Source organism: Phocoena phocoena, chromosome X (assembly GCF_963924675.1).
Source record: "Phocoena phocoena chromosome X, mPhoPho1.1, whole genome shotgun sequence".
Taxonomy (NCBI): Eukaryota; Metazoa; Chordata; class Mammalia; order Artiodactyla; family Phocoenidae; genus Phocoena; species Phocoena phocoena.
Window position 1 is genome coordinate 114890212 of NC_089240.1, and position 144179 is coordinate 115034390.

At 42.7% G+C, this 144179-nt stretch overlaps 2 protein-coding genes across 2 annotated transcripts; both read right to left on the reverse strand.

The window, feature by feature from the left end:
• Window positions 1-5415: 5415 nt before the first annotated feature.
• On the reverse strand, window positions 5416-121322 carry ARHGEF6 (Rac/Cdc42 guanine nucleotide exchange factor 6). Its single transcript, XM_065901336.1, has 22 exons — window positions 121145-121322; window positions 119704-119787; window positions 89934-90018; window positions 87636-87760; window positions 85832-86033; window positions 65707-65777; window positions 50137-50231; window positions 46826-46921; window positions 45200-45322; window positions 27460-27598; window positions 24789-24848; window positions 22667-22813; window positions 19572-19658; window positions 18729-18807; window positions 17579-17724; window positions 16373-16498; window positions 14804-14824; window positions 13555-13648; window positions 12332-12421; window positions 10055-10154; window positions 8030-8084; window positions 5416-6141 (listed from the first exon to the last, which is right to left on the reverse strand). Exons 1-22 carry the CDS (start codon window positions 121307-121309, stop codon window positions 6001-6003), a joined length of 2331 nt encoding a protein of 776 aa, XP_065757408.1. The 5' UTR covers window positions 121310-121322; the 3' UTR covers window positions 5416-6000.
• Window positions 121323-135276: 13954 nt separating this feature from the next.
• LOC136142268 (shieldin complex subunit 1-like) lies at window positions 135277-136449 on the reverse strand. The gene is made up of 2 exons (XM_065900274.1): window positions 136216-136449; window positions 135277-135285 (listed from the first exon to the last, which is right to left on the reverse strand). Exons 1-2 carry the CDS (start codon window positions 136447-136449, stop codon window positions 135277-135279), a joined length of 243 nt encoding a protein of 80 aa, XP_065756346.1.
• Between the last annotated feature and the right edge of the window lie 7730 nt (window positions 136450-144179).

Sequence of the window (144179 nt, forward strand, 5' to 3'; positions counted from 1 at the left end):
AAGTAACTTGCTCGTCATCAACGTTTCCCTCTATATTTTAACACCCAGTGATAATTTTTGCCTGAATCGGTCTTTACTGTGATGGCTGCAAAACGGGGATTTTCCAACTCCAGAGCTCCTTCCACGTTTACCAGTCAACCCTCAGCATGGTACTGTAAACAAGAGCCTTCCCTTTCTCCCCACTTACTTATTTATCGATATGGACACATAGATTTCTACTTTTTCCAATGTTTTCAAATTCATTACTGTATTTTCGTGCTCAAATTTTCCCTTATTTGGCCAGTAAGAGCCTCTTCAAGTTTGCACCTGTGTCTTCGTAACATGCCCCTATCATATTTCTGAGCATTACTTTCTGGCAGAACAAGATGTTCCAGGCTCATCTTGTACCTTTCCTGCCTCAGCCGTAGAATCGGCCATTTCTCCAAGGAGCCCTCGTTCCAGTGCAGAGTATAGTGTTTAGAAACCAAGTTCTGGGCACAGCTGTGTTCATCGCTATCAGGATGTCACTTCTCCTAGGAAATGTATGCGTTTAGATGCCTATGTATACACATGTAGGTACTAAAGCTGTCAGCCTTAGCAAATAAAATTTCAGGGTAGGGACCTCCCTGGTGGCACAGTGGTTAAGAATCAGCCTGCCAATGCAGGGGACACAGGTTCAATCCCTGGTCCGGGAAGATTCCACATGCCACAGAGCAACTAAGCCCACGTGCCACAGCTACTGAGCCCGCGCTCTAGAGCCCACGAGCCACAACTACTGAGCCCGCATGCTGCAACTACTGAGCCCACGTGCCATAACTACCGAAGCCCATGCACTCTAGGGCCCATGCTCCACAACAAGAGAAGCCACTGCAATGAGAAGCCCACACACCTCAAAGAAGAGTAGCCCCTTCTCGCCGCAACTAGAGAAAGCCCGTGCACAGCAACGAAGACCCAACGCAGCCAAAAAAAAAATTAAAAGAAAATTCAGGATACCCAGTTATATTTGGATTTCAGGTAAACATTGAAAAACTTAGTATAAATATATCCCATGCAGTATTTGGGACATGATCTATACCAAAACATTATTTGATATACAGCTGAAACTCCGATGCAACTGAGCGTCTTGTGTTTTATCTGGCAACCCTAATTCATACATACACACTACATACGTGTAAATGTACACATATACATGCAGAGATACATATGTACATGCGTTTTAGAAATCAGGAGTTCACATAGATACTTGAGCTGACTCTAAATGGAAAGGAATGAATTTGCTTGATGGACAGGGATGGGAAAGGGACTCTAGGCAGGGCAAATGGCATATTATGGGACTTAGAAGAAATTCAAGGAGATCCAACTTTACTGAGTGTGGCGGGGAGTAGCAAGAGATTAAATTTTTAAACAGGTGAATGACATAGATCTTTTAGATAATCATTCTACTGGCACCCAAGAGGCCAGACTATTGGCACCCAAGAGGCTAGACTACAAGAGGCAGAGAGATGCATTAGTCTGAGGGAGAGATGATAAGCATCAAAAATAGGCAACGGAGGATGGGGAGAAGTTCAGGGGTTACAACAGAGTTAAAAATGGTAAGACTTGATGACTAAAGGTGTAAAGGGTTAATGTATAAATCTATACAGGGTTGAGGGAGAGGAAGGAATAAAAGACAATACTTGTTTTTCCAGTTTGGGCAACTAAGTGGCCAGGGGTGCTATGTATTGGGATAGGAAACATTGGAAGAGCAGATCTAGGACTACGAATGAGGAGTACAGTTTGGGACATGCTGAGTTTGAGGTGCTGTAGGACATCCAAGCTGAGATGTCCACAAGGTGGCTGCATCCACGGGTCTGGAGCTCAGGAGAAAAGGTCAGGATGGAAAAATATGGACCAGGGAGTCATCTACACTTTGATGAATAAAGTTATAGGAATAGACAAGGTTGTCCAGGAAGAGGCTATAGAAAGGAAGAGAAGAGGCAAAGAGCGTCAAGGATCAGCAACATTCAGGGGACAGGCAGGAGGTAGATCCAGCAAAGGAGACTTTGGGGTGGTCAGAAAGGTTGAATGAATGCCAGGAAAGCTGGGATCATGAAAGCCCAGGAAGGAGAGATTTATCAAGGAGGCAAGGGTCAGAAACTGCAGAGAGGTCAAGATGGGTATTGAAAAGCGCTCCCTGGATTTGTCAGTAAGAGCTCATCAGTGACTTCAGGAAGGTAGATGGCCGAGGTAGAAGCTGACTTGGCAAGTACCAAGTGCAGAGGAGGAGATGCAGTAGCAAGAGCATGGATTCGAGAGGCAGACGGACCAGGGTTTCAAATTCCTGCTACACACATACTAGCATATTGTTCAACCACTGTACCTTTGTTCACTCGTAAGATGGGGATAACCATAGTGAATACCTCATAGGGTTGTTGCAAGGGTTACAGGAGCTTAACTATGTAAAACAGCGCAGAGCCTAGCACATGGGAGGTGCCATGTTACAGCTATTGCTTCGGCTTCCTGAGGCAGAAAGGTAATATCAGGTGCCTATAAAATTGATGGCTACAGGGGCTTCCCTGGTGATGCAGTGGTTAAGAATCCTCCTGCCAATGCAGGGGACACGGGTTTGAGCCCTGGTCTGGGAAGATCCCACATGCCGAAGAGCAACTAAGCCCGTGCGCCACAACTACTGAGGCTGCACTCTAGAGCCCGCGAGCCACAACTACTGAGCCCACGTGCCACAACTACTGAATCCCGTGTGCCTAGAGCCTGCGCTCCGCAACAAGAGAAGCCACTGCAATGAGAAGCCCGCGCACCGCAACGAAGAGTAGCCCCCCGCTCGCCACAACTAGAGAAAGCCCACGCACGGCAACAAAGACCCAATGCAGCCAAAAAAAAAAAAAATAGACAGCTACAGAAGTGGAAGCCAGGGGGCTTCCACTGACTATGGCTTCAAGGTCATAACACGGTAGGTGTAATCCAAATCCAGTTTCAGAAGATGCTGTTGCCACTACAGTCTGTCACCCATAGGTAGTACAGAAGCCACGGACATATCCTTGGAACCTCCTGCCAGCCAACAAGCCCCAGGAAGATAGCCTCTGCTAACTGAAGCCTTTCAAACACTGCACAAAGGCATCTCATTGGCAGAACTGAAAACGTATCAGAACCCACACTGTATCGGAACCCTAGCTGCAAGGGAGTCCGGGCTAGGTGCTTTTTTTAGCCTTGGGGTTGTGGGTGGGGGGAGGAATGGATGCTGAGTAGCAACAGATAATATCCAGTGCATCTATCTTGAGGGTGGAGCAAATATTTTCATCCTGACCGCTGACACCAGCATTCCACCTGTGGTCAAAACTGACAAAATCCTGCAAAATACAAAGAGGGATGGAAACCAGACTAAAGATCAAGGGATAAGCTTGAACAAGAAAGTGAATATCTCTTTCTCTTATATTGGAAGGAAAATGGTGAGAAGAGGTACAGACAGTTTATAGGTTGGGGGCAGGAGGAGAGGGATGGAGAAGTTACAGAAGGTTCTCTCTCAAGAGATGTATTATCTCTTTAAAGTGGGGAACAAATATCATCTGGCCTGAGTGAAAAAGGCAGAAGCTGGTTCAGGGGCCTGATGAGCATGGGTAGCTAATGAGGGAAACAGAAGAGGAAGCTGACACAGCATGAGAAATCTTTCTGCACACCAGCTAGCAAAAAAAAAAAAAAAAAGAAAAAGAAAATGAAGAAGAAACACAGGACTTATTTTATAAAGCATTGTTATTCTTATTTATTGAAAATGTCCAGTTTAAAAGTCTTCAAAATAAAAACAAGTTAGAAAATTTGAGCTGTGTGAGAAGGGACATGACAGAAGAGGAACTGAAAGGCCTCGAAGGGCGGCAGTTTGACTACAGAGTAACAGGGACCCATTTATAGAGTACTGTAAACAACACAACTATGGAGACACTGCCGTCAGGTTAACATGGCTTCATTTCCCATATAGGATTATCGAGTGGGAGTGCGGACACCACTCTGCACGAGCTACATTACCCAGAGTACACAGGGCCTCTCATCAGAAGGGCCACGTCCCCAAAACATGCATATGGACACGTCACCTTAAAATAAAGACCTTTCAATATTTTAAGCAATCCTATATACCTTATCAACTAAAGTACTTTGTAATCACAAAAATGTTTCCTATGGATATAGTTTGCACATTTATTGCAAGCCATTGACTAACCACAGACAGGGCAGATGCTATGATCTGTGTTGCTGTTACTGTTGTTTTCCATTTGGAGATGAAGGACGGCATCTCTAAACCGTTGGGCTAAAAGCAGAACAACAGCCATTCCTAGCAATCTTGTTCGGTCTTCAGCTTCCAAAGACAGCTGGGTGTGTGGTTGGCTGAGATTGATCTGCAGGAACAGTCCATTTCCCGTGGACGGTGTAATTTCTGCTGTGCAGCAAGCAGTCAACAGCCCCGTACCATGTAGTTATGGGAACTGAGACCCACGCTGTACTAGAAAGGAAAAGGGCTTAACAAGCTGGGGAGTTCAAGATTCAAGTTTGGTTCCTAAACAACATTCACAAAACCCACATTTATAGGCACCCATCAAATGTATGTGGGAGACAACTTTGCTCAGTCCACTGGTCCTTGGCCTCTCTTTCCAGCGATCTCCTCCACCTGGCCAAACTTCCCGTCTTTGGGACAGACAGGGGCAGGTTGCACTGCTCTGTCCTACAGCCCCAGGCCAACTTTCAACTGTGCTGAATTTGGAGGTGTGTTGCCCTCCTGTGACCCTCTTCTAAACCTGGCTTATCACAGTTCTAATTTCCCAGATGCTTACAAAGGCGAGGGTTTGATTCAACAAGCAACTTGAGTAAACCAGTTCCAAATAATCAGCTTCACTAGTAGCCAGCACACAGCTACTAGAGCGGCCCTTTCTTTCCGGCTACACAAACTGGGCCAACAGCACATTTCTGCAAATAATTCTTAGAGTCCTACTCGAAGAGGCTGATGACTATCACAGCTTCTCACAACATATATGGTAGAGCAATCAAGGGAATTAAAGCTGTCTGCTAGGGCACAACATCTCCTCAAGTGTAGACTGAAGGATGAGAAGTCGCAATTTGAATATGTGATGTAGAAAAAAGTAAGTGCTCACAGTCTGTATTTTTAAAAAGCAAAGCACACACATACCAGTTGACACACCACTTGGTATGCTTGGCTAAAAGCACTGGGGAAATAGAAAACTTATACACAAGGCAGAAGATTAGGGACAAAACCTATCATGCACTGGCAAGAGATGGGCAACTCTGCTACTGAAGGGGAGGACTGTCCAGTGCAATTTGCTAATGGATTTGGTGTTGGCATGGGTGACCAGAGCTTCTGTCCCACAGAGTTAAAATGTAAACCAACACGAAAGGAGTGAGGGCACTACGGTTTTCTTGGTCTTATAGACAAAATAGGGTAGTCATTAAAAAAAAGTGTGCATTGAGGACGGCCCAGGGAAGGGCAGCTGGATCACTGGGGCAAACTGTGTTAGCCTTTCACCCTATGCCAGTCGGAGTTCCAGAAGCGTTGCCTTCAGTAAATCAGGTACTGAGGGGCTGCCAGGAACAGGAAAGCATTGGGGGAGAAAGTCAAGTTCACATTTAATAAGCCATGGCCGGCCACTTTGGGACAGCAGCCAGCCCAAAAAGAGTGACCCGAGATAATGGCTGGTAAAGAGGCACTATGAATTGAAAGCCATCTGAAGGCCATGTAAGTCATTTGCCTACGTTAGCTTCCCTTTGCTTACTGAATGGAAAAGACTGGGGAGATGTTCACCCCCTCTTGCTTTGACCTCTGTTAAAAAACATAAACAACCAACCAATAACCAAACAACAACAAACACTGAACCAAACACAGAGAGAGAGAGAGAGAGAGAGAGAGAGAGAGAGAGAGACACTAAGATAAGAAATAAAAACCAGAGAAGTGAGCAAACTGAGTCAGATCACTCAGCTGGACATTTCCCGATGCCCTGCGGGCACCCTCTGCCAGCCGCACTGTGATGGTTATGGGAGAATGGAGGTCTTGCTACTGGACTCGGCCCGAATACACTCATCAGTTTGCTTCAACAGCCTCCGGACCAGCTTTTCTAGGTCCCTTCTTGATTTCAACTCTTCTTCCAGGCACTGCTTCATTCTTTTATTCTCCTATGATGGGAAAAGGTTGGTTGGTTACCAAACAAAGGGACCCCGCCTCAGGGCCCCTCCTGCTCAGTCTCTTGGCAGCCTTCACCACTGACAACACTTTCCTGCCTCAAGCTCCTCTCCCTCAGCTTCTAAGACAAGGCAGCCTCTTGATTGTTCAACTTCTCGCTGACCATCCCTTGAGATATAATACAAGCATTCTCTAGGGCTCTGGCCCTGGCCCTCTTCTAATTCAACACACTTTTCACTTAGTGTCTCTTCTCTTTCAACTCAAATAACTACATAGGCGCCTCCCCAGTCTCTCTGGTACTGACCTCATCTCAGCTCATGAGCACCAGGTCCACAGTCCCCAGTGCCAACTTAGATGTGTTACAAGCACCTCGGACTCACTACGCCCTGAAGTGAACTCAGTATCTCCCCCACCCCCCAAACTTCTCTTCCTCCTGTGGCTCTTGATTTCCGTGAAGGGCACCACCATATCAAAGTAGATACCCAACACCCCTACACTGTTGGTGGGAATGTCAGTTGGTGCAGCCACTATGGAAAACAGCGTGGATGTTCCTCAAAAAACTGAAAATAGAACTACCATATGATCCAGGGATCCCACTCCTGGACATATACCCAGACAAAACTATAATTCAAAAAGATATGTGTATCCCTATGTTCATAGCGGCAATATTCACAATAGCCAAGACATGGAAGCAACCTAAGTGTCCACCGACAGATGAATGGATAAAGAAGACGTGGTACATATATACAATGGAATATTACTCAGCCATAAAAAAGAATGAAATAATGCCATTTGCAGCAACATGGATGCAAGTAGAGATTATCATACTAAGTGAAGTAAGTCAGACAGAGAAAGACAAATATCATACATCACTTATATGTGGAATCTAAAATATGGCACAAATGAACCTACCTATGAAACAGACTCACAGACATAGAGAACAAACTTGTGGTTGCCAAGGGGAGGGGGATTGAGGGAGGGAAGGGCAGGGAGTTTGGGATTAGCAGATGTAAACTATTATATATAGGATGGATAAACAACAAGGTCCTACTATATAGCACAGGGAACTATATTCAATATCCTGTAATAAATCATAATGGAAAAGAATATGAAACAAGAATGTCTATATGTGTATAACTGAGTCACTTTGCTGTACAGCAGAGATTGGCACCACACTGTATACTAACTATACTTCAATTAAAAAACAAAAAAACAAAGTAGATACCCAGGTAAAAAGACTCATCTTCCATCCCTGGCTTTCTTAATCCCCGCATCATGGTGCCATTTTCCAAAGGCTCTAACTCTGCGATGTGCCTTCCTTTACATCTGTGTCCCTCCTCCGTAGCCTGAGCGGCTCTCCCTCCTCAGCTCAGGACTTTATCACGTCTCACCCTGAGTTTTATAATAACCTCCTAAGTGGTCTTCCAGCCTCTGGTCTCTCTCCCTTCAATCCATCCTTTACCCTGTCACCAGGTACAGTCAGTCCTCAAACCCAAGGGAGAGTGTCCCTCACGGAGCACTGGATCAGATCTGCAGAGGAGCCCACAAATCATGATTTATGGTTCTGTTTACACTTACATGCTCATGAATGACTTATCTTTTCTTAAATTCTGTTTGCAAAAGTCAGGGAACATGAAGTTGTAACTAAGTTTGTGATCCTATTGTAAATCCCTAAATAGGTATATAAGCAAGCTTCAGAAATTGAAACCCAAGGCCACGTGGTAAAATCAACAAAACCCACCTGGCTGACACAAGGGAACTAAGAATCCCCACCTCACCACCTTGCTCCTGGCCTTCTCCTGAGGGCATCTACCAGTGCACAGCAGGGAAGAGGGAGCAGGTCCGTTAGGATCTGAGAAAACGACTTTCGAATTTCATTACCTGTTTCAGCTCTTTGACCTCATCCTTCAAGGCATAAACAGTATCGACAAGGCTCCTAGAACACAAAGCACTGAGATATTGTTAAGTGATATTTAAGAAGAAAAGCAGCTTTATAGAAATACAGATCCTGAAAAGCGGTGGCCTTGCTGGTGAATCGGAAGAGATACTGCTATGAATGGTCCTTGTGTTTCTCATTTTTACGGGCTAACAACCAGCATCACACAAGCTCTTTCTAACACCGTGTCACCGCACGTTTTCTACACTTCCCTCCTCCTCTGCTGCTTGCTTCCCAGCTTAGGCAAGTACTAAAAAAATAAAACAGACTAGTGTATTGTACACCCGTAACATATAATACAGTACATCGACTCTACTTCAATTTTTAAAAATAAATAAAAAGAAAATGGGGGGGGGAAGGGTAAGCTGTGACAAAGCAAGAAAGTGGCATGGATACACTACCAAACGTAAAATAGCTAGCTAGTGGGAAGCAGCCGCATAGCACAGGGAGATCAGCTCGGTGCTTTGTGACCACCTAGAGGGGTGGCATAGGGAGCGTGGGGGGAAGGGAGATGCAAGAGGGAGGAGATATGGGGATATATGTACACATATAGCTGATTCACTTTGTTATACAGCAGAAACTAACACACCATTGTAAAGCAATTATACTCCAATAAAGATGTAAAAAAAAAAGAAAGAAAGAAAAGTCAAGAAAAAAAAGAGACTAGGGCTCCTCATAAGGTTTTGATTTCTCTCTTGGGGGCAGGAAGGACCATCATCTGACATATTGTAATGAGAGGTGTCACCAGGCCCTGCCTATCCTACGCTATCTGTGCTATGGCATTGCCCTTCTCACCTATCTGACCCTACACCATCGTACATGACACAAACACAAAGTCAGGGACATTATTTCTAAAAGATTCCATATATTCCAAAAAAGGATAAAGTGCCTTGGCAGGACTGTGGAAGAGTCATTTCCTCTCTGGCTCTCTCCCTGGACAAGGACATTGGAGATCTGGGCTCCAGTTCTGACCCTACGACTTGCCAGTCCTCTAACCTTAGGTAACCAGTTTTCTTCTCATCCTCTCTTGGTCTTATTTTCTTCACATACAAAATGGGGATAATATCACATTCCCTGAAAACCTCATAAAGTCATTGTAGGGGTTAATATAGCTATAATAATAGTAATTATAACGATCATCATTTATTAATTATCACATGCTAGCCTTTGTACTTCTTATTCCATTTAACCTCACAAAAACTCTGAAAGTATTACTATCATACCCATTTTACAGATGAGGAAACTGAGGCACAGAGAGGTGATGGAACTTGCTCCAGGTCACACGGCTAACAAGTACCAGAATCTGGAGTTGAATCAGGGCTGTTATTCTCTTGAGCCCAAGTGCTGTACCATTTGGTCGTATCGCTTCATACACCAGATGGAAAAATACATTGACGACGCCAAGCACTGTGAAACACGCTGTCCTATGCAAATTTAGGCCTGACTTCAGAAATGACTCAAGTATATACAAGTACTTAACCTGATTTTCCCCCGTTAGGTCACCCTCACTACTGTGCAAGGCTAAGTCAGGGACATAATTTCCCTGAATCTCAGTTTCCTCATCTGTAACAGTGGTGAAAGTAACGTTTATCTCCCAGGATTGCGGTAGGAGTTTAAATGAGGTTAAGTATGTGAAAATAAAGTGCCTGAGTCGATAAATGTGAGAGGCATCCCTCTGGGCAAGGGAATTGGTGCTACGGCCTTCCCAGTGCCTCCAAACCCCATGTGGAGTGGTATTCTTGCGTGCCCTGAAGTCCCTTCCTGACCCCCTCTGCCTCTCCTTTCCCCTCCCCTTTGTCGGTGGGCAGCCCTCCCCAGGCTCCCAACTGCACAGTCAGCCAAGAGGGCCGCATTCTCAGATGAGGAGGGACTGTCCTTCCGTGCAGGCTTGGCCACGGCCACGTTGCCCTGCCAGAACCTTCTTTCCAGCCCCCAGAAAAATCAGAAAAGGTTTAGCCCGCTCTACGCACTTTTCTTCAATGACGGTCTGGCCGTTGCTTCTGGTCTCTTCAATGATGAGTTTCTCTTCCTCGGGGAGTAAGACTTGGGGAACGGAATCCTTGCGAGCACCTACAGACAAGGGCGGCAAGAGGCGAGGGAGGGAGTTTACTAGGGGAGACTATTTGTTGGGGGTTAGCTCCTTTCTACTGTGGTTTTTGAGGGGTCTTTGTTGACGGCATCTGGCTGCCTGGCGCCCCGAGAGTAGTCATCCAACATCTGCTGACGAAATCCTCCTGACGGGAGAAATTCGAAATGGCCAAATACACTGATTCAATCCTGGGGGCCGGGGGCACATTTTGTATTCAGAAACACAATGTGAAAAGGCCGCTGTGAGAACTGTCCTCAACCAAGACCCCATCTTTTCCTGTTTTGCCTCTTCCAGTGCAAAGAGCCAGCCAGTGACCATTCCTCCCTGCGCGTCTCTGGGGAACGGCACGCCACACCCTGTGGGTTTTGTATTTGAGTAAAAATCATGCAGAACGTAGCACTGCACTGCGACGCAGCATGCTTAAAGGGCCTCAGACGCATCACTCACTCCCATTTGTTCTCTTTACCGTCCTACAGGGTGAAGCAGGGTCGGTGAAGACCATTTTGATGGAGGGTAGAGGGGGCGTTGGGGAGATGATCACAACAGCAGCAAAGATGCAGGCGTCCTTACTGCTCTCCGCTCACCATCTCCAGGCTCTGGGATGGAAGAGGTGACAGAGCAGCCATGGGACCTGACCAGACAGCTCTCCTGCACCTGCAACCTCCCCGTCCCTTCTGGATCCTTCCTCTCAGAGCCACTGGCTTCCTCTCTTCTAAGCCAAGTTCCTTCCAGTTGTGAACACTCAGTGCCTTCACTCAACCTCCAGCCCTTTCCCGAGGTGGAAGTGTCTCTGCCTTCCTCGGGGCCCAGTACTTCGTAGGTGCTTAATAAGTGCATAGCAGACTGGCCGACTAACCAACCGACTGGATGCAGCGAGAAACAATAGCGGCCGCTTCTACGGGTGCAGGACTTCTGGCTGCAGAGGGACGGAGGGTGTCGGCCACCAGGATGCGAAAACGCTTACCACGTGCCAAGCACTGTGCTAGACACTTTCCACACATAAAAGGGAGGCCAGGGAGGACGGGGGTGGGGGGAAATGAGACTCTTGAGGCCAGAGTGCCTGCCCGCACCTCTGAGCAAATCTCCCGTCTCTGTCAGTGTGAGGACAGGAGGCGGCGGGAGGTGAGGTCGGATTTCGTATGAGGGCTGCTGCTTCTGGCGTCTCCTTGTCCCCCTCTCTTTCCTTGTTTTTGCAATAAAAACTGCTCTCACTTTCTTTTCCTGACTCCTCGAACCTTGTTATCAGGGCTGGGCATGCCCAAAGCCAGAGGCAGGTTTGGTCTGAGAAGCAGAAGGTGTGACAGTCCCCCCTTCAGAGTCAAATGTGTCAACTTCCACATAGAATGCTTTCCCCATGACGACCTGAGAGACATGTTACTTTGGAAGCATCGGTCAGGGCAGTCCACTGAGGAAGCCCTGCCCACACTCAAGCCAGGGCTCAGTGGCTGTCCAGATGGAACATTATGGAGAGCTTATCTCTTACACAGATGCAAGACCCTCACACCAGGTATCCTGAATGCCCATAATAATGAAAGACCAAGGACATAAGCGATGTGACCTGGCTTTTCTAAAAACACAAGGATGAATCAGAAAGTATTATCTCGCTTTCAGTTTGTAGCCTGAAAGTTGTTGGGGGAAATACCCTCACCTAATGGCTCCCTGATAAACAGCTACATTTCCAGATTTTCAGAGCAACTCTGAAACTTGAGTTTGGTGAAGCTCTGTTTGCTTAAATATGCAGCTGATCAAAGATAGTATTTTGACTTCCTTTCCAAATCTGCCTATAAGAAGAGATTAGCATCAGTTCACAGACACAGGAACTCTCTGGGCTCTTTAACTAGTGTTGGTGAAGGTATCTGCGTACTTCAAAGGAGAGTGACTTTAAAAAAAAAATTATTTTCATTTCTATCACCTCCAACCTTTTTACTCTTGCATTTCCCTTTGTCTCTGGGTGAAAAGAAACAGTGGGTAAACAAACCGCTTGGTAGCTAAAACCAGCTTATCTGAAAGATGCAGCCCTGTGCCCGCCCCTCTGCTGCAAGTCACCTGCTTTACACACCCTGCAGCCCATCTGGGTTGCTTTTCTCTTTTTCTAAGAGGCAGTGAGCAGTAGCAAAGAAACATCACTCATTAGAGAAAGTGGTTTGGGGGAACCTACTTGAGCCGTGGCCTTGTTGAAAGTTGGCACTGGTACAGTAGGCTTCGATCACTTTCAGAATCTGAGCGTCCTCTTCCAGAGCAGCCGTACCTGTCAAGTGTAACGAATCGTGACTCCTCAGGGAGATACACATGCCTCTGGACCCTCGAAATGATGTAGTGCACTCGGGTGCTAGGCACTGGCTTCTCTGACCGGTGGCCTTAATGAAAGGCAGGAGAAAAAGCTGACCGGCTGGCATGGTGGAACAGAGACACATCCACCTTGGGAAAGGGATGGGGCACCAGTGAGTTCAGCACCGAAAGTGGCCTGCTCCAGAAGCCACTGGGAGTTCGAAATTGGAGGGTCCTGTCAGTGTCTCAGAGGCTACAAGGCCAGCCCTGGGCTTGGTGCTGGCCTCAGTTCGCATCCCATACACCACACCCTTCCTTTCCATCAAATTTCAAGGCTCACTTTCTCTAGGAAGCTTTCCACCATTAATCCCACCCATTTTTTCCCAACCAGCCAGCCTAGTCACTGATTCTCCCTCTCATTCCCCCAACCCCCTCCAACTCATTCTAGAAATGGCTGTTAACATGCCGCTGTGCACATCCAGGGGTGAGGTGAGGGGTAGGGGAAGCAGAAGCTAGAGTCCAGCAAAGATTTATCCAGACTGTATTTCGGACTGATACACACAGCTCTGTCACCCCTTGGTGATACATCACTTACTCCTTCATGTGTGTCCCAGAGTACCTTGTTCCCAGAGAGGCAAATGTGTACATATCGATTGGCTGACCAACTCTGCAGCCTGCCTCTAAACCCAGCCCTGTTTCTATACGCCAGCAGGCTGCTTCCTTGACTAACTGAGAACATCACTGAACATTAAAATTCCAGAGGATCTCAGGCTTTGGGCCTATTTAGTCGATCTTAGTAAAGGCAAATAACTCAGGTGTCAGAAACTAAGAGGGAAGAAAAAAATGTATCCATAGCAAATGGGTCCCTTTAGTGGTTCTAAACCAGGTAGAGCCAAATGTTCAACATGAAAACTAGATAGATGGTTTGTCTGCCTAAGACGACATGAAAAGCAGCAGGAGACAGCTTATTGCAAAATCTGAGAGGTGGCGGCCAAGCCTTCCCATGCATTTTTCTTTATGTCAAAGGTGATGCTGAGAACATACTGCTCGAATCCTCTTCTTTCAAACAATTCCTCATCCATAACCAACTTTCTAAAAGTACGAAACACATACTTTTGCGGATGACATATTCCTCCTCCGATGGCTTTCTTTCGGTCTTTCTTTTGTGAAGAAACTTCTTCATCGTTTTGGGGCTTTTACCAGATTCCTGTAAGGATAGAGGTTTCTTTATGAATTAAAAATTTCCCCAAAACACAAATTTAAAAAGCAAGTGAAATTAAATAGAATGGCTCTCTCTTATTTTTGACAGTCTCACTTAGGAGGGTATCAGGATTTAATACTATACACAGTAAAAATGGTTCCAATGAACACTAAAAGGTTAAATGAAACCGAGGCAATGCTATTATCCTCTCAATTGCCATAGAGAATTTATGCGGCTGCTTCTCCAGGAGGCCAAATGCCTTTAGGGTACCATCTGCAGAGAAAGTAATGGATGTCAATCCTAGAGAAATAACAGTATTTCCTAACTTGGTTTATATTCCCCACTGATACAGCTTTAAGGGAATGAAATAACAATTGTAACTATTAATGGGGTATGGACTGCTTTTTGAAGAGCTTCAAAACGATTTAAATAAATTCTCCTTAGCGACAGTCCCACAAAGAAGAATATCAATTTCCATTTGTGAGACAGGAAAATTAAGGCAGAGAGACTAAGTAAATTTCCTGTAGTCAGAGAGAAGAGCCAAATGAAGGATTTCCTGATAAATAATTTAGGGTTAGGCATAACGTACCTACAGCAAGCTTAAACATACATCTATAAAGTCATATTTTTAATTAGTAGAAAAAAGAGAGACGAATTATTGGATTTGCCTTTGCCATATGAATAACCAGCAGGTCTAAAAAGGTGCTCATTAAGTACCCAAGTAAACAGTGATCATCTTATTCCAGTCTCCCATGCAATGTATATACAGGATGCATGGTTAACAATCACTACCTTAAAAATAACTGCAACAAAGAATTTAATTTCTTCCACTTAGCCTCAGTGATCCACTTAGACTTGAAAACAGACAGACATGAAAAACTCACATGTGACAAAAATAACAGGAAAAATAGAAACAGCATATAAAAAAACCCACGGAAAACAGACATTTTAGAGGCATTATAAGATGACATTTTCGCACATATTTCACAAGAGCCTACTTTTCTGAAGAAAGTACTTACATGTCAGAATTGTATCTTCATATTTTAGCCACCAAGTGTAACAAGGGACAAAACAAGCATAAAGGAAAGCTTCATTCATCAAAGGTTACAGCACAGCATTATATGATGTCACTGTACGCCAAAGATATCGTTCTACCCTTACCTTTAAGATATAAGACATCCTCTAAAGTGAATATGTAAAGAAAGAGAAGATGAGCGTGAGAGGTCGATGGTTATAATGACCAAATCCATTTATCAATAATTCTAAAACAACATTTGAAATGTTAGTGTTATCATAAATCACACAGAGAGAATATCATCGTGTCTCCCACATTAGTTTCAGATGCAATACCATCATGCAAAAGCCCAAGGGATACAGTTCTGTGCAGAAAAACAAATGCTGGAAATAACTGAAATACACGTCTCCCAGCAGAAACAAAGTGATCATGCCTTAGTTTTAATGGATTAGTTCTGTGAAGGATTAAGTCAACTTTACCCTTCAAAGCTCACCTTAATTTGAACTTAGTAACTGACAATTACAAAATATCCATCATTAAAAAGGGGACTTAGGTAACCATGAAGTGGCACTCCTGGTTTAGGTGATCAGAGGAGAAAATTGGATAACTGCGGGAATCACCGGTCAATTTCCAAAGCCAACCTGTGGGGCTGTTTCCTGGCCAAATTCTGAACAGAGGTACATAATAAAGATTCGGCTCAAGGATTATTTCTCCTATCATGTCAGGTTGAAAGGATCAAAAAATCCTCCCATATCCAAATATTGTCCTACTTTTACTGCACTAAGAACTGGAGGCAACAATTAAGTGACACAATTATATATATGCAGCATATATTTTTGTGTCAAGTGTGTGTTTTGATGAGTGACGCAGACTTAGCTCAATTTTGAGTTTTTGATTTAAAACACCATGCTTCACTTATGCGTCTCATAATTGTCACAGACTTAAATCTTCACTCGGTAAGACCTATTTAAAGAATAGTTACTAATAAATGAGGATCTTTTCCGAAAGCTGAAATGATGAGAAACTTGTTAGGGGAAAAAAAAAAAAACCACCGTTTGGATGGAAAAGGTAATGCTCCACACAGTTATGGAAGATAGTGACTGACATTTCCTGACTGCCACTTCTAGACAAAAAAAAAACAAAAAACCTTGAAATCCGCATTCTACCCAAACATCAGATGTCCTCTAGGGTTGTCGCTTAAAAGCCTCTTTTTAAAAGACACTCCTTTCACTAAATTCTTTTTCTCTTTCCACTGCAGCAAATAATTCAGACTTTCATAGTTCAGACCCATGGCTTGGTCCCATAAGACTTTTACTGATTTGGTTTAAGAGATCAAAATGATTCCAAATGCAGAATTGGGACCGCTTGGTTAGCAATTCAATGCTAATGAAGTAGCATTTGTTTGAGATGTGTGTACATCATGACCTATTTATAGAATTATCATATAATCATAAAGGCAAGCCAGAGGCACTCCGGGGGGGAGACCAGGGAAACTCAGGCAGTGCACAGAAACCTTGTGGATATTCAGGAAATATGTGTAGATGGACAATGCGGAAATGGAAAATTAATTTTAAAAAATCACTGAGTCTAGCAATTCAAGATTGACTGACATGTATCACCTATCATCAATTCTAGCACATGCCCACAGAACTCTTTGTAACAAGCTACGAAATCAGCTTGTCTGAAGCATTTTATACCATATGTAGCAAAATTACCTCTTTATAACCTAGCGCTGCTGATGGTCTAAGTGGAGGCGCAGGTCGCAGACAACTTAAGCTCCACGGTTTTATAATTTGAGGAGGCTCCAAGGGTCCTCGGGGCTGTCCAGTAGAGCTAAAAGACTGGGAGAATGTCTGATGAGATGTTGGCAATCTGCCATCTGAACCCGACCCCCCTGGGCCACACACTGAGATAACAGCAATAGCTTCCTTGCATCCACAAAGGCAGCCCCGGAAAGGAAAAGGTGGGAAAACAAGTCTCCAGTTGGAGAACTGGCGCTTTCCAGTCAAGACTCTGGGGTCTCTAAGGAACAGCACAAAACTCACTCCACATCCCATGATCCTGCCCTCCCTCTGTCCTGGAATTTCATTCAAGTCAGGTGTTTTCTCCCCTCTAAGGGAGGAAAGTGGAGTAACAGTCAACATTTAATGAGTTTGGTCATGTGTGTGGCACTCAATTAGGCACTTAAATAGGTTATTTCCTAAGAAGAACTTAAGACAAACTTTAGCAAAGTGAAGTAACCAGCCAGCAATTGGCAAAGCCAAGATTTGAACCCAGATCTGATGCCAAAAGCCCTTGTTCTTTCCACCACACACTGTGCTCAAAACTGGAATTTGGGCATCACAGGTTTGAGTGTTAACAGACAACACAGCACATCTTCAATCTCACTCGGCAAGTACAGTAAAATCTCATCAATTCAAATTCCATGAACTCTAAATTTATGATAAAATGGAAGGAGACAACGCTCAAAGTTCACCCTTAAAGGTTACTGAGGGAATGCGATGCATAAATGAGATTGCATGGAGACGTCCAAGACGTTCAGAACTCACGAAGGTAAACTATTTCCTTTGACTTAGCACATTATTAACATGAACGTAATGGTTGCTGATTAAAATAAATCCTGTTTATCATTAAAACATCTTAGCAGGACTTCTGGCCAGAAAAACTTTGCTAGCAGTTAGTTGGAGTACCTTAATACTGTCAAACAAAGTTGCACACCTCTAAGTCAAACTCTGTTCGTTGGGATGGGTCTCCCTCCATAACAAGAAACCAGAATCAGTGAGGTTTGACTGTACTTCAAACCCTACAAATACAGACTATGCGAAGGCTAAGGGCATGCTCACCACTTCTTGTAAGTCCTCAGCAGGCAAGATTTGACAAGAGACTCAATAATCCCTGGACAGGACAGACGGACTACTTACGGAATGAGCACTACAAGATGACGATGATGTTTTGGATAAGGAACTGCAAGAGGTGGGTCCTCTTATCAGCCTGTACAGATGCTCCAGCCAATCCTGGAAGTCCTGGTTGTTGCCGCAGTGGACCACAATTCTCTCTACTATGTTACCTGCATCACCCGATTAGGAACATTTGGAAACAAAAGGCAAGGAGGAGCTTGAGCTTGCCTCATTCATAAACACACTTCATTGCAGCTAGGACTTGGGTGTCTATTTTCAGGCGTTTTCATACCTATGAGCTAACCCTGCTGAAACTTCTCTATCAGGAACAGATAAGCTCTGATAATAAAGTAAAGACATAAATGCTCATATCTGATTTATAAAACCATCCTGGATTTCTACCACTTACAGAATCTTGGAAGTAGTAGAAAACTTCACGCTAAACAAACTCACAATCCAAAAAGGTAAGCACAGGGTCCATCTAGTTCATAGTCTAAAATGAGACTATTGTATTGCTTTACCCAATATCAAAGATGAAGCAAGATCCAACTAAGACTGGTTCCAATCTCTGGGCCAACACCAAATCTCGGGCTCCCTATTGGGAAAGAAGCGGGTAAAGCCTGCGGCCAGCATCCCAGTGTTAGCCATCGTGTCGTGTCAGTGCAAAAAGTGCAACCATCAGGTGGATATCTAACAGGTTTGGCAAAAGGGACAAGAGGCCAAAATGTCATGGAGCATTATGGAGGTGTGGCATTTTGCTCAACTTGTGAAGAAAGTTTCACGGCTTTTCAGCACTTTTTAAAAACACACCCAAATCTTGCTAATTCATAGGCTGGTGATAAAATGGCTCCTCTGCCACCAGGGAACAGACGACAGAAGGGAGAGAAAATTACACTTACATCGGTCCGTTTTGTTATTTCTTAGCTCTAACAAGTAGCTCTTATACAAGAGAAGATTGAAACTAATGGCAAAGCCGAGGCTTTTGAATGACCAGGAGGTTTCCCTGCTATCGCTGTAGACTAATTAACCCAGGAAATGGAATATGCTTTGCCATGCCCATGTAAAACTTGCTCACGGATTATATAACAGAAAATAATAGCACTTATTTATTTAAACCCCACTGCATTTCAAAAAGAGTTTGAAGTAGCTACATGAAGAAGAGAAAATTACCTACCAGTGATTTCAAATGTGTAGTCATTCCCTTCAATTTCATCTAATCTAGTCACCACCATTCCTGCTATTGGTATTTTTCCCTACCAGAAAAAGAATATCCCCATTAATTCTGTGGTTATACATGTCTCTGCTTATTTGTTAGATTTTCTGACCCTCTTAGGAATCACTGGTGAATTATGGAGAGACATATTTCTTTGGTCTGTCAATAGATAATATGTTTCCCCACTTTAAATTTTAATCAGACAAGAAAGCAAGGGGAAAATGGGGGTTGTGTTTTGCTAACGCACCCTAAACCATAAGGTCAGGATTTAATCACAGTTTACTTTTCTAACACATTCTCCTGATAATCAGAAAACAAAGTAGAAACTCGAATTTCATGAAAATTAGTAATTGCTAGGCCAAGATAGGATATAGGCAACAGTAACTTACAGTACTCCGTGTTTTGGGAGCAGACTAAAGGAAGTTGAATTTCCTAAGGGGCTGAATGTCTTCCATCTCAGAAACTTGAGTCACGTGATGTGACTGTAATAAGACAACCATAGGGGCAAGCCTCAACTTTATATTTTCTCATTCATCTAGTTGCAGACTTCAATTTTTATTTATACATTCATAACCTAGCTTATAACCAGAGCAGTGGACATTCAGGATAAACTCATGCTAACACATACGCCTCTGAGAGAAGGAACATCTGCTCTTATAAACTGTTTAATTACATGAAGGGTCAGACAGAACATTCTGTCTTTTCTGGCTGGAGCTTTTAATGCCGGAGTGGAAATATTGCATCTGGATGGAAACCTGTTTTCATTACGGGTCTTGCTATTTGCTTTATATGAAATCCACTAACCTGATAGATAAAGCCACTCATCCGAGGACTTGCAGATAACATTATCAAGACACTTGAAAATAACATGAGGTACCGCTCCTCTTTTTCCTGAAGTGGAAGGAAAAAGATTAAATGAAAAATAGAAATTGCACATTTTGCTTATTAAGAATTTCTGGAATCATTTTTGTAACATAGATCTTATATAAGGCAATGAAACACAGTGATTTTTTTTTTTCAGTACATGGGCCTCTCACCGCTGCGGCCTCTCCCGCTGCGGTGCACAGGCTCCGGACGCGCAGGCTTAGCGGCCATGGCTCACGGGCCCAGCCGCTCCGCGGCATGTGGGATCTTCCCGGACCGGGGCACGAACCCGCGTCCCCTGCATCGGCAGGCGGACTCCCAACCACTGCGCCACCAGGGAAGCCCCCACAGTGATTTTTAAAAAAAAAGGATACCCAACTTAAAAGTATAAAACGCATTTAATTTTACTTTGAAAATGGATATAGGCCCCCAGTTTATCTGTGTCCTTCCTATACCTAAGAGGTAAATACAAACAACCATGCTTGTTTCCCAAGCATGTAAGCCTGAAAAGTCACACAGTTAATGCCTTCCTGCCCAAGTTGCAACCAGAGCACAATGTAAGTCTCAATGTTCTCAAAGTGAAAATGATTTTACTTTGAAAAGTGGCCAAATAAAGGGGTTTTCAGGTGATAGGAAATTTATTATGCCCTAACATGTATGGTAAACTCTTCCTAAAATTACCGTTAATCAATAACTACACAATAATTATTATACCCATATAAAACAAAGAAGGAAACACTTTTTAAAATGGCACTAAAGGAAATTTTACACACAAAGGCTTCTCTGAACCCCTTAAACAGACATGCAGTGAGTAGATGCCAAAGATTGCACTGGGCTCGTGCATCCGGCCATCTTAGCTACAATTATCCTCATGCCTGGCTCCGTCTCCTTTCTCCCGCTTGAGAAGAGCAACTTTCAAGGCTAATTTTTCTAACAAGTGTTCTGCGTTCTCTCACATCTTTCTCTTGCTTGGTCTCATCTCCTGCTCTTGCTTCCAGCTGCCTCTCCTGTCTAACTGGCTTTTTCTGCTGCCTTTAGCATATGTACATCTCCTGTCCATTTCATAAGCTTTCACTTGCCCCTGTGGCTCCTTAGACATAACACCCTATTTCTTGACATTTTATTGCTAAATTACTTGCTGCCTTCGTTTTCTCTCCATTGATCCCTCTCTAACGGCACCCCTGCTGCTCTCTCAAAGTCTTCAATCACTGCCTTCTAGAGAAATCCAATGGCTTCTTCCCGGTCTCCATACTCTTTGACCTCTGACCCTTCTGCAGCACTCAGCAGGCTGACCATTTTCAAATGCTCCTCCTAGAATTTCCACGACACACCACACTCCCCTGATTCTCCTCTATCTTCTGCTTTGTCTTTTTGTCTTTTTTTAATCTTTTGGCCTCGCCGTGCAGCATGCGAGATCTTAGTTCCCCGACCAGGGATTGAACCCCAGCCTCCTGCACTGAAAGCGTGTAGTCTTAACCACTGCACAGCCAGGGAGTCCCTGCTTCGTCTTTTTCCGGCACTGATTCATCCTTGCTTTACCCAAGAGGTTTATCCCAAAGGTATGAAAGACTGTTAGAGTCGCTGCATTAACCTTCCACAGGGTATCTGCATTTTAAATGAGATTGCTTTTTTCCCCAATTTTTTAATTGAAGTATAGTTGATTGATTTACAATGTTACAAGTGTACAGCAAAGTGATTCAGATACATATTCTTTTTCAGATTCTTTTCCCTTATAGGTTATTACAAGATATTGAATATAGTTCCCTGTGCTATACAGTAGGTCCTTGTTGTTTATCTATTTTATGTATAGTAGTGTGTATCTGTTAATCCCAAACTCCTAATTTATCCCTCCCCGCTTTCCCCTTTGGTAACCACAGTAATGAATCTCTGACAGAGACCTGTCAGGGAGTAGAGGAAGATGTTTGGGGAGGGAGAAGACGATGGCAATACCCCGTAAATCACACCAGGTGGTGTAATCAACCTTCTTCCCCTACCCCGCTCCCTTCCTAAAAGACATAACCCATCTTCAGGCTTCCGTGCTTCTCTCTGGATATTTACTTCCCAAGAAGGCACATCTGTCAGGGGCATGTAAACCTCTGCCTCTAACTCTGACCTCCTACCCACATTTCTATACCGTTTCAACAGCTGCCTACAAGTCATCTCCTCCTGGATACCCACCATCACTTGAAAGTTACCAGGTCTGAAATGACATCCGTCATTTCCTCTAGCCTCTGGCTCACCACTTCCTACAGGCTTTCCCTTCTAAACACGTCTCATATTTGCCCCTTAAGTTTCGTTCTCTCTGCCACCACCTTCCTGGGGGGTACTTACCACTTTCCAACCCAGATGGCCTGTCTCTAGCCCCATCTCCTCCAGTTTAGCTGACATACACAGCTGCCAGGTTGTCAGAAACACCCCTTTCGTTTCACCCCTGTTTCTCTACTACTCAGGCCTCGCATGGTTTCCTGCTGCGTCCAGCTGAACTATCCTTGCCTGACAGCCGAGGTTCTTCACAACCTGCCTCTCTCGAACCCAATGAATTCGCTCTTTCACTCTGCCCAGGATGCTTCCTCTGCTCCTAATAAACTGGCTGGCTCAGTGCGCTGAAGACAAAAGGCCACATCCCTGCTCTCTCCTGAGATAAGAAGGACCTCTCCCTTACAAAATCTTCCCCCTCTCTCTTCACGGCCCCCTCCTCAAGTCCTATCTGCATACAGTCTTTTCTCGGTCTCTCCCTTCTCTGAACTTCTGTGGAATCTATTGTAGGGATGGCATGATCTGGCATTGACTATTTTGGTTTGTTTTCTAGTTGCAGCTTGGGTTTTAATCTGTCTCTAATGAGTTCTTTGAAGGCAGAGATCATGGCTGTTCTTTTCTCTTAACTGCTCCCACAGCACCAAGCAGAGGGCTGGGCAAAGAACAGGTGCTCAGTTTCTGATGCGAAAAGTCTGAGCATTTGACCTTGATGGAAGAAGAAATAAAGGAAGAAATATATAAAAGACGGAAGAAAGGGTGTTGAGAGTGAAACCTCTTACCTCACATGTTCCATACTGCACCATTACTTGCGACATAAAGATCACATTCCCCAAGGTTTTAATATCCTCCCCTTCCCATGCCTGAATAGGTTCCGAAAGTATCTGCAACTCCAGCTGCTTTCTCTTTCTGAGATCTTGGCACTGCCCCTACAGAACCGAAGCAGAACATACTGAAATAGGAATTCTCCGGAAACAGACCTAAAACAAGGCTAAAGTAAGAAGCGGCTCTTGACTATCAGATTTCCGCTGAGTCCCTATTCCTCACCACGAGTCCCATCACCTGGTCCGTTCCGGACAGATGGAAAGATTCACTACCTTAAATCTCTAGCCTTCAGCCCCTAAACATTTTGTAAGGAGGAGCCATTTCTCATTTTGCAAAACATCAAGATAAAGTGGTAGAAGGAAGGGGGTTGCCTCTCCCTCCCCACAAGGAGTAAGGGAAGACAAGTAGCAGAATCACATCAAACAGGACCAGTAGGTTCAGATCTGCTGCTTGGTGTCCTTGCTCGCTCCAGCTCCTCTCCATCTTGTCTACCTTTGCATAAGTCGTGCTTTGTTACAAAGCAATTTTATTTTTCTAACTCAGTTTCCAACCAAGTGACATCTTACTTTACAAAATGACTCCAAGAGTTATCGAAAAAGAGAAAATTAAACTCCTTCTGCCGCAGTGAATCAAACTGATCTTATAATGAAACATAGGCACTGCCCTATACTTTGTTTTGGGACCAGTAGTAGATTGCTATGAAAAAGTACTAAGCTAATTTTTATCCCTAAAAGGATTGGAAAAAGAGATACAACTGAATTTCACAAATACAAACTGAAAATACAAGCCAAGAAATAACACGTGGGGTATGACTACTATATATTTGTATAGAGTATATACTATATACATATATAGCTCACTGCTTCAGAAAATGTGAAGTTATCTTAAAATAATTTAACAGTATTCACTCCAAATCGAATATGAAAATAAGCATATGGTTAGTTATGTTCCTGTTTCCAAATGACTATCATAGTGTTTTGGGGCATGTTTTCTATAAAATCTCTGCTGCCCCTTTCAGGTAAATGGAAACTTGAGGAAATAAGTTCATTGTACACATATTTTTGAGGCCTAGAATGGGAGTAAGTATACTATAACCGTCAAAGCAAGTTTTACAACATGTAAAATGATTAGAATGAAATATCATTTTTCAAATGAGACATTTTATACTCAATTTACATAGGAAAAAAAAGGGATACAAATAATTATAAATGCCATGGGTTTCAGTGGGCTGTTCCATTAGGTTGAACCATGTCAAGCTGCCAGTATTCCACCATTTTTTACCTACAACAGCAACTTTAACCTGATACCTTACACGCTGGTCTTCAACTTGCTGTTTAACTGTGGACACATCAGGTACAGATCTTTCGACAGCAATAAAAATGAGGTGATGGTGAATGTTGCATCACAACCTTACAGCAAGAATCAATAACTAAACGTTGATCCCCATCACTTGGAGTACTACAGAAATGTCTAAAATTAAGCTCAACTTAATCAATCACCCCAAATAACCTTTTCTTTCCTCCTAAAATGCCACCAAGCAGTTTTACCTCAGTGGGTTCAAGAGGACATTAAGCCATTGTGCTCGAGATTCAAGATAAAAGGTAACTTTGATAGCACTCTATATACAGCAATCGTATTTTAGTCGGGTTTCTTTTTCCTTTTAGATTTGATGAAGGATTTCTTTTTCATATGCAAAGAATAGACTCACACCTTTCGGCATAAGTAGATGAATCCGGTATTGATGCCGATCAGTGAAGGACGAGTTGCACAGACATAAGGTGAGTAACACGGGGGTAAAGACAAAGAGACAAAAGGAAACCCCCCACCTACACAGCCATGCTTAATGTGGCAGAGACTTCAAATGTGAGCGCTTTACACCCTCAGCCTGGCAACCTTTCACAGGTAAGCATGATGTTTGGAAGACAACAGTAAATGAAACAATCACTGCGATACGGTCACTAGAGCTTATTGTTTCCACTCTAGAGACCTTTGCAGAAGGAAAGAAACATTACACACAAGTCACTCTTTTAGGAACAAAGCATACAAAATGGAGAGTTATAATTTTAGAGCATCACCTACCATGAGAGTTTTGAATGCTATGATTGCTTTCAGAATATCCTGGTGATCTGGATGCGTATCCTATTAAAGGAATACATTTTAAAACAATATTAAAGGAGAACAGAGCAGTGATTGCAGGGCTTAGGGGTGGGAGGAGGGTGTGGCTGCAAAGAGATCCAAAGAAGACATTTTGAGGGATGATGGAATTGTTCTGTGTCGAGACAGTAGTGGTGGTAACTCGAATCTACACACATGTTAAAAGCCATAGACCTGTACCCCAAAAGAAAAAAGTCAGCTTTACCGTATGCTAACTTGAAGATTAAAAAATAAAACAGCATTTGAGCATTTGGAATCTCAGCACCTCTAATGATTAGGTGATGAAGAAATTAAGATGGCTGGGAACACATTATATATTTGGTAACAACATACTAAGTACAGTTATCGAGGCAAGAGTTCCCATTTGCCTTTTTGCTGTTATACCGTGGATGATAAATAATAATTATGTGGGAGGGGCATCATTAGGTCATGTTGTTAGTAAATGACAAGAGATAGGGAATTGTAGGAACATAGTGGTGGTTAGAGAGAACTCAATCCAATCTCATTTCCTACACCGCCTCCATCTTCTTTCAGCAGACTCAACATGGCAGCCGGGAAAAAATTCCAGGTCTCATACCATGTGCTCCTTCCTAAGCAAGCTGATTATATTTGGTCTGCAATTCCACGGTACTCACAACCCTGAAAAGTGGACAGGTTCAAAAATGGCTTTGAGGGATCCACATCTGCATAACTGTTTATGAAGGGAAAGTATGGCTCCTTGCGGGAGATGTCCAGCTAACCTCTGGAATTCAGCTGCAGTAAAAGGAAGAGAAAATCTGCTGTTCGATCAGCTTTGGGTGATAAAATACAGAGCTGAGTAGACTAAGGGTCTGACCCAAGCTAAGAGCAGCACTGCTTATGAAAAGAAAGGTTGTACTCCTTTATAAATGTATCCTTACGCAAATCGGCTGATCATTGAGAAGTTCAAGTTCTACTCTGCCATGAGCCAGCAGCCATACTCAATGATCAGAAAGCTGGATAAAGTGTCTCACCAGATGGTGAACCTGTACTCAGGATACGTATTATCTGATGGTGGGAAACGAAAGGCAGCCAAAGGCAGGTGACCACCAGCACACGGAGGAGGAGAGGAAACGGGCTCTGAGACAAGAAGGGCCAAGACAGAGGATGCAGGCAGTGGGAGCACCTGGGATTTTATTTCCTCAAATGAAGTGTCTGTTTGCACTTCAGCACTGAGCAGTTCCAGAAACTGGGGCCACGCGTTTCTGGATTTTTGTGATAAACAAGGAGGGGCAAACCACAAACGGTTCGGTGAACAGGTTTAGCTTTTGGAAAGCCATCCAGAGGTCAACACCTTCCTGCAACCTTTCTCTTTAAAGATAATCAAACCCTTTCAAACCTCAAAACCTTTCCCCAGACACAGGAAGAACAAGTAGGGTAAATGCAGCTTCACCCCTCGGGCCCTCCTCACCCATCCCCATCCCCCATGCTCCATCACACAAGAGCGGCTCAAGAAGCTACCCCTGCTGATGGGCTTTTAATAAAGAGGATATGGGCTCTTGAGGCAAAAATATTCAATCCTCAGCCCTCATTGCAAATCTGAATATTTAGAAAAGGTGATAGCTATGCTACAGCTGTTGCAAGTAAACTGTGCATTTTTAAACAAAAAAATGTGAGGGGGCTTTGATGGAGATGTATGGCTGCGTAAACAGAGAAACTGAGACTGGACCCATTTATTCATCTTTAAAGAAATACCAGAATCTTCCATTGTAATCCAGAGTCATAAAGCTGAATGACCACAGTGCTCTAGGGATAAACATTCCTGTCTATAATGAAAAATGTTCTGTACATTTTCTGATGCTGTTCTGCTTTGTTTAGCTCCCACAAGAAAGCTGGTTCGTGTATCAGAGCAACAGAAGGTTTCTTGGTGGAAGATTTCTCTGTAGAACCACCATCTACAGATGAGAGGGCAGAAGCAAACCTAAGTCAACCAGTGAGCAGAGACTTGAGGAAGCAACAGGACCAGGGCTGGGAGAAGAGAGGGGAGGGAGAATGATCATGAATATTTAATAGTAAAGTATGGGTATCTTTCAGTTACTAGATGAATAAGTCCTGGGGATCTAATGTACAGCATGGTGACTGTAGTTGATAATACTGTATTGTATACTTCAAAGTTGCTTAAAAAAAAGAAAAGAAAAGATCTTGAAAGTTCTCACTAAAAAAAAAAAAAGGTAGGTATGTGAGGTGATGGATGTGTTAATTAACGTGATTGTGGTCATGATTTTACAATGTATGTGTATATTAAATCATCACATTGTACACCTTTAAAAAATCACGTTGTACAACCTAAATATATGCAATTTTTATTGGCCAATCATACCTCAATAAAGCTGGAAAAAATAAGTAAAAAAAAACTTCAGAGGGGAAAAAAAAAAAAAGAATGTCCCATTCTTATTTTGCTGCATAAAGAGGAAAAGTAAAAGCCCGGGAAGAGGGAAGACTGGATCAAGTAAATTTTGAAACCCAGGTTTTTTCTGAACTCCTCAGTAAGGCTAGTTTGGAGGCGGTACTGGCTGCTTCCTCCAGAGCAGAGGCTCATCCTTTGTACAGGAGCTTAAAATAGCTCGCCTTCCCTTACCTCCATATGCCGTTCCAACTCTTGCAAGAGAGTAACATACTTTTCCAGTCGCATGAAAGGTTTGCTGAGACTTGTTGTTAAAATGAGGATACCTGGGCTAGATGCACCTTGATTTTCCATAAATCGTTCCAGATCATCACTGGCAAAAGAACGAATATAGTTTTGTTACTGCTTAATATTCCATGTAAAGAGTTACCAACTGAACATGATTTTCCTGTATTTCACAGCATAGAAAACCAAATAAATTTTGGATCACCAGCACAAATGCTGTCCAACGCACTTCGACTCAATTCAATCAGCATGGCACACAGCACTGGGCTACAGCGGTGAACCAGGCACTTATGATCCCTGGCTTTATTTTCTCATCCAACAATTATTTATTGAGCATCTACTAAGTGACAGGCTCTGTTCTCTGCTGGGAATACAGCCGTGAAGAAAACCAAAACCCCTGCCCTTAAGAAGCCTGCACCCAGAGGCATGGGGCATACAATCTATCATATGACCTCAACGTCAGGTTTGAAAAAATCTTTTCTTAGTCACTGCAAACATTCTAGTTATTGGCTGATGAGATGCCAAGGGGAGTAACTCACCAAGAGCTCCCTATCACCGGCTGCTCCCTATCACTGGGACACCCACTTGTAATGTGCCAGAATCAAGTCCTAAATTCAGATAGCAGCATGTTTGCATGTCTAATCACTTAGCCTAGGATCTGGAAACAGTGCGGCAGCCTACCCAAATAACTCGGCTTCAAAAAAAAGAAAAGACTGTAGGGAATTCCCTGGTGGTCCAGTGGTTGGGACTCTGCACTCTCACTGCCGTGGGCCCGGGTTCAATCCCTGGTAGGGGAACTAAGATCTCACAAGCCGCGAGGTGTGGCCAAAAAAAAAAAAAAAAAAAAAAAAAAAGACTGTATTAATATCTTAGGAACCATGTTGTGCAAATGTCTAAGTCTAAGCCTGGGTTTTCTCTGCCCTTCAGCACCCTCTGGACTGTCTCCTTTCCACCAATAGGATACTGAGTCCTGGGGCTGCAAGATCATTTTAGTTTATATCTCTGCAACATAGAATTAAAGAAGGAAACCTGCCTTATCTCTTGACCCCTCTCCCTCCTTGCTCACCCACGCATATCTAATCCGTCACAAGCCTTCTTGTGCCTGTTTATTCCTTTCCATTCCCACTGCCACTGACTCAGCTCAGGCCTTCATCTCTCCGGTCTAGTTCACTGCAATAGTCCAATGGACCCCCCAGCTTCCAGGATTTCCGGCTTGTGAAGCACCCTGCAAACCACCACTTAACTCCTGTTGCTTTCCTACTCAGGAACCTCCAATTGCCTGCAAGATCAAGTCTTAACTTTTTGGATTCCCACTGGCCCCACCAATCTTCTCATCCCTCTCCAAGAGGAACCCTCTACTACCAAATGATCTACTTATTCTCCTAGAACACATCTTCGACACATCTTTCGGTAGCTAGCGGGTTCCCAGACTGTGGGCATGGGTTGGGGCAGGAAAAGTTGTTGTTTCAGTCAGTAACCTACAGGAGTTAAGTGGGGTTTGCAGGTTACCCCTATTATAGATACTCTCCCTCTTCTTGGCTTTTGCGAGCAGGAGAGAAAAAGAAATCGTTTCAGCTGTTACACAGCAACCTTGAGTCACGCAGAATCACAGGGATGTCACGGAAGCTAGATCTCATCTGAGTGGTCACATCTAACCATCAAGCCTACCTATTTTATCAGTTTTTGCAGTCTTGCTCCAGAAGCAGCCAAGGGGAGGGAAGTGCCCTGGACTTGAAATCATAAAACAGATTCAGTGACCCTGATCAGTTACCTACCTCAGCTGACTCATTTGTAAAGCAGAGATAAAACCTACTTCCTACTAAAATTGTGAACCTTAAATATTGGGGTTTATAAGACTAAAAATCTTTCATGCTGAGATCTCTGCATGCATTTGTTCTTGTTTAATATTCACAACAACATTTCAACACAGGTGTTATCTTCATTTTACAGACGAGAAACATGAGACTCAGAAAGGGTGAGTGAAAGCAAGTAAATAGCTACGTTAAGGTTCACACCCAGGTCTGTTGGAAATCACTACTGTCTGATGCTTGATGTGGAACACAGCAGTGGCATGGACCATCTCTGAGGTCTAAACCATGAAAAAAAGGAGGGTGGGAGCTGAGCTGACTTGAATAATGCAGGGAGAACTTCTAGAAGAAATAGTGTTTTGGACCTAGAGATTATCATACTAAGTGAAGTAAGTCAGACAGAGAAAGACAAATATCATATGATATCACTTATATGTGGAATCTGAAATATGATAGAAATGAACTTATTTACAAAACAGAAACAGACTCACAGACATAGAAAACAAACTTATGGTTACCAAAGGGGAAAGGGGGTGGGGAAGGGATAAATTAAGAGTTTGGGATTAACAGATACACACCACTATATATAAAATAGATAAACAACAAGGTCCTACTATATAGCACAGGGAACTATATTCAATATCCTGTAATCATTCATAATGGAAAAGAATATGAAAAAGAATATATATATGTATAACTGAATTACTTTGCTGTATACCTGAAACGAACACATTGTGAATCAAGTAGATGTCAATAAAAATTTTTGAAAAAGAAATAGTGCTTAATGCAAGCGACTAGGGAAACACAGGTTAACCTGCCTGTGGGTCAGATTCGGCTTAGACTAAAAAATGATCATCACATATAAAATATAATTAGGAAAATAACTCGAAGTTGGAGAGAGCGTTTGAGTATGTAATTTTGAGAAAATCACTTTCCTAATTTCTTTTCAACTTGGTAAACAAGTCTTATTTTTTCCTTTCCATGAGTAAATAACTACCTGCATCCTCAACGTTCTACTCTAATTGATACAAGGGTTACAACAATTAAAAGCAAATGCTAACGTGTACTTTATTACTTTCCACGCAGCCTTCTAACTTCTAGGCTTGTTAAATATTACAGAAGAATTTAAAAAATGTTTTCAATATAACGTGAGATCACTATCTCAGAATAAAACACTGGCTATTAGGGAAAAAGTAACATCAGACTACTGCAACAAAAGAACAAAACTGCCTTATAAAGCCACTGCCCATTATGATAAATAGACCCTCAAAGACACATTTTACTTAGCCAAATAAATTTAATGCACAAATTAATATCACACACAAATATAAAATGCAAATATATGTCAGTATACCAAAACACAATCTGTCTTTCAAATGCAGCTTTTACGTTTTATACAGCCTGCTTGAAGTGCTTTTCAAGTTTAACAGGTTCTGTATATGTGATGTGATACCACAGAAGCAGTTTTCAATGTATGAATGTTGTTTGAAACTCAACATACCCTTAGAGAATGCGTGGTGGATGGGGCTCTGGCATATTCTAGGTTGGGCTGGAAAACTGAAGGAAAGTGTCAGACATTATAATAACACTCCAGGGCTTAACCATCTCATATAACAGTGTTTCTGTAGAATCTTTGCATAGATTTCCACTTTGAACGATGGTAACTCTAACTAGAGCAGCTAGAAAAGGACCAGATTTTCCCCTCTTTTCGCCTCACTCTCTCGCCACCAGCCTTTCATGGGAATCACCGTGGTCTGGAATGGGGAGGTGAGGCACGAGGAACTGGGAGGCTGGGCGTGGCCAGTGGAAAATCCCCGGGATGCCGCTCACACTGGGTTGGGTGGATCTCACTTAGCCCTTTTTTCACTGATCCAGTCCCAGAGACTAGGCTGCCTGCTTCCTCCCCACCACTTTCTATTTGTGGTCAGTCTCACTTGCTCCCTTCCCTGGTTCCTCAAAGACAGAACAGAATCTAGCCTCAGAATTTTTCCTATGTGCTTCGTCCCGGAAGCAAGTACACAGCTCTGAGTTTTTCTCAAAGTCTTCATTGCTGACAACAGTGGTAAACAGAGAGTGAATAAAACTAACAAGAGGAAAAGAACACGTGGTGTTTGTGGTAGTCGCCGCAATAGAGCCGGAAGTGAGGTCCAGATCTGCCTCGGTGCTAACTCTCTCCTCCTCTCCCCGCTCTGTCTTTTCACGCCGCCGGGTTCCTCTCCCTTGTGAAAAGGATGGATGCCACAGCGAAGCACGGGAGAGAAGTGGGTATTTTTGTAAGGGTGAAGTTTCTCCCAGGAAGAAATAAGAGCCACAATAGCAAGCCAGAAGGGGAGAGAGAGGGGAAATCCCAAAAGACCTCACCCAGGGCCGAGCAAAAGACTGGGGCAGTCATTCAAATATATGTAAATATGGGGAACAAACATATCAAGATTGGGGTCTGCTTATATCTCCAAATTCAGATAATGCATCACTGCACTTTTCACAAGGCACCAACACACAGTCATACAATTTTCAGGCTGCGTCTGGTCTCACTGTCAATCGTCACAAGCATTTCTAGTATGATACTGCTACCTGCCGGCCGAAATGAAGAAGTTCACCTAACTGGCTCGCTCTGACTCAGAGATTTTTCCCGCCTCTAAGCGTCTACAGCTTTAGCAGAAAGCCACCAATGTCTCTATTTCAGCTGAAACCTTCATAAGAACAGGATTTTAATCTGAATTTTCTGAGAGTTTCACTCAAGTATGCTTTGCCTCTAGTATGTCAGCATAAATTACGACAAGATGCCTAGAAAATAGCTGAGATTATGTTAGAAGCACCTCTGAGGATAACCCCAAGTATTTTAATTTAATTTTCATTCTTTACATGTAAATAAACCACTAAGGTAAAAATTCAGTTCTATGGGACTCCAGTGAGTCTTCCATCATTTCAAGGGATATTATAAAATTCTCCAAAAATCACTAATCATATATAAAATAGATAAACAACAAGGACCTACTGTATAGCACAGGGAACTATATTCAATATCTTGTAATAACTTATAATGGAAAAGAATCTGAAAAAGAATATATATCTATACATAGATATATGTACACTGAATCACTTTGCTGTACACCTGAAACATTGTAAATAACTATACTTCAATTTAAAAAAATCACTAACCAAAATCAAGCAAACAGGGTATAATAATTTCCCCCCAAAGTTGAGAATCTTTCAATTAACTGTGCAACAAACTTTAAATCATAATGTTTGAAGGAATCTCTACTGTTGTTTGTACTTTAAACTCCTAACATGGGTGAATGCAGAGTCAGTAGTATTTTAGTACACAGAATTACAACAGAAAATTCTCTAAACACTACAAGTCTGCCATCTGAGGTACACCCTTTCTTTCTGGTATTTATCCAGAATTGCTGTTCTCAGATCAGAAGAAAAAGAATACGTGCTCATATAAATGGCAAGCTAACATAATGGGATCTCTTTTCATTGGCATTAAGAAATTTACCCTTATCCACACAGGATGTTTACATAGCCATCACAGGAAAAATGCCTCTGAACCATATTTTTCTTTATTGAAGATAAGTAGTGAAGTATGAAAACATTCCTGGAAATAATAAAAACCAATTCAGGACTGAGGTTCCCTCGGGGGAGGGAGGGAGGAGCAGGAAATATTGGAAAGTATACACAGGACTCCAATTGCAGCTACAATTTGATTCTTAAGCTGAATGGTGGGTACGTGGGTGTGCTTTATTTTATCTCTGTTCTTTGTATGCTTGAAATATTGCATAATTTTTTTCTAAAAAACAACGAGAAGCTGGTAGAAGATGAATAAAGCAGACATGGGAGGTGGCAGCAAGTACCTTGTGCTATATGCCGGGTACTTGGTATACATTATTTCATTGAATCCTCACACCAGCCCTGCAAGGTAGGTGATTTTATCCTCATTTTACAAGTGAGGAAACTAAGGCTTAAAGATTAAGTGAATCCCCCTGGGTAACACAGCTTCTAAGTGGCAGAACTCTAAACTGAGACAATATAAAAGTGGGAAAAAGTTTTTAGGCTGACACCAAGGAGAGGCATGAAGGGGATGGTGGCATGAGATGCTATGTGGACCCATCCCCCGGGGAAACAAGCAGAGCTAGTGGAACCTATAAAAACAACCATTTAAAGTCTCTAGAAAGTGTTCCAATGACATCTGGTAAATGAAGAAAACATTTATTCAAGAAAATATTCTAAAACTCAGTAAGAACAGGGAGAGCTTGGTATTTGAGCCATGACCTGCTCTCTCCCTCTCTCCCTCCTCCCTCCTCCTGGCTCAGTTTGCCAGAAGCCACTCCAGGCAAGTGTGGACAAGAGAGGGCTCCCTCTGCCCTCAACTCCCAACCCAAGGACACAATATCTCACTAGCGTATCTCAACTGCTTCAGCTCTGAGTTGAAGATGCTGAATGCCTAGTGATTGTGGCTGAGAGGTTGGACGGAGAGGGAGGACGCAGGCTGAAAATACTGGCACCAAATTACCCTCACCCCAGCTCGCTTGCAGGGTAGAGGTTCTGTGCTGGGAAAGGTAAACAGAAAAGAACAGAGGCTACCGCCCTGCCCAGCACCCAGAGCAGTGGCTCAAAGATTTTGCCCCGGGGGAGAGGCAGACAGACTATAGGAACAGTGAGCTTTCCTCAAAGGAATTGGTTCTAGTTGAAAAACAGTGTGGGGAAATTCAAGCCTAAGGTCTCTTGCAAAAGCAGTGAAGATTTTGGTGGTAAGCAAATGAGAGAAGGCTGGTCCTCTTAATTAAGAACAACAAGCTACACAAGAGGCCAGCTAGGTCAGTAGAGAGAACCAGCAAATTTCAAAGACTGGTCTCAAAAAACTACCCCTAGAATAAAGAGCCCAGAAATAAACCCACAGGCCTACGGTCAATTAATCTTTGACAAAGGAGGCAAGAATATACAATGGAGAAAAGACAGTCTCTTCTATAACTGGTGTTGGTTAAGCTGGACAGCCGCATGTAAATCAATGAAGTCAGAACACTCCCTCACACCTTACAGAAAAATAAACTCAAAATGGCTTAAAGACTTAAATGTAAGACAGGACATCATAAAACTCCTAGAAGAGAACATAGGCAAAACATTCTCTGACATAAATTGTACTAATGTTTCCTTAGGTCAGTCTCCCAAGGCAATAGAAATAAAAGCAAAAATAAACAAATGGGACCTAATCAAACTTTAACCTTTTGCACAGCAAAGGAAACCATCAACAAAATGAAAAGACAACCTACAGACTGGGAGAAAATATTTGCAAACAATGTAACTGACAAGGGCTTAATTTCCAAAATATACAAACAGCTCATACAACTCAATATCAAAAAAACAAACAACCCAATCCAAAAATGGCCAGAAGACCTAAGTAGACACTTCTCTGAAGAAGACATACAGATGGCCAACAGGCACATGGAAAGATGCTCAACATCACTAATTATTAGAGAAATGCAAATCAAAACTACAATGAGGTATCACTTCACACAAACAGTAAATAAGAATGTTAATATAACAAATGCTATAAATATATCCTCACTCTCCTTTCTTCTCTCAGTTTCATTAATAGAAAATTATATTAATAATAACGATGGCGGGCTTCCCTGGTGGTGCAGTGGTTGTGAATCAGCCTGCCAATGCAGGGGACATGGGTTTGAGCCCTGGTCCAGGAGGATCCCACGTGCCACGGAGCAACTAAGCCCGTGCGCCACAACTACTGAGTCCGCACTCTAGAGCCCGTAAGCCACAACTACTGAACCCACGAGCCACAACTACTGAAGCCCGCACGCCTAGAGCCTGTGCTCTGCAGCAAGAGAAACCACCTCAATGAGAAGCCCGCACACCACAACAGAGTAGCCCCTGCTCTCAGCAACTAGAGAAAACCCACGCGCAGCAGCAAAGACCCAATGCAGCCAAAAATTAAATAAATGAATAAATAAATAAATTTAAAATAATAATAATGATGGCAATGTATTATTGGGTTCATAACATATAGACATAACGTGTATAACAACAGTAGCACAAAAAGGAAAGTGGAAATAGAGGTATACTAGGAGTAACATTTTTATATCTCACTAGAATTAAGTTACTGTAAACATGAAGCAGATTCAGACAAGTTAAGATATATATATGGAAAGCCTCAAAGCAAACACTAAAAACATAATTCATGGGGGTGGGAGCAGGGATTGACTGGAATGGGCATAACGGATCTTCTGTGACAGAAATGTTCTTAAGTTGGATTGTGGTGATGGTTGCACAACTCTATACATTTACTAAATGTAAGTTAAACAAATTGCTTAAAAAAGTAAAATAAAATAAAATAATTCAAAAAACCATAAAAGGACATTGGGTTTCAGCTCTGACATCCAAAGAGCTTAGAAATTATCGTTACCATCCTCGCAACAAGAAAAACACTGAACAAACTGAAAATCAATTACTTTTCTTAGATCCACTGAGAATTGAGATCACAGGGAAAACCACCCCCCCCCCCAAATCTAGAAAGACAGGCAAACACAAAGAATTAGAACTGAGATCAACTTCCCTGAGGAGAAGCCACTGGAGCCAGTAACTGGTAGGACCACTCAAATGGAAACTGTGATGAACTGCAAGAGTCTGAGCGCAGACTAGCTTGACTATTAAAAACTCCCAGGGGGCTTCCCTGGTGGCGCAGTGGTTGAGAGTCTGCCTGCCGATGCAGGGGACACGGGTTCGTGCCCCCATCCAGGAAGATCCCACATGCCACAGAGTGGCTGGGTCCGTGAACCATGGCCGCTGAGCCTGTGCATCCGGAACCTGTGCTCCGCAACAGGAGAGGCCACAACAGTGAGAGGTCCGCGTACCGAAAAAAAAAAAAAAAAGTATCTGCCTGCCAATGCAGGGGACATGGGTTCAATCCCTGGTCCCGGAAGATTCCACGTGCCGCAGAGCAACTAAGCCTGTGTGCCACAACTACTGAGCCCGCGTGCCACAACTACTGATGCCTGCGTGCCTAGAGCCCGTGCTCTGCAACAAGAGAAGCCACCACAATGAGAAGCCCACACACCACAATGAAGAGTAGCCTCTGCTTGCCACAACTAGAGAAAGCAATGAAGACCCAACGCAGCCAAAAATTAATTAATTTAAAAACAAAACAACCTCCCAACAAAGAAAAGCCCAGGACTAGATGGCTTCACTGGTGAATTCTATAAAACATTTAAAAATGAATTAACACTAGGGACTTCCCTGGTGGTCCAGTGGTTAAAACTCCACGCTTACACCGCAGGGGGTGTGGGTTTGATCCCTGGTCAGGGAACTAAGATCCCACATGCCCCGTGGCACGGCCAAAAAATAAATAAATAAATTTAAAAAAAAAAGAATTAACACCAATCCTCCTCAAACTCTTCCAAAATAATTAAAGAGATAGAAACACTTTCAAACTCATTTTATGAGACCAGCATTACCCTGATACAAGAGCCAGAGAAAGACACCACAAGAAAAGAAAACTATAGGCCAATATCCTGATGAATATAGATGCCAAAGTCCTCAACAAAATACTAGCAAACCAAATGTAATAGCACACTGAAGGCATCATACACCATGACCAGTGGGAAATATACCTAGGATGCAAGGATGATTTGACATACAAAAATCAATCAATGTGATACATCACACTCAAAGGGCAAAAGATAAAAATCATATGATCATCTCAATAGATGCAGAAAAAGCATCTGACAAAAATCCAACATCCTTTCATGATAAAAACAAAAATGCTCAACTAATTAAGAATAGAAGGAAATTGCCTCAACATAAGAAGGCAATATATGAAAAGCACAGAGCTAACATCATACTCAATGGTGAAAAACAGAGCTTTTTCCTCTAAGATCAGGAACAAGGCACAGATGCCCACTTTGGTCACTTCTATTCAACACAGTACTGGATGTCCTAGCCAGATAGGCAAGAAAGAAAAATAAAAGGCATCCAAACGGGAAAGGAAGAAGTAAAATGATCTCTGTTCACAGATGACATGATTTTATATGTAGAAAACCCTAAAGACTCCACAAAAAACTGGTAAAACTAATAAACGAATTCAGTAAATTTGCAGGATCCAAAATTAACATACAGAAATCAGTTGCATTTCTATACATTAACAATGAACTATCCAAAAAAATACAGAAAGAAAGAAAGAAGGCAAGAAATCTCATTTATTGATACAATAGCATCCAAAGAATAAAATACTTAGTACTAAACTTAACCAAGGAGACCAAAGACTTGTACACTGAAAATTACAAAACATTGATGAAAAAAATTAAAGAAGGAACAAACAAGTGTAAAGACATCCCATGTTCACAGATCAGAAGAGTTTATACTGTTAAAAATGTCCAGACGTCGAAAGTGATCTACAGATTCAATGCAATCCCTATAAATCCTCAATGGCATTTTTTTTTACAGAAACAGAAAAAAACAATCCCAGAATTCATATGGAACCAAAATGAACACCAAATAACAAAGTTGGAGGTTTCACACTTCATTATTCCAAAACATATTACAAATCTACAGTAATTAAAACAGTATGGTTGGCACAAAGAAAGACACTAGATCAACGGAACAAATTAGAAAGCCTGGAAATAAATCTATGTATATATGTTTAATTGATCTTTGACAAGGGTGCCAAAAAAAAAGAAAGAAACTGGAACCTTACCTCACACCACAAACAAAAATCAACTCAAAATGGATTCAAGACTTAAACATAAAACCTGAAGCTCTAAAATTCCTGGAAGTAAACAGGAGAAATGCTTCCAAACATTGGTCTTGGCAATGATTTCTTGAATATGATACCAAGAGCACAGTTAACAAAATGAAAAATAGGCAGGTGGAACTACATCAAACTAAAAGGATTTTTCACAGCAAAGGAAACAATCAGCAAAGTGAAAAGGCAACCTATGAAAAGGAAAAAATGTTTACAAATCATATATTTGATAAGGGTCTTATCTCCAAAAAAATTAAGGAACTCCTACAACTCAATAGTAAAGATACTAATAACCTAACTTAGAAGTGGGCAAAGTAACAAACACATGAAAGGATGCTCAACATCACTAATCATAAGAGAAATGCAAATCAAAAGCACAATGAGGTATCACCTCACACCAGTCAGAATGGCCATCATCAAAAAGTCTACAAACAATAAATGCTGGAGAGGGTGTGGAGAAAAGGGAACACTCTTGCACTGTTGGTGGGAATGTAAATTGATACAGCCACTATGGAGAACAGTATGGAGGTTCCTTAAAAAACTAAAAATAGAACTACCATACGACCCAGCAATCCCACTACTGGGCATATACCCCGAGAAAACCATAATTCAGAAAGAGTCATGTACCAAAATGTTCATTGCAGCTCTATTTACAATAGCCAGGACATGGAAGCAACCTAAGTGTCCAATCACAGATGAATGGATAAAGAAGATGTGGCACATGTATACAATGGAATATTACTCAGCCATAAAGAGAAACAAAATTGAGTTATTTGTAGTGAGGTGGATGGACCTAGAGCCTGTCATACAGAGTGAAGTAAGTCAGAAAGAGAAAAACAAATACCGTATGCTAACACATATATATGGAGTCTAAGGAAAAAATAAAAGGTCATGAAGAACCTAGGGGTAAGACAGGAATAAAGACGCAGACCTACTAGAGAATGGATTTGAGGATATGGGGAGGGGGAAGGGTAAGCTGTGACAAAGTGAGAGAGTGGCATGGACATATATACACTACCAAACGTAAAATAGATAGCTAGTGGGAAGCAGCCGCATAGCACAGGGAGATCAGCTCTGTGCTTTGTGACCACCTAGAGGGGTGGGATAGGGAGGGTGGGAGGGAGGGAGACGCAAGAGGGAAGAGATATGGGGATATATGTGTATGTATAGCTGATTCACTTTGTTATAAAGCAGAAACTAACACACCATTGATAAGCAATTATACTTCAATAAATATGTTAAAAAAAAAGAAGAGGGCTTCCCTGGTGGCGCAGTGGTTGGGAGTCCGCCTGCCGATGCAGGGGACACGGGTTCGTGCCCTGGTCCGGGAGGATCCCACATGCCGCAGAGCAGCTGGGCCCGTGAGCCATGGCTGCTGAGCCTGTGCGTCCAGAGCCTGTCCTCTGCAGCAGGAGAGGCCACAGCAGTGAGAGGCCCACGTACCGCAAAAAAAAAAAATAAATAAATAAAGTGGGCAAAGGACTTGAATAGACATTTTTCCTAAGAAGACATACAAATGGTACATGAAAAGATGCTCAACAACACTAATCATCAGGGAAGTGCAAATCAAAACCACAGTGATATTTTATAATAACTATAGAAGGAGTATAACCTTTAAAAATTGTGAATCACTATATTGTACCCCTGTAACTTATATAATATTGTACAGAAACTATACTTCAATTAAATATTACACTAGTATTTGTTTGAGGAAAAGAGATACATGACCCTTACTACATGAGATTGTATACATTTAAGTAGAGAAGTGTAATAGTTACTGTAAACACACAAACACACACACACACACACACACACACACACACACACACACACACAATGAGACATCCCCTCACATCTGATTAGGATGGCCATTATCCAAAAATAAATAAATAAATAAAGACAAATGTTGGCAAAGATGTGAAGAAGCTGGAACCTCTGTGCATTGTTGGTGGGAATGTAAATTGGTGCAGCCACAGTGGAAACAGTATGGAAGTTCCTCAAAACACTGAAAATAGAACTACCATTTAATCCAGCAATCCAACTTTTGGTTATTTATCTAAATAAACTGAAATCAAGGTCTCGAAGAGACTTTTGCATTCCCACAGCCAAGTCGTGAAACAACATAAATGGCCATTGATGAATGAATGGATAAAGAAATGTGGTATGCACATGCATACCTCTTTAAAGAGGAGGAAATCGTGTCATATGTGAAAACATGGTTGAACTCTGAGGACATCATGCTATTTACCACAATAAAAATAGAAGGAAAAAAAGTGGAGGCAAAATGAAACTTCCTTAGGCAAATAAAAACTGAGGGAAACTGTCACCAGTAGACCTCCTATCAAATATTGTTAAAAGAAGTATTTCAGAGAGAAGGAAACTTGGACCTACATGAAAAGGAAGAGTGTCAGAGAATAATAAATGCAGTTAAAATAAAATCTTTTTTCTTATTCTTAATAGATCTAATAGATACCTGTTCAAAGTAATAAAAGCAACAGTATATTGAGTGATTTTATGTTATGGATACATGAAATGAATGAGAACAATAAGAGATGAGGGGAAAAAATTTAGAATACTCTGTTATAAGGTACCTGCATTACCTGTGAAATGGTAAGTGTTATGTGAAAGTGCTGTTAGGTTAATTGTAAATGGATATTACAAACTCTAGGGAAATCACTAAAATTTTTTCAGAAAAAGACAAAGAGAAGAAGAGAAAATGAAATCATATAAAATGTTTAACTAAAACCAGAGAATGCAGGACTTCCCTAGCAGTCCAGTGGTTAAGACTCCGTGCTTCCACTGCAGGGGGCAGAGGTTCAATCCCTGGTTGAGGAACTAAGATCCCACATGCCGGGTGTCACAGTCAAAATTAAAAATAATAATAAAACCACAGAAGGCAGTAAAAGGGGGGCAATAAAGAAAGAACAAGGGAAATGAATAGAGAATGGTTACAAACATTTTAGATATTAATCCAACTATAACTATAATCACTTTAAATATGAATGGTCCAAATATGTCAGTTAAAGGACAGAGATTCTCAAAGTGGATTAAAAAAGCAAGACTCAATTATATATTGTCTACAAGACACAGACAGATTATAAGCAAAGGTATGGAAAATGAAATATTAACAGCAATCAAAAGATAGCTGGATTAGCTATATTAATTTCAGAAAAAGCTGACATCAGAACATGGAAAACTATCAGGGATAAAGAGAGAGAATTACAGAAAGATACAAGGGCCATTTCTCCAACAAGACAAAGCAATCCTTAACATGAATACACCTAACAACAGAACATCAAAATACATGAGGCAAAAAAAAAAGTGATAGGACTTCCTTGGTGGTGCAGTGGTTAAGAATCCACCTGCCCACCAGTCCCCTCCACCAGGAAGCCTACACAAGCCCCTGAACCAACCTTATCCACTGGGGGCAGACACCAAGAACAACGGGAGCTATGAACCTGTAGCCTGCGAAAAGAGACCCCAAACACAGTAAATTAAGCAAAATGAGAAGACAGAGAAATACACAACAGATGAAGGAGCAAGGTAAAAATCCACCAGACCAAACAAATGAAGAGGAAATAGGCAGCCTACCTGAAAAAGAATTCAGAGTAATGATAGTAAAGATGATCCAAAATCTTGGAAATAGAATGGAGGAAATAAAAGAAACATTTAACAAGGACCCAGAAGAACTAAACAGCAAACAAACACTGATGAACAACACAATAAATGAAATTAAAAATTATCTAGAAGAAATCAATAGCAGAATAAATGAGGCAGAAGAGCAGATAAATGACCTGGAAGATAAAATAGTGGAAATAACTACCACAGAGCAGAACAAAGAAAAGAGAATGAAAAGAATTGAGGACAGTCTCAGAGACCTCTGGAACAACATTAAACGTACCAACATTCGAATTATAGGGGTCACAGAAGATGAAGAGAAAAAGAAAGGGTCTGAGAAAATATTTGAAGAGCTTACAGTAGAAAACTTCCCTAACATGGGAAAGGAAATAATCAATTTTAAGTCCAGGAAGCACAGACAGTCCCATACAGGATAAATCCAAGGAAAAACACGCCAAGACACATATTAATCAAGCTATCAAAAAATAAATACAAAGAAAAAATATTAAAAGCAGCAAGAGAAAAGCAACCAACAATATACAAGGGAATCCCCATAAGGTTAACAGCTGATCTTTCAGCAGAAACTCTACAAGCCAGAAGGCAGTAGCAGAACATATTTAAAGTGATGAAAGGGAAAAATCTACAACCAAGATGACTACCCAGCAAGGATCTCATTCAGATTCGATGGAGAAATTAAAACCTTTACAGACAGGCGAAAGCTAAGAGAATTCAGAACCACCAAACCAGCTTTACAACAAATGCTAAAGGAACTTCTCTAGGCAGGGAACACAAGAAGAGGAAAAGACCTACAACAACAAACCCAAAACAATTAAGAAAATGGTAATAGGAACATACATATCGATAACTACCTAAAATGTAAATGGATTAAATGCTCCAATCAAAAGACATAGACTGGCTGAATGGATACAAAAGCAAGACCCGTACACATGCTGTCTACAAGAGACCCACTTCACATGTAGGGACAACGTAATATATTAACAACCACTGAGTTCTACACTTTAAAATGGTGGATTTATGGTATGTGAATCATATCTCAGTAATGAATCAAGTAACCCAATTTAACAATAGGCGAAGGATCTGAGTAGACGTTTCCCCAAATGAAGGTACACCAATTACCAATAAAGCACATGAAAGATGCTCAACATTGTTAGTCATTAGGGAAATGCAAATCAATATCAAAATGAGATATCGTCACTTCATACCCTCTAGAATGGCTATAATCAAAAAGACTGATGATAACAAATGTTGGTGAGGATGTGGAGAAAATGAAACCGTCATAAATTGCTAGTAGGAATATAAATTGGTGTAGCCACTTTGGAAAACAGTCTCACAGTTCCTCTAAAAGTGGAACATAGAGTTAACGTATGACCCAGCAACTTCACTCCTACGTATCTACCCAAGAGAAATGAAAACATAGGTCTACACAACGACTTGTACATGAATCTTCATAGTAGCACCATTCACAGTCCATATGTCCACAAACTGGTGAATGGAAGAACAATATGTATCCATACAATGAAATATTTTTCATTGTATGTATGGCAATTTAAAAAAACAATGTACTGTTAAGTGCAACAACATGGATGAACCTTGAAAACATTATGCTGACTGAAAGAAGCCAGACACAAAAGGCCATATGTTGTGTGATTCCACTTAAATGAAATGTTCAGAATAAGCAAATCCATAGTGACATAAAGTATTTTAGTGGTTGCCTTGGGCTGGCAATGGGGAGTGACAGCTAATGAGTATAGGTTTGTCTGGAGAATGATGAAAATCTTCTAAAATTGATTGTGGCGATGGTTGCACAACTCTGAATATACTAAAAATAATTTAACTGTACACTTTAAATGGGTGAATTGTATGGTATGTGAATTATATCTCAATAAAGTTACTATATTAAAAAAGAAATGGTAAAATTTTATTTCTTAAGCTGGGTGGTGGGTACATGTGTGCTCATTTTATGATAATTCTTTAAGTTTGCATTTAGATTATTCACTTTGTAGGTGAAATACATGTGTTAATAAAAACATTTTTTTTAGAAGTCTGACAGACCTGGATTCTAATTCTGACTCAACCACTTAACAGCTATGAGTACTTGGGCAGATTACTTAAGCTTCTAATGTCTTATCTGTAAAGCAGAGATGATGGTAATAATAGTAACTCCCTCATAGGCTTTTACATCATGTGCCTGGCACATTGTCAGTGTTATTTTTAGCTCTGAGCAGTTGAGCCACTTGCCTAAATAATCCAGAGTCATGGCTTCTCTTTCTTTAAACTCCAACTTCCATATTTGCTATATGCCACAAGAGTTCACAACTTTCATCAGGGAAGTAAAATTCACCTTCAAGTAGGACCTACTGAATTCTACCTTCAAAATGCCCTTACATAACAGCTCTATAAAGCCAATCAAGCTCCTAATGAACCAGGACAAAGCCAAAGTTCCCATCACTTCTGAGGGCTGTTGTCACCCACTGTTCCAGCCTGGGTCTGGGAGTACAAGTCAAATTAAGAGAAGAATAATCTTTTCAGTCTTGAGTAGCCTCCAGAATCATGTCGGTTCTGAATCTAGTCTCCAAGTTCAGTCATAAGAGACTCTGTGTGTTGGTCTTCCTATTGTCCCACCTGGATTCCTAGCACATGGCTTCAAAGTCCAAACTGTGTCTTCAAGTCTATGCTACAGAATTCTGGCCCAGATGAGTGTATCAGTGAATGTGTCAAGGATGAGTCGTCAGAGTGTAAGGAAGGGTAGGAGAGATGTGAGCTTATCTGGGTCCCTTGTAAGGACTCTTAAAGGAGATACTGTGCTGCTGTTCTCCATGAATCTGAAACAATTTATGTTCAAGTATAATTGTCATCAGAGACCTTTGCTTAGAGTACCTGACACCCAGTTCACAGGGTTAGTTTCCTTCCACCTTTCCCTGCTGATACCTGCCTTTTAGCCATATTACTACTTGAGACTTCCTCTACCAGACAAAGGGAGAGTGAAAAAGAGATGAACCTAGGCAGCTTAGCTCTGCAGCAACTTGGATAAAACATTCACTGGGATGGGGAAGGCTAAACCATTGGCTCTGAATAGAATTTTACTTCAAGAAAGCCTTCCCTGACCCTTCGTTCACTCCACACTTTGATACCACGTTCAAAGTCTCACAGCTTCCTTTTAATTACCCTTTTCTAATACAACATGTTTACAACATTTAATTTCATGTCTATTTCTCTCAAGAGTCTATGCTCCATGAGGGAAGGGACCTTCTCTTCCTTGTTCACCACTGTATCCCCATCAACTACTATAGGACCTTGCACATAGTAGGTGCTCAATAAATTATTTGTTGCATGAATGGACAATAAATCCATACAACAATGAATCAATTTCTGGTATGATGAATGGGGATAATCAAGAGTTCAGTGGGAGATCTTGGATTTCCAAATGAGGTAGTCCTGGGAAAGGATATCATTGCAGAGCAGCTTTTTGGGGAAAATGTTAATGATTTACCTGTGCTGGGTGAGTACATTTACAGCTGAAGGATGATTTGCACAGTAAGCCAGATACATAGATTTAAAATGAGGCATGAGGTTCAGTAGACAACCACCTACTTTGTGTTGGTTTTCTGGAAACCTGTAAGCAAAACAGGTGAAACGCAGAATGTAAAATAGGAAACGGGATAAAGGAAGATGATTCCAATTAAACCTGGCAACACGCAAACCTTATGAATTCTTTTGCCAAAGTTAAAAAGAAACTTCTATATTATAACCATTTTATCTATGAAATGCAAGTTCTTGGCCACTGTTTTAAACTCTAGCCACCAAACATAGCTCCAATATATAGGGTCAGATACTTATTTGGAATTACTAGGGTTTTTTAAGATGCTTATTCAAATTATAATATTCAAATTTAGCCGGGCACACTAAATATACTCTTGACTAATTTGCATGAAGTTCAAGTACAGACAAAACTAACTGAATCCAAAAATGACACATCACAAAGGAGTATTATGTAGTCTTGGTGGCCTGGTGTTGCTAGGCAAGGTGACATCCAGATGTTTAGAATTACATGGCACCCATTTTAGTTTGCAGAAAAATCAAAAAAACACAAGAAAGAAAAAAAATTACTCGGAATTCCACCATTCAGAGATATCTATTATAACAATGTTGGCATATTCCTTGGAATCTCTTCTACATGTTTCCATATAAAATGAAAAGCAAAGATTACAAATCTAAATAGTAATCTGCTCTTCTCACTTAGTCACCATCTTTCCATACCAATAATATGGATCCCTATCAGCGTTTGCAGTGGTTCCTCAGGTCTCTTTACAGGGGGTTCTCACCAGCTTCGTCCCTGGACAACCACCTGTGTCTCATTAAGCTCAAGAAACAGGCAATTGCCCCAAATTCCCTATAGACGATGAAAGTCACCAATTCTCCGAGATCCACTACTTGGAAAACGAATCTTGCTCCAGAAACATATTGCCTGATGATCATCACAGTTCATTCTGCACTTCAACGAGCTAGCTAGCCATCAATGATGCGTTGTGGTTCACATAAAGATATTACTTGGGGCTTCCTTGGTGGTGCAGTGGTTGAGAGTCTGCCTGTCGATGCAGGGGACGTGGGTTCGTGCCCCGGTCTGGGAAGAGCCCAAATGCCGCGGAGTGGCTGAGCCCGTGAGCCATGGCCGCTGAGCCTGCGCGTCCGGAGCCTGTGCTCCGCAACGGGAGAGGCTGCAACAGTGAGAGGCCCACGTACCGCAAAAAAAAAAAAAAAAAAATTACTTAGAAAAGTAATTCGCAATGTACAAAAGAAAAATATCTAATCGATGACAAGGGCATCATCCATGGTCGATTCAGACCTTATTTGTCAATATGATTTTTAAATAAAGTGAGAAATAACTGACCAGATGTAGAGTCCTGATAAGCAACTAGTGGGTTGACTCTGTGAGTACCACAACCTAGTAGATTTTCTCTGTACTGGGGCAATTTATCAAAGTTGGAATAAATGTATAAATGCATAATAACTGCATAAATATAAAGTGCCCCTATCTAAGACAACAGTTAAAAGAAAACAAAACACACCAAAAAACCCAATGTTGCTAGCTATCCTGATGGCGACGTGCGACACTTACTTTGAACATTCTTCCAAGGCTTGGCAGAGCGTCTGTTGAAACGTGCATACTTCCTCGAAGTTTCCCAATAAAGATGTAAATTCCACAGTACTCAGACTGAAAAATATATATATGTAGTTTCAGTGAAGAGAACTTGGGGATGACTCTAGTTATCTATCTCTAGTCTAGTTAGCTGATAGTTTGCTAGTAACTGGCAAATGGGAGAAGGGAAGCAATCCCTATATTTTAACTTTAGGTTTTTAATTGACACCAACTCTGTGATCTCAAGCAACTTTCTAAAGCTTCTTTCCTTGATTTCCCTTTTCCATAACAAGAATAATGATCCTAAAGAAAATGAGTGTTTATAAGGGACATTTAGGTATTTTACAAAGCAAGGAGTAAATGAATAACAAGGCTTAACATCTAAGCATCTACAGAGAACAGACTGGTGGTCGCCAAAGGGGGGGAGGGGGGTGGAATGGGGGTCAAAAGGTTCAAGCTTCTAGTTATAAAATAAGTAAGTCATAGGGATGTAATGTACAGCATGGTGACCACAGTTAATAATACTGTACTGCATAGTGGAAAGAGTTGCTGAGAGAGGAGATCTTAAAAGTTCTCATCACAAGAAAAAAAATTTTGTAACTGTGTGTGACGATGAATGTTAACTAGATTTATTGTGGTGATCATTTCACAATATATACAAATATAGAATCATTACACCGTACACCTGAAATTAATATAATGTTATATGTCAAATACATCTCAAAAAATATCTAAGTATCTAAATGGGTAGAATACATCATAGCTGGGAATAAGTGTAAAAACTTTTGAATACTCTCCTCTAGAGGAGCTGGGAAAGTTAATTGAAAGACATTACATGTGCTATTCATAAATCAACGGAAGGAAATCTTGAGCGGAAATAGGAGGGAAGAAAATAGTACTGATGTGTTTGTTTGCTTTTGGAATGGAATGGAGTCAAACACAAACTGAACCATTTTAATCCAGTGCCTCTGTACTAAAGAATTCTCTCATGCTTTCTTCCCCTACCAAATAATAGGTGATAAAAACAAGAGCCAGCACTAATACAGCGCTTAACACTGAGGTAAGCATTTTACAGATAACAGCTCGTCTTAACCTTACAACAACTTTATGAGGTAGGTACTATTGCTGTCTCTGTTTTACACATAGGGAAATCCAGGCACAGAGAGGTTAAAGCAAATCAGCCAAAGTCCCAAATCCAGTGAATGGTGAAGCCAGAATTTGAACCCAAACATTCTAGCTCCAGAGTCCATGCTCCTAACCACTTTTTTTTTTTTGTTTTGCGGTACGCGGGCCTCTCACGGCTGTGGCCTCTCCCGTCGCGGAGCACAGGCTCCGGACGCGCAGGCTCAGCGGCCATGGCTCACGGGCCCAGCCGCTCCGCGGCATGTGGGATCTTCCCGGACCGGGGCACGAACCCGTGTCCCCTGCATCGGCAGGCGGACTCTCAACCACTGCGCCACCAGGGAAGCCCCTAACCACTTGTTGAGAGAAAACTTTTCTGAAGATTTACTTAAAAGGCCAATGTCTGCCACATGTTCTTTCTCCTTAATAATACAAGGGGAGGGTTTCCAGGAGAGTAATTTTTGCTGACAAAGAAAAGGAAGACCCAAAAAGACGTTACCAGTAACCCCTGGAGTATAAAAAGCACCCAGTTCCTCTGCTCTGATGCCCTCCTGAACCACAAGCTGGAAAACCCCTCTCATGGGTGTCAAAAGTGAAACCCTTTAGCCAGCTTCCCTGGCTGCTGTTCCCCCATAGCAGCAAGAACCTGACTGGGGGCTTATCTGGACCTTTCAGGATCAAACAATAAACAGTCCCCTTTGCTCAAATCACTTTGGGGTCTACAAGGCAGAACCAATGGGAAGTGACTAGAACTGCATTTTGAATTTCCTTGGGAAGAGTGCAGTTCTGACTCGGGTCTCTCATCTCCTCTGCCGTGGCTCTTTTCTTTTCCTTTGGCTATTTCTTGATTGCTAATCAGTCACTCCTCCATTTGAAATCTTACCATCTTCGCTGCCAGGGTTACCACTTCAGTTCCCCTCTCCTCCTCTGCCTGTCACCTCTAGAACACGGAACCACATTTTACTCGGTGGCAGGAGATGCAGTGGGTTGTGTCTGGCCACTGACTGACCGTGTGATGGGCAGGACAGTGAGCCTCTCTGGACTTTGTTTTTTTTTTATTTATTCAATGAGGATAGTCATTTCTTCCAGGGCACTAGACCCAATGATTCACTGAGGTTCCATTCAGCTCTAAGGGCTATGATTCACAGAGCACTTCATGTTTCACATAATAATAACAAAAGCCACTTTGTTGTTGATCATTTAAACTCTGACAAAACACAGGAATACAAAATCCTTTCATACTGAAGTAAGATTCCCATAGTGCCATGAAAATAACCGAGTAGGAAATTTAACAGGACATTATGCCTAAGCAAGCATTATTTAGGAAAAGGGAGAAAATAGTGAAATACATTAAACTTATTTAAGCCTGAAGCCAACAGTTTAGGCAATTGTTTGGCAAAAATAAACTCTTAAACTGAGGTACAAGAAGAGGTGTTTGTCCTCCATTCTATGTATCGACTGCTAAATTTACCATTTGACTTATAGATCATAATCTCCAGTAAAGTTTAGTCCATTAAAACAAAAAACACACATAAATGCAGTTAGCTATTATTTGTTACATATGCCAGGCCTACAAGCACTAAAAAATGAATGGTCAATATTTTTCTTTTGTGAAAAGTAAGTTTTCAATTCAGGCCTTCAGATTTCTAAGACCAGGATAAGGTTTGAATATTTTTAACGCCTCTTTCTCATTCACTTTTGCCTGGGTGAAATACTGGCTTGAATTGCTCTTAGGAAGATTCACAAAATGCCACGCTTTTTCCATTCTGGGAGCGTGGGAAAGAGTTTCTGCCGTGGCAAGCCAAGGTCAGAGCGAGCACAAGAATTTCCAGTGTCTGTGCTTTCTGCATAAAAACACCAGCAAGTCCTTTTTCTGGAAGGTAAAACTAGATGCATCACTTCTAAAACGTACAAGATAAAAATGGTGACAGACAGAAAGGCAGATCGGCTCATTCCCGCCACAGCCAGAAGAGAAAGAAAGCCAAGCTCTCCAAAAGCTACATCTTGCATAATTTCTGTTGCCCTGACCATGTTCTTGGCAACCTGTGATCTGTGGAAATTCTTCTAAAGGGCAAAATCAATTATTCAGTGACGTAAGAGTAATGACTCCATCTACTGACATTATCATTATGCTTTGCTTAGTGAGAGGTTTAAAATATAAATCTTACTTGTTATTGGACTGCAGGGGTCTTAAGTAAGTAACAAGAAGAGACTGAAGTTCTTTAGCATACTCTTTTTCAGTGTCCAAGATATTCTGTAACACCTATGGAGAAACAAAGGTCAAGGTATTGTAACTGTCAGAAAAGTCCAAGGTAAAATAGAGTTTTAGATCTTTTAACCAAATTATCAGGAAAAAAAAGTCCTATTTATTCAGCTAGCACTGTAAGTAAGGAGCACAAAATCTGAATGCACTTTGTTTCATTCTAGTAAACTACTCTAATAATTGCATGACAACTGGTTATACTGCATAACTCATACGAACACATTTTTTCAGAATTACCCATAATTGGAGGGGCCTTGCCATTTTACACAGTACTACTCAGAATGCTTTCATGTGCTTTAAATCATTTTATCCTCAGCAAAGGTCTCAGCTAACAAAGGATCATCATTCCCATTTTATGGATGAGGAAATTGAGACCAGCTACCTCAAGACATAGAGATTCAGTGTCAGGATAATTTCATGATAACTGATGTCAAACATCAAAAAAGATTTCTTTATATTATGTTCTTGAGAAAACCTTTAGGTGACAAAATCTGAGGACACTGAATTTTTAAGCAGTTAAAGCTGGCTTTTTAATAAAGGTAAAAAGTGCTAGTATGAACATTTCAAAGAGAAAAAGAAGCTGAAATGTGAGGAATTTAACAAGGAAAATGATGCTTACCAGTATTATTAATGATAGCCAAATGAAAATCCTATCGGCAAAACAACCAATGTACAGGTCCACAACTTCTCTGCCCCCACCAACCCTGGGGTCACACCTCATTTCCCAGCCTCTTCTGGAGGCAGCTATAACCTTCATTCTAGGCTCCTAGAGATCACCAAGTTAATATTTTGGTGTATTTTCTCTCATATCTCCTAATCCATTCAACACAAATTTACTGAGTGCCTCCTTGGTGCCAAAGGCCATGCCTGTCCCTAGGGAGTTTCTACTCTGTCTTCAGAGGGAACCATTAAACACGGGCTCACACGACAATGTGAAGCATTCTTAGCCAGGAGAAGCCCCTTAGCCTACCAATATGCCAGACATATACTCACAAGACAGTGCATGATGACCTGCTATTGACAGGTGGAGTGGACAAAGCAATAGGAGGTCCAGGTAGCTGTGGGTTTTTTAGGAAACAACTGGACTGGAAGGTGGCCATCCAGGCTCTGCTACCAACGGACAGGTTGCTTCAGTTTTAAGGCTCATCTCAGATTGTGACACCTCACCTACCTCAGGGACCATTGTGAAGAGGTAAGTGTGAGACACTGTACAGGTAGGTGCTGGGTGAGCTGGGAAACAGTCCCTCCAATTTAAGGGGTTAAAAAAGGTTTCTCAATGGCAGCACTATTGATATTTCAGAGCAGATAGCTCTTTGTTGTGAGCAGATGCCCTGTGCACTGTAGGATGTTTAACAACATCCCTGGCATCTACCCACCAGATGTCAGTTGCATGCCACCCCCTACCCCATTATGACAACCAAAAATGTGTCCAGACATTGCCAGATGTCACCTGAAGGGCAATATGACTCCTAGTTGACAAGGACATAGGCCACAGGGTGGCTTCAAAAGCTAGGGCTTAAGTCGTAGCCCCTCCTCCCAGCCACTCATGTCTACTTTCAGTTTCTCTATTCCTCAGGGAGGAATGCCTACTCTCTAAAGGTGTAAGTGTAAATTTAAGGGCCTGGAGGTACCAGTGCTCTGTGAAATTAATCCAGGAATGGAACAGAAATGTTACCCCTATAGAAAGTCGAAGCACAACACAGGAAATTAGAAACTATCTTGAGATGAATAAAAAAGAAAACACAACATCAAAACTTATGGGATGAAGTTAAAGCAGTTCTTAGAGACTGTTAAATAGCTGTAAATGCCTACATCAAAAAGAAGAAAGAGGACTTCTGGTTTCCAGTCCAGCATTTAAGGCATTTGGAAGTCATCACTCCATCCTAAAAGCAAGTAAACAGTTGAACAACTAGAAAAAAACTTTGCTTACATCTGTCAGGGAATTGAGGTCACAGGCAAAAATGGTACACTTAAAATTGGAGAGACAGACAGGCAGATAGAGAATCATAACTTGCTGGACCAGAAGACCATGAGCAGAAGCCTCCATGGGAAGTGGTATCAGGGTACGAAAACCTGAACTGTAATTGATGAATTGCTGGGGGCTCAGTGCAGAAACATCTGAGAGTTAAAAACTCTAGGGGGTCCAGTCACAGAGGAGCACACCCACACTTCTGTGACATTTACCTCCAGAAGCTGTACCAGGTCATCACAATGAAGATAGGAGGAAAATCTCCCTTGTGCTTCAGGAGAGGGAAGGGAAAAGTAGCCATTTTGAAATTTACCAGAGCATTCTGTTCTTCATAACAAGGTCTGCCCTCAAGAGAGAAAGTATTTTACCAAACCCTAACCTATTGGGGTTTTATCAGAGCCTAATATACCTAGGGGAAGAGAAATACCCTACGCCAGCTCCCTCTAGCCTTCCTGTCCTATCTAAGGGAGGGGAAAAAAGACTGAGAAACACTGCTGCAGTTCACAATCTAGGGACATAAGCTCACCAAAAGCCTGAGACCTAATCATAGGACTTGAGAACACTTCCCCTGACCCCATACCTTACCACCATATTACTAAAGGCCTATTTACTGCAGTTCCTCTTACCTAGTACATCACATCTGGCTTCCAACAAAAAATTACAAGGCATGTGAAAAGGTAAAAAAACACAGTTTGAAGAGACAGAGCAAACATTAGAACCACAATCAGATATGGTAGGAATATTGGAATTATCAGACCAGGATTTTAATATAACAATGATTAATATGCTATGGGCTCGAATGGAAAAAGCAGACAACATGCAAGAACAGATGGGTATTGTAAGCAGGAATAAATACTGAGAAGGAATAAAAATGAAATGCTAGAGAGCAAAAACACTCTAATAGAAATGAAAAATGCCTTTGATGGGCTTGTTAGTAAGCTGGACCACTGAGGATAGAAGCTCTGGGCTTGAGGATGTGCCAACAGAAACTTTCAAAACTGAGAAGCAAACAGAAAAAAACCCTGAAAAATGGAACAAAATATCTAAGAACTGTGGGACAACGTCTAAAGGTGTAACCTATGTGTGATGAGAATACCAGAAGGAGAATAAAGAGAGAAAGGTACAGAAGAAATATTTGAAACGACAATGACTAAGAATTTCCCCAAATTAATGTCAGACACCAAGCCACAGATCCAGGAAGCTCAGAGAAAACCCAGCAGGATAAATGCCCCCCCTGCAAAATGTCCCCTAAGCACACCATATTCAAACTCCAGAAAAATCAAAGATAAAGAAAAAAAATCTTGAAAAAAGCCAGAGGATATAAATACTTTACCTATAGAGAAGCTAAGATAAGAACTATACGTGACTTGTCAGAAAGCATACAAGCAAGAGTAGAGTGGTGTAAAATATTTAAAGTGTTGGGGGAAAAAAAACCCACCAATCTGGAATTCTGTATCTTGTGAAATTTTCCTTCAAAAGTCAAGCAAAAATAGACTTTCTAGGACAAACAAAAATTGAGGGAATTTTCTGGCCAGCAGACCTGCTTTGCAAAAAGTGGGTTTTTTTTTTTTTTAAAGTTCAGAGAGGGATTTCCCTGGTGGTCCAGTGGCTAAGACTCCATGCTCCCAATGCAGGGGGCCCAGGTTCAATCCCTGGTCAGGGAACTAGATCCCACATGCTGCAACTAAGAGTTCGCATGCCACAACGAAGATCCTGCCTGCTGCAACTAAGACCCAGCGCAGCCAAATAAATAAATATTTAAAATTTTTAAAAATTAAAAAAATTAAGTTCGGGTGGGATAGGGAGGGTGGGAGGCAGATGCAAGAGGGAGGGGATATGGGGATATAAGTATACGTATAGCTGATTCACTTTGTTATACAGCAGAAACTAACAGAACAATGTAAAGCAATTACACTCCAATAAAGATGTTAAAAAATAAAATAAAAAATAAAGATCAGAGAGAAAGAAGATGTTATTGGTTAGAAACAGATCTACATAAAGAAAGAAAGCATGAAAGAAGGAATAAGTGAAGATCAAATAAAAACTTATTTTTCTGTAAATCAACTATACCTCAATAAAAAACTTTTATTTTTCTTCTTAATTGATCAAACAGATAACAGTTTGTTCAAAATAATAATAGAAACAATGTATTAGATTTTATATATATATATATAATGCTTATGTGTGCTTATGTATAAGTGAAATGAATGACAGCAATGATACAAGGGATAGGAAGGAGGGATTAGGAGCACTTTGTTATTGTAAAGTACTTGCACTTGTACCTGTGAAGCAATACAGTGTTATTTGAAAGTGGACTTGGACTAGTTCTAAATGTATATTGCAAACTCTAGGGCAATCACTAAAAAAGTAAAAAAAAAAATTCTAAAACTACACAAGCTACCAAAACTGACTCACAAAGAGGTAGAAAATCTGAATATCTCTATAACAAGTAAAGAGATTGAATTAATATTCAAAACAACTTCCCATAAGTTAAAGCCCAGGATGAGATTGCTTTATTGATTAATTCTACCAAAAATTTAAAGAATTCACATCAATCCTTCACAAACACTTAAAATCCTGGAAAAGAAGAGTGTACAAAGTTAGAGTGTATACTTCTCAATTTCAAAACTTACTAAAAAACTTCAGTAACAAGACAGTTTAGTACTGGTATAAAATAGATATATAGACCAATGGAATAGAATTGAGAGTCCAGAAATGAACTCATGGTGAACTTATTTTTGACAAGAGTGCTGTGAACTTCCAATAAGGAAAGAAAAGTCTTTTCAAAAAATGGTTCTGGCTAAATGGGAAAAGAATTTGATAAAGAATAGATACATGTATATGTATAATTGAATCACTTTGCTGTACACTTGAAACTAACACAACATTGTTAATCAACTATACTCCAATACAAAATAAAAAGTTTTTTAAAAAAGTATATAAAAAGTGGTGCTGGGACTTCCCTGGTGGTGCAGCGGTTGGGAATCCACCTGCCAATGCAGGGGACACGGGTTCGATCCCTGGTCCAGGAAGATCTCACATGCTGAGGAGCAACTAAGCCCGTGCGCCACAACTACTGAGCCTGTGCTCTAGAGCCTGTGAGCCACAACTACTGAGCCCACGTGCCACAACTACTGAAGCCCACGCGCCTAGAGCCCGTGCTCTGCAACAAGAGAAGCCACCGCAATGAGAAGCCCACGCACTGCAACGAAGAGTAGCCCCCACTCACCGCAACTAAAGAAGGCCCGTGCGCAGCAACAAAGACCCAACGCAGCCAAAAATAAATTAAATAAATAAAAACAACCAAAAAACAAAAACAAAAAACACATGTACCCTTTGATTGTGCAATCCCTCTTTAAAGACAAAAAAAGTGGTGCTGGGACCACTGAATAACTACATACAAAGAAAGAATTTGCACTCCTACTTCACACCATATACAAAAATTAACTCAAAATGGATTCAAGAGTTAAAACCACAAAACTCTTAGAAGAAAACAGAGGAGGAAATCTTCCTGATCTTGAATTCAGCAATAGATTCTTGGATGACACCAAAAGCACAAGCAACAAGAGAAAAAATAGATAAACTGAAATTCATGAAAATTGAAAACTTTTATGTATCACAGGACATTATCAAGAAAGTAAAAAGACAACCCACAGAATGGGGAAAATATCTACAAATCATATATTTGAAAAGGTTCTACTATTCAGAATATATAAAGGACTCTTACAACTCAACAATAAAAATAATCAGTTAAAAGTTGGCCAAGGATTTAAATAGACATCTCTCCAAAGAAGATATACAAGTGGCCAATAAGCGCATAAAAAGATACTCAACATAGTTAACCATTAGGGAAATGCTAATCAAAACCACAATACTACTTCACACTCATTAGGGCGGCTATAATAAAAAGAAAAAAATAGAAAGAACAAGTGTTGGTGAGGGTGTGGAGAAACTGGGACCCTCATACATTGCTGGTGGGAAAGTCAAAAATTGTAACTGCTGTGGAAAAGTTTGGCAGTTCCTCAAAAAGTTAAAGTTATTATATGACCCAGTAATTCCACTCCTAGAGAAATGAAAACATATGTCTGTGTAAAAATTTGCACATCAATTTTCACAGCAGCATTATAAATAATAACCAAAAAGTGGAAATAATCCAAAGGTCCATAAACAAAACCTGGCATATATCCATAATATGGAAGATTTATTCCGTCATTAAAAGCAATGAAGGGACTTCCCTGGTGGTCCAGTGGTTAAGAATCCGCCTTCCAATGCAGGGGACACAGGTCCGATCCCTGGTCGGGAAACCAAGATCCCACATGCTGCGGGGCAGCTAAGCCTGTGCACTCTAGAGCCTGCGCACCACAACTAAAGAGCCCGCGCACTGCAACTACGAGCCTGCATACCACAACGAAGATCCCGCATGCCGCAACTAAAACCCGACACAGCCAAATAAATAAATTAATTAAAAAATACTTTCCTTCTTTAAGAAATAAAAATGAAGTACTGATACATTCTACAACATGGATGAACCTTGACAATACTATGCTAAAAAAGAAGTCAAACACAAAAGAACAAATATTGCATGATTCAATTTATATGAAACATCCAGGATAGGGAAGACCCATAGAGACGGAAAGTCGATTAGTGGTTGTCAAGGGCTGGAGGGAGTGACTACAAACGGGTACAGGGTTTCTTACTGGGGTGATGAAAATGCTGGAAAGTAAGATGGTGGTGATCACCACACAACTCTGTTAATTTACTAAAAATCAGTGAATTGTACACTTTAAAGTGGTGATTTTTGTGCTGTGTGAATTATGTGTCATTATAGTTGTTATTTTAAAGTCAAAGCACAAATTTCTCATCTGTTAATAGAAACTTTTCTGTTTTTTCTCTGACTCCAAGTCCTCATCCAGTAGTGTCCTTCCAAACTCAAATGTGTCCATTGTAAGCGGTCTCTGCCCAGCTGGGCTGCTGTTCGTTGCAATGTGTTAAATAATCATTTATACTCATGCTCAGCACTAGGATTCATTTTTTATTCTTAAAAATGGACAGAGCTGCACTAGAATTCAAGAGTACCACATTTTATTAAGAGGTAAAACTCATACGCAGACTACCGTTTTAGCAACATTTGTCTACAGTATTTGTATTGGAGGAAAAAGAGGATGGTGGCCTGGCTTCCCACTTATATTCAGGAGAGAATGAAGTCATCTCATCATCTCCTGTGTTCACATTTTTCTAAAGAGACCATGTCTGGTAATGAGCCATCTCACATCCTCAACCTTGCTTTCAAGCACTGTTGTCTGTAACTGTCACACTACCCGAAGTATAATGTCCATTGAAAAAAAAGAAAACCAAAGTAAAAAAGAAAACAAAACAAAACAGTCATTGCCTGAGGGAATTTTAAAATTAGAAAATTCACGGACATTATTTATATCAAAAAATGTGATTTTTAAGACAATTAAACATCACTGCTTTAATTCCATGGTTGCTGTAATTCAACATTCCTCCCCCCATTGAAACAGTTTTATTATTTTAACTCCCTTTAAAATGCCATCACAGGTAGTTCCTTTAAGAGAAAGCACTAAGATGTTGCAAGAAAGGTGCCAACTGTCCTGCTCCAGTGGATTTATTTGCTAGGCGAAGCAGCACACTTTCTAAGCGTTCCATCTGTGCTGGAACCACTCATATGGGACAAACGGAGGTAGGAAGGCAGACACTCCCTGCTGCCTTTGAGTAAGTTCTGGAGAGCTGAATGGAAACATACACTAAACTCCTATTGTTGCAAGTCTTGAGGGTGGCTGAATGCTGACTTTACAAGCTAAATTGACACAAGTGATTAATGAGTCCTTCATTAAATAATGCAAAAGTTGTTTGAATGATGATGTACTAAATAGCATTGCCCTTGCTGTGGTTTGATTAGTGGAAATGCTCATCAGGGTGGATGCCTGGGATTCTCTCCCAAATTCACTTGGATTTTTATTGCTTTCCTCAATCTCAGAAGACCAACTGATGAACTGCGGAGACTGGTTCTTTATTTTTCAGGGCATCTACTGTAAAAGGATAAAAAGGGAAGCAGACAGAGAAGGCTATGTGTTCCCAAACAGAAGGCCTCAGTGGTGAGTCAGAACGCAAACAGTTTGGCAGGCCAACCAACTTCAGAGCAGTACAATCTGATCGAGATGAAATCCACTCAAAATACTAAAATGGACTGTGTCCAGACATTGCCTTTGCCTCTCTGACTCCATCTTCACAAGGACAACAGAGTATCCTTTTGCTCAATTAACCTCTGACTAAATTCAGAATAAAACAGATGGTGAGAAGCCATAGGAAAAAGAGGTGGAGGCCTTTTGTACCTCCATCCTGGGCTATTGATTTTCCAGTAAAATATATTTCCTCCATTTCCTGGAAAGGATTTAGAGTGAGTTCATTTTTATAACTCTGTTTTCCATAAGGGAACAAGTCATATAAGTCTGAAGAAATTATTTTAAGAGGCTAAAATGCATAAACAAAAGCTGGAAACAGAGATACATCCCATGATAAGGAAGATTATAATGGCCCCAGGAAACCTTAATCTAAGCAAAACCATCATATTATAGGAATTCTGAGATAAGTAAGATGCCTGCAAAAACGGGTTCATGTTGGTAAACTCCTAGAAGATGGGTAAAGGTAATACACTACGGTATTTATGTCATATTTGACGTATATGGCAGAAGAGCTTGCCTGTTTACATTCAAGTGCAGTGATCAATTTCACCCCCTCCAGGTCCTTGGTTTTCACAAAACAAGCAGCACTCTTGCCCTGTTATGGACAGATTCTGCAAAGCAGAGATGGACTCTGAAAACTCTTGTCACCTCCCTGACCTCAGATGGAAGATATGGATGAGTTAGGCAGGAAATGGGTAGGTAAAAAAGAATAGGGGATATAGAGAAGGAATAACTGGATAGAGGTGTAAGGTAGTTTAGGCTGGTGGTTTTAAAAAAGGGAGGGTGCACAGAGGTTTTTTAGGGCAGTGAAATTACTCTGAACAACACTGTAATGGTGGATACGTGTCATTATACATTTATCTAAACCCATAGAATGCCCAACACCAAGAGTGAATGGTAATGTAAACTCTGGACTTTGGTGCTAATGATGGGTCAATGTATGTTCATCAATTGTCACAAATGTCCCACACTGGTGGGAGATGCTGATCCTGGGGGAGCCTGTGCATGTGTGTGGGTAGGTGGTATACAGGACATCTCCAACCTTTGGATCAATTTTGCTGTGAACCTAGAACTGCTCTAAAAAATAAAGTTTCTTTTAGAAGGGTAGATAAGCACTAGAAACGCAGAGAAAATTCAGGGTGGGAGCAAGTGGGTAAATAGATGAGTGAGAGAGAAAAGGGGGGTAAACAGAAGATGGGTGGCAGAAGCAAGAACTACAGGAGGCTTCCTGGGATTCTGATGTGATTGAACGGGTTTCAGATTTCTTCCCACCTTTCCGACTGCACGGAGGTTCTGGTAAGACATCTGCCACACGTTACAATAAAGGAGAAGAAAGTTAGAAAAAATAAATAATACTGGCCCTTACTGATTATGTTTTCCTATTTGGATGTAGGGAAATGTCATCTCTCACTCTGCAGCTAGATGCTCATCCCCAGAGTTCAGTACAGGCAGACCTCGTTTTATTGCGTTTAGCTTTATTGCGCTTCACGGATATTGTGGGTTTTCCACAAATGGAAGGTTTGTGGCAACCCTGCATCAAGCAAGTCTATTGGCGCCGTTTTTCCAACAGCATTTGCTCACTTCACGTCTCTGTGTCACTTTTGGTAATTCTCGCAATACCCCAAACTTTTTCATTATTATTATATTTGTTATGTGACCAGTGATCTTTGATGTGACTATTGCAAAAAGATTACAACTCGCTGAAGGCTCAGATGTTGGCGAGCATTTTTTAGCAATAAAATTGTTTTAAATAAGGTGCGTCCATTGTTTTTTAAGACAATGCCATTGCACACTTAACAGACTACAGTAAAGTGTAAACATAACTTTTATATGCACTGGGAAAACAAACAACTCATGTAACTCGCTTTACTGTGATGGTCTGGAACTGAACTGGCAATACCTTCGAGGTGTGCCTATATTAGGATTATTGTGAGTCTGGCCTATTTGTGGCAGCACGAGGGACTGCATTCTTACATTGGGCTGCACCAGTTGCAATAAATAAGAATTTCACCCTCCGAGAGGCATTTTGATGGGGATAGAAGAGAACGCAGTCCATTCTGTGACCTGCAGGGACGGACTGCAGGCACGTACATTCTTGCCTGGATGAGTGTGCTCACAGGGTTCCCCCTACCTGACTTCCCTTCCAGCTCTTCTCTGCTTATCTAAGTCCTGACATGGCGTCAATCCTCTCTCCCATTCAACCTTTCCCTTTATTGGTTCTCAAATTTTAGTTTAGTGAGTATCAGCTCACCTGGGGGGGATGGAGAGAAGGGGGCTAAGGGGGTGTTAAAAATGCTGTTTCCTGGGACCTATTGCCAGAGATTCTGATGTAACAAGCCAGATGTGGAGACCAGATATCTGCAGTTTTAAGTCTCCCTGGGGGCTTTCAAATGCAAAAGATCCCCCAACCACATTTGGAGCAACTCATTTTAGGACAGTTTATAACTTGACATCACTGTCTGCCACGTGGCTTATACCATCATGTCTGTCCTATCTTCCCAGTGAGACCATGGGTGCCAAGACCTAAGCACTGCATGCAAATTAAGCCTGACAACTAAGCTACATAGATTCCTCTTTCTTTTCTTTTCTTTTTTTTAGTTTTATTGAGGTCTGACAAATAAAAATTGTATATATTCAAGGTATACAACTTGATATTTTGATATATGTATACATTGTGAAATGATCACTACAATCAAGCTAATTAACACATCCATCACCTCTCACAGTTACCATTTTCTATTGTTGTGCTTATTATTATTATTTATTTTTTAATCCCTCCTGGCATGTAACATCAACTTACAATAGGCAAAGAGAGCCAAAGAGAAGATTATTAGAAAAACAATTCAGAGAAAATGATATGCTTTTCCTCAGTAGTGAGAGTTTAACAAATGGCAGTGAATTCTGAGGACAATGAAGGAACCAAGGTCAGGAGCAGCAAAAGCCTCTAGGCTGCCATGTCCCTAAAGGATGAGCTAAACTCTCATTCAAAACAACGGGCCAGGAGAGGCCAAGCCTCAGTTAGATGCATTAAACATGCCCCTCTGAAGAAGGCAGGAAGGAAGGAAACTACTTTTTGACATGTACTGTTTACATTATCATTCAGTGCTAAATATTTGTATTTCGTTGATGACTTCCTTTTAATCCAAGGTTTTTTGAGCTTTAAAAAAAAATGCCTCATGGCAGATGCAGGTCTGAGTTGGGTACCCCATGCCACTTGTGATGACACCGGAGAACTTCTAAACATTTCAAAACTGACGTGCCACCAGAAGCATATCGAGGCCTAAACGGGGATGAAATCAGCAGACAATCCCTTGGAAACCTGAAAAAGGGGAGAGAACGTCTGCAGACTTGCAAATTCCAAGAGGTCTCTATCCTGCCCAAGTTTACAGGATACGACAGTTAATTTTATGTGTCAACTTGTCTGGGTCACGAGGTGCCCAGATTAAATAATATTTCTGGGCATGTCTGTGAGGGTGTTTCCAGATGAGATGAGCCTTTGAATCAGTAGCCTGAGTAAAGCAGATTGCCCTCCCCAATATGCGTAGGCATCATCCAATCTGTTGAGGGCCCATATAGAACAAAAAGGTGGAGGAAGGGAGAATTTGCTCACTCTGCCTGACTTCTTGAGCTGGGACATCAGTCTTCTACCCAAGGACTGGAATTTACACCATTAGCTCTCCTGGTTCTCAGGCCTGTGGACTTGTACTGAACTACACCGCCATCTGTCCTGGGTCTTCAGCTTACACATGGCAGATCGTGGGACTTCTCAGCCTCCATAATCACGGGAGCCAATTATTTACAGTAAATCTCTTTATGTGGATCCTGTTGGTTCTGTCTCTCTGGAGAACCCTGACTAATACGCATGACCAAAATAAAGGAAGCATTTGGACTAGCAAGGACTCGCTGAATGCAAGAGCATAAGAACAGGTCTGGTCAGCGACAGTACTGTCAGGGTCTGAGAATAGAAAAATCTCCATGAAGGAGAAATAATGAAGAATACATAATTTCTGTTTAAAATACACACACACACACACGTCATAGGCAATATATATGTATATATGCACACACGTGTGCACACACACGCACACGCACACACACACATAGACATCTACCTCAAAGAAAGATTGTCATGAGATTCACCAAGAGGTTAATAGTGATCATCTCTGAGTGGTGGGATTACAGGTGATATTTATTTTCTTCTTTATACTTTTCCTGAACTGTCTGATTTTTTTAAAATCATTGTTTACATAATGTTATGGAGTCAGAAATGAAATACTTTCTGTTTTTAAAAAAATGAAGTAAAAATCAGTCACTACTGCCCTTATAGTACTAGCAACAGAAAATGCCTACAATTAATGACTCTTAGAGAGGATAAGAGTTAATATAAGATCATATGGGAAATAAAATTTGTTACATTTTTACCAAAGGAAAAAAGATCAGATGGGGACGTCTTACATGTGGGTGAACTTGATTTTCCAGGTCTCCAAATACTGTGGGTGAGCTAGAATTATTTTGGTTTGTCTAAGGTATTCAACACAGATTGGGAGGGCAATCAGAACACTCAGAACATATTTTGAATTAGTTGCTGCTAAAAATTTGCCTAAATACTCAAAAATGTGAATTAGAAAAAAACACCAACAATCAACCCAAATCCCTTCACATGCATATCTAGTTACAACAACATGTCTAACTGGTCTCAATAATTCAGCAATATTTACACCACAGCTCTACAGTTCCTTCCCAGGCCATCATGGGCTCTCCAAGACCTTCTGTTTTATTAAGTTTGGTTTGAGACGAAATCTATCAAAATTTAAATACATATATATTTTTTTTGGCTCAACAATTTAACTTCTAGGAATCCACCTCACAGATCTTTATATACTTTGCCAAAGTTACACATATAAGATGTTCACTGCAGAATTGTTTATAATTGTGAGGAACTGGAAATAATGTACATGAACTCCAACAGGAGATGGGTGATAGAAACTACAGTACAGGGGCTTCCCTGGTGGCACAGTAGTTGAGAATCCGCCTGCCAATGCAGGGCACATGGGTTCGAGCCCTGGTCCAGGAAGATCCCACATGCCACGGAGCAACTAAGCCCATGCGCCACAACTACTGAGCCTGCACTCTAGAGCCCACAAGGCACAACTACTGAGCCCGCATGCTGCAACTACTGAAGCCCGCACACCCTAGAGCCCGTGCTCCACAACAAGAGAAGCCACCACAATGAGAAGCCCACGCACCGCAGCAAAGAGTAGCCCCCGCTCGCCATGACTACATAAAGCCCGCGGGCAGCAAAAAGACTCAACACAGCCAAAAATAAAATTAATTAAAAAATAAAAAAGAAACTACAGTACGTCCAGAGTTGGTATATAGTATATTTGGGGTTTACATAACGCCCATAAGAATCACAGAGGTTAGTCTGCCTTGGATAATCCCAGCATTTTAAATTGGTAGACTCAGCAGAGGCAGAGAGAGACTGAAAGCAGAGCGATGGTGTGCTCCAGGTCCGCAGGGAGAAGCAGCTACGGTAACACTTTCACCTACCATTTGACTGTGCCCTTCCGTTAAAAATTAAATCCTTGGGGGTCACCTGGAAGCTAAAAGTGGTCAGAACCAGAGGCAGGGAGGAATTATGTGAAGGTGGTCAAAAGGTACAAACTTGCAGTTATAAGATAAATAAGTACTAGGGATGTAATGTACAACATGATAAATATAATTGACACTGTTGTATGCTCTTTATGACGGTTGTTGAGAGTAAATCCTGAGGAGTTCTCATCAGAAGGAAAACATATTTTTTTATTTTTTAAATTTTGTAACTCTATGAGATGATGGATATTCAATGACTGATTGGGGTCATCATTTCATGATGTATGTAAGTCACATCATTATGCTGTACACCTTAAACTTACACAGTGCTGCATGTCAATTATATGTCAATAAAACTGGAAGAAAAAAAGGAAATAGAAGGTAAATAAATAATTGAAAATGATATAATGTTAAGTGACAACTCAGGACACAAATTGTGTATATAGTATGATTGCAACTATGTAATGATATATAGCTACATAGGTGTAGGAAAAAAAGGCATCAAAATATTGCCAGTTTAAAAAGAAAAAGTGATCAGGGATGAAGAGAGAAGGGAGCCTAGCTCTGTTGGGTAACGTTTTAACCTCGGAAGGTTAGAGGAAGAACAGTGACAAAATTATCCCCTATGATTATTGTCCAGGTTACCTATGAAGCTCCTACTTGATTTTTCACGGCAACTACTGTTCATGTCATCATTACAGAGCAAATTCACTGAAGAACGAAATTCCATTTTTTGAAACCAAATGTATAGAGAGATTTTAAAACTGTTTAGGGACTTCCCTGTCAGTCCAGTGATTAGGACTCCACACTTCCACTGCAGGGGGCACGGGTTCGATCCCTGGTCGGGGAACTAAGATCCCACAAGCCACGTGGTGCGGCCAAAAATAAAATAAAATTTAAAAATAAAAATAAAAACTGTTTATCCATGGACACAATGAAAGGAGCACATAGTACAAATGCACATAGAGCATTGGGTGAAAAATGAAACTGTATTTCAGCTGTGATGGGGAAGATGACAGGGATACTAGACAGGGAGACTTAGGGGTCATGATGACTTGACCTTTTCATTGCTGACTGGGCCAAGTCTGGAAAGGAGACATGGAGGAAAGCAGAGAGTAGATTAAGGAAAAGGATACGATTTCTTTTTCAAATGGGAACTTATTTTGAGTATTGCACATGCCCTATTTATAGCTAATATATTTTGACATATCTGTGTTCAAGCCAGAGCCATCTCATTCCTCCCTCTGTGCCAAAGGGCAGTCTTCCCTTTGGGCTCTCCTCAAGAACAAGGCTGATAATATTTCAGAGGCTATCGTAACTGGTTGATTGATTCTAAAATAAAATCACAGTATGCAATCACTTAAAACATATTGCATTAGAGGAACTTGGGAATTCACCTCCTAACTATCTGGTAAGGCTAGATCTAACTGCTAAATTTCCCCATAATGTCTACATATTAGCTGATTTCTCTTTTGCTGCAGTTTAGTAGACCTTGCTCTGAACCTTTGTGCTACCCTTGAATTTCTCAGTACAGTGGTTGTAAAACTTCTAGACATCTGTAACAAGCCTACAAATAAAAGAGCTCCACTGTCATTAGTGGAGACCCTTGCAATGCAACTTTCTCCAGTCTTCCACTGGTGTCGCCTCAACACATCAGTGGTTCTCCATGTAGAGAGTCAAGAAAGTTTTTGTTCATCATCTGAACACTCACCACAGTATAATAATTCTTGGTAAGTGGAGTAGTTTCAAATCCTTTGACAGCCTTGGGCGAGAGAGGTCTCTCTGTGAAAAAGACATTTAAATTATGTTAATATTATACAGGTGTAAGATGAACAGTTTATAACATAGGGCAACTAACATACTATAAATATTGTCAAGTGGAAGGCTCAATGGAAATGTACATTCCCAAATAAGTGAAAGTATAATCTTACTAAACTACAGCTGGTCAAGCTAGAGTTTCTTTTTTTTTTTTTTTTTTTTTTTTGCGGTACGCGGGCCTCTCACTGCTGTGGCCTCTCCCGTTGTGGAGCACAGGCTCCAGACGAGCAGGCTCAGCGGCCATGGCTCACGGCCCCAGCTGCTCCGCGGCATGTGGGATCTTCCCGGACCGGGGCACGAACCCGTGTTCCCTGAATCGGCAGGCGGACTCTCAACCACTGCGCCACCAGGGAAGCCCTAGACTTTCTTAATGACAGGGTCAAGGCAAGAATTTCAGTTCCAGTTTGGGTTGTTTCTTCACTCCAGTCTGCCTCTCCATTCAACTTATTCAAAACAGATAAGCAAAGCCAATGTTAACCAAATATGTATATTTGTATCTTGCAACTTACTATACAAGAATAATAGCAGCCATCCTTTCTTAGGGCTGTCTATTGTGCCAAAAATAAAATATCAGAATCTTTAATACACTGAAAACTAGCAGAAAATTCTTCTTTTATGTATCATTTTAATATCATTATGCTGTGCTATAAAAAGATGCCTTTATTTTACAAAGTTCATCTTACCCATATATACACTAATATGTATAAAATAGATAACTAATAAGAACCTGCTGTATAAAAAATAAATAAAATAAAATTCAAAAAAAGAAACCATTTAGGTTATAGATTCTCACTACACCTAATACCCTCTCTGAATTTTGCAAAGTGGTATTACTCAGGTACCAAGGGCCTAGAGAAGAAAGAAGATTTGGGAGAATATGCAGCATGTCCCTGCCTCTATATAAGACTTCTTGGTTTCACAGCCAAACACTAAGCTGCTTTAACACCCCCTAAGATTTTATTAGATAATTCAAATAATTTTAGTGCCACATCTCTATATGTGGTTTCTGATGGGTTCTATGAGTAAGTAAACACACACTTCTGTCATACAGTATTTAAAGAAATATAGTTTATATAATAAATACTATATCTAGTACAATAATCCACAATTTTATTAGAACTGAAAATCCTAAACAGACCTGACTAGTTTTCAGAATATCCTATACTAGCCCCTCTCAAACACCACAGTACTCTGTGGCATATATTTACACTCTAAATGAAATAAATTTAGGGGCTTCCCTGGTGGTGCAGTGGTTAAGAATCCTCCTCCCAATGCAGGGGACAGGGGTTCGAGCCCTGGTCTGGGAAAATCCCACATGCCGCAGAGCCACTAAGCCCATGTGCCACAACTACTGAGCCTGTGCTCTAGAGCTCGTGAGTCACAACTACTGACCCCACGTGCCACAATACTGAAGCCCGTGCGCCTAGAGCCCTGCTACACAACAAGAGAAGCCACCGCATTGAGAAGCCCGCGCACGGCAACGAAAAGTAGGCCCGGCTCCCGGGAAGATGGCGGAAGAGTAAGATGCGAAGATCACCTTCCTCCCCACACATACACCAGAAATACATCTACGCGTGGAACAACGCCTACAGAACACCTACTGAACGCTGGCAGAAGACCTCAGACCTCCCAAAAGGCAAGAAACTCCCCACGTACCTGGGTAGGGCAAAAGAAAAAACAGAGACAAAAGAACAGGGACGGCATCTGCACCAGTGGGAGGGAGCCGTGAAAGAGGGAAAGTTTCCACACAGTGGGAAGGCCTTTCGCGGGTGGAGACTGCGGGTGGCGGAGGGGGAGAGCTTCGGGGCCGCGGAGGAAATCGCAGCCACAGGGGTGCGGAGGGCAAAGCGGGGAGATTCCCGCACAGAGGATCAGGGCTGACCGACCGGCACTCACCAGCCCGAGAGGCTTGTCTGCTCCCCCGCCGGGGCGGGCCGGGGCTGGGAGCTGAGGCTCCGGCTTTGGTCGGAGCGCAGGGAGAGGACTGGCGTTGGCGGCGTGAACACAGCCTGAAGGGGTTAGTGCACCACGGCTGGCCGGGAAGGAGTCCGGGGAAAAGTCTGGACCTGCCGAAGAGGCAAGAGACTTTTTCTTCCCTCTCTGTTTCCTGGTGCGCGAGGAGAGGGGTTTAAGAGCGCTGCTTAAAGGAGCTCCAGAGACGGGCGTGAGCCACGGCTAAAAGCGCGTACCCCAGAGACGGGCATGAGATGCTAAGGCTGCTGCTGCCGCCACCAAGAAGCCTGTGTGCGAGCACAGGTTACTATGCACACCCGCCTTCCGGGGAGCCTGTGCAGCCCGCCAGCGCCAGGGTCCCGGGATCCAGGGACAACCTACCCGGGAGAACGCACGGCGCGCCTCAGGCTGGAGCAACGTCACGCCGGCCTCTGCCGCCGCAGGCCCGCCCCGCACTCCGTGCCCCTCCCTCCCGCCGGCCTGAGTGAGCCAGAGCCCCCGAATCAGCGGCTCCTTTAACCCCGTCCTGTCTGAGTGAAGAACAGACGCCCTCGGCGACCTACACGCACAGGCGGGGCCAAATCCAAAGCTGAGCCCTGGAAGGTGTGGGAACAAAGAAGAGAAAAGGAAATCTCTCCCAGCAGCCTCAAGCAGCGGATTAAAGCTCCACAATCAACTTGATGTCTGTGGAATACATCAATACAAAACGAATCATCCCAAATTGAGGAGGTGGACTTTGAGAGCAAGATTTATGCTGTATAGCTTTGCTTCCACCATTTGTCCTAGGGTTCTATCCATCCATTTTTTTGTTTGTTTCTTTGTTTTAGTTCTTTTTTCTTAATAATTATGTTTTTATTTTAATAACTTTATTATATTTTATCTTATTTTATTTTACTTTATCTTTTCTTTCTTTTTTCCTTCCTTCCCTCCTTCCTTCCTCCCTCCCTCCTTTCTTTCTTTCTTTCGTTCTTTCTTTCTTTCTACTTCTATTAATTCTTTCTTTCTACTTTTTCTCCCTTTTATTCTGAGCTGTGTGGATGAAAGGCTCTTGGTGCTGCAGCAAGGAGTCAGTGCTGTGCCTCTGAGGTGGGAGAGCCAACTTCAGGACACTGGTCCACAAGAGACCTCCCAGCTCTACATAATATCAAACGGCAAAAATCTCCCAGAGATCTCCATCTCAACACCAGCACCCAGCTTCACTCAACGAACAGCAAGCTACAGTGCTGGACATCCTATGCCAAACAACTAGCAAGACAGAAACACAACTGCACCCATTAGCAGAGAGGCTGCCTAAAATCATAATAAGTCCACAGACACCCCAAAACACACCACCAGACGTGAACTTGCCCACCAGAAAGACAAGATCCAGCCTCATGCACCAGAACACAGGCACTAGTCCCCTACACCAGGAAGCCTACACAACCCACTGAACCAACCATATCCGCTAGAGACAGACATCAAAAACAACAGAAACTACGAACCTGCAGCCTGCAAAAAGGAGACCCCAAACACAGTAAGATAAGCAAAATAAGAAGACAGAAAAACACACAGCAGATGAAGGAGCAAGATAAAAACCCACCAGACCTAACAAATGAAGAGGAAATAGGCAGTCTACCTGAAAAAGAATTCAGAATAATGATAGTAAAGATGATCCAAAATCTTGGAAATAGAATGGAGGAAATAAAAGAAACATTTAACAAGGACCTAGAAGAACTAAAGATGAAACAGGCAACAATGAACAACACAATAAATGAAATAAAAAATACTCTAGATGGGATCAATAGCAGAATAACTGAGGCAGAAGAATGCATAAGTGACCTGGAAGATAAAACAGTGGAAATAACTACTGCAGAGCAGAATAAAGAAAAAAGAATGAAAAAAATTGAGGACAGTCTCAGAGACCTCTGGGACAACATTAAACGCACCAACATTCGAATTATAGGGGTTCCAGAAGAAGAAGAGAAAAAGAAAGGGACTGAGAAGATATTTGAAGAGATTATAGTTGAAAACTTCCCTAATATGGGAAAAGAAATAGTTAATCAAATCCAGGAATCACTGAGAGTCCCATTCAGGATAAACCCAAGGAGAAATATGCCAAGACACATATTAATCAAACTGTCAAAAATTAAATACAAAGAAAACATATTAAAAGCAGCAATGGAAAAACAACAAATAACACACAAGGGAATCCCCATAAGGTTAACAGCTGATCTTTCAGCAGAAACCCTGCAAGCCAGAAAGGACCTGCAGGACATATTTAAAGTGATGAAGGAGAAAAACCTGCAACCAAGATTACTCTACCCAGCAAGGATCTCATTCAGATTTGATGGAGAAATTAAAACCTTTACAGACAAGCAAAAGCTGAGAGAGTTCAGCACCACCAAACCAGCTCTACAACAACTGCTAAAGGAACTTCTCTAGGCAAGCAGCACAAGAGAAGGAAAAGACCTACAATAACGAACCCAAACAATTAAGAAAATGGGAATAGGAACATACATATCGATAATTACCTTAACTGTAAATGGACTAAATGCTCCCACCAAAAGACACAGATTGGCTGAATGGATACAAAAACAAGACCCATATATTTGCTGTCTACAAGAGACCCACTTCAGACCTAGAGACACATACAGACTGAAAGTAAGGGGATGGAAAAAGATATTTCAAGCAAATGGAAACCAAAAGAAAGCTGGAGTAGCAATTCTCGTATCAGACAAAATACACTTTAAAATAAAGACTATTAGAAGAGACAAAGAAGGACACTACATAATGATCAAGGGATCGATCCAAGAAGAAGATATAACAATTGTAAATATTTATGCACCCAACATAGGAGCCCCTCAATACATAAGGCAAATACTAACAGCCATAAAAGGGGAAATCAACAGTAACACATTCATAGTAGGGGACTTTAACACCCCACTTTCACCCATGGACAGATCATCCAAAATGAAAATAAATAAGGAAACACAAGCTTTAAATGATACATTAAACAAGATGGTCTTAATTGATATTTATAAGACATTCCATCCAAAAACAACAGAATACACATTTTTCTCTAGTGCTCATGGAACATTCTCCAGGATAGATCATATCTTGGGTCACAAATCAAGCCTTGGTAAATTTAAGAAAATTGAAATTGTTTCAAGTATCTTTTCCGACCACAATGCTATGAGACTAGATATCAATTACAGGAGAAGATCTGTAAAAAATACAAACACATGGAGGCTAAACCATACACTACTTCATAACGAAGTGATCAATGAAGAAATCAAAGAGGAAATAAAAAAATACCTAGAAACAAATGACAATGGAGACACGACGACCCAAAATCTATGGGATGCAGCAAAAGCAGTTCTAAGAGGGAAGTTTATAGCAATACAATCCTACCTTAAGAAACAGGAAACATCTCGAATAAAAAACCTAACCTTGCACCTAAAGCAATTAGAGGAAGAAGAATAAAAAAACCCCAAAGTTAGCAGAAGGAAAGAAATCATAAAAATCAGATCAGAAATAAATGAAAAAGAACTGAAGGAAATGATAGCAAAGATCAATAAAACTAAAAGCTGGTTCTTTGAGAAGATAAACAAAATTGATAAACCATTAGCCAGACTCATCGAGAAAAAAAGGTAGAAGACTCAAATCAATAGAATTAGAAATGAAAAAGGAGAAGTAACAACAGACACTGCAGAAATACAAAAGATAATGAGAGATTACTACAAGCAACTCTATGCCAATAAAATGGACAACCTGGAAGAAATGGACAAATTATTAGAAATACACAACGTGCCAAGACTGAATCAGGAAGAAATAGGAAATATGAACAGACCAGTCACAAGCACTGAAATTGAAACTGTGATTAAAACTCTTCCAACAAACAAAAGCCCAGAACCAGATGGCTTCACACGCGAATTCTATCAAACATTTAGAAAAGAGCTAACACCTATCCTTCTCAAACTCTTCCAAAATATAGCAGAGGGAGGAACACTCCCAAACTCATTCTACGAGGCCAATATCACCTTGATACCAAAACCAGACAAGGATGTCACAAAGAAAGAAAACTACAGGCCAATATCACTGATGAACATAGATGCAAAAATCCTCAACAAAATACTAGCAAGCAGAATCCAACAGCACATTAAAAGGATCATACACCATGATCAAGTGGGCTTTATTCCAGGAATGCAAGGATTCTTCAATATACGCAAATCAATCAATGTGATACACCATATTAACAAATTGAAGGAGAAAAACCATATGATCATCTCAATAGATGCAGAGACAGCTTTCGACAAAATTCAACACCCATTTATGATAAAAACCCTGCAGAATGTAGGCATAGAGGGAACTTTCCTCAACATAATAAAGGCCATATATGACAAACCCACAGCCAACATTGTCCTCAATGGTGAAAAACTGAAAGCATTTCCACTAAGATCAGGAACAAGACAAGGTTGCCCACTCTCACTACTCTTACTCAACATAGTTTTGGAAGTTTTAGCCACAGCAATCAGAGAAGAAAAGGAAATAAAAGGAATCCAAATTGGAAAAGAAGAAGTAAAGCTGTCACTCTTTGCAGATGACATGATACTATACATAGAGAATCCTAAAGATGCTACCAGAAAACTACTAGAGCTAATCAATGAATTTCGTAAAGTAGCAGGATACAAAATTAATGCACAGAAATCTCTGGCATTCTTATACACTAGTGATGAAAAATCTGAAAATGAAATTAAGAAAACACTCCCATTTACCATTGCAACAAAAAGAATAAAATATCTAGGAATAAACCTACCTAAGGAGACAAAAGACCTGTATACAGAAAACTATAAGACACTGATGAAAGAAATTAAAGATGATACAAATAGATGGAGAGATACACCATGTTCTTGGGTTGGAAGAATCAATATTGTGAAAATGACGATACTACCCAAAGCAATCTACAGATTCAATGCAATCCCTATCAAACTACCAGTGGTATTTTTCACAGAACTAGAACAAAGAATTTCACAGTTTGTATGGAAACACAAAAGACTCCAAATAGCCAAAGCAATCTTGAGAATGAAAAACGGAGCTGGAGGAATCTACAGTATGGAGGTTCCTTAAAAAACTACAAATAGAACTACCATATGACCCAGCAATCCCACTACTGGGCATATACCCTGAGAAAACCATAATTCAAAAAGAGTCATGTACCAAAATGTTCATTGCAGCTCTATTTACAATAGCCCAGAGATGGAAACAACCTAACTGTCCATCATCGGATGAATGGATAAAGAAGATGTGGCACATATATACAATGAAATATTACTCAGCCATAAAAAGAAACGAAATTGAGGTATTTGTAAGGAGGTGGATAGACCTAGAGTCTGTCATACAGAGTGAAGTAAGTCAGAAAGAGAGAGACAAATACCGTATGCTAACACATATATATGGAATTTAAGAAAAAATATGTCATGAAGAACCTAGGGGTAAGACAGCAATAAAGACACAGACCTACTAGAGAATGGACTTGAGGATATGGGGAGGGGGAAGGGTAAGCTGTGACAAAGTGAGAGAGTGGCATGGACATATATACACTACCAAACGTAAGGTAGATAGCTAATGGGTAGCAGCTGCATAGCACAGGGAGATCAGCTCGGTGCTTTGTGACCGCCTGGAGGGGTGGGATAGGGAGGGTGGGAGGGAGGGAGACGCAAGAGGGAAGAGATATTGGAACATATGTATATGTATAACTGATTCACTTTGTTATAAAGCAGAAACTAACATGCCATTGTAAAGCAATTATATTCCAATAAAGATGTAAAAAAAAAAGAAAAAAGAAATGTAGCCCCCACTAGCTGCAACTAGAGAAAGCCCGCATGCAGCAACGAAAACCCAACACAGCCATAAATAAATAAATAAGTAAATAAAATCTATTTAAAAAAAAAGAAACCACTTAATAAAAATACAAGACAGCGATCATAAATGTTTAACCTTGTCACTACAGACTGTCTTCCCTACCCTCATTTTCTCCTTTGCTTCATTTTGTTTTATGTTCCATTTTTATCTTGCTATATTGTATGCTGCTTTAAACTCTTTCTGGGGACTTCCCTGGTGGCGCAGTGGTTAAGAATCCACCTGCCAATGCAGGGGACATGGGTTCGAGCCGTGGTCCGGGAAGATCCCACATGCTGCAGAGCAATTAAGCCTGTGCGCCACAACTCCTGAGCCTGCACTCTAGAGGTCGCAAGCCACAACTACCAAGCCCGTGTGCCACAACTACTGAAGTCCATGTCCATAGAGCCTGTGCTCTGCAACAAGAGAAGCCACTGCAATGAGAAGCCATGCTCCACAACAAAGAGAAGCCCCCGCTCGCTGCAACTAGAGAGAGCCCACACGCAGCAACGAAGAACAAATGCAGCCAAATAAAATTAATTAATTAATTTCAAACCAACTCTTTCTGATGTATGGTGGAGTATAAATAACCAAGTATTATCATCAGGACTTGATTTTTTTCTTTTTAAAAACAATATTTTCTAGTTTTATATCTATTACATTCCTACCCTAAAAAATGCAAAATGTAGAAAAGAAAAACCAACAATTAACCCATCACCCAGAGCTAACCATCATCCAGAGTAACATTTTGAAGTACGTCTTCCCATTCTGTTTTTTTTTTTTGCTATTAAAATAGATTTTTTTTTTATTGGGGTATAGTTGTTTTACAATGTTGTGTTAGTTTCTACTGTACAGCGAAGTGAAGTAGAGTTCCCTGTGCTATACAGCAGGTTCTCGTTAGTTATCTATTTTATACATATTAGTGTTCCCATTCTTTTTATACATGTGTTTGTGAACACACACACACAAACACACATAGATCTTTCTTACTTCACCTACAGCTTTGTAATCCTCCTATTACAACATTATTTCATGAACATTTTCCCATTTAACCTTAATTTCTAATTTTTATTATATTTAAAATATCCCTTATGTTTATTTGGCACTTAACTGCTTTTAAGACATTTTATTTGATCTTTACAACTACCTGTAAGGCAGAGATGATCTCGTTTTGTAGAGGAGGTCACTAGGGTACAGGAAAGTGACGTCAGCTGCTTAAGGGCATGAATTTGGGAAATGGCAGAGCCAAGACTGAAGCCCTGGTGTGTCTTGACAAAAGCCTGTGCTCCTAACCAACAGGACGTCCAGAGATGAAGCTACTGAAGGGCCCGGTCAATGGCATGAGCAGTAGTTCCCCCCGGAGTTCAGAGGGATCATCAGTTTTATCTGGGATGGTCAGAGAAGACCTTGCTGGGCAGGGGGTACTTGATCTGTCCCTGGAGGGGAGCTAGAATTCAAATAGGCAGAGAAGACAGAAGAGAGTTTCCTAGGCAGGGAAGATGCCAGAAGCACAGCTGTAGAAATGGCAATGCTCAAGGCAGTACTGTTCCTGTGACAGTGAACTGTCCAGCTGGGCCGGGCTGGGTAAAGGGTAAATAAAACAAAAAGGCAACAATGAGGGCCAAATCTGGCACTCCTCAATGCCCCAAAACTGGGGCATAACCAGGTTTGGAAAGCTTCATGCAACTTCAAGGTCTGCCTGGATCCACATGGTGGCTTCACAAGGCTTTACTGGGTAAATTTGAGCAATGCAGAGCCACCCAGCCTATTACTTGAGATTGCAAATGACAGAGTCAGGAATTGAACCCAAGTATTGTACTGCCCAGCATGGTGTTCCCCCCAGCACACCATGGTTTTGCACTCGTAGGCATATTCAAAATCGACAGTTACCAAATTCTTTCCGGTTTTTATTAGGCAAGTTTTCTACAATGTACCCTTAATGCTACTTAGAACTCGGTTGTTTTGTGCAATTATGATGTAAACCAGTCTTGATAAAAATGAAACGTTCTAGAGAAACCAGCAAGATGTGACCACCTTTTGAAAGCAAGGCCAAAAGGAAGGGTAAACAGTAATGGAGAGCCTGCCAAGACAGAAGAGGAAAGGAAAGGCCACAGAAACTGGTCACTGCAACTGAAAAAAAATGTTAACTATGTGAAGTAGAACAGAGAAACATGAATTGAAAGAAAACAGTGGCTGCCATGGGGATTCCTGGGTGGCTGAACAAGATGCAAAAAGAGCTGGTGCTTTGATAAGATCGATAAAATTGTTAACAAGGATTTACTGTAGGACTTCCCTGGTGGCGCAGTGGTTAAGAATTCGCCTGCCAATGCAGGGGAAAAGGGTTTGAGCCCTGGTCCGAGAAGATCCCACATGCCACGGAGCAACTAAGCCAGTGCGCCACAACTACTGAGCCTGCGTGCTGCAACTACTGAAGACTGCGCCTAGAGCCCGTGCTCTGCAACAAGAGAAGCCACTGCAACGACTGCAACGAGAAGCCCGCACACCGCAAGGAAGAGTAGCCCCCGCTCGCCGCAAGTAGAGAAAGCTTGCGCGCAGCAACAAAGACCCAACACAGCCATAAATAAATAAATGAATAAAATATATTTAAAAAAGGATTTACTGTATAGCACAGGGAACTATATTCAATATATTGTAATAACCTATAACAGAAAAGAATCGAAAAAAGAATATAGATATATATAATATAACCAAATCACTTTGCTGTACACCTGAAACTGACACAATATTGCAAATCAACAACACTTCAATAAAAGAAATATTACAGCGAAAAAAAATTTTTAATAAAATAAAATTGTCAAACCTCTAGCAAGACTGACAGAGGATAAAAGAGAGAAGACACAAATTACCAATAGGAGGAGTGAAGTAGGGGATATCATTACAGACTCTGGAGATGCCCAAAAGATAATAAAGAAATACCATGAACAACTTAAAACACATAAATTTGATAATTAGGTGTGAAATGGAGCAATTCCTCAGAAAACCAAAACTACCACAGTTCACCCAATATTAAATACACCATTTGAATAGCCTTATAATTATTCTGGAAATTGAAGTTATAAATTTAAAACTGTGGAAAAAAGAAATCTCCAGGCCCATATGGTTTCAGTGGAGAGTTCTACCAAATGTTTAAGGAAGAAGCCATAGCAATTATTCCCAATCTCTTACAGAAAATAAAGAGAAGGGATCACTTTCCAATTCATTTTATAAAGTCACTATTAACTACACTGACACCAAAACCAGACAAAGACAGTACAAAAAAGAAAACCGCTGACCCATACCCCTCATGAATTTCGATGCAAAAAACGCTAACAAAGAATTAGCAAACAGAATTCAGTGATATTTTAAAAGAATTGTATACCATAGAATTCATCTCATGGATGTTGGTTAAATATTCAAAAATCAATCAATGAAACCCATGGTATTAATAGTCTAAAAAGAAAAATCACATGGTAATAGCAATCGATGCAGCAAAAGCACAGGACAAAATTCAACACCCATTCAAGAAAAAAAAAACTTCCAGAAAAAAAAAAGGAATAAAGAGGAACTTCTCCAACTCAATAAAGAGCATCTATGAAAACCCTACAGCTAGCATCTTAACTAGCAGTGAAAGACCTAAGGCTGAATACTTTCCCCCTAAGATCAGGAACAAGACAAGGATGCCTGCTCTCACCACTCTCACTCAGCGTAGTGCTAGAAGGTCTGGCTATCCCTGCAGCCTTGGTGTAGGATGGGGAATCAATACAAAGAGAAGAAGGAAGACAGATTTGGAAGGACAACCTTAGAAAGTCTTTAAAAATGTAGTCCTGGGCTTCCCTGGTGGCGCAGTGGTTGAGAGTCTGCCTGCCAATGCAGGGGACACGGGTTCGTGCCCCGGTCCGGGAAGATCCCACATGCCGCGGAGCGTCTGGGCCCGTGAGCCATGGCCACTGAGCCTGCGCGTCCGGAGCCTGTACTCCGCAATGGGAGAGGCCGCAGCAGTGAGAGGCCGGCGTACCGCAAAAAAAAAAAAAAAAAAAAAAAAAATGTAGTCCTTCCAAACAACTGGCCCCATGAAAAAAATTCAAGGGGTGGATGCAAAGAGAAAAACACCAGCACTAGGTTTCAGTGACAGTTTCTTGCCTCTTGTACCTCCTTTGCCCTCCACCACTGCCTACTCCTGCCACGTGCAGTCCTAGCTAAAACCCACCCTCGGCAACACGCAGAGAAGGAATAAGAATGTGGACGTTTAGAGGAGACAAGTCCAGTCCCTGGGGGTGGTTCAAAGTGACAGGACGGGAGCAAAATTTGTCACCCCAAAATGTCTCTTTGGCATGTGGATTATTTTGAGCTGAAAACAATCAAGGCTCTAAAGACTCAGGAAGTCTTTCTTTTCACCACCCCCTTAGCTGGCTAGAGAATTTAGGTAGAGGGCCTGTTCCTGGAACAGAGCTATCAGCAGAGACATATGCAAAGAACGTGTGCTGGGTATGAGGGGGGCAACTCTCAGAGATCAGAGTCCACTCTGTGTCCCACTGTCTCTGTCTGGCCCAGCAAACGTTTATTTACCAAACATTTGCTTTTCCATCTCTATGTCAATTGCCCTCCCACCCCTTTGAAGTCCCAAACCCCTACCCCCAACATCCTCTTTTGTCTTTAGCTGAAGTTGGTATTTAAGGTGAGGGTTTCACCATTTTGGCGACTTATTCAGTTCTCCTGGGTCTCTCCCATGTATACTTGTTATTAAACTTGGATTTCCTCCTGTTAATATCTCATATTGGCTTAGTTCTCAGACCAGACAGAAGAACCAAGAAGGGTTAGAGGAAAATTTCTTCCTCCCTGATATGACCTAACATGAAAACATAAACCTTTTATATGGTGTTTCTAAGGCCATTAAAAAACTGGTCAATTCAATTCAATCAGTGGAAAAAAAAATCGGTCAACGTAGTGAAGAATTCAAAGGGCTTATTGTGGTGGCCTCTCCCGTTGCGTAGCACAGGCTCTAGGTGCGCAGGCCTCAGCAGCTGTGGCACGTGGGCTCAGTAGTTGTGGCGCACGGGCTTAGTTGCTCCGCAGCATGTGGGATCTTCCCGGACCAGGGCTCAAACCCGTGTCCCCTGCACTGGCAGGCGGATTCTCAACCACTGTGCCACCAGGGAAGCCCAACCCTCCTACTTCTGATGTAAAGATCCCTTTCCCATTAACTCTCGATCCATTCCCCTCCCTTGCTGAGATACAGATTCCTATGCCTGCTGGTGGTGACAGGTCAAAAAGAAATCTAGTGATAACTAGCTTTCTCTGGACATGAAGCATCTATGTGATACACCCAGAAGATTAAAACAGGAAGTCTAAATATAAAGCCCAATCCTAGTTTTGGATTTTAATAAGTAGGAAGAGTCATTTCTTAATCTGCCTTAATACAAATTTAATTAGCCATCTACCTAATCCCCTCACTTGACATCTATATTTACCTGAGAAGAAGAAGTTTTAGAAGGATTTAATGATCCCTTAACTGAATCAGTTGCAGAAAACAAAACTTGCTTAAAATATCTGTTCCAATCATACTTGCCTCGATATTTTCTTGGCATGGATATTTTGCCAGGAAAATTTTAATGCAAAGTCCTGACAAAACATGTAGACTCTCTCGGTAACAAAGACACAAATAAAAAAAGAGATACAGGGACTTCCCCGGTGGCACAGTGGTTAAAGAATCTGCCTGCCAATGCAGGGGACACAGGTTTGAGCCCTGGTTCAGGAAGATCCCACATGCCGTGGAGTCACTAAGCCCATACACCACAACTACTGAGGCTGCGTGCCACAACTACTGAAGCCCATGTGCCTAAAGCCTGTGCTCCACAACAAGAGAAGCCACCACAATGAGAAGCCTGCACACTGCAACAAAGAGTAGCCCCTGCTCACCGCAACTAGAGAAAGCCCACACGCAGCAACGAAGACCCAACACAGCCAAAAATAAATAATTAATTAAATTTTTTTAAAAAGAGAGATATAATTTACTACCTTACTGATGTAGTGGCAGACATGACTTTGATGTATAAACAAGTTAATTTACAAGTTACCGCTGACTTTGAAGAAAAGGACTGAAAATTGGATAAATGGCTAATTTTCTTATTTATAATGTATCTGACTCAAATGAATAAAGGAGCAAGGGCCCTTAATGTATCTTCTGTAGTTTATATAATGACTAAGTTATTCATACAAGTATTTTTCAAGAAGATCCTTGAAAAAAATATTTTTAGTCAACATCGGGTTTACTTTTCTCATGTAACAAGAAATTGACTGGTAACAAGGGCTTCCTAATGTCACCAGTGTCCGGGTTCCATCATCCTTGGTGAGAGGCTTTTATCATCATGGTCACAAAAACCTACTCTACCTTCAGTCTTAAGCTCATGTTGAAAGGTTTGTGTGTGTGTGTGTGTGTGTGTGTGTGTGTGTGTGTGTGTAAAACATTATACTCAAATATTCTATTTCTTAACTTTCTACACTATTACACTGGTGGTTCTGTAGGTCCTCAGAAATCAACCTCCACCTGAAGAGAGGAAGAAGATGTCCCCAGGGCTTCGGCCATAATTATCTCTAGACAAAAGTTACAGTAGAATCTAAAACGTAAAAGGCCACTCCCCAAGGGCAAACTTCCAGAGCATGAAGTGCTCTTGTCAAGGGAAGAAAACACTGCACAGCTCTCCATGGCACAGCCATCTGCAGGTTTAAGGGCTGTCTGGGGCTAGGGTTGCTTCATTTGGTTTCTAAGACAATCCTAAAGAACCTGTAGTATCAGCCTGAATGGTAGCCCAGGCTACCATGAACAAGTATGTCAGAATTCCTGACTACTTGAGTGACCTCAGTGTTACACATCTGCCCCAATAGTAAGCAGATGGTTCCATGCCTGATTCCACTTCATAAAGGACCCAGAAGTTGTATGGCAGAGGAGTTTAAAACTCCAAATTGAAGGTTTCGTTTCTTTGAGCTAGGCATTTAACTTAGAAATCATTTTTTTAACTCTTTAAAAATAAATTTTCTTTCCTGAGCTTACATAGAAGTATGGACTTCGTGGAAAGAAATTCCAAAGTTGACAAGTATTTTCTAGACCAAGCATAAAACAGCACAACATTGAATTTATATTGTCCTTCAGCAGCATCCTAGGTAGGTTTTGGCCTGCTTACTGTTTTGTGGAGGCAAGACTTGGGTGGGAAAGAATTCAAGTCAGCAAACACCTGACACCTACTTTCCCAGCAAGACCTTTGCATTACGCCTAGCTCATCTCTTCCACGGTCCCCTAAACTCGCTCTGCTCACCTACCACAGCTCTTTCATGGTTTTTGATCTCCCCAATCAATCACTACAACTTAGATTGTCCTTCTGGGCCTATCCACACAGTCTCTGTGTCTTTGAGGGTTCAGCTCAAGCCCTATCTCCTCCAGGAAGCCTCTCCCGACCTCTCCAGCCACCGTGTTCTCTCTGTCCACTGATGATCTGCTATGTATTTGACGCTTCATCATCCACCACTTCATACTGTCCATCGTCAGTTTCACCTGCAGCTCTTCTCTCTCTCCCGTGCTCCGAATCCATACTGCCAACCTGCTAGAAATCTTCAGAATGATGACTCGCTGGCGCCTCCACTCAACATGTCCAAAACAACTCATCATCTTCAGTACCAATTACCCCCCCAGCACGCACGCACACGCACGCGCACACACACACCCTTCTCCCATCTTCTCTATTAATGGAGTTCAGCATGTATGTCTAAAGCACTGCATTAGGCACTATGGAGATAGGAAGGTATACAAAGATGAATAATTTCCCTTTGACCTACATGTCAGGATGAGTTAGGCACCCCACTTCTGCTCACCACTCTCCAGAGTACCCTGTATTTGGAAGTTATCATTCAATATGCTAATGAGATCTTCCCCTCACTAGACTATGGCGGGGCCCCATGAGGGCAAGGGGCATGCCTTAGGTTTCTGTGCCTGACCGGTGCCCAGGTCGGAGACTGATATCCTAGTCCTCTGCTGGCTGGCTAAGTGGATGACATCGCATGCCCTTAAGGAGCTCACCATCAAGCTGGACCCCTAGACTTGGCGTTATGCTCACCTCTTCCCTTTTCCTCATAGCTGATTATCAGCCAGCTTTCTTGATTCTATTTTCACAGTATCTACTGCATCCATCCACTTTCTCTTCCTCTCCACTGTCACCAGTCACCCACACCACTATCTGGATTGCTGGGACCTCACAGCAGCAGTCTTCACTGGTTTCCTCACACCCTCATTGGTTATCCCCACCACTTCCCTGCCATCCAGCCCCAACACCACCACTAGAAAGATGTCCCTAAACCACATGCAACCCCCTGCTTACAGCTTGTCATTGACACCCTTCTTAATGTAGGTCCAGCTCATGGCCCCACCCCTTCTCTTCACTCACCGGACCCTCAGCCCAAATCCTCCTACCACCCACTCCATGCTTCCCTACTTCCCGGCTTTAACTTAGTGACTCCTTCTAACCCTCTGCCCATCATAAGCCTCTTTTCATCATTCAAGAACCAAATCAAGTGCTTTTTTCCTCTGAGGTTATTGTTAATCACATCGTTTCTTTACTCCTCCAACAGCTTCGTACGTAGAGCTTTGTCTGTGTGACTCTGTCCTATCCTGTCACAGTTGGTTGTGTACACACCTATCTTGACTACTAGACTGTAAGCTCCTTGGGGGCAGGGTCCATGAGGACAGATTTTTATAGCCCCCTCCCCACCAAGTACCCAGGAGATGCTCAATGAACAAGCTAAACAGAATTGAATGACCTTTTGATCCCTGGTCCGAGAAGATCCCACATGCCTCAGAGCAGCTAAGCCTGTGCGCCACAACTACTGAGCCTGTGCTCTAGAGCCTGCAAGCCACAACTACTGACCTGCGTGTCACAACTACTGAAGCCCGCATGCCTAGAGCCCACGCTCTGCAATGAAGAGTAGCCCCCACTCGCCGCAACGAGAGAAAGCCCACACATAGCAACGAAGACCCAATGCAGCGGAAAATAAATTAATTAATAAATAAATAAATTTATTTAAAAAAAAGAATTGAATGAAGTGCCCCACAATATTCATTGATTTTACAAATATTTACTGAGCCCAACAACACAGAAAAAACATCTCTGCCCTTGTGGTACTTACATTCTAATGGTCGGATACAGATGGTAAATGAAATAAATAAGTAAATGTACACTATGTTAGATAGAAAGAAATGGTAAACAAAAACCTACAAAAGGGAAGGGGGACAGGGGCAGTGGGAATAGGGTTCAATTTTCTCCTGGGTGACCAGGGAAGGTGCTACCCTGAAGCCAACGAGTGAGCAAAGACCTGAAGTAGGTAAGGGAACCAGCCGTGCTGATATCTGGGGAGAGCATTCCAGGTGGAGGGACAGCAGGTGAGGCAGGAGCCTGTCTGGAACAGGCAACCAGGAGGCCAGTGTGGCCGAAATGTGATGAGTGAGGGGGAGAGAGGTTAAAGAGAAGGCCAGAGGGGCCACCAGAGGCCAAATCCTGGAGGGCCTTGTAGGCTATTGGGAATGACCTTGCCCTTTACTCTTTTTGAGATGGGGAGCCATTATACTACTCAAGTTACACTTTGAAAGGATCACTCTGGATCTACTGAGTTTAAATTAGATTACAGGGGTGACAAGGACAGGAGCAGGGGTGCCAGTTAGGAAGCTACTGCAATAAACTAGGTGAGAGATGGTCCATATTCTTCCAGTCTGAGGCCTTCCCTGATGAGCAGGCTTCCCGGCCCCAGCTAGCCAGACCTATCCTTGACAGTTGCATAGGATGTTTCTAAGGGTTAGGTTCCCTAGGTGCTCAAACCGGAGCCAGAAAGCTGCCAGGTGAGTCCTTAACTGAGTTGTAAACCAAAGAGAGTATAGGAAAAGCTCGAAGGGAAGGGGCCAAAGACCAGGAGAAACAGCTCAGGGCAGTCGGTCCACAAGGCAGGGGCCAGACTATACGCTATAAGGCTACAAGGCATCTCAATAAGGGACACTATAAGGAGTGCGTGCTGTCTGTCTGCCCCCCACAACCCCTCAAACAATGCTTGGGACTCCCAGGCCAGGAAGCAAGAGCTGTTCCTTTTAGTTTTACAGATGAAGCCAAGTTAGAGTGAATCTGTAAAATTATTTAGAGATCCTAATGAGATTACACAAATTGAAAGATGCAGCAAGGGGTAAAAATCGGCTGTGAAAATCATCAAAACCAAGGAAATTTCAAGCACAGCCTGTGAAAATACTTCAGGGCTCAACAGAAACGTCTCAATTCCCAGTAATATTGCATTGGCCAAAAAGTTCGTTCAGGATTTTCATAACGGTGTAACGGAAAAACCCGGACGAACTTTTTGGCCAAGCGAATTAAAAACTGTTAAGACATCTACACATACGTATATAATTATAAATCTGTTACTAAACACTTATTCCATTAAAGAAAATTCCCCACCTTCACCCAACGCACAACACAGAAAAGCATGAAACTAAATTTTATCTCAAATGCTTTAGGGAAAAGCTCCTCACCGTGGTTATCTGGGGGAGGAGGTGAAGGAGAGGGGAATTTTTATTATCTACATTATCTATTTCTATAAGTTTTAACTTATTTACAGTGAGCCTATAATTGTATTAAATAATAGTATTAATTTTGAGGCACTAAAAAAAGCAATAAAGGGACTTCCCTGGTGGCGCAGTGGTTAAGAATCCGCCTGCCAATGCAGGAGACATGGGCTCGATCCCTGGTCCAGGAAGATCCCACATGCCGCGGAGCAACTAAGCCCGTGTGCCACAACTACCAAGCCTGCGCTCTAGAGCCCGTAAGCCACAATTGCTGAGCCCACATGCCACAACTACTGGAGCCCACGCGCCTAGAGCCCGTGCTCTGCAACAAGAGAAGCCACCTCAACGAAGAGTAGCCCCTGCTCGTCGCAACTAGAGAAAGCCCGCACACAGCAACGAAGACCCAATGCAGCCAAAAATAAATGAATAAAAATTAAAAAATAAATTAATTTTTAAAAAAGCAATAAAGACATTAACCAAAGGAAAAAGTATACTGAGGCGCTAACTACTTAAAAGGAGCCCTTGGGTAAATAGCTTTGAAGAGTGAAGAGATATAATAATGTGAATAACTGAACCTTATTTTATCTGTATCATGACATTTTTATAATGCTAGGGATTTATTTTTAAATATAGGCAGGACCTAGTTTCTTTTTTTTAAATTAATTTATTTTATTTATTTATTTATTTATTTTTGCCTGTGGTGGGTCTTCGTTGCTGCGCGCAGGCTTTCCCTAGTTGTGGCGAGTGGGGGCTACTCTTCGTTGCGGTGTGCAGGCTTCTCATTGCGGTGGCTTCTCTTGTTGCGGAGCATGGGCTCTAGGCACGCGGGCTTCCATAGTTGTGGCTCGTGGGCTCTAGAGCGCAGGCTCAGTAGTTGTGGCGCACGGGCTTAGTTGCTCCGCGGCATGTGGGATCTTCCCGGACCAGGGCTTGAACCCATGTCCCCTGCATTGGCAGGCAGATTCTTAACCACTGCACCACCAGGGAAGCCCAGGACCTAGTTTCTTAAATAATAAAAGGGAAGTACATTACCCAAGCAAGTTCTAGAAAGATTACTGATGAGTGATTAGATTGCATTCTCTGGGTATCATTAGAGTTAAGGGCAATCTTTTTCAGAATCAAAGTGGCCAGACAGCTTCCTGCAGTCCTATGATTATTATTTCTCCTACACATCTCTGAGGCATTTAGACTTAGGTCTGCTCGAAGAGCTTAGGGCTAAAAAAGGAAGTTAGCACATGACCTCTCTTATTGTTGTATTCTGCCATGGTGATCCTTAGAGTAGCAGGAAGGGCTTTGTACTATATTACACGGGCTAGAATTAGTAGACAGAAGGGGACATAGTTAAGGTGGAACAGTTGTCTGAGCTTTGAATTCTTTTGCTTTTTTAGGTTTAGGTTTTGCTGCCTTGATGTAGTCTAAGTACAACTTGGTTTCAAGATATCTAATCATAGATTTTTTCCCAGTTCTGTTCTCGTCTTATTTTTGACATACACATACAAGTACAAACAATTCTGTTAACCAATGAAAACTACAAGATTTTTGGTCCGAAGACCAAGAAAGTACAAAAGTCACAGTCAAAAAAGCTTTGAAAAGATTGACTTACCACTGGATTTAATTTCTCGGACATAATTACTAGGGAACCAGCCTGTTCTCCCATTTAATGTGCCTTCCCACCAGCCTCCTTCTTCAACTCTAGTGACATAAATGATGTCCCCTTTACAGACAGACAGTTCATCTTCATTAGTCTGCTTAAAGTTGAATCTCGCCTTTACTATCAACTGGTGACTTCCATTTTCCGTCATCTCCTGGAGAAACACAAGTCACACCAGATTAGGCACTCATCTCAATGAGGCAGGGGCAGATATTCTATGAATTTAGGCAAATAAAGTAGGGTGACCAAGGATAAAACCTCAGGTCCATCTCAGTCTTGAGTTTTTAATTTAGGAATGGGCCTAACATGGGTAGGCCTTGGGGGAATGAGGGGAAGGGGATTAATAAAGCCCTCAAAATTGTAGGCAAACTTTTGCATTTGTGAGAATGTGTATTTTGGAGGGGGTCATAGCTTTTATTTCCTTCTCCCCCACCAATTATCTAAAGATACTTTTTTTTTTTTTTTTTGGCCACGCTGCTCAGCTTGCGGGGATCTTAGTTCCCCGACCAGAGATCGAACCCAGGCCCCCTGCAGTGGAAGCTCGGAGTCCTAACCACTGGATTGCCAGGGAAGTCCCAAAAGATACTTATTTAAATGAGCCAGGAAACAAAGTAGAGTAATAAACTATCCCACTCTGCCTCTACCCAACACCCGAAGTCTTACATAATTCCGTGACCAAGATTAGGTACCAACCTCCTCTCATAAAATCTGCCTCCCCCTTCCAATTACTAAGAATATCTTAAATTGGCTAAGACTTATTCATATGCAAAGATCAAATATCCCACAGTTCCCTAAGTCTGGAGTTCTTAACCTGTCACATGTCCCTTTGAGAAGCTGATAGCACAACAAGCCTTGACCCAAAACACAGACCAGTAAGTTCACACACAGGAGATTTTACAGACAATTTGAGAGGGCCCAAGGGGTATGGAACCATAGAGTGTTCATCAGCTTCTGAAAGAGATCTGCAATCTCAAAAGATTAAGTGCTTTGGAAGTAATTAAAGTACTTTGGAAGTAATAGCTCATGAGGGCTTAAAGCAAGTGGGTGGATTTTGACAAGGAATAAAGGTCTCAAAAGAGCAGAAGCTAGGGCGCTCCCTCCCAAATGAAAGCTCCCATGGGGGGGTGGGGGGGAGGGAGATGCAAGAGGGAAGAGATATGGGAACATATGTATATGTATAACTGATTCACTTTGTTGTGAAGCAGAAATTGGCACACCATTGTAAAGCAATTATACTCCAATAAAGATGTAAAAAATGCAAAAAAAAAAAAAAGACCAAATGCAAAGATAACCGAGCTATCCCAATATAGGAGCTCGTCCTGGGCTCAATAGGAATGCAAAGAGAAAAAGAAAATGACAGCGGCAATGATGAGAGCAAGTAATATACATTGATTGCCTTCTACGTGCCAGGCACTATTTAGTTCTCCTAATAAGCCCGGGGGAGAGGGGAAATAACAGCAAACTTCCCTCCGGAAGTCGCCCTAATGACTGACATTTGCATAGCATTCTCAGTTGCTCAGTTCTAGAAAGGGACAGGACTTTGGGGATTCAACCCCGATTTTCAGACTCTCTGCCCCACATGCCTTTGATTTGTTCCCATGGGCCAGCCTGAATTGGGGCGAGGTTCCAAATTCGTTTTCTCACAACGCCCCAAACAACAGGATGGCTATGTCACCACCTATGGAGATGTAACCGAGATAGCAATCGAAGTTTACAAATTTTAAAACAGGCAGGGGGAATTGGGGACCAGACTTACCACTGGCTTTGACTGCCTTTGCAGCCCTGGAGCTGTGCTAGAAACTGCTCCCTGTGAGTTTGTCTGAGAGCTATTAGCAGCGCTAAGAGAAGAGGAACGTCCACATGGCCTTTCTGAGAGCTGATCTGTGAAAAGAGGAAAAGGCACCGTAAAGAGAACCCCTTGTGTCAGAAAAACATCTACAGCTTAATATTATCTTTCAAGGGACATTATCAAAGGCAACCTGATCATAATTCTAACTGCTCTATGATGAACATGCCGAGCTTATTTCATTCCCCACCCGCCCGCCTCCCTTTTTGGTGGCCAACTTCTTTTTCTTAACCTTACTGGCCATTGCTCTCCAGTAGAATGAAAAACAGCGACAGAACCACATTTTCTCTTAACCCATTTCCCTATACAACTCTTCCCTCCTGAACCCGTTGCAACAGTATGCCCTGTTAGCCCAGGCAGAACTATATTGGGTACCAAACAGCTGTTTGTGGCTCTTATTACTTTGAAATATTTCAAATTTCTCGCTTTGTTTTTTGGCCTATTACTGAGTGGTTCTTTTCTTCCTCACATGGAACAGTCTGTGTGGCACATATAATGTAAAATCCCTCTTATGCCTGGGGGAAGGGGTGGGGAGAATGAGAATGAGAGAGAATATGTGTTTGAGAAAGATGCAATCTTGATACTGGAATTATTTTTTTAAAAAAATCAAACTCAAGAGTCTTCTCTTCCTTGAAACCTTGTGAAATTCAATCAGCCCAGCGCTGAGCTCGGTGTTTTCAGTATGGCGAGAGCCGTACTAAAGGGAGGAGCTGGCTTCCTGACAAATTCAAATGAGGGTTCTCTTCCTCTCCATTTATTTTTAAAAGATAGAAACTGCAAAAGTCTAAAGCCCAAACATTCCCGAGGCGACAAGCTCAGTAACCAAGTAATTTCCTTGATGCTGTGGGTTTTAACTTTCACCTCCTTGTATTTTATAAATATCTATGGCAAGGGAAGAGACTGTAAAACTTGCTAGGAGAGTTTGGCAAAGGAACATATAATTTGTACGGCATAATGTTCGAATTATACGATCCTCCCTGCCCAGAACTGGATAGTTGTCATGTGTGTTAAATATAGTTACTTGAATTAGCTGTACTTTCTGCTATATGCCTTGCAATAGCTCCAAAGCATTCTCTTCCAGAGAGCAAAAGAACAACTTCAGAGAAGTATTTTTACATTTATTGCTATTATATACAGCTCTTTTGACTAAAACTATAATTACTTGATAGCTTCCTAGATGCTCCAGCCTATTTGGCACTTGATTATATTGTCTGTTCCTGTTCTCTCATTGTTTCGCGTGGGTAAGCTGAGTTTCCCTAAATAGATGGTAATTTTCTCCAGGGCAGGGACCAAGTCTTGCACTTCCTTTGTAGCACCTGGCAGTGCCGGGCACACAGCCTGTTGACTCTAACGGTTTGAGCATCAGGACCCGTGATGGAGCATCAGGGCTCTGGAGTCAGTCAGATGTGGGTCTGAATCCCAGGTCTGCTGCTTACTTTCTACTTGGGCCACTATGGGCCTGACTTTCCTTATCTGTAATACGGACCTAATACTAACAGGTCCCAGGCTTGTTTCAAAGATTGAATGAGACCACCGATGGCTTATAGGACAGCCGAGACCCATGGTAAGGGCTCAACACATTTTAACTATGGTTATTACTGCCCAGCTGTACGTAAGATACTATATCACGGAAGGAATGAAGTTATACTTTAAGGTTGTCATCATTTGCTTCGCATTTACTTGGATTTATATTTCATTCCGCCAACGTGATGCGTACTAAACATTTAAATAAATGATGTTCTTTTCACTCACTATGAACCTGAGGTTTCATTTCCAGCACAAGGTTACCGAAGGGTTCCTTAACATGGACAAAGGCATACAGAAAACTATGAGAAACAATATGTCTCTGGCGGAGAAAGGGAAGTAACGGCTGCATTTTGTAAACTTTATGAAAAAGGGAACTGATATTTTTTCCTTTTTATTTTCTGTCTTGTTATACTCCACTGCCTATTCAATAGCTTTGAATGAAATTGTTTCTTGGTTCTTATTATATTAAGGGCATTAGAATAACCTCTGTGACAGTTATGTTTAAATCCTAAACTATGACAGATTAAAGTATCTGGCACCCATCAGGGTTTCTTTAGGGGGAGGAGAGAAGTCTGCCCCAATCGCACAATCCTGGCCATAGACAGTTGGCTCCTAGGGTAATCAGAGACATGTGAACCCAAATGTGTCACCCAGAACCCATCTGTCCCAAGCCCTGCTTACCTTCTGTTGCTTTGTTGACAGCTAAAAGAGTGCTCAGAACCTTGGAGAAATTGACCCCTGCATGAAGGTCATCAGGATCAAATACCTATGAGAAAGGAAATTGAAACTGTTAAGACACTGTAAGTATTCAACTCAACAAACCAAACTATCAGAAGGCCACTTCCTCTAGCTCTCAGGAGAAAAAAAAAATGTAAAAGCCAAGACCCAAACCTCTGTATACCTTTGGGGGAGAAATGAAAGCAGCAGCTGAGCTGCCTAATGACATGTGGCGGGCCATCAGTGAGTCAGAGAGAAGCAGTAATGGGAAATGAGAGCCACGCCGAGTCCAGGGCCCACTAGGAAATGCACAGACCTGTTCTTCTGACCTGAGCCCATCAATACTCTCAGCCCAGTTACTGGAAACTCTGTGCTGGGTTACAGTCAATGCCCATCACCTACAGAAGCAGGGGAAGCCTTTGTAACACACTTTCCTCTGTACAGTTTATTCACTGTTCTCAGCCAGGGCACTGTCTGCAGGGCCTTCCTCTCTGCAGCCCATCCTCCCAAAGGCCACCCACTGGGTCCCAACTCCATGTCGCCCAACTTTCTGCCCCTTGACCTTGCCCCTCTCAGCTCATCTTCATGGATTTGACCCTTGGGCGGCCTAAGCCTATAGGTTCTTCCTGGCCTTAGGTGACTATTCCAGATATGACCTCTGACCTTCCTGGTATTGCTCAACTGCCAGCAGCAAAACATTAAAGAAATACAATATTTCACTTGGCCTGTCGCAACCACCATTCTGATATCGCACTGTCCCTAGGGAAGACACCAAGCAGTTGTTATTTGAAAGACAATTGTTAATTTAAAAATGTATTCAGGGCTTCCCTGGTGGCGCAGTGGTTAAGAATCCGCCTGCAAATGCAGGGGACAAGGGTTGGAGCCCTGGTCTGGGAAGATCCCACATGCCGCAGAACGACTAAGCCCATGCGCCACAACTACTGAGCCTGTGCTCTAGAGCCCGCGAGCCACAACGACTGAGCCCACATGCCACAACTGCTGAAGCCCGCACACCTAGAGCCCGTGCTCCCAACAAGAGAAGCCACTGCAATGAGAAGCCTGCACACCGCAATGAGAGTAGCCCCTGCTCGCCAAACCAGAGAAAAGCCCACGTGCAGCAATGAAGACCCAACGCAGCCAAAAATAAAATAAAATAAAAATAAATAAATTTAAAAAATAAAATAAAATGTATTCAATATATTGTAATAACCTGTAATGGAAAAGAATCTGAAAAAGAATAGATATATAGATATATAACTGAATCACTTTGCTGTACACCTGAAACACTGTAAATCAACCCTATTTCAGTAAAAAAAAATTAAAATTTTTAAAAATATAAAAATTAAAATGTATTCATTGTTGTAAAATGTATGGAGGTGTCTTCTAGTCTCATAAACGTGTATTTGAATCAAGAAGTATGCTCAAACACAGGCACAACCTATTAATCTGCCAGCCAATGATGCCAATCTATATATATCTATAGGTAACCCGACGCCCACCTTCTGGATGGAAATACACCTTCAAAAAACATTTCATTCCAGGATGTCTAGAAGTTTGCACCCTTCTTTTTCCCCAACGTGGTGATGGGAATAAAATGTACCTTTGCAGGTTGGACATGGCTGGTAATGAGCCTAGGATTTTGAAGGATCTGTCTTCCCGTCAGGTAGAGAGATTTGCTCCATATCTAATCCTCATGTTTTCTGGGAGCCGCGTCAAGACCCAATTTTATTTTCTTTGTGTACATATTCTAGAAGACCTAAAATCGGTCTCTCGAATGAAAATACAGAGTATCGGGGCTTCCCTGGTGACGCAGTGGTTGAGAGTCCGCCTGCCGATGCAGGTGACACGGGTTCGTGCCCTGGTCCGGGAGGATCCCACATGCCGCGGAGTGGCTGGGCCCGTGAGCCATGGCCGCTGAGCCTGTGCATCCGGAGCCTGTGCTCCGCAACGGGAGAGGCCACAACAGTGAGAGACCCGTGTACCACAAAAAAAAAAAAAAAAAAGAAAATATAGAGTATCTATTTTTTTTCAAATTTGGCGGGGCATCAGTATAAACAATATATGCAAATGTGTGCCCCTTCTGAGACTTAGAACTCTTTTTTTTTTTTTTTAATTTTTGGCTGTGTTGGGTCTTTGTTGCCGCACGAGGGCTTTCTCTATTTGCGGCGAGCGGGGGCTGCTCTTGGTTGCGGTGCATGGGCTCTAGGCACGCACGGGCTTCAGTAGTTGTGGCACATGGGCTTCAGTAGTTGTGGCACATGGGCTTCAGTAGTTGTGGCTCGCAGGCTCTAGAGTGCAGGCTCAGTAGTTGTGGCGCACGGGCTTAGTTGTTCTGCAGCATGTGGGATCTTCCCGGACCAGGGCTCGAACCCGTGTCCCCTGCATTGGCAGGCGGATTCTTAACCACTGCGCCACCAGGGAAGTCCCCACACTCTTTATTCATTTAATCAATGAATGTTTTGCATTCAAACTTAAAATGACTGAAGAGCTCAATCACATCTAAAAATGAAACACTAATACACTTCTAGCAAAGGGGGAATGTCGATATTACTAAAGAGTTAAATGACACTACGATCCAAATATGTTCCTGAATGCTACAATCTAAAATGCAAACGTTGGACTTCCCTGGTGTTCAGTTGTATTGGTACTTGGCTGAATTTGAGAACAAATAAACTGATCAGAAAATGAAACGTGCATCAACAAGAGGCACTGTGTCTGCTTGAGGGAAGTTGCCTGCACTATACACAGTTCCCTTTTTAGAAAACCTCAATACACTAGAATTTACCCACAGATGCTGTACTGAAGCACTGGGAACTCCATAGGAAGAAGTTGGAAGAGGCCTCTCGGGACCAGCAGAGAAGGCAATGCCTGAGGGTTATGATTTTCAAGCAGATGGAAGGTTAGATAGAACCATGAATGCCCTCTACGGCACTGCACCCTCACAAGCCTCACATGGAACAGTACCGAACATTCCACCCCAGACCTTTCTTCCATGCACTTGAGATTGGTCACCTACTAAAATAGAAATATTATTTGGAGGGAGTGCAATACTTTCAGCTGTTATAAGTCTTTTACATCTTAGTGGAAACAAGAGGTGTGAGACCAAGTTTAGAGATGATGATGTGGAGAAAAACTAAGGGCACTGGCGCCCAACTGGGAAAAAGCAAGGGAGATTCCCCCAGCATGGAGAGGGTGCGGGCAGAGCAAAGAGAAGTAGATTCCAATACAAGCCACTTGCCTAGGCCTAATCCCAACCATTTATATGTGCTAAATGGAGAACCAATTCCCCTTTTCTATCTGCAAAGCAGTGGGATGGTTAAAAGGCGATGCAAATTTGTACTTTGACGCCGTTATGCGATTTCACAATACAAAGTCCCGATGACACTCATCTCCCTATACTCTGTGCAAGCCTCACTCGCCTGTTTAGTGTCTCTGGTATGAAACTGAGTCCCAGATTAGCTGAACTTTCTTGATTCCTATTTTGGTGCAGAAATTAGCTGCTTGGTTCCAGTTGGATCTGTGAAGGTCAGATGAACAGCAGGATTCCCTCCCTCCATTTACCACTACTGTGAGGCAGACAGGTGAGAAAGGATTGCTTCTTAGACTACAGCTCGATGGTTTCAAGGTCCCACGCCTGCAATGGGATGAGGCAAGGTTCAAGTATAACAACGACAAAAAAACATTTACTTTACGCTGGGTAAGCAATAGGAGAGACAGGATTGAAGTTCATACAAGATTTTTTTTTAAGTATTTACATAGAGCCAGCCTAAGGTCTAATCCTACATCGGCAGCTGAAATCAGAAAAGGAATTTCATTTTTAAACGTATCCCCACATTTTTCCATTTTGGAGATCCACAATGACAGCAAAACCTATTTTCCATCCACTAAACACCAGGTGTTAATTCTGAACCATTGGGGATCTGCCAGTATAAACTGCAGAGAAGTTAATATTTATATGGCTTTACAAATAGATCCTTTCTGGAGGAGTTTTCAGTTTCAACATGTATGCTATTTTATGACATTTTCCCTAAACTGAGAAAAGCAAGGAAGCACAGGAGAAGACACTCCCCCCAGCCACTTGGTAGTCCTACAGCTACGATTTCTTGACTTACCAAGCCCTCGCTATGCGCTATATGCTGACACCATGCTTGGAGTCTTCATTGCCCTTGATTCTCCAAGCAAGCCTGTAATGGGTGTACAATTATTTCCCCCATTTTATAGATAAGTAAACAGTGACTCAGAGTAAGCAGTTAAGTCACAAAGCAAGAAAGTGATGGAACCAATAAAAATACACAAGAAAGTGCTCCAAGAGGCATTTTAGCCCTGTATGCACATTTTATGTTTTCATGAGACATGAAAAAGATGAGAAAGAAATCTGTGAGTTTGCACACAAAAAGAAATCCCTTGCTGCTGTCGATATGAAATCCCTTGCAGCAGCTGTACCATACGCAGTAAGTTTGTTACAACCTCTAAGATGACTTAATTCAACTAATTGTGACAAAGAGAAAATGGCCTATATGAGAAGACTGTCTCCCCAGGGGCTTTGCCTAACTCATGTGCTGTCCTTCTCATTTCAAGGGGCAGCCCTGACCCAGCAGGCACCTGGTCATGTTTGCCAGAAGGGGGTTAGGGCTGCTCTGAGTTACTTCTATTTGTTCATCTGGTTCCATCGTCCACATAAGTGAGGTGTTAGCTGGGGGGGGGGGGGGGGTGCAGGGGGAGGGCGGCATCCAGCCCATGGTTATAGGACCGAGTGAAAGCATTCCTCGGCATCATGCCCTCAGCACCTGAGGTAACCAGTCACGGCCCCAGCCACATCCTTGTTAAGAGAAGAAGCCATACCGTATGCTAGTTCAGATACCTAGTGATGGGTGATGCCTGTGATGCCTCTAATGTCATGTGGCTTCAGTACCATTCAGTGAACTTCATTTAAAGTTAATATAGGGTCTGAAGTGATCACAATAGGCTCCATCACTCAACTATTAAAGTCTAATCAACTGCAAAGCAAGTGATTCAGTGGGACCACATGGACATAGCTTATGTTTCAGGCCCATTTTTTAAAAAAAATTCGAAATATTTCAGGAACATTCCATCTCTTCCTTGTTCTTACTGAATAAGATCTTAAATTAACTTAGCCCGTCTTGAATCACATTCTCTTATCCTCACAGCTGAGCACGCTGCCTCTGTTAACCCCTGAACTTGGGAGGAAATGTCATTACGTTGTGCGACAGAGAAGGCAAATCTGAGCTACTTAGTCATATTTCACCGGGTGGCAGTGCTCCTGGCTCTGTGGACATGACCTGGGATGCTTCCACTCAGCTCCTACTAAAAGCAGCCACCAAGTCAGCAACAAATAATGCTCTCAGCTCAGAAACTGGACTCAATTCGCCACTGGTATTCCACTTACTAGAATACAGTGGATGGCATGTGTACCCTGCCTGGTTTTAAATAATAACTGTTTCAATTTGATATGGAGCAAACCCTGCTCTCTACTTCTCTCTTATTTCCTTCCTTTCTCTCCATTTCAGCAATTTAGGGAACAAGATGTGACTTATGCATGTAGCTGCAATAACATCAGTATACTGAAAAGAGCCCTGATGCGAGGGTCAGGAGACCTTGACTCCATCCCAGATTTGTCACTGCCGAGCAGTCATGAGGACCTAAGGAAAGCAACACTACTTTCTTTGTGTCTCTGTTTCGCATCAGGACAGTGAGAGATGTCTTTGACCAAAGGAGCACAGGAAAAGGCCTGTTGGTCCATCATCTGAATAGGGGCTCCCAAAGGCAGCATCTCGGCTGGGTCTCCAGGGTCCAGAATCTGGCCTTCAGTTCTCAAGGCTCTTGAAAATGGACTTATATTAACCACATTCACAAAAGGCCAATGCATAAGCCAAAATGCCAATTTACTAATTAAAAAAAAAAAAAGAACCATGAAGAGGACTGGATACTCCCATTTTATGGGCCAGATCACTCTCTCCCAATAGAGAAATCTACATAGTAAGCCAAATTACAATTAGAAATTTGCTGGATAATACAGAATCAAAGCAAAGGGAGTCTGGGGTATCACGGCCTAACATAATTATTGCCTGTTTATAGTTGATTTTTTCAAAATGCCATTTTTTTACATCTTTATTGGAGTATAATTGCTTTACAATGGTGTGTGAGTTTCTGCTTTATAACAAAGTGAATCAGTTATACATATACATATGTTCCCACATCTCTTCCCTCTTGCATCTCCCTCCCTCCCACCCTCCCAATCCCACTCCTCTAGGTGGTCACAAAGCACCTATATCTCCCTGTGCTATGCGGCTGCTTCCCACTAGCTATCTACCTTATGTTTGGTAGCGTATATATGTCCATGCCACTCTCTCACTTTGTCACAGCTTACCCTTCCGCCTCCCCATATCCTCAAGTCCATTCTCTAGTAGGTCTGTGTCTTTATTCCTGTCTTACCCCTAGGTTCTTCATGACATATTTTTTCTTAAATTCCATATATATGTGTTAGCATACGGTATTTGTCTTTCTCTTTCTGACTTACTTCACTCTGCAGGACAGACTCTAGGTCCATCCACCTCATTACAAATAGCTCAATTTCGTTTCTTATTATGGCTGAGTAATATTCCATCGTATATATGTGCCACATCTTCTTTATCCATTCATCCGATGATGGACACTTAGGTTGTTTCCATCTCTGGGCTATTGTAAATAGAGCTGCAATGAACATTTTGGTACATGACTCTTTTTGAATTATGGTTTTCTCAGGGTATATGCCCAGTAGTGGGATTGCTGGGTGATATGGTAGTTCTATTTGTAGTTTTTTAAGGAACCTCCATACTGTTCTCCATAGTGGCTGTACCAATTCACATTCCCACCAGCAGTGCAAGAGGGTTCCCTTTTCTCCACACCCTCTCCGGCATTCATTGTTTCTAGATTTTTTCTTTTTTTTTTTTTTTTTGCGGTACGTGGGCCTCTCACTGTTGTGGCCTCTCCCATTGCGGAGCACAGGCTCCAGACACACAGGCTCAGCAGCCATGGCTCATGGGCCCAGCCGCTCGGCATGTGGGATCTTCCCAGACCAGGGCGCGAACCCATGTCCCCTGCATCGGCAGGCGGACTCTCAACCACTGCGCCACCAGGGAAGCCCGTTTCTAGATTTTTTGATGATGGCCATTCTGACCTGTGTGAGGTGATACCTCATTGTAGTTTTGGTTTGCATTTCTCTAATGATTAATGATGTTGAGCATTCTTTCATGTGTTTGTTGGCAATCTGTATATCTTCTTTGGAGAAATGTCTGTTTAGGTCTTCTGCCCATTTTTGGATTGGGCTGTTTGGTTTTTTTTATTGAGCTGCATGAGCTGCTTGTAAATTTTGGAGATTAATCCTTTGTCAGTTGCTTCATTTGCAAATATTTTCTCCCATTCTGAGGGTTGACTTTTGGTCTTGTTTATGGTTTCCTTTGCTGTGCAAAAGCTTTGAAGTTTCATTAGGTCCCATTTGTTTATTTTTGTTTTTATTTCCATTTCTCTAGGAGGTGGGTCAGAAAGGATCTTGCTGTGATTTATGTCATAGAGTTCTGCCTATGTTTTCCTCTAAGAGTTTGATAGTTTCTGGCCTTACATTTAGGTCTTTAATCCATTTTGAACTTATTTTTGTGTATGGTGTTAGGGAGTGATCAAATCTCATACTTTTACATGTACCTGTCCAGTTTTCCCAGCACCACTTATTGAAGAGGCTGTCCTTTCTCCACCGTACATTCCTGCCTCCTTTATCAAAGATAAGGTGACCATATGTGTGTGGGTTTATCTCAGGGCTTTCTATCCTGTTCCATTGATCTATCTTTCTGTTTTTGTGCCAGTACCATACTGTCTTGATTACTGTAGCTTTGTAGTATAGTCTGAAGTCAGGGAGCCTGATTCCTCCAGCTCCATTTTTCGTTCTCAAGATTGCTTTGGCTATTCGGGGTCTTTTGTGTTTCCATACAAATTGTGAATTTTTTTGTTCTAGTTCTGTGAAAAATGCCATTGGTAGTTTGATAGGGATTGCATTGAATCTGTAGATTGCTTTGGGTAGTAGAGTCATTTTCACAATGTTGATTCTTCCAATCCAAGAACATGGTATATCTCTCAAAATGTCATTTTTTAAATGGCCTATATATAAATTCGGGCTTTAACTTGCCACCACTGCCTCGTGGAACTTGAACTGCAATTGTGGACAGCTTTGACCATCTATGTCCTTTTGTCTCTGTGGATTTACATAGAGTCACTTTAGATAACTAATACGGGTTTCTAGATGACTTGGACCTCATCTCATTCACAGCTAGGAAGTCAAGCTCCCCAGAGCTCCTGTAATAGGAGCAAAGACCTGAGCGTAATTGTCACTGCTCACACCTCATCGAGAAGTCCCCAAATCCACTCCGTGATGGCTTCCTCAGCATCACTGACATCAACGTATCCCACTTTATGATCGCCATTCTTCCGTGTTAGCTAGCACTCACCTAGGGCAAAAACCGCTTTCTCCACAACAGAGGTTTATCCTCAGTTGAGCAGCAGGTGTTGAGGAAAGCGGCGAATGAATGAGGAATGATACAGGCATCTTGGTGGGGATGGTCCCAGGATTAAAAAGAGAAAGAACAACTGGCTTTGGATAATCTCACCGAAAAGAGTAGGCACGAAGGAAAGGGAAAGATGAAATCTCTCTTGTCAATAGCATTTGCCAAGCCAAGGGTGGGAAGCCAGAGGCTTAGAACCAGCGGCCTCTCAGCCCGCTGGCCGCTGTGGCCCTCCCCCCGCCCCTCCTCCTGTGCCTCTGTTACTAGAGCCACACTGGCTGCCAGTTTTGAGGGATGCGGGCGGACGGGTGATGCCCCAGCTGCTGGAGCATCTGTGCGCCAGAGCTGGGGGTGTCCTTCCCAAGCTTCAAGCCACCACCACGTCGGAGAAGGGGACTTACTTCTTAGTTGTGAAAACTGGTATGAGGAACACATTTTCCCGGGGACATAGTGTCACCTGCGCCACTTAGTCTCTATGACATCCACAGTTCAGCCACATTAGTTATTAAACTAGCCACTGTGGGCCAGCCAGAAAACAGAATCACCACGTAGCACCTTGTTTCTATGGGAAAATGTGTTCTGTGTTCCTAACAATAACTTAAAAACACATATTTGGAAAATAACCCGTTTTTATACTGAAGAATGCCTGAACATGGGGTCCCAGATCAACATCCTCATCCTTCTATTTCTTCCTTGTCCTTTCACGTAAAGGAGGAATTTAAAAAGGAGGAATTAAAAAGAAAAAAATACCCTAGACACTCCGAGTACTATTTATTTTGGAACTCCCCGTGATGAATCCAGCGACACGGGTGAAGACCATGAAAATAAGCTCAGAAAGTGTAACGGCCGACAGTTCCTGACTGTTTAACCATCCAGGCGGTTAAGGAGGAGACTCTCCTGTGAAGATAGGGTTCCTGCAGCCCCTGTTTTCCTAGGAGCCTCCTGCGATTTAGGGTTGGAGCCCGAGAACCCAGCAGAAGCAGCCGCTTCGGGACAACTTCCATGCACAGGAGAGACTGGTGTTAAATGAGCCCTACGCAAAGCTGAGGGAGGGAGGAGGGCAATGAGCACAGGAGCCCCTCCTCCAGCGGTCTCATCCGCTGCCTTCCTTAAAGTCCTCCACTGACTCACCCTCACCTCTCTTTCTTCTGAACAGCTACAGCCTTGCAGTCTGGGTAGATGTTGCACACATGCACTCTCAATCACCTACCACTGTAATATTCTGTATTTATTCTGTGAGGGTTAAGATTAGCCCTGGCTTTCCCATTGGAAAGCCAACTGTTTGCAGTGCAAAGGGTCCCCCAGCCCTGGTCCAGCATTCAACACATGAGACACTCGATAAATAGTCATTCATTGGTGGCTTGACGGAATGGACTGTCAGAGAAACTTAAATATAAATTGCGCCTAGAATGTAAGCCCCGCGAAGCCAGTTCTTTCCAACCTTTTTCATGGCTGGATCCTCAACGTCTAGAAGAGTGCCTGTCACATAGTAGGTGCTCGATAAATATTTGATGAGTTAATGAAAGTTTAGAAGCCCTCGCCAATTGGTGATTAATTATAATTGAGGGAAAGGCACTGCCGAAATTACAGTAAAGGCAAAAAGAAATATCATTAAGGAAGAAAAAAAATCCATTTCCATGTGACTTTTCAGGAAACATCTGTTATCTAAAATAATATACACCTGTGCTCATCGGCAAACTGAAGCCCTGTGACCATGACATGACCAAAGATGCTTCAAACTCCATGGTGGTGGATTTCATTAACTCGTCTGCCAATGCGATTACTGGCGTGTCCCAGGTGGTACAGGTTCCTTTTAAATCTCCCCCCAAAGCACCATGATGTGAGCACTATAGAGAAGGGACACTGGAAAGAACTGGGAGATGTTACTGTTTGGCTGGGCTGGGCTATCTTTTTTTTTTTTTTAACTGTTTATTGTAAAATAGCTTAAATGACAGCCACTAAGAGCCACATTCACCTGTTCATCCCTTGCTCTAAAAGAGGCTCTGAGTCCCAGCAGGGCACATGGGATGTGGCAAAACACGACAAAGTAACCCACGAGAAGTAAGAAGAGGTGATTGGCAAGACTACGAATCACACACCTGAAGTCCCTCTTCCACCAGCTAATCCGGGTGGGAAGGATGTTGTACCAAAGTTTCTCCCACTTTCTTTCTTTCAAGATCACCTTCAACCATTCATTCGGCAAAGACTTTTGGCGCACTTTGCTTACGTCTCTATTTGAGTCACTTTTTCAAGTCTGCCCTTTTCAGAGGTGTCCATCAATGCCTAACAGACATCAATCAACCAATTAATTAACTAATTAATTAATTAACTAATTAATTTTCCTCCACCTGACCCCAAACAGGATCTGTGCCTAGGAAACCATCCAAACACTGAAAGGTTGGTGCTCGGGAGCTCAGATGGCCAAGCCATCAGGAATGGTGCTTTCAGTTAAAATCCACGTCTCTCAGCCTAAGGTAACCCAGCCTATAACTGCCTACAAGGTCAAGTCCACGCTCTTCGAGCCAGCATTCAAAGTCCTTCTCAAGCTGGTCCCACAACTAGCAAGCCCATCGTTTCTCATCATCACCTCTTTGTATGCCCCAGAATCCTTTACTTCCTTCGCTGTGCCTCTCTCTGCTATGCACGCTGCTCCTTATGAAAAAGTTCCCTCAACCGTCTGAATCCTAGCAGTCCTTAGGAGCCCATCCTCCATCACTCTCTTCCATGGGGTCTTCCCCCAACACTACACCTCAGTACACAAAGGGCTTCTCTTTCTCGCAACTCAGTATTATGCTCTAGATTCTGGAAGCTTGGCTACCTAGCCATCCACTTCTACATGCTGCGAAACTCCACTATTTCCCATATACACGCTGCCTTTTCCCACAATTCTCAATACTCACCATGTAGACAGTGCACAAGCACTTGCTGACTATTCCTCTTTCCTTTCAACCAAAAACGTAAGCAGCTATTTCTTCCACCAGAAACACCTGTCCTTTGGTCATACCTCCCCCAGAAGGAAAGACAGGGAGAAGGTAATTTTTTCCTGGTAGAACTTGATAAATCAGGGCTCATATATTTTCCATCACTTGGGAAGATAGATGCTTCTTTTTGAAGAATATGATTGAGAGAAGCAAAGAAAGCTGGCAAAGCATTTACCTCACCCAAAGGAAGTGAAGTTACTACCTGGGATCATTTGGAAGAATCAAAGTTACGGAGTCCTGGATGTGCAAATCTCATACGTGGACAGCCCAGTGAAATCGAGAGAGTTTGGGTAACATGAGGAATAAGAAGTGACCTGATCACTGGAAAGGCAGAGAAGGTCTTCCAAATGACATCGTGGCACCTAATCTCTCATAGCTTTCTTTTTTTTTTTTAACTTTTAAAAACATGAAACAGGTGCTCCAGCTTGACATAAAGAAAGTGAGTAATACTGTATTAGGAAGGACCCAGCTTTCTTTTTAGCCTTATTTTCATCCACTAAAGAGTAATTTCTATGAATAAAGTCAGCTGTTGATAATGTACATATAGACTGTTAGATACGCAATCTATCTAAAATAAATTTTTAAAAATTCATTACCCATTCAACAAATATTTACTGAACACCTGGTATATGCCAGGCACTAATACATAAATTTAAGATAAGAAATAAAAAGGATGCTATATAAAATCTAGCAAATAAAATCACCCACAAGTATACCAACTGTCAAACGTTGTTTTTCATTCTGTTCTCTTTGCTTGAAGATGATTTTTTTAATCCCCAATCAGGATTTTCCCCAATCCATTCCCAAATACCAGCATATCATCAAAGAATACAAACTGGTCATTTTACAGTAAAAATGCTGATTTACACTATCACAACACACATTTCTCCAAAGAAGTGGCTAAATTTCTTTTGTTAGTAAAATACCGCACTCTCTTGGTTTGCATACATTTCTCAGAAATTATTGGTAAGTAGCCCCAGTTTGCTGGAAACCTAGCCATGAAGAACAGACAAATTACAAGACAGAATGTTCCTCAGTGTTGAGACCTGCTTCACAGGCCGGGCTCTTCATAAAAGCTGTTAAGAGCTTGACCCCTTCGAGATGCCTCTTAAAGTAATGTCCATGTGTTTCCAAAGCATAAGGAAACCTGTATGTTATTGTCTAGGGTGAGACAAGTCCTTATAACGCTTTCACTCACTGCTTTGCAAACTGCTGCATTTCCTCCCACCTTAATTTAATTCTTTCTCTTCCCTATTGCCCTATTCAATCCCTCAATTGACATGTCTGATCTCTGTAATAATATTCAAGTCCCCAAGAAAGTATAAAGCTAGGATTTTACTCTCTTTCTCTAAGCAGAACTAAGTTAGGAAGGTAAATCTTCTGCCAAGAAGTCAATAAAAATGACACGTGACTATTATGTCATCTGGGGTGATCCACAGCTCTGAACCCACACACCCCTCTGTGTGGAAGGGTCCAGTTTGCCAGGGTATGACAAAGTGGGGAGCTAATTAGACAGATGTCTGGTGTTGTAAGTCCATCTTCCAGATGACAACAGAGGAAGTGGCAATGCCAAGACTGAAATGCAGATATGGAGCAGCTTCTGGACTGAGTGGACATACACTTCTTCTAAAAACGTAGGTAAGCAAAGGCCCTAAGCAATAGGCAAGTGCGCTCACTCTCCTTCATTTGCAATTCAAAGGCCAGACCTTGTACTTCCTTTTGGTACTAACCCCAAGGTCATCACCAATGGCTCTGCATACCTTATGTTGTGCTGGCAATGTCTTCACCTCTCAGATTGATCCTGGGGGGTCGCCTCAGTGATAACGTATGACCAAATTAGAATGGGGCTGGAGTAGGGGAGAGTGGCCAAGATTGTGTAGTTTGAATAAAGGGCTGTATTGTGCTCTATTGCCCCCAGAAACAGCCTGGATTAGAATCAACATTAAAAGCAAATTAAAGAGGTTTCCCTGGTGGTGCAATGGCTAAGAATCTGCCTGCCAATGCAGGGGACACAGTTTCGATCCCTAGTCCGGGAAGATCCCACATGCCGCGGACCAGCTAAGCGCGTGTGTGTGCCACGACTACTGAGCCTGCGCTCTGGAGCCTGTGAGCCACAACTACTGAGCCCACGTGCTGCAATACTGAAGCCCGTGTGCCTAAAGCCCGTGCTCTGCAGTGAGAGAAGCCACCGCAATGAGAAGCCCGTGCACCGCAATGAAGAGTAGCCCCCACTCGCTGCAACTAGAGAAAGCCCGCGCGCAGCAACGAAGAACCAATGCAGCCAAAAATAAATAAATTAATAAATAAATTTAATTAAAAAAAACAAATTAGAGTTGAGTTAGATTTAAAACAAGATAACTTTGACACCTCCCATCAGGAAGATTCAATTGATCAAATTTTGCAATAAAATGCCTTCCTTTTGGTATTATCAGCATACATTCAATCCAATTCAGAAACTATATTTTTCCCTTTTAAGTATTACATATCGTGGGGGGTTTTTTTGTTTCTTTTTGTTTTGTTTTTGTACAGAGGCAACTGATTTTTTTTTTTTTTTTTTTTTTTTTGCGGTACTCAGGCCTCTCACTGTTGTGGCCTCTCCCGTTGCAGAGCACAGGCTCCGGATGCGCAGGCTCAGCGGCCATGGCTCACGGGCTCAGCCGCTCCGCGGCATGTGGGATCTTCCAGGACTGGGGCGCGAACTCGCATCCCCTGCATCGGCAGGCGGACTCTCAACCACTGCGCCACCAGGGAAGCCCGAGGCGATTGATTTTTATTTTCTCCCCTCGACTATGCCCAGATCAACAGGTTTATTACTTATTTCCTGGGAGCAAGGGGGAAAGTTTTTGTCAGTCATAACCAAAAACAAAAAACCATTTGTTGAATTGTTTAATTCAACTAAATCAGGAAGCATCTTGCTCTGGGGTGGATTTTTAAATTTCAAGCTATCGTAATTACAAAACAAATGCATTTGTTTTAAAAGACACACCAACTATTTCATCCAGGTAAACAAGAGAAACTGAAAATATCCTTTTTACACATTCTCCTAGTTTATGCATAGACTAGAAAAGAGTGAAAGGCTTTCCTGATTTTTCAATTCCAAGAGGAATCCGTCCAAACTGTTCCTATTATTAGCACACAAAATGGTAGCTAAAGAAGTTACTGTGGTTAACAACTGAATAATTCATAGTCTCGGAAGAATTCTGTTGCTTTGTCTTCTCCAGTTCCTCTTTAGAACTGGATCCCCAAACATATTTCTAATCCTGAGTTGTTATAAAGACAACCATATACAAATTCTTCTCAGCACTTAAAAATTGGCCACACTAAGCACTGAGAACTACATCAAGACATTAAGCTGGAGACTTAATAGGAACTCTTATAACCAGTTCATGAAACTCTTAAGATTACACATATATTGTCAGAAATTAGAGTCACAGGTTCCAGTCTGTGTCCCATGGATATCACTGGGCTATAAAATCACTGAAATTTAAACTGCCTTTATGCAGTCTTCCAAATAAAATATGTAAACACAGTAAATATGACCTACAAATAATTTTAAACACATTTCAACACCCTCTAATCTAAATTCAAATTATTTTCTATGAAGTGAGGCACTGAGAATTTCAAGTCTGGAAAAAGAAAAAAAAACACTTCAATTAGTGAGTGAAAGAGGTTAATAATGTTGACAGGATGAACATTTCTGCTGTTCGCATGACAAGAGAGGTCAAGCCCGCCACCACTCTTCATCTAAAATTCCCAGAAACTGTCAACTTTATTTTGTCTTCAGAAGAGGGATGTTAAGAATTAGAAAATATGTGGGGATTTTTTTTTTTTTTTTTTTTTTTTTTTTATGTGTTACGCGGGCCTCTCACTGTTGTGGCCTCTCCCGCTGCGGAGGACAGGCTCCGGACGCGCAGGCTCAGTGGCCATGGCTCACGGGCCCAGCCGCTCCGCGGCATGTGGGATCCTCCCAGACCGGGGCACGAACCCGTGTCCCCTGCATCGGCAGGCGGACTCTCAACCACTGCGCCACCAGGGAAGCCCTATATGTGGGGATTTTAACCTTTGACTTTATTTTCCAGAAACGTTTTCCCAAAAACAAGCGATCTTTGCCAAATAAAGCACAGACCTGAGAAACAAAATGGGTGGATATTTTGTTCCTTGTTTAAGTTTCATCCTCGTCTAAATTCTCAATGTGGGAATTCCCTGGCGGTCCAGTGGTTAGGACTCCGTGCTTTCACTGCCAAGGGCCCTGGTTCTATCCCTGGTCGGGGAGCTAAGATCCCGCAAGCCGCATGGCGCGGCCAAAAGTTTAAAATATATATATTTTATATATATATTACATATACCTAATAAGTGGCTACCTCAGGTTAGTTCAAGTCCAAGACTCAAGCTCTTAGCCACTGTACTACTATACTACTTCTCAAGAACAAAGTTTCCCTGACCGGGAATCAGACCCAGACCAAGGCAGAGAAAGTTACAAATTCTGGCCACTAGACCACACAGCATGTGTTGGGTTGCCTGATCCCACACCAAAAAGGCCCTGATGGTTATGTTTGGCAGTCTGCTTTTTATAGTTTTTGTCTCCTGCTGATTTCATTGCTTCCATGTTACACGTAGATATAGACTCTTTCTGCCATCGCCAGCAAGTCTAATCTAGAGCAACTTCTCCCTTTATCACAACTTTCTATTTAAATGCTGTTTTCCAGTTTACAAAGTGCTTCCACATACCTTATCTCATTTAATCTAATTTGCTATTTCTAACCCGTTTGGGGATGAGCAACCAGATTACCCATAATTCCAACAGGCTTCAATAAATAAAAGTAATTAGGCTCTGAGTGAGGGTCTGAGGCAGTCTCCTAGGAATAAAAGTGCACAAGTCTAAGGACAAAGATGGGGCATCTCTTTTGCAGCCCGGAGCTTCCCCGACCATTCAGTCATTCTAGCAATCATTCATTTAATAAACATTAACTGAGCACCTGCTACGTGCCACGTTCTGTACTGATTGCTGGCGTTATATGATCAAGTTCTGGTTCCTGCCTTTGAGAAGCTCCAAAGCTAGTAGAGACGGAAATGTGCCCACAGATTACCATGGTGAGAGTGGGCAGGTAGCGAAAAGGTAGCTGGGCACAAGGGATTATGGGAAAATGGATGCTAACTGCCCAATCCAGCAGAGATTTCCTAGACAATCCGATGCTGAGGAGGTTCTCAGCTTGGGGGCAGACACTAGAGGTTGCTAGATGGCTGAACTCTAGATAAACCAGGGAAATAGTTGTCGACTCTGGCTGTGCATTAGAATCACCTGGGGAGCTTTCAAAACCAAATAATAACTTCAGAAAACTTTGGGGCAGCACTTACTCAAGCCAAACATATACACACCCTATGGCCCAGCAGTTCCATTCCTATGCGTAAACCCAGCAGAAATGTGCACCAGAGGACATGCGCAGGGATATTCATAGTAGCGTTGTTCATAGCAACTCCAAACTGGAAACAACCCAGATGTCCATCAACAGGTGAACGGATAAACAAAATAGGGGACATCCACATGGTGGAATACTACTAGCAATAAAAAAGAAAGAATGACATGGGGAACTCGTACAAATATTACCCTGAGTGAGAGAAATCTTATACAAACAGATACATACTATATGATTCCACTCATATAAAGTACAAGACAGAAAAAAAGGAATCTATTGTCTTAGAAGTCAGGGCAGTGGTGCCCACTGGTGAGGGGTAGTGACTGGGAAGGGGCACAAGGCAGGTGGCTTTTGAATGCTGATGATGGTGTGTTTCTTAATCGGTGTGCTGACTGTACAGATGTGTTCAGTTTGTAAGGATTCATCAAACTCTACTTAGGATTTGTGCAGTTTCCTGAATTCATGCTATATGGCAATAGAAAATTCGTTTAAACATTAAAAAAAAAGAACAAGAAATACCAAGGCCTGGGTCTCACTGCAGACCAATTAACCCAAAAGCTCAGTGTGGGGAGATCCCAACATTTGTATTTTTTAAAAACACCCCAGGTGGCTCTAATGTGCAGCCATGTGTGCAAACCAAGGTTAGGCGTTCCTGTATTTATCAGTATCTCCTCTGGGGGAATAGCCTGGCACGTAGCAAAGGGAACAAGTTCTGAAGTAAGGTACATCAACAATTACATTCTGGCTCCATTTTGCACTGGCAGTGTGTGGCATTTGTCTGGATCATCCCCAAACCTCAGCATAATGGGAACAATATCCCCTCCCTCCCAGGATTGTTGTGAGGATTAAATAAAATTATATACTTAAAGCACCTAGCACAGTACCTAGAACATAGTAGGTGCTTGAGAAATGGTAGGTACTCAACTCCTTTTCCTCCTTCGTGTCTAAGTTCCAGTGATGAGCAGATTGCTGTTAACGAACAAAACTCACGCTCTCCAATTTCTCCTCCTGAATGAGTTTCTTTGTAGAGACTGAAGTAATATTATACTTGGGCTAGTGATGTCAAACGAATGTCGGACATTTCTGGGCCCTGGTCGCTCACTCTGTTCAGCACCTGCTACCCCCGAAAGGTGAACGGAGGGGCGGCAGACTGTAGGTAAATACAAACCACAGACTCTCCTTTGGAAAGCTTTGTCCCTGTCCTCACTCCTAAGAACAGCACCAGCCATGTGAGTTGGCAAAAAGAATAGAAAAAATTAATAGCTTGGAAGACATACAATCCATGAAATGTGCCAAATGAAACAGTTTTGTATAAAATGTCATGTTTTCATAAAAACAAACAAACAAAACAGAATCCTGGGCTGAGAGCAGGAGATTCAGGTGAGAGTTTTGATGATACCACCCGTCAGCTGTATGACTTTGCTTCGCTAAACTTTTCTGTTTCTCTGGCCAATGAAAGTAATGCCATCTCTCCTACAGCCTTTACAAGGGCACAGTGAGTTTCAGATAAGATAAATAGAAAGCTTTCCAAAAATTGAAGCAGCAAAGAAAGGCAAGACTGGAAATTTACTTTTTTCCAAACTCCAATCACCAACCACCACCCTCCCTCCCCAAGACTGAGAACTCTCTGATATTAACTGCTCCAAGTGTACGCAGAGACTCCACCAGCCTGAAGCTCGCTTATGTAAGAAGAGACTGCAGCACTGCCTGGCATGTAGCATAATACTTTGCTTAAGAGAGATCCTTGGAAATGCCTCAGCTGAAGTACAAGGGCAAGCCCAGGCCTTACGTTCTGGAGACAGGCGCTCTCAGTCACCGAACACCAGAACTGTGGCTCGAGCAAATGATGTCATCCGAGCTCCTCTTACCATGGTCAATGTCAAAAATTAAGACAGGAAGTTCAAGGACAAATTGTGGGGTTCCCAGGCAAATATAAGTTAGAAAAGCAGTTTGCACCTTAGAATCTTGCCTTAAAAATTGTCTCCTATTCTGTAATGGTTTTTGGTTTATGTGAAGCTTTTCTTGACAAAAATATACATAGTTGCATAGAAAAATATATTCCCTTAGGACTCTATTTTTACTCCCACTACGCATTAAGAAAAGAAAAAAAAATCATGTGAGTCACCCCTAGATCCAAAAACAATATCAAACCAAAAATAAAAATATAAGATTCTCGAAGAGACAGAGATAAACTTAAGGGCTCTCCACTCCAGAGCTAAGAAACGAAATCGCTCACATACCTGTTGGGTTCCTAAATGACTGGAAAATGAAAACTCGAAATTAACCACAGGCACGTTGAACACCTTGGAGACACAGGACTTTCCCCATCCACAGACCATTCCTGCGACAGACCTGTGTACTCAACACCGAAAATATCCCCAAATGTACATATGCCGGGGGTTGAGGGGTGGGGGGAGGTCAAGTTAGTATCAAAAAAATAGTACTGTTGACTACCGCCCTGGTTCCGGGGGAAAGAAGGAATCCGGTCTGAAGCAAAGCTCGCGGCCAGAGGCGGACAACTCGCCCCTAAGTTTGGCGCTTCCCAGCTCTCCGCCCGCGGCCCCCGCCCCCGCTCCCCGCACCCCGGAGCTCAGAGCCCCGCGAGGCCCTGGCGGAGGACGGACCCCGCGGCCACGGCCCGGGGAGGAAAGGCGGCTCCTCTCCAACCGGGGTCCTTCGCCCCCACCCCAGGCCCTCGCGCGCTTCCCTTCCCCTGACGCCCTCGCCCCGGGGCAGGTCACCTGGCTCGGCCGCTGCCCGCTGCTCCTCCGGTTGCTCGCTCGGTCCAGCCGCGCCGCCGCCGCCTTCGGGAAGCCGCTCGCCCTCCCGAGTCACGGGGCCGGCGAGCGGGCGGCCGAGCCCGTGCCAAGGCTGCGGGAACAGTTCCGCCCGGCCGGAGCTGGGACCCTGCCCCGAGCGCGGCCGCCACCAGGGCGAAACTGGAGAGCTGGGCTCGGCTCTCCGGGGCGGGGAGGGGCGGCTGCAACTTTGCTCCTGGACGCGGGCGAGGAGGGGGCGCCCGTCTCCAAACTCCGTGCAGCGCCCGCAACCTCTCCAGTCCGGGGATTTTTTTTTAATGCCCCCCTCTTTTTTTAATATAAACGGAAGCCAGATTCTTGCCCTCAAGTTCTTGTTTCCAGAGCGGCGGGGCCGCTGGGAGGGCGGAAAGCTGAGTGCGGGAGACGCGCCCCGCTGGGTGCGCTGGCGGCGAGCCGGTCGAGGGCGCGAGGGGCAGCGGCGGACGGGCAGCGGCTGCCCTGGGAAGCCGCCTTCGCGGCCGCTCCGGACCCTGTTCTCAGTACCTCGCTGGCCCCCTCCAGCCCGGCGCCCAGAGCTCGGGAGGGAAAGCGGCCTGGAGGGACCGGGCCAGCGGCGTGGAAGCAGTGACCCGGACCTGGATCGCCGAAGTAGGAACTGGAAGTGACAGCGGCGCAGGGTAGAGCAGCAGCAGCCGCAGCCGCCGCCGCCGCCCGGGTAGCCGTGGCAGCAGCAGAAACCGCGGAGCAGCGGCGGCCACACTGCGCATGCTGCTGCCGCCCAGTTCGGCCCCGAGCCCCGGGCTGCCGCCGCCTGGCCTGTAGCGGGCCTCTGCCAGAGCCTCGGGTGGGAATCCCGGCCTCACAGAGCAGCCCTGCCTGGTGGCCCGCTTCCTCCTCCAGCCCCCGACGCAGCTCGGACCCCCCAAGCTCTTTGGTGAGCCGCTGAGACACCCCAGCAAGGAAGCGCTCTCCAGCGGCCCTCCACATCCCTCCTTTCCCCCAGCTGTCCTGGCTGCCCTTCCCGGACTCTCAGATAACAGGCCCCACATCAGATCGTCTCTTTGATGGAGAATGTAAAGGTTCGTGATAGATGGGAAATATTTCCGACCTTACTTGAAGTCCAATTTTTACAGAAATACAATGCAGTCGGTAGATTAGGATGGCCAGAGTCATGGGTGTCATTTGATGTACCTCACGGCAATTCCAGTAGGAGTGTCAGATTGGCTCAACAGAAAGAAAAAAAAAAAAAAAGACCAACAACTTACAAAATCCTCTTTAGTCTTCCCACTAGCTCAAATTGAGCGGCTAAATATACAAGGCTTTCCCCAGCGGAAACTGATGGAAACGGGCCAGTTAAAAACAGTGTCCAACAGTGAGACATTACCAGTCACTACTCCAGTCTCTTCATTTTACAGATGAGTCAACCGAGGCCAAGGGAAGGGGACTGTGACTTCTCCGAAAGAAGGTGGCAGGTTCAGGGTCTGAAGGGAGGTCTGCTGCTACCCACTGCAGCTACTGCTTTGTTGCCTGGCCTTCTGCCTCACTCCAGGCACTTGGCTCCAGGGAGGCTTTGCTCTCCTAGAGCCGGAGCTCTCTTACCGGAGATTTCGCCTTGACTCATCATGAGAGCAGCCCCTGGGAAATGGCAGATCGTCCATCCCACAGCCCACATTGGGGAGGGCGCCCCTGCTGTCCCAGTGACAAGGCAGACAGGAGGCAGTGAGACGGAGACAGGAGGGGGCAAAGAAAAAGCCATACTGATACCAGCTGATGAGAGAGAGACAGAGAGAGAAGGAGGGAGAAAGAGAGACAGAAGCACTAACTGAGCCTCATATACATTCAGTGATATCCTTCATGAACAAAACATCTTTTTTACAAAGTAGGGTTGGCCCAGGAGCAGAATAGGAGAGGGTAGGGTATCCCTGGCAATGTGTGGGTCATAAGGGTGGCAGGTGACAAAGCAGAAGTACCTGTTGGGGATGAGGCAGGGAGAAAGGCTGGCTGAAAGGAAAACCAGGGGACTAGAGCTGAGACACACCGGTCCTTCCTGGGGCTGTAGCCAGGACCATGCAGTCAGAGAGGTAGCACCCTGGCCACTCTCAAATGATCGCAAGAAGTGTATCTGTCCCTGATTCCCGCCAAGTTCAAACGCAGAACAAAGATAAAACTAGCATTGCTAGGACAGTGTTGTCAAGGGTCTTCCTGGTCACATTAGCGACACACTACCTAGACATGAGGATTCTTCCATATGTTCTGGAAGATTTTCTCTTGAGGCCTGAGTGTCCTCCCTGCCCCCTCCATTCTGTAACTAAATAAATAAGAAAGATGTATTTGTTTTGCAGAAAAGGAAATACAAATGAACTATAAAGGCATGAGAGATATCCAAACTCACTAGGAATCATGGAAGTCAAATTATAGCAATAAATGAAATACCATCTTCACCCAACGTTTTAGCAAACATTGAAGATAAATAATATCCAGGGCCACCAGGGACATGAAGAAGGCACGTTCTACACTATTGGTAAGAGTATAACGTCAGCATTTTTGTAGAGGAATTTGAGAGTATCAAATTTTCACACAGTAATTCCATTTCTATGAAGAAAGATGCATCAAGAATAATGACAGATGTGCACAAATCTCTATGTGCATCTACAACATGATCCATTGGTGTTTATCCCAGGAATGCAAGATTGATTTAACAGATGAAAATTAATCAGTGTAACACAACATATCAGTACAATAAAGGACAAAATCAGTGGTCATCTTAACAGATGCAGAAAAAGCATTTGACAAAATCTGGCACCCTTTCATGATAAAAACACTCAAAACCTAGGAATAGAAGGGAACACCTTCAACCTGATAAAGAGCATTGAAAACCCACAACTATCATGATGCTTAATGGTGAAAAATTGAAAGCTTCCCCCTAAGATCAAAAACAAGACTAGGGTGTCCACTCTCATCACTTCCATTCAACACTGTATAGAAGGTTTCAGCCAGGCATATTAGTCAAGAAAATGAAATAAAAGGCATCCAGATTGGAAAGGAAGAAGCAAAAGTATCTCTGTGCACAGATGACATGATTTTGTACAAGAAAATCACACGGAATCCAATAAACTATTAGAACTAATGAACAAGTTAAAGTTGAAGGACACAAGATCAATATACAAAAATCAACTGTATTTCTATGCACTTGCAATGAACAACCCAAATATGAAATTAAGAAAAAAACTATATTTGGAGTAGTATCAAAAGGAATAAAATACTCTGGAATAAATCGGACCAAGGAGATATAAGGCGTGTACACTGAAAATTACAAAACATTGTTGAATGAAATTTTAAAGACCCAAATCAATGGAAAGACATCCTGTGTTTATGGATCAGAAGACTTAATATTGTTCAGATGGCAATATTCCCCAAAGTAATATACAGACTGAACACAATCCTTATTAAAATTCCAGCTGGCTTTTTTGCAGAAATGGACAGACTTATCCTAAAATCTATATGGGCACACAAGGGATCCAGAATAGCCAAAATTATTTTGAAAATGAAGAACAACGTTGGAGGGCTCATGCTTTCTGATTTGAAAACTTACTACACAGCTACATTAAGCAATTCAGTGGGGGAAAGAATAGTCTTTTCAACAAATGGTGTTAAGACAACTGGATATCCACATGTAAAAGAATGAATTTGGACACCTATCTCACACCATACACAAAAACTAACTCAAAATGGATCAAATAACTAAAGGTAAGAGCAAAACTTGAACGCTCTTAGACGAAAATGTAGGAGTAAATCTTCATGACCTTGCACCAGGCAATGGTTTTCTTAGCTATGATACCCAAAACACAAGCAACAAAAGAAAAAAAGATGAATTTGACTTCATCAAAATTTTAAAACTTTGTGTTTCAAAAGATACTGTCATCAAAATACCAATGGCATTTTTTACAGAACTAGAACAAATAATTTTAAAATTGTGTGGAAACACAAAAGACCCCAAATAGCCAAAAAAATCTTGAGAAAGAACAGAGCTGGAGGAATTATGCTCCCTGACTTCAGACTATACTACAAAGCTACAGTAATCAAAAGAGTATGGTACTAGCACAAAAACAGACACATTGATCAATGTAACAGAATAGAGAGCCCAGAAATAAACCCACACACTTACGGTCAATTAATCAATGACAAAGGTGGCAAGAATATACAATGGAGAAAAGATAGTCTCTTCAATAAGTGGTGTTGGAAAAACTGGACAGCTACTTGTAAAAGAATGAAATTAGCACATTCTCTAACACCATACACAAAAATAAACTCAAAATGGATTAAAGGTTGGATACTAGAACACTCCTAGAGGAAAACATAGGCATAACACTCTTGGACATAAATCACAGCAATATTTTTTTGGATCCTTCTGCTAAAGCAAAGGAAATAAAAACAAAAATAAACAAATGGGACCTAATCAAACTTAAAAGCTTTTGTACAGCAAAGGAAACCATTGACAAAATGAAAAGACAACCTACTGAATGGGAGAAAATATTTGCAAATGATATGACCAATAAGGAGTTAATATCCAACATATATAAACAGCTCATACAACTCAACATCGAAAAAACAGACAACCAAATTAAAAACTAGGCAGAAGACCTGAATAGACATTTTTCCAAAGAGGAAATGCAGATGGCCAACAGGCACATGAAAAGATGCTCAACATCGCGCTAATCATCAGGGAAATGCAAATCAAAACCACAATGAGGGGCTTCCCTGGTGGCGCAGTGGTTGAGTCCACCTGCCGATGCAGGGGACACAGGTTCATGCCCCGGTCCGGGAAGATCCCACATGCTGTGGAGCGGCTGGGCCTGTGAGCCACGGCTGCTGAGCCTGCGCGTTCGGAGCCTGTGCTCCACAGCGAGAGAGGCCACAACAGTGAGAGGCCCGCGTACCGCAAAAAAAAAAAAACAAAACAAAACACAATGAGATATCACCTCACACCTGTCAGAATGGCTATCACGAAAAAGAACACAGATAACAAATGTTGGGGAGGTTGTGGAGAAAAGGGAACCTTCCTACACTGTTGGTGGGACTATAAATTGGTGCAGGGCTTCCCTGATGGTGCAGTGGTTAAGAATCCGCCTGCCAATGCAGGGGACATGGGTTCGAGCCCTGGTCTGGGAAGATTCCACATGCTGCGGAGTAACTAAGCCCGTGCGCCACAACTACTGAGCCTGCGTGCCACAACTAATGAAGTCCACGTGCCCTAGAGCCCACGCTCCGCAACAACGGTAGCCACCGCAATGAGAAACCCGTGCACCGCAACAAAGAGTAGCCCCCGCTCACCGCAAGTAAAGCCCATGCGCAGCAACAAAGACCCAATGCAGCCAACTAATACATTTTAAATAAATAAACAAATAAATAAATTGGTGCGGTCACTGTGGAAAACAGTATGGAGGTTTCTCAAAAATAGAGTTTTGTAGAAATGTAGAAAATGTAGAAAACATTATATATTAGGTTTGTAGATTAGGTTTGTAGGTTTGCATATTAGGTGTATGTTAGGTTTGTAGGTTTGTATATCAGGTTTGTAGGTTTGTAGAAATGTAGGAAACAGTATGGAGGTTTCTCTAAAAATAGAACTACCATGTGACCCAGCAATTCCACTCCTGGGTATATAACCAAAAAAAGCAAAAACACGAATTCGAAAAGATACATGCACCCCAATGTTCATAGCAGCATTGTTTAAAATTGCCAAGGTATGGAAGCAACCTAAGTGTCCCTCAACAGATGAATGGATAAAGAATATGTGATATATTACACACACACACACACACACACACACACACACACAATGGAATACCACTCAGCCATAAAAAGAAGAAAATTTTACCATATGCAGCAACATGGACGGACTTGGCATTATGCTAAGTGAAATAAGTCAGACAGAGAAAGACAAATACTGTATTATATCACTTATATGTGGAATCTAAAAAATACAACACACTAGTGAATAAAACCAAAAAAAAGCAGACTCACAGATATAGAGAACAAGCTAGTGGTTACCTGTGGGGAGAGGGAAGGTGGGAGGGGCAATATAGGGGTAGAGGGGAAAAAAAGGGGTTATTATGGGATTATATGAAATCATGTGTGTGAAACTTTTGAAATCTGTAAAGCACTATAGAATTTAAAGGACTTTTCATTCAATAAAAAATAATTTTTAAAAATTAAATTAAATTTAAAAAAAAGAAAAGGGGGAAATATTAGAAAAAAAAGAGAAACTATCAAAGTCTGGGAGGTGCTTCAGAGATACCTTTGTCTCCCAGGTGTCTCAGCAGACTTCCCTGACCAGTTGCTAGCTGTGTGATCCCCTAGAGACCCTAGGACACTGTAGCCATATGAGAACACAAAGATGGAGGTCACTTGCAGAGGCCAACTGGCCACCCAGAGGGTCAGAAGGCAACAGCTCTTTCACGTGGTCACTGTGCCCCACAACCAACACTCAAATTGTCAGTGTCCTGCTGCATCTCCAGCTTCATTTTTCTACATTTCCAAATTGACCATTTCAAGCTGCCACTCTTTTTTATATAAATAATAGTGTGTTCTTGGCAATAATCAAGCCCTGCTCTTCTTGCTTTTCATACATTAACAGTTTTATAGCGTCAACAAAAAAGTATTCAGCATGCCCTATACTAGGCACTGTCTGAGAGATACTCTAAAGTGACAAGATACGGAAACAATCTAAATACCCATCAGTGGGTGAATGGATAAAAAAAGATGTGACATATACACACAATGGACTGTTATTCAGCCATGAGAAAGGAGGACATTCTGCCATTTGCGACAACAGGGATGGAACTGGAGCACATTATGCTAAGTGAGATAAGTCAGACAGAGAAAGAAAAATACTGTATGGTCTCACTTATATGTGGAATCTAAAAAAGTCAAACATAAAAAAACAGAGAGTCAAATGGTGGTTACCAAGGGGTGGGGGTAGGGTATGAAAAGTGACGTTGTTTAAGGGTACCAACTTGCAAGGAGTAGCAAATATGCCGTAGTGCTCTAATGCCCGCTGTAGTGAACACAGAGAACAATATTGTACTATACTTAGGTGATGTGAGCTACAACGGCAGTTATATCACAATATATAAATCTATCAAAGTAACACATTGTACACCTTAAATTTACACCATGTTGTATGTCAAATATATTCAATTTTAAAATAATTAATTTTTTTAAGTTTGCAAATATTTATGTTGATGTCTGTCTCCCTAGCTACTTGGGAGCTTGAGACTGGATGGTCAGTATTCTTGGCTGCTTGAGTACACCCCAGCTTTGCTTTCAGTCTCATTCCTTATGTGCTGATTTTATTAGGCTTCCCTCGGGGTTCTAGGAGTGCCTTGGTATGGCTGCTATACACCCCTTACAGACATAATTTTGCTTTTTTTTTTTACAGGCATAATTTTGTGTACAAAACTACCTAGTAATAACAGTGTGAGCAGCTATTATGCGTGTCTTATGTGCAGTGACATATGAAGTGTGTTTTAAGTGCATTATTTCATTTGATCTTTAAAACAGTCCTATGCAGTAGTTATTACTAATGTCTCCATTACACAGATGAGGAAACTGGAGCAGAGAGAGGCCAAGTAACTTTTCCCAGAGTCACACAGTCAGAGTCAAGACTCTGACCCAAGTCTGTCAAACTAGAGAAGGTATGTGCTTAACCATGATGCCAGATATTGCCTCCTTACAATATTCATCTGATGCTCAGGCCAGCCTGAATTATCAAAAAGAAATCAAAATATGCCTGGTGTCTTTCATGTAAGAAATGAAAATTATGTTATACTTTTTTAGAAAGATTTGTATCCAAAGTGGCTAAAAATTAATGGAGTAAGCATTAGTTATCAGAAAAATCCACTTATGTGAAATGACTCGTTCTCCAACAATGCCAGACCCAGGAGGTGCTCCTTTTTTTCAAATCTATTTATTTATTTATTTTTGACTGTGTTGGGTCTTCGTTGCTACGCATGGGCTTTCTCTAGTTGCAGAGAGCGGGGGCTACTCTTCATTGCAGTGCACGGGCTTCTTATTGCAGTGGCTTCTCTTGTTGTGGAGCATGGGCTCTAGGCGCACGGGCTTCAGTAGTTGCGGCTCGCGGGCTCAGTAGTTGTGGCTCGCGGGCTCTAGAGCGCAGGCTTAGTAGTTGTGGCACACGGGCTTAGTTTCTCCACGGCATGTGGGATCTTCCTGGACCAGGGCTCGAACCCGTGTCCCCTACATTGGCAGGCGGATTCTTAACCACTGCACCACCTGGGAAGTCTCCCAGGAGATGTTTCTGTATCATCTAGTATTCTTAGAACGGCAAATAAGCTCGGTATACCTTCTGACAGCTTCAGAGTGCATAAATCACTGGCAACCTCACCACGTTTTTATTTATCAAATAAAAAAGAAAATACCATGATCTGCTCATAGCAGACATGATTCCATAAGGGATATAGAGTAGGTTACACCTACCTCAAAAGCCATACACAGTCATGTGCCCATGCACACACACACACACACAGAGTGCTAAAATTTGGCAATAGGGAAATCTGGAATAAAATATTCAGAGACAAGCATAGCTTGATGCTGTGGCTAACTTTACGAAAAATTCGGAAGGAAGCAAAATTTATCTGGGGCAAAGGTACTTGTACTACTACTAACAGCTAACACTTGGAGAAGACTTGCTATGTAACACGCACTCTTCCGGGACACAAATTCATTGAAATCTCACACCAATCCTATGAGACAGGAGCTGCTATTCTTCCCATTTTACAGGTGGGGAGACTGGGGCAGAGAGGCATAGTAAAGTAACATGCCCAACGTCATAAACCTACTAGTGGGAGAAAACTGAGATTTGAACCTGAGCAGTCTAATGTCCGAATCCAGGCTCAAACCACTACTAATACTTCTCCACAAGTAATACTACCAATGCACATCTACACTTCTTATGTCCTTGATCCTGTGCTGAGCATTCTACATACATTACTTCATAGATCTTTGGAGGTTGGAGGTCTTAGCTCTAAATTATTATGCAGTATCTCATTTGATCCTTACCACAACCCCATAAGGTAGCTATTATTGTGTCCATTTTACAGATAGAAACACTGAGGCACAGAGACATTAAATAATTTGACACACAGGCGAAAGTATCACCTCCTTTTCAGCAACACCCCCTATACTTACTGTAAGGATCCACATAACATAAAAGAATGCAACGTAATTTAATTTACAATTTCTACCTCAGGGCCAGGTTCTTTCAAGGCCTCTGTTCTAAAGTGTTAGTGGGAAAAAGTGACAATAAGCTTTCCACTCTTCCCAACTCAGGGGGATTACAGTAACCCTCTGCAGCAGCCAGTGGCCTGCTTTGGGCTCCACTTAAGTAGGGACTCACACCATACAAGCTCTGGCACCGGAAGCCTGCTTTCAGGGCTTGGGTGCTAGTTTTTAAAGGTACCATATTTTGGTTTTGTTTTTAATTGAAGTATAGTTGCTTTACAATGTTGTGTTAATTTCTGTTGTATAGCAAAGTGATTCAGTTATACATATCCATACATTCTTTTTTATATTCTTTTCCATTATGGTTTATCACAGGATATGGAATATAGTCCTCTGTGCTATACAGTAGGATAAAAGGTACCATATTTTGCTCTTTTTTTCTTTTCTTTTTTTTTTTTTTTTTTTTTGGTGGCATGCAGGATATTAGTTCCCTGACCAAGGATCGAACCCTTTCATCCTGCAGGGGAAGCTCAGAGTCTCAACAACTGGACCACCAGGGAAGTCCAGAAGGTACATATTTTGAATTTTTATTTTGTTTTGTTTTGGAATTGGTTTCTGGAAAAGACAAACTAGCAAGCCACGACTGGGGACCACCGATCTTAACCATGGTTTCCATAAAATGCTTCCTCTGTTTCACAGTGAAAATAAACCAAGTACTTTTACTACAACACCATCTTCATTAGAAGAGTGAAAAACGATGACCACGAGGAAGGCAACCTGGGTGGGCTTACCTCCACTTGAAGGGCTGCACATCCTTTCAGGAAGTCATTGATGTTGTTGGTACAGTCAGCTTCAGTTTGGGGCTCCAGACAGTACTAGGGAAACAGAGTCAAATGTCACTTGGAGACTGTCATCACATGTGGGTCACATCATTGCATCGTTCACTGATAAGTAGATAAGCTAGGCTTTTTAAGGCGGGGCCAACATTGCTGTCGATCCGGGAAGAGAAATTAACCACTGAAGGAAGTGATGCAAAAATCTAAACGGTCGGTCTTGTTTCAAATGTCACGAAACCCTTAGTCCCAAGCCGTCTCTACTTACAAACTTTTTCTCGTGCTTTCTGCCAAAGCGTAGTAATAGCAAATTAGAGAGACCCTGAAAGTTTTTTGATCCTGGTTCCTGCTTTCAACCTATTACCACCCTCCGTCCTCCTCATGATAATTTATTAAAAAGTATACTTTCCCCTTCATTGTTCTCTACATTTGATCACATTTCTCAACATTTTCCCACCATTTTATCACCGTTTTTCAAGTTTGAGAAATCATAAGCAAAAGAATTGTACTCAGCATCGCATTCCCTGCTGACCTTAAGAAAATAATAGTAGGGCTCCACCTTTAAACTTACTTAAAGTGCCCACTTTTTTTTGTTTGTTTGTTTTTTGTTTTTTTGGCTGCGTCAGGTCTTAGCTGCGGCATGAGGAATCTTTAGTTACGGCATGTGGGATCTAGTTCCCTGACCAGGGATTGAACCCAGGCCCCCTTCATTGGGAGCGTGGAGTCTTAACCGCTGGACCACCAGGGAAGTCCCAGTGCCCACTTTTTAAATCACATCCTCGTGACCATGGGTTTCCAACATTCACAATTTTGGATTTTTAAAAGAGAGTAAGGTTAGTTTCACTTTGAACACACGTTGCATTTGAAACATATATTTGGTTTCTATTGTTTTAACAGGATGTGTTGTAACATTTTGGATTATTTCTCCTGGTTGCTAAATAGCCTTCCTTTCTTTCAATGGATATTTTATTTCTTTGTGAAGAAAATCTACACTGAATTTAGTCATACCGTCAATAAACACCATCTGTATCTCTTATAAATCATCCCATTTTTCCTCAGACTCACATGTACCCCAAGTTCAAAACATGTCCTCAGTACACAGGGAGGTATAACATGCATCTCTATGACAGAGCAAGCTCGTGACATGGGTGTTCTCCTTGTCCCTCACACCAGTGGTGTAACAGGTTTTTACCGTACTAATCTTCGGTGGCCAATTACTAAAGGATAACATTTCATTTTCCGACTTTTTCCAACTACAAAAACAGAAAGAAAGTCGAAGTCTTAGAACGATATTAAAGTAGGAGCGTCCCGTGACCCAGGCAATCGAAAATCTCCAGAGTGACATTATTGCTGCTCTCTTGTGGTAAGCAACCGCAAAGATACTGCAAATTTCCCTTACCTTTTCTACAGAGCCAGGCCTAAGTCTGTTGATCAGTTTGCATAGTACTACCCCATTTTTCAGTGAGGACTTCAAGAACTCCTCCGGATCACAGATGGTCTTTTTGGGGGAATCTAATACTCCCAAAGATATAAGCCATGTCACGATGCGTTCTTCTGGATTCATTACTGAGGACTGTACACTCCGAACAGCTCTCTGGGGCAGCTGCAAGGACTAAGCCACATCCGCGATTGCATCTGCTGTTGTCTTCCCTTTTACGAGTTCTCTTCTCGTGCTTGCAGCGCAAAGCTCTAAAAGAACTTTTCTTAGACAACGGTGGAAGCCACTCCAATTACGGGATTTGGAAACCACAGAGCTCACACGCAAAGATGTGGAAATAGAATGAATGGGGGTAAAAAGAGTCCTGGATAACACTGGGTTCCTTTTTCAAAATCTGCAAAACAAATTCATTGGGATTAAAAAAGAAGAAGAAATACATACACACACACACACACACACACACACAGAAACCAACGGGTGCAAGGAGCTGTAAAGGAAGGAAGTGAGGAGGCTGCTGGGGAGGGAGGAGAGAGAAGGAAGCGAGTGCTCTGGGAAAACAGAGGTGAGCCAGCACTTCAGGGGACCTTAGAAATGAGATACTCATGGGCCAGTCTGGGAAGAAGCTGTCAATATCTAGTCTAGCCCCAGTGAAAATCTGGTTTCTGTCAAGAGGAAGATGCCAACTGCCTCTTAGGTCAGACAGATCTGAGCCTCGTGGGGAGCTGTGCTGGCACAACAGGGCTCAAAGAAGGTAGGCTGGGAAATTCTTCCAAGAAATGGCCACATGTCCTCACACTGTCTCACTGAGATGATATGTCACAATCGTGCCTTGCAAAACATGTTGAGTTGCACAGTGACAAGATGCCAAGCAGAGGAAGATTGTGCCTGCTGTCAGCCATCACTGTGTATAAGCACAAGCTAGAAGAACGGCACTTTACTTTGCAGCCAAAAAGCTATGTTGAGGGAAATAGACTAAGGATAACATCTGACATCCTGTTTACTTGCATTCTTGAATGATTCTTTTTCTGGACCTGGTTCCACTACACAATCCAGCTGCAGTACCCTTAGCAAAGGCTTAGACACAGTCACATCAACGGGTAAAAAGCACTTGAAAACAGAGCTTTTGAGAACAAAAGAACACTTGTCCTCTGCCTACACTACAGTCTTAGAAAGTTGATGTTTCCCCAACAAGAAACACTGCCTTAAAAATCCTGCTCTGGGAAAAAACTGGTCTATAACAAGAGATCCGAACTATTCTTAAACATCTTCATAACCAGTTAAAATAGTCATATTATTGGGAAATGTATGATAAGGCCAACAGTATAGCCTCATCTGGGCAAATGCATGGTACTCAGCATTACCACCCTCTCCTAGTGCATGGGATCCTGCTAAGCTTCAGAATCTTTTCAACACAGTTTTAGGCATCTACTACCAAATAACCAGCTTAGATAATCCTGCTGCCTGTTTTCAAGGCTTCCCCTTCTTACCCTGTAGTAACACTTACCAGACTTTACTATTATCACTTGTCGATCTGTCTCCTCCACCAGAATGTACCCTCCCCTAGAGGAGGGGTCTTGTCTGCCTTAATGAACACTGTCCCCAGCAGAATGCCTGGTACACAGTAGATGTTTTAATGGCTTAAAACAAACATGTTTTCCTTGCTAATGATTATACTTTTACTGAGATATAATTGACATGATGAATTGCACATATTAAGTTGTATGATTTAATGAATTTTGACATATGTATACATCCCGTGATACAATCACACACACACAATTCAGATAAATCTTTCCATCATCCCCAAAAAGTGTTCTTGTGCCCTTTCAACCCCATCTTCCCTCCCTTCCCCCAAAATCCCAGACAACGAACAATCCCCTTTCAATCCCTATAGATCAGTTTGCATTTTCTAGAACCTTATATAAATGGATGCATACAGTATGGAACTTTCTTTTGTCTGGCTTCTTGCACTTAACATCATCACTTTGAGATTCATTCATGTTGTTGTGTCTATCAATAGTTCTACAAGAAAGATCTGACCTCCAAATATTTGGTTTGATATAATTATATTTATGAACAAATTAGGTATAGTCAATCAGAAGTTATAATTGACTTTTGACCAATGACCCAATCTATGTAATGGAAATAAAACCAAAATCCATGTGTTGATCAATAAAATTCTTAAATCTGACCTGCTTAAACATATTTTGATATGTCATTTGGCCAGTTTTCATGACTGCTTATCAAAATTGTACTCTATAGACAAACAAATCTGGCGGTATTATTGAGGTATCACTTACATTTTTTTTTTTTTTTTATCACTTACATTTTTTGGTGAAGAACAAAACCTGAGTAATTTCAGGAACCCAGTCCAGTCCAAAATAGCCTTGAGCCCACTGGGGTCATCAGGGTGAAAATCCGCCTCATTTTAGACACTGGCTATAGTAAATTACTGTAAATAAAAATCAGAAAGGCAACTCCGCCTCCTCAAGGCAGAAGAAACAGTTCTACTAGTATAAAGATTGGAAGTTAGGGTTGGTATGGTCAAATGTCAAGAAAGCAAGGCATTCCAGGACAGTAGCAAGCATACGGGTGAAATGACTAACCATGGAACACAGGGAAATGGAAAGGAGTTGATGAACTGGGGGAACAGTGGGGTGTTGAAAGACTGGAGATCACAGTGGCACAAAGCACAGGCTTTACACAAGAGTGTGAAAAAATAAAGTAAAATAAAATACTATGCAAAAGTTATCTTGTCAAGAGAATGGCAGAAGTAAAGGTGGAATAAATGTATCCTGGACTTGCATGAAATTGCATCCATGGCTCATTTAATTCAATAAGAAGCCTAAGTTTTCTCTTCCATTGTATGAATATTAGAGTCTATCCATTTTGATGAGCAGCATTACCTGCTCTCCTCCTGCTATACAGAAATCTATCAAACGTTTTACCTAAGTACACAACATAATACCAAATATGAAATCGATTCCATAGTAACCTTAAAATGTAGACATTGAACTTTCTGAAAAGATGTTTTAAGTCCAAGTTTTATGAACTGGACTGTAATTTTGAATTTCTATAATCTTTGTATCGTATTCCAGTAATATTGCCCAAATTGGTTAAAAGATGACCAGTATGGGCTTCCCTGGTGGCGCAGTGGTTGAGAGTCCACTTGCCGATGCAGGGGACACGGGCTCGTGCCCCGGTCCGGGAAGATCCCACATGCCACGGAGCGGCTGGGCCCGTGAGCCATGGCCGCTGAGCCTGCACGTCCGGAGCCTGTGCTCCGCGACGGGAGAGGCCACAGCCGTGAGAGGCCCGCGTAGTGCAAAAAAAAAAAAAAAAGACCTACAGGAAATAAGGCAAATGTTAACATTTGTTAAAAGTGATTTTTGGGTACACTGGAACCTCTTGTATTACTTTCTTTACTTTTCTGAATTTGGAATATTCATAGTTGATTTTTTAAATCTCCTGGGGCACTTGTTAAAAAGATTTGGGGGCTCAGTTCTCTAATACTCTAGTTCAGAATATACACAATGGGAGAAAGGAATCTATATTATTAAAGTATCCCCTTGATTCTGAGGCAGGTGGACCAAGGTCACACTTGGAGGAACAAGTTGGTTTATAACCTTACACTCCACCAAAATTTCTGCCAACACCTGGGTCATTTCAATATTCACAAGAACAACAATACAACACCAGGACCACTCAGTTTCTTGACCTCCTGTACCTGTAATTGATATAGTACCTCTCAGCCCCTCTCTATGCTGTGAAAATGGATCTGGGGTCTTTCAATATATTTTCCCTTGCCAGATGGTACGATATGAAGTTTTATCAGTAGATGGTGGTGGAAAGACCTGGCAGGAAGAAGGGGTTTTAATTGCTGTGTCCTGTGTGCTCCCCCCACGGGCTCCTGCCGAGACCACCCCCTTTGCTAGTGCTTGCCGTCTGTGCACTGGCTTCCTCAATGCACGGCGGGGAGCAGCTTCCCCTGGCACTACCCTTGAGTGGTTCTGTACCAAATTGTCTCTAGTGAGACACCTCCCCTGTGAACGGGAAACATCCTAGAGAGGCACATTTTCAGCAAGTTCCAGAGGGTGGATGTCCAGCAAGTTCCACTGACTCAGCACCACAGGCGACTCCTCTAACAAGGCCTGGATATCAGCTGTACACGGAAAGGGGGGTTATCACCGCTCAATGGGTAGTGACTATTATATATTGTTTTTATATTGTCTGCTATTGTATATTATATCTGGTATTCCTAGAATTCCCTTTACTTCTCACTAGCCAATCTCTTATTATCCAATCCCCTATTATCGTTAATAATTCTTGATGTTAAACTTTTCCTCTTAAAATTCCCCTGTGGTTTCTCTGTCCTGATTGGACCCAGACTAACATGCGTCATCATCTTCGGTGAACACACCTCCACTTTAGCCAACCACTTGCAAGGTCACACCCTGTACTTTGTCATCGTATAAACTTCTCTGCCTCCTGAATCATGAATTCAAACACTACATTTTCTAACCACAAGCTACTGTCTTTCCAGCTTGTTTATTCAGTTACTCCCACTACGATTAATCCTTAGCGTCATAGGGATCCTCAAAGCATGGTTTTCCAAGATGATTATACAAATTTGCATTCCCACAAAGCAGGGTATGATTTCCCATTGCTCCATATCATAGCTAACACTCCATATTATAGACTTTTACATTTTCTTTTATTTTCGTGGGTGTGAAATTTACTTTTGTATGATTGCTAATAAGGTTGAGCATTTTTTCTTTTTTCTTTTCTTTTTTTTTGGCCACTCCGCACAGCTTGGGGGATCTTAGTGCCCCGACCAGAAGAAGCACAGAACCCTAACCACTGGACCAGCAGGGAATTCCCGAGCATTTTTTCATATGTTGATTGGCCACACATATTTCCTCTTCTGTGAAATCTTGCTCATTTCTATTGCCCACTTTTTACTAGGTTGTTTGTCTTTTTGTTATTATAAAATAACATAAAATTTGTCATACCAGGAATCCCCTGGCCACCCAGTGGTTGGGACTCCATGCTTTCACTGCGGAGGTGTGTGTGTGTGAGGGGTCCATGTTTGTTCCCCAATAGGGGAACTAAGATCCTACAAGCCACATGGTGTGTTTGCAAATATCTTCTGGTACTCCTGTCTTTCATTCTATAGTGTATTTTAGGAAACAGAGGTTCTTGATTTTTAAAATAAGATACTTTAGCTCACCCTCATGTAAAACAAATGCAGAGAAAAAAAAAAAACAAATGCAGAATTTGGCAGTCCAAGGCTAGCATGCAGCTTCCTAGGCATCAGAGACCCAGGTTTCTACTCTCTAGTTACTTCACCATTTTTAGCTTCCCACCTCATAGTTCAAAATGACTCTTTGCATGAACTTGGATTAGGCAATGGTTTCTTAGATATCACACAAAGGCCACAAGCAACAAAAGAAAAGAATAGATAAATTGGTCTTTATCGACACTAGAAATTTTTGTGCTTCAAAGGACACCATCAAGAAAGTGAAAAGACAACTCACATAATGGGAGAAAATATTTGCAAACCATATATCTGGCTAGGGACTTATATCCAGAATATATAAAGAACTCATAACTCAGTAACAAAAAGAACTAAAAATGGGCAAATTATCTGAATAGACATTTCTCCAAAGAAGATATACAAATAGCTAATAAGCACGAGAAAGGATGCTCAACATCATCAGCCTTCATGGAAATGCAAATCAAAACCACAATGAGATTCCAGTTCACACCCATTAGGATGGCTATGATCAAAAAGACTGACAATAACAAGTGCTGGTGAGGATGTGGAGAAACTGGAGCCCTCAAACACTGCTGGTGGGAGTGTCAAATGGTGCAGCTGCTGTGAAAACAGTTTGGCAAAGACTCAGAATGTTAACATAGTTATCATATGGGCCAGCAATTTCACTCCAAGAGAAATGAAAACATGTCCACATAAGAACATGCACACAAAGATACATAGCAGCATTATACATAATAGCCAAAGAGTAAAAACAACTCAAATGTCCAGTTGAATATTATTCAGTCTATAAAAAGGAATGAAGTACTGAAACATGCTACAACATGGATGAACGTTGAAAATGTAAGGCCAACTGGCCCGAGGCAGGGGAACACAATCAGATTCACAGGTTGCATCAGACCGAAACTCTCTGGACCACCCAGTTCCAGAAACTGACCTGGAGACATTCCGGACCACCCAGTTCCAGGAACTGACCTGGGGACTTTGAACCCAGCCCAGCCTTCCCGCCTTTCGAGGGGCGGGACTAACGGTCCCCCAGGATACCCGAAGAGACCACCAAATAAGGAATACCCTGCGCCCTCCCAGATTCACCACACCCCTTTCCCTTCTTCGCCTATAAAATCTTGCCCAACCCTCGCCCGGGGGCGACTTCTCTGGCCCCCTTTCTCTCGGAACAGTGAACCTCGCCCGGGAGCGCTCCCTAATAAAGCTCACTTGAAGCTTTCCTCTGTTTCGCGGTGCTGTTTGTTAAGATCCGACCTTACATTTGGTGCCGAAACCCGGGAGGGGTACCAAGCCCCGCGGGTTACCGCGCGGGCCGCTCCTCCCCTCCCCCAGGAGACAACCAGGGAACCTCTACTCATCCACCCGATCCGGCAGAAAACGGGGTAAGTCCCCCTCCCTTGTTCCCTCCGACCCTCAGAGTCCCTGCCCACCGGACTCCCTGTCCTTAATCGCGGCCGCGTCAGGGATTCCTCCGTCCTCTCTCTGGGCCTCGGGCAACTGTGGAGACGTCCCAATCGCCTGACCGCCCTCTGACCTGCCGTGAATTGGAGACGGAGACCAGGGACGCCTCTCTCCCTCTCCATTCACTCAGGGACAGACTGGGGGTCATGGGAACCTCACAATCGAATCCAGATCCTAAGACGCCCCTGGGGTGTCTCCTAGCCAATTTTACAGCCCTCGGCTTCTCCCAAGATCTCCGTTGCCGACGGCTTATATTCTATTCCACTGTGGCCTGGCCAAAATATCCTCTAGACAATCAATCCTGAAGGGACTTTCGATTTTAACATCCTCCGTGATCTAGATAATTACTGACGCAGGATGGGCAAATGGTCCGAGGTCCCCTAAGTTCAGGCCTTCTGGTATTTGCGCTCCTGCCCTTCCCTTTGCGTCAATTGTTCTACCTCTCAAATCCTCCTTGCCAAACAGAAATCTCCTCCATCCAAAACCTCAATCCCCTTGGATTCCTCCCCACTAACCGACCCTCCCGAATCTCTCGCCTCTCCCCCATCCAGAGCTCCTCTCCAACCTCCACCCTACCCTGAAGCGGTCCCTCCTCCTCCCGAACCTGCTCCGGCCCCTCCAACCGTTCCACCGCCTCCATCAACGGTTTCTCCTCCCACGCCCCTTGCTTCGCCAATTAGTGCACAAACACGCTCTCACGACTCCCAAGATTCAAATTTCCTCTGCCCTCTGAGGGAGGTAGCAGGAGCGGAAGGATTAGTTAGAGTTCATGTTCAAAGAGAAAAGCGATTAGGCTCCTTTTCTGCCGACTCTTCCCGCTACATCAAAGAATTTCGCTACCTCTCTCAAGCTTACGATCTAACCTGGCACGATATCTTTGTGATCCTATCTTCTACTCTGACCCCTGACCAGAGGGAAAGAATTAAAACTGCTGCCCGAAACCATGCAGATCAGGTTCACCCTACCGACAGCTCCATGCCTGTCGGAGCGACTGCCGTACCTGGCACCGACCCAGGCTGGACTTATCAGGATGGCCAAGATGGCCGCCGTAAACGCGACCTCATGATCCAATGCCTCCTGGCTGGCATGCAGGCTGCCGCTCATAAGCTGGTCAATTTTGAAAGACTAAAAGAGATAACCCAAGAACCTAACGAAAATCCAGCTATCTTTCTCAATCGCCTTACAGAGGCCTTAACTCTCTACACCCCTCTGGATCCCGACAACCCCGGCAGGGGCAGCGGTCCTAGCCACCCATTTTATCACCCAATCAGCCCCGGACATCCGAAAGAAATTAAAACGGGCAGAGGACGGCCCTCAAACCCCTATTCGAGATCTGGTAAAGATGGCCTTTAAAGTCTATAATGGTCGTGAGGATTTGGTCGTGAGGCAGAATCCAGCCGACAGGCTCGGATGCACCAAAAGGTGGCCCTCCAAACCCAAGCTCTTGTAGCCGCCCTAAGGCCGGCCATCTCCCATGGATCACAGCATCCACGGGGTCCGCAAAAGGCAACCCCGCCGGGGGCCTGCTTCAAATGCGGAAAAGAAAGCCACTGGGCTCGCCGGTGTCCCAATCTCCGATCCGCTTCTAAGCCCTGTCCCAGCTGTGGGCTAACGGGCCACTGGAAGAGTGACTGCCCTACGACTGGCACTCCCTCAGCATCTCCACGCGGGGGGCAGGCCGACCCAACGGCATTACCACTCGAACTGCTGGGATTGGCTGACGACTGACGGCGCCCGGACTCGAAGACCCCCATCACCCTCGCCGAGCCCAGGGTAACGCTACAGGTAGCGGGTAAGTCCATCTCATTTCTGGTGGACACGGGGGCTACCTATTCGGTCCTGCCTACCTATTCCGGGCCAGTTTCTCCTTCCCACATCCCGGTCACGGGTATTGATGGTAAATCATCCTTCCCACTCCAGACCGGTCCACTCCCATGTCACATCGAAGGACTCCCTTTTACTCATTCCTTCGTACTCATACCATCCTGCCCAGTTCCCTTGCTAGGCCGAGATGTCCTTTTCCACTTAGGGGCCTCCCTCCAGCTGGTTACACTTGACCCTAAGGTCCCCTCCTGCCAACTCCTGCTTCCTCTTCTCGGCCTGTCTCTAGAACCCTCCCCCTCCTATCCCCCTCTTCCAATCACACCAAACCCAATCAATCCCCAAGTCTGGGATACTTCTAAGCCCATAATAGCAACACATCATTCCCCCGTTCTCATCCGCCTAAAGGACCCCTCCAAATTTCCATCAAGGCCCCAATTTCCCATCTCTGAGACTCACCTTAGGGGCCTACAACCTATTATCACCAGACTCCTAAACCAGGGACTCCTTCTCCCCACTGACTCTCCCTGCAACACCCCCACCCTGCCTGTCCTCAAGGCCTCTGGGGATTATCGCCTGGTCCGGGACCTCCGAATAATCAATGAGGCCATAATTCCTCTCCACCCAGTAGTACCAAACCCATACACCTTGCTCTCCCATATCTCCCCATCCACAACCCACTTTACGGTTCTGGATCTCAAAGATGCCTTTTTCACTATCCCCCTACATCCCGACTCCTATTTCCTCTTCGCCTTTACCTGGACGGATCCGGATACTCATACTTCCAGTCAGCTCACCTGGACAGTTCTTCCCCAGGGCTTCCGCGACAGTCCTCACCTCCTCGGTCAGGCGCTGGCACGGGACCTCACTTCCTGCTCCCTTACCACCAGCACACTCCTTCAATATGTAGATGACCTCCCCCTTTGTAGCCCATCTCTCAGCCTCTCAAGACAACATACTGTAGATCTCAATTACCTTGGCTCTCGCGGTTATCGGGTCTCCCCAGACAAGGCTCAGTTATCTGTATCTTCTGTAACCTACCTGGGGCTCCACCTTACCCCTACCACAAAAGGTCTAACAGCCGACCGCACCCGGATTATCCGTGAACTCCAGCCTCCGGAAACAGCGGAGCAAATTCTCTCCTTTTTGGACCTTATAGGATTTTCCTGACACTGGATCCCTAACTTCGCTCTCCTCGCTAAACCCTTATATCTAGCCGCTAAAGAAACCCCTCAAGGACCCCTCACCTCTCCTTCCGCCGTTTGACAGGCCTTTCTCACCCTCCGTAATGCTCTGATATCTTCTCCTCCCCTTTCTCTGCCCAACCCAAACCGACCTTTTCACCTTTTTGTGGATGAACGGGCCGGAATAGCCACGGGACTCCTTGCCCAGCCTGTAGGGCCTTCCTACCGCCCCTTGGCTTACCTCTCCAAACAGCTAGACCCAACCATTCGGGGATGGCAACCATGCCTTCGGGCCCTAGCAGCGGCAGCCGAACTGACCAAACAAACACTCAAACTGACTCTGGCCCACCCACTAACCGTGTTTTCCTCCCACCGGCTGGTCGACCTCCTAGGCCGCAAGTCTCTCTCCCTCCTGGGCCCCTCCCGCATCCAGGAGTTCCACCTTCTATTCATTGAAAACCCAGCTATTTCTCTTGATCTCTCCCCTCGCCTGAACCCGGCTTCCCTGCTGCCTCCTTGATTCAAAAAATTTCACCATCTCTTACGGCAGCCGCCCAAATCTAGCTGATACTGGGTTTCTTTGCAACTCATCCCTCACGGTAAACACATCAGCTGAAGCACCACCAGGTATGTTTTTGTGGTGCAATGGTTCCCTCACAAAAGAGATCAATTCTTCCTCGCCCTTCCCATGTATCCCCGTTACTCTCGTCCCACAACTCACACTGTATAGCCAAGCCGAATTTTCCTCGCTAATCACGCCGCCCTTTACCCGACGAAAAAGAGCTATCTTTCTTCCTCTGGTCGCAGGCATCTCTCTCGCCTCTTCCCTGGTCGCTGCAGGCATCGGGGGAGGAGCCCTAACACACAGTGTCTCAACATCCCGTGACCTAGAACAGAAACTCCAGCTAGCCATCGAGGCTTCTGCCGCCTCCATCACCTCCCTCCAGCGCCGGATCACCTCAGTAGCCCGAGTTGCCCTCCAAAATCGACGAGCCCTGGATCTCCCGACGGCCGACAAAGGAGGTACCTGCCTCTTCCTACGGGAGGAATGCTGCTATTACATCAATGAAACAGGACTCGTCGAAGACAACGTAAAAGCCCTCCATCGCTTAAGAGAAGAACTCCAATGGAAACACCAACAGTCCGCCTCCCCAATTCCCGATTGGTGGCGGTCCACCCTCTATACCTGGCTAACACCAATCTTAGGCCCCGTAATTCTCATCTGTATCTTGCTCACGTTTGCTCCCTGTTTTCTTAGGTTCCTTCGCAGGCGCATGGAGGAAGTCCCTCAGGTGGCCACAAACCAAATGCTCCTCGGCCCTTACACCTTGCTTCCTACAGAACCCCTCACTGTTCTCCCCTAAGCCTCGGACCTCTGGTCGCCCGACTCCTCTTTCGACGCCGCCATTCAGCACGAAGTAGCCAGAGATCAGAACGCCGCCCCATTACACCAAAGACGTCGGGATGTAAGGCCAACTGGCCCGAGGCAGGGGAACACAATCAGATTCACAGGTTGCATCAGACTGAAATTCTCCGGACCACCCAGCTCCAGGAACTGACCTGGAGACATTCCGGACCACCCAGTTCCAGGAACTGACCTGGGGACTTTGCACCCGGCCCAACCTTCCCGCCTTTCGAGGGGCGGGACTAACGGTCCCCCAGGATACCCGAAAAGACCACCAAATAAGGAATACCCTGCGCCCTCCCAGATTCAGCACACCCCTTTCCCTTCTTCGCCTATAAAATCTTGCCCAACCCTTGCCCGGGGGCGACTTCTCTGGCCCCTTTCTCTCGGACCAGTGAACCTCGCCCGGGAGCGCTCCCTAATAAAGCTCACTTGAAGCTTTCCTCTGTTTCGCGGTGCCGTTTGTTAAGATCCGACCTTACAGAAAACATATGCTAAGTTAAAGAAGCCAGTCACTAAATATCATATATTGTATGATCTCACTTATATGAAATGTTCAGAATAGGCAAATCCACAGAGATAGAAAGTAGAACTGCAGTTGCCTAGGACCAGGGTGAGAGTTGAGGGGAAAAAGGGATTGACTGCCAATGGATATGAGGAGGATTTGGTGAGGGGGGGGGAGTGAAGAAAATATTCTACAATTGATTTGGTGATGGTTGCACAACTCTGTAAATATACTAAAAGCAATTGAATTGTACGCTTTAAATAGGTAAATTATACACTATCTTAATTATGTCTCAACAAAACTGTTATTTTTTAAAAGGCCATTGTGGGACTTTCCTGGCAGTCCAGTGGTTAGGACTCCACACTCACTGCTGAAGGCCCGGGTCAGTCCCTGGTCGGGGAAGTAACATCCCACAAGCCTCGAGCTGTGGCCATAAATAAATAAATAAATAAATAAAATTAAAAGGCAGTTGTGATGAGCAACAAAAAAAAAAATAAAAACGACTGGGCTCTAGCCATCATGTCTGCATTCCAGCCAGGAAGTCAGGATGGGGGAAGAAAAATGAAACTCCCCCCTCCCCACACACAGTTTATTATGCAAAATTTATAACATACTGAAAGATTGAAGGAATATGATGATCTCCTTTGTCCCCACCATCTAGATTTAATCACTGGTAACATTCTGCCATATTTCACTTGCCTATATAGGTGCAATGACTATATTTTTTTAAATAAACTATTAAATAAGTTGCAGACATCCTATCACTTCACCCTAAATACTTCAGCATGCCTCTCCTCAAATTAAGGACATTTTCAACATAACCAAAGCTCTATTATCACAATTAAGAAAATTAACAATAATTCACTAATGCCATCCAATTTTCAGTTCATATTAAGACTTCCCCGGGACTCTCTTGGTGGTCCAGTGGTTAAGACATCACCTTCCAATGCAGGGGGTGCAGGTTTGATCCCTGGTCAGGGAGCTAAGATCCCACATGCCTCACGGCCAAAAACCCAAAACATAAAAACAGAAGCAATATTGTAATAAATTCAATAAAAACTTTAAAAAAAAGACTTTCCCATTTATCCCTAAAAATGTCTTTCAGAGCTCTTTTTTTCAAAGCAGCATGCAATCAAGTTGCCCCTACTCATGTCATAGAACTGAATTTGCTTCTAGGCAAAAATCTGAGTGACCATAGGGTTCGTCCCCATTTGTTTCCCTTCCCTTGGGATCAAAGTCCTGTGCTGCCTGTTGTCTCAATTTCTGGAAAGAGTTGTTTCATATATTCTGACTAGTTTTCTAGTTGTTTATACTGGGAGGACAAGTCCATACCACATAATCCTTCATGGGTAGAAGCAGAAGTTGGCTTAGTCTACTTTTAATTACGTCTTCTACATCATACAACAAATGAGACCTAATATAGTTTGTTCTTGTTAATTTATAAGGGCTTTTTAGATATTAAAGATATTAACCTTTTAGTATATATGTTTTAAATTGTTTCCTAGTTAGTATTTGCCTTTTAAATTTTATTAATTTCTTAGCAATTACTATACAGAAGTTTTAAATTTTGTATATAATTAAATATACCAATCTTTCCTTTTATGATGTACACCTTTTATATCATGCTTAAAGTTCTTCCTCAAGGTCACTTTAGAAATTTATCCTAGAGAAATAATGACAAGTTCGGAAGACAATAAAATCACAATCTATAGAACAACAAAAAAAAAATTAAGAAATTAGGCCTCATCAAAATTAAGAACTTTGGGGACTCCCAGGTGGCGCAGTGGTTAAGAATCGACCTGCCAATGCAGGGGACACAGGTTCAAGCCCTGGTCCGGGAAGATCCCACATGCCACGGAGCACCTAAGCCTGTGCAACACAACTACTGAGCCTGCGCTCTGGAGCCCGCAAGCCACAGCTACTGAGCCCACATGCCACAGCTACTGAGCCCACATGCCACAACTACTGAAGCCCACGTGCCTAGAGCCCGTGCTCCGCAACAAGAGTAGCCACTGCAATGAGAGGCCCACACACCACAGCAAAGAGTAACCCCGCTCACCACAACTAGAGAAAGCCAGCGCGCAGCAACAAAGACCCAACACAGCCAAAAGTAAATAATAAATAAATAAATAAAATTAAGGACATTTGCTCTTTGAAAGCCTATTTGAAGAGGATGAAAAGACAAGCTACAGACTGGGAGACACTATTGCAAACCACAGATCTTATAAAGATCTACTATCTAGAATACATTTTTAAACTCTCAAAATTCAACAGTAAAAAATAAACAATCCAACAGAAAATGGGCAAAAGACATGCACAGATAGTTCATGAAACAGGATATGTGGATGGCAAATAAGCACATGAAAAGATGTTCAATATCACTAGCTACTAGGGAAATGCAAATTAAAACCACAGTGAGATCTCACTACACACATATCAGAAGACCTAAAATAAAAAACAGTGACAACGCCAAATGCTGCTAAGGATGCAGAGAAACTGGATCACTCCTACATCGCTGGTGGGAATGTAAAGTGTTACAGCCACTCTGGAAAAGTAGTTTTTAGTTTTTAGTTTCTAAAAAAACTAAACATGCACTTGCCATATAACTCAGCAGTAGTTATTTCTACTATTTTATCTTCCAGGTCACTTATACGTTCTTCTGCCTCAGTTATTCTGCTATTGATTCCTTCTAGAGAATTTTTGATTTCATTTATTGTGTTGTTCATCATTGTTTGTTTGCTCTTTAGTTCTTCTAGGTCCTTGTTAAACGTTTCTTGTATTTTCTCCATTCTATTTCCAAGATTTGGGATCATCTTTACTATCGTTACTCTGAATTCGTTTTCAGGTAGACTGCCTATTTCCTCTTCGTTTGTTTGGTCTGGTGGGTTTTTACCTTGCTCCTTCATCTGCTGTGTATTTCTCTGTATTCTTGTTTTGCTTAACTTACTGTGTTTGGGGTCTCCTTTTAGCAGGCTGCAGGTTCATAGTTCCTGTTGCTTTTGGCGTCTGCCGTCAGTGGGTAAAGGTGGTTCAGTGGGTTGTGCAGGCTCCCTGGTGGAGGGGACTGGTGCCTGTGTTCTGGTGGATGAGGCTGGATCTTGTCTTTCTGGTGGGCAGGACTGCATCCAGTGTTGTGTTTTGGGGTGTCTGTGAACTCACTATGATTTTAGGGAGCCTCTGTGCTAATGGGTGGGGTTGTGCTCCTGTCTTGCTAGTTGTTTGGCATAGGGTGTCCTGCACTGTAGCTTGCTTGTTGTTGAGAGGAGCTAGGTCTCGCTGTTGAGATGGAGATCTCTGGGAGAGCTTTCCCTGACTGATATTACATGGAGCCAGGAGGTCTCTGGTGGTCCAATGTCCTGAACTCGGCTCTCCCACCTCAGAGGCGCCGGCCTGACACCCGGCCGAGCACCAAGACCCTGTCAGCCACACAGCTGGATCCACATCAGAAGAGGAAGGAATAGGAAGGGGTTCCTCAGAACTAAAAGCCTCACTGTTGGCCTCCTGGCTCGGTCTCTGCAACATGTAATCCCTTACATCATAAGCTGATGGCCGGTCCAAAGCATTGCTCTCCTCCAACTGGCTTCCTAGTGTGGCTTCCTGAGTTGCCATAGTCGGCTTCGCAACAGCAACTGCCTCAGACTGGAAGTCTTAGATTTTTATTGTTACAATTCAATGGCTTCAAACAACACAAATTTGCTGTCTTACAGTTCTGTACGTCAGAAGTTCAACATGAGTCTCACTGGACTAAAATCAAGGTGTCAGTAAGGCTGTGCTCCTTTCTACGTGCTAGGGGAGAATCCATTTCCTTGCCTTTTCCAGCTTTTAGAGGTCACCAACTGCTATTGTCTGAATGTCTGTGTCCAACCCCCAAAATTCATCTGTTGAAATCCTAAGCCTCCAAGGATGATGGGATTAGGAGATCAGGCTTTTGGGAGGTACTTAGTTCATGAGACTTCACCCCTCATAAATGGGATTAGTGTGTCATTTTTGTTTTGTTTTGTTTTGTTTTTTTTGGTCGCACTGCAAGGCTTGCGGGATCTTAGCTCCCCAACCAGGGTTTGAACCCAGGCCATGGCAGTGAAAGCGCCGAGTCCTAAGCACTGGACCTCCAGGGAATTCCCAGGATTATAAAGGAGGCTCCTAGTCCCTTCCACCATGTGAAGACAGTGTGAAGGCGGCAGCTATGAACCAGGAAGAGGGTCTTCACCCAACCATGCTGGCAACTTGATCTTGGACTTTCCAGCCTCCAGAACTGTGAGAAATAAATTTCTGTTGTTCTTAAACTACCCAATCCATGGCATTTTGTTATAAGAGCCTGAACACCATTCCCTGGCTTTTGGCCCCCTTCTCTGTCTTGAAAGCTAGCAACAACTGGTTGTCTTTATATCACCTCTCTGACCCACTCGTATGCCTCCCTCTTCCATTGTTTAAGAACCATTGTGATTAGATTGGGCTCACCTGGATAATCCAGGCTAATCTCCCCATCTCAATGTTCATACCCTTAATCCCATCTGCAAAGTACCTTTTGCCATGTAAGGTAACATTCACAAATCTCAGGGATTAGCACATGGGCATCTTGGTGAGGAGGGCATAATTTTGCCTAAATTGGAGAAATAGGATTAAAAACAAAATCTCTCCAAACTCAGAAATCCCTTCCACAATGGTAGTAGAGAAAGAAAACCATTTTCGTTACTGAATAAGCATTAAACCAGAATGTGGTGTGGATCACAGGTAATCTATTAAGAGATCGCAAAGACTGAAAGCAATCTCACCATTTTGTATGGCCAGGCAGATACAACCTATTACATACATGTTTTTTTTTTTTGGCTGTACCACGAGGCTTGCAGGATCTTAGCTCCCCAACCAGGGATTGAACCCAGGCCCTCAGGAGTGAAAGCAAGGAGTCCTAACCACTGGAAAGCCAGGGAATTCCCAGGAAATAATCTTTGAATATATCATACCTATAGTGAAGAGTTAAATCAGATTTTTTTTTTTTTTTTTTTGCTGCGTTGGGTCTTTGTTTGCCGCACGCAGACTTTCTCTAGTTGTGGTGAGCCGGGGCTACTCTTCGTTGCGGTGCGCGGGCTTTCATTGCGGTGGCTACTCTTGTTGCAGAGCATGGGCTCTAGGCACATGGGCTTCAGTAGTTGTGGCATGTGGGCTCAGTAGCTGCAGCTCGTGGACTTGGTTGCTCCATAGCATGTGGGATCTTCCCGGACCAGAGCTCGAATCTGTGTCCCCTGCATTGGCAGGCAGATTCTTAACCACTGTGCCACCAGGGAAGTCCCGAAATCAGATTCTTGATTTACACAAAAAAACATACTGTTTACTCATACATTAATTTTACAAATTGTTATGAAGACTTTATTGCTTATGCTTTCAAATGATTAACTATTGACTATTACTTTGTAGTTCTTTATGAGTTCTTTCCCATTCTAAGCCTAGGGAGCAGCTTAACTCAGGAACCTGATCATTTAAATTTTTCATTAAGGGACTTCCCTGATGGTCCAGTGGTTAAGACTAGATGCTCCCAATGCAGAGGGCCTGGGTTCAATCCCTGGTCAGGGAACTAGATCCCACATGCATGCCACAACTAAGAGTTCATGTGCCACAACTAAGGAGCCCGTGTGCCACAACTAGGACCTGGCACAACCAAATAAATTAATTTTTTAAAAATTTTAATTAAGAGTTTTCCTTTTAGAAATTGAAGATGATGTAAAGAAATGGAAAGATCTTCCATGTTCTTGGGTTGGAAGAATTAATACTGTTAAGATGGGCATACTACCCAAAGCAATCTACAGATCTAATGCAATCCCTATCAATTTACCCATGGCATTTTTCACAGAACTAGAACAAATAATCCTAAAATTTATATGGAACCATAAAGACCCAGAATTGCCAAAGCAATCCTGAGGGAAAAGAACAAAGCAGGAGTATCAGGCAATTGCTTCATCAGAGGTTTAATCCCCTCTGCAAAAACTGGAATCCACTGTCTACAACTTTTTTGTACCAGTCTCAAAATTACCTAAGTTCTTTTAGTGACTATTAGGTCTGCAAAATGGGCTGCCTCCTAGACTGTCACACTCTGTGGCCCACAGCTGACAACAGATGTCCTGTTTTACCTCAGATCAGCAATACTGCAATTTGTCTAGTGAAGCCTTATGTCCTTGTGAAGCAAAGAATTGTACCAAAGCCAAAGTATCAATTAGTTTTACATTGCTCCTTGGTTTCTGAGACTAGCAGCAAACCATCTACATTTTGAAAATTATAAATCCCTCTAGTGGAACAAGTTTCTCTGTTTTCCTGTAAATGACTAGGAAAAACAGAAGGGGAGTCTCAAAACCCTTGAGGAACTCTTTGCCATAAATACTGGACTCCTTCATAAGCAAAAGCAAGTAAAAACTTAGATTCATTCACTAGAGGAACAGAAAGAGAAAGGAAGGAATGAAGGAAGGAAGGAAGGAAAGAAGGAAGGAAGGAAGGAAGGGAGGGAGGAAAGAAGGAAGGAAGGAAGGAAGGAAGGAAGGAAGGAAGGAAGGAAGGAAGGAAGGAAGGGAAGAAAGAGGGAAACAGGGGAGGGGGAGGGGAGGGATGTGAGCCATGGCTTATGGTAGAAGATGCTATTACAGAACTGGACTCCCTAGTAGCAATAGAGGTGTTAAGATTCTGGAATATGTGAGGTCAGGTGGTAGCACTTAAGCATCAGAAGCAAGGCGGGTATAATTACTGTAATGGGCAGCAAGGTTAGAATCTCATCAAAGTATGCCTGACCCACACATCTCAAATGAGATGATTCACAGAACACTGTGTTCTTAGGGGCAAGATAGAAGAACAAGGGTATTATGTGCTTCTACCTCTCTCACTCTCTCTCTGTGTGTGTGTATATATATATATATATAAAGATATATATATTTTTTAAAAGATATATATACACATATATATGTATATTTAAAAAGATTAAAAGTAAGCAGAAGTCTGAGGTTGCTATAGACTGAATGTTTGTGTCCCTGTCAAAATTCATATGTTGAGGGACTTCCCTGGTGGCACAGTGGTTAAGAATCCGCCTGCCAATACAGGGGACACGGGTTCAAGCCCTGGTCTGGGAAGATCTCACATGTGGTGGAGCAACTAAGTCCATGCGCCACAACTACTGAGCCTGCACTCTAGAGCCCACGAGCCACAACTACTGAGCCCACATGCCACAACTACTGAAGCCCGCATGCCTAGAGCCCGTGCTTTGCAACAAGAGAAGCCACCGCAATGAGAAGCCCATGCACCACAACAAAGAGTAGCCCCCGCTCGCCACAACTAGAGAAAGCCCGCACAGCAACAAAGACCCAATGCAGCCAAAAATAAATAAATTAATTAATTTTAAAAAATTCATATGTTGAACCCTAATCCCCAATGTGAGGGTGTTAGCAGGTGGGGCCTTAGGGAGATGATTAGGTCCTGAGGGTGGAGCCCTCATGAATGGGATTAGTGTCCTTACAAAAGAGACCCCATAGAGATCCCTCACCCCTTCTGCCATTTGAAGTTACAACAAAAAGTCGGCTGTGAACCAGGAAGTGGGTTTTCACCAGGCAACAAATCTGCCATCTCCTTGATCTTGGAGTTCCCAGCCACCAGAACTGTGAGAAATAAAATGTTTATTCTTTATAAGTCACCCAGTCTCTGGTGTTTTTACAGCAGGTCAAACGGGCTAGGACAGAGGTCAACTGCCCCAGTGGAAAGTCAGAACTCCATTCCCAATTTCCAGAACTAAGACAGTTCTCAGACCCCAAAACCCATAAAACGAAGGTGAGGCCATGTTCCCATGAAGAAGGCCCCTACAACAACATGGCAAGTGTACCTGGTAGTGATTTCCCCTGTCTGTCTCCAAAAGGATCTATGACCATTTACTCAGCTGGAGAAAGTGGAATATACTTTTGAGGTCAATTGGAACCAGGAAATAAGTAGACACTAATACCCAGGAGCCCAAAGTGCTACTGTGGTTGCCCTGTTAGATGGGGGTTTATGAGGGTCAGGTAATAATAAGGAGATAAAGAGTACTGGCTCAGATCTGTCTCTGTAAATCCAGTAGTCATCTCCATGGCTCCCAGATGAATAATTGCAATGAATATATTAGCAGTTAGTAGAAATCTTACATCAGTTCCTTGATCTATAAAGTAAGAGGTATTGTAATAGGAAAGGCCCTATGGAAGACCCTGAAACTCCTCCCCCCAAAAAACCCTCCAGTGGCCAAAATGGTAATTTTTTTTTAAATCACATCCTAGTCAAGGTGCAAAGATTAGTGTCACTATCAAAACATTAAATGATGCAAGAGTCATGATCCCCATCATATGCCCATTTTATCAGTCTGGCACCTGCCCAGTAATAGTCCCAATTACATTTACTGAGCTGGATGTGGTATCTTTACTAGAGCAGATTAACACAGCCTCTGGTAGGTAGTAGGTGGTCACAGATTTGGGCAAATATATTCTTTCACACACATCAGGAAGGGAAATCAAAAACAGGTTCCATTCATGTAGGACAGATACCAATATATATTCACAGTCTTATCCCAGGGCTTGTTATTTCTCCTGCCCTCCTTCATAATATAGCACAAAGGAAACTTAACCATCTGGATACTTCATAGAACATCATATCGGTCCACTATACTGATGGTGTCATGTTAATTGGATCTGATGAGCAAGAAGCAAAAGTACCGTGGATGCCGATAAGACACACACTCTAGAGAATCAGAGATAAACCCTACAAAGATTCAGGGGCCAGCCATATGAGTGAAGTTTTTAGAGATGTAACGTCTGGGAAATGCTGGGACATTTGCTCCAAACTGATGGACAAATTGTTGCACTTTGAACCTCCTACCTCTAAGAAAGGCTACGAAGTTGGGTCCCTTTGGGTTCGGAAGCAACATTCTGCACTTGGGAATACTGCACGGGTCCATTTATTGAATGAATTAGAAGTTTTGAATGGACCCCAGAGCAAGAAAGAGCTCTGTAGCAAGTCCAAGCTGTAGTAAACACAATCCTACCACTTGGGTCATATGATCCAGAAAGTTCCATGATTTGAAAAGGAGCTCCTGGCATGCTACTGGGCCCTAGAAGAGATTGAACACCTGAATTTGGGACATCAAGTGACCATGTTCCCAGAAATGCCCATCACGAGCTGGATTCTGTCAGATCTACCCAGTCACAAGGTTGGGCAGACCCAGCAGCAATCCATTCTAAGACAACATGGTACATCCAGCAGGACTAGGCTCAGTCAGAGGACACAAGGAAGCTGTAGGAACAGGTGGTCTAGACACTTACGTCACCCACCACTATTGCACTGGGGCCTCTCCCTCAAATCCCACCTACAGGCACATGAAAGGGAGCATCACTTACGACCAGCTGACATACAAGGAAAGAGCTCAAACTTGGTTCCGGATGGGTAGGCTCAGTGTTTGGGTACAAGCTGAAAATATGCAGCTGCTTCCCTACCGTCCCACTCAAGGATGTCCCTGAAAGACAGTGGGGAGTGCTTTTGGTTGTACACTTGGGCATCCACTTTGTGTGGAAGAAGTGGCCTGAAATTATAATACATATTGGTTCACGGGCAATAGTGAATGGCTTGGTTTGTTGGTCAGGGGCTTGGATGGGAAAGATGGAAAGTTTGGGGTCAAGGAGGTCTGAGGAAGAGGCATGTGGGTGGACTTATGGGAATGGGCACAAAGTGAAGGTCTTTGTCTTTTCACGTTAACACCCACCAGAGAGCATCCATTGCAGAAGAATCCCACTAAATGACCAAGGAGACAGGATGACTTGGCCAGTTGATATCAGCCAGTCTGTCCTCTGCCACCCAGTCCTTGAACAATGGGGTAGGCACAGTGGCAGTGATGGTGGCTATGCATGGGCCCATCAGCAAGGGCTTTGCCGATGTACACACTGACATGGCCAAATGTCTAACCTTCCAGCAACAGAGACCAACACCAAGTCCCCAATATGGCACCATCTCTTGAGGATATCAATCAGTCTCTTGCTGTCAAAATGATTACATTTGACCCCTTCCCTTTGAAAAGGTCAACTGTTCATTTTGACACACATGCCAAGTATGGATTTGCCTTTATCGGCCCACAGGCCTCAGTCAGCACCACTATCTGAAGGTTCACAGAGCATCTGATCTACCAACATATGCCAAATTCCTAGTCCCATGGGGAGAAGTAAGTGAGGGGCACAGAGAAGCCTGGAGTGTTACTTCAATAGATATGTCCCTCCACCTGCAAACTAGGGGAATAAGGAATAAGTAACCTCTTTGTCTTGGGTTGGGTTCCCCTGGAGCAGTTGCTGAAATGTACATTCAATTAACTTAAGGAAGTGCTCCCAGGACAAACTAATAAGAGAATGGAGAAAGTGGGATGGGAAAGGGGAAGAAGCTAAACAGATGTGTACTTTCTGGCAACATCTTGTGGAGGGTTGCTTCAGCGTGATGCAACAGGGGAACACTGATTGTAAATTCTGCCTCAGAGCTTGTCCCAACTTGAGGCAAAGAAACTACATTTTCCTACTCCCACAGCAGTCAGTCACTGGGCAAAGACCGTCAGCGGCTTGCAGGTGGGGAGGAAAGGGATTGTGTAAGGATGACTGTAAACTCACAGGCAATGCCAGCTCTCTGCGTGTGCAAGCAAAGCAGCTCCATTAACCCCAAAACAGGCTTCCAAGAGCATTAGAGACACAGATGCAGGCCTGTAGAAGCAAAGAGACACAACAGGCAGCAGAATGGTACTCACAAATTGTTAAAGGGATTGGAGGTATATGGAAAAACACTCGTTTTCCTTTACACACTCAGTACTAGTCACCAAATATGTGTGGGGTTTTCCCACACCAAGCAATTCTGCAACCCCAGCTGGGTGTCCTACAATTTAACTCAATTCTATCACTATCTTCAGGTAGATAGTGTCAGATCCAACAGGTTAATAAGGGCTCAGTCCCACAAGATTGTCCCCATGTCAGGGGCTAATCAAAAATCCAGGTTGTTACTTGTGCTTCTGACCGACAGGCTATAAGTTGGAGGTTCCCACAACCGCCTACTCGGGTTTATTAATTTGCTAGAGTGGCTTACAGAACTCAGGAAAAGAGTTTACAGTTGACCCTTGAACAACACAGGTTTGAACTGCGAGTGTACACTTATACGCAGATTTTTTTCAATAATAAATACGACCATACTACACCATCCGCCATTGGTTGTACCCGAGATATGAAACCTTGGATACGGAGGAACCACCTGCACGGAGCAGATTTTCAATTGCTTAGAGGGTCGGTGCCCCTAACCCTCAAATGGTTCAAGGGTCAACTGTGCTT

Coding starts and splice junctions, on each gene's coding strand:
- LOC136142268 (XM_065900274.1), bottom strand. CDS start 136,449: ATGGCAACTCAGGAAGCCACACTAGGAAGCCAGTTGGAGGAGAGCAAT.
- ARHGEF6 (XM_065901336.1), bottom strand. CDS start 121,309: ATGAATCCAGAAGAACGCATCGTGACATGGCTTATATCTTTGGGAGTA. Junction 65,778..85,831: donor CCGAGAAATTAAATCCAGTG/GTAAGTCAATCT, acceptor TCTTTTTCACAG/AGAGACCTCTCTCGCCCAAG. Junction 6,142..8,029: donor AGGTCAAAGAGCTGAAACAG/GTAATGAAATTC, acceptor TTCCCATCATAG/GAGAATAAAAGAATGAAGCA.